The sequence below is a fragment of the Ictidomys tridecemlineatus genome, unplaced genomic scaffold, assembly GCF_052094955.1.
Source record: "Ictidomys tridecemlineatus isolate mIctTri1 unplaced genomic scaffold, mIctTri1.hap1 Scaffold_85, whole genome shotgun sequence".
NCBI classification, from domain to species: domain Eukaryota; kingdom Metazoa; phylum Chordata; class Mammalia; order Rodentia; family Sciuridae; genus Ictidomys; species Ictidomys tridecemlineatus.
This window is the reverse complement of record NW_027526100.1, coordinates 487,754-631,932: the sequence shown is the minus strand read 5'-3', so window position 1 is coordinate 631,932 and position 144,179 is coordinate 487,754. Positions and strand designations below refer to the sequence as shown.

Below are 144,179 nucleotides of genomic sequence, written 5' to 3'. Positions count from 1 at the left end.
ATCCAAGGATGGTAATACAATGCGGATTCCTGGGATCCAGAAACAGTACTGCAGTGACGGTCATGCCCCTGGCATGCAGCAGCTATTTAGGTCAGAGCATAATATAAAAAAAAACCTCGGATCCTGAGGATGCAGGGTTGATACAGCAGCTCTGACTGTGGAGATCAGGGCACACCATTCCTTCCTTGTCTCTGAAAAGTGCAACAGCATGAACTCTGGTGACCTCCTCAGATGGGCTTGACATTGGCATAGACTGAGGGTCCCCAAGGTTTTAGGTACTGTAGTTGTCATGAGCACTGCTGGGTTGTTTCTGCTTAACTTTTCTCCATTCAGGTGAACCCCTTTGAGTGGGTCCCATCTCCCTGAACTGTTTCCATGTAGGGTATAAAGTGGTCATACAGCATGCCCTATGCTTTTCTGTGGGATAATCCTTGATTTGTCTACTATGTAGAGTCTCTGCTACTTCTTTGCTAAATTCAGAACCTCTGCCACAATTACTGTCAATGAGATTTAGATATTTATTCATTGTTTTTGTTGTTTTTGTGGGGTAGGAGATGAGTGTTGGGATCTGCAATCTTGTTGACGTCCTTTAAAATTGAGCTTTTTGATAGTCATATTTGATACTTGCAAGAAAAATCTACCAAAATATAATTCACTTATTGGTCTTTTCTAGGATATTATTTTAAAATGGAATCTATAATTTTTATATTTAAAATTCACACTCTTTCTAAAACCTTATAGTTTATAATTTACAAGTTTATAATTCTCTGATGTTGTACCCTATTTTTTTGATAATATTTTTTTTATATGTATAAGTTCTTAATCCATTGTGAGTAATATTATTTTCCCATGTATCATTATTCATTCTCCCCACTACCATCTATTCAATAATTTGTCCTTTCCTTGTTGGTTCGCAGTACCATTTCTACAATCTACTGAGATGTCACATATAAATGGTTCAAGTTTTAAAATCTTTCTACTCTTCAACTTTTCTTTCACCAACTAGTCTGTCCATTGCTGTTTAAATCTATCACTTTGTATTACTGTAATTTTGTCTTTATGACTAAATCCTCCTCATTTGCTCTTTTATTTTATTTTTTTTTTTTCAAAATTGACTTACATCTTTGGAAATTTTTATTTTGCTATATATATTTTACAAGGTTTGTCAAACTCTTTAAAAAATGTTAAAGAAAATGTTAAATTTTCTGGTGTTTTGGGATTTGAGACAATTTTGCAAATGTCACTCGGTATCTCTTTAGCACTTTGCCAAATTGGATAACATGTTAGGGGATCTTTTCATGAGCCAAACACTATACAAAATAATTTACATGCTGTACTTCATTCATTTCTCACAGAAATTCCACAATGACTTCATGCTGTTAGCATGGTTTTAAAGGGCATGTAGAAACTTTGCCAAGGTCATTTTCTTAAGATCACCATTAGCATTAAATACAGTCAGTTAAACTCTTTACCACGTTCTTAGCCATTTATTATCTTCCCAGGTAACAAAACCTGAACTGTACTTTTCAACCCTGTACAGTGGGTTCGACTTCCTCCAGGAAGCCCACTGAAAATACTTCTGTGCTTTCTGTGTTCCTAGTGGAAGTCACAGTTTTCTCCTTGGAAATACCACAGTTCTTTATCTATATTGTCCTTTAGTAGAACAATGGTAGAACATTTTTTTGGAGCCACAGGTTCACAGTGTGATGATTTTGAGTATTTACTTGCATAATTACTTTGGGATAAATAAGATAGATTTATAACATAACTCCCATAAAATTGATTTGGCCCTTTGAATTTGATATGTAATCCAGTAAGAATATCAATGTTTAAACTACAGTTATTGGTATAAGAGTTTTAAAAAAAAAAGAATAAATGCTTGCCCCGAGAAAAAAAAATGGCTAATTCCTCTTTAGAAATTTTGTCATTACTAGTTAAATACATGCTTCTCTTTGTCCTATCCCTAGCTGCATGGAGGACAACCCCTCTTCTAAACGCCATGACTGCAAGGATATTTATCATTATGTGAACGTGGAGATATTATTTTTGCCTCCCATTTTTTTCCATATTCCCTGTAAGACTACATTTTAGACTTTGGGCTGGCAGCAATGACATAGTTAAGTTCGTTAAATACAAAATTGGTTTTGGTTTCAATAACATCCAATGCTAAAAAATAATTATTTTTACTACATTCTAAAAAGACAAAAAAAATTAGTAGGTTAAATTTTTAAAGTTAAGACACATAAAGTCTTTGGTGGTCACATTTCAGCAATCCATGGATTCATGAATTATCCCTAAAGATAAGATAACCCAGTGTCCATGTCCTGTCTCCCCCCATGAACTGTGGGCTGCATCTGACCTGATGAGTTTTACCTCTACTTTACATATAATCTGCTGACTCTAAAAGTCAGTCTTCCTGACATCTCAAGAGGAATATAAATGGATTGAGCAAATGCTCACAATAAAATATTGAGTGAGTTGAGCATAAGTATGTAAACCTGTAATTACTGTAGGATTTTAAAGCATATGAATGACTTATACTGTGTAGAATAAAAAGCTTTAATAGAAATAAAAATGAAACAGCAGTTAATTCAAGATGATGATGTTATATGATTTTTACTTATTTATTTGTTTATTTTTCTTTATTTGTCAAATTGTATGCATTGAACTTTAAAGTAGAAATTGTTAACTGATCACCAAAATACAGGATCCTCCATCTCCATTCAGAGCACAAAGTTGTGCTAAGTAAAGCTCACTCAGCACAAGATAAGTTTCCCAGGCCCCCTTGCATCTAGGTAGGGCCATGCAATCATGTACTTGCCTAGAGAATGTGGGAGAATCAAACAAATGCAGTTAGAGTAGCAATGATCCATTTCTCTACCAACTTTTTCCCCTCAGGGGGCACAACGAGGTCCTCAAAGTTGTCAGAACCATACAATGGAAAAAAAACACCTTAAATTTCCATTTGGAAGTTGCCTGCTAAATAGGAACATCTATATTTGCTGATTGTCTGAGCAAAACATATGCTTTTATTGTGAATCAACTGCTTTTGTTTGAGCTTTCTTAAGAAAAGAGCCTGTAAAAGAGATTTTTAGGCAGATTGTTTTTAAAAAATATTGATGCAAGTAGCATGAGTGAAAGGTCAGTGAAGGGAGTCAGAGATGTAAGAAAAGAAAATTTAAGGATGCATTACTGAGTTGGCCCTTACTGCAGACAGCTGGTGTTCAGTCCCACCAGGACATCTGAGGAGACTTGTAAATTCATCTCCAAACAGTGAGCCTATGTAGCATGAATCATTCATGCATCTGTTCCCAGCTCCAAATGTTCAAGTACTGATCCTTGTGCATTAATTCTCTGGCTTTCACGTGACATAGGTGCATGCAAAGGGATGCCATGGTCCATGTGGGAAATAGGACATGGATAACCCTGAGTTATCCTATCTTTAGGGGTAATTCATGAATCCATGGACTGCAGAAATGTGACCACACAAGTGTTCCTTGTTGAATAGGCAGAGAACCCTGAAGACAATAGGTAAAGGTGTCTGAAGCATAATCTGAGGCAAGGTATTCCTAGATCATGCCTGAATTAGGCCAATCATGGCTGACAAGGCTGGAGGAGAACCTAAGACGCAAAAATTTTAAAGTGCATAGGAGGTGTTTGACAGGCTCACAGAAATGTCTGATTGGTTGATAATAGTATCTTTCCTTCTCTTAACGAAAACAAGTATATATTACTCTGACAATTGGAAAAATACTCATGTGTCTGCATTCATGCACACATATTGGTTTGCTGTTGTGAAATAGCCCAGTATCCTCATGGCTCTTTCCAATTCAGATTCACATTTGGGGCACAAGTTCCCAGTGAGCCACTTGGGGTGTCTCAGAGTCTAACATCACCTGTTCCTCAATTATTTCACAGCCAAAGCCAATCCATCCAACCTCTTAAATAATTATCAAAATTTTCCATTTTGCATATTTTGCCTCTTCCTTGGCTGGAGCCTTTATAAACACATTCCTCATTTATTGTGATGATCCAATCATATATATATATATAATACACACACATATATGTATGTATATATATAATATATTTCTTATATATATTTATTTCTTAAAATGTACTGTGGTTAATTTCTATTTAAAACTTACTTCAAGGGCCCCAGGTCATAAAACCCAAGCTGTTTATGTAAAATTCTATACTTTTCATAATGCATCCCAAACACTCATCTCTGTCCTTACTTCCATGCCTGACATTTACTGATATGCTCAGGAAAACCCAAGTTCCTTCATGCCACTCTGATTTTGCACATGTCTTCTCAATTGGGAATACTTTTGATCATTTTTATCTAGGGTCATGTTTGACAAACCTCAGCCTTTCAGACGAAATACAGTCCACACCTATGGACTAAAATATTTTTACATTTTTAAATGATGAACAAAGCTTAAAAAGGTACTAGTTCATGACCTGAAAAAATCACATAAAATTCAGATTGCTTGGTCCTTAAGAAAAACCTTCTTGGAATGCATACATTCTCGTCTGTTTTTTTCTCATGGTTGCCATTGTGGTGCGATAAAGTCAGAGATAGTAGTTCTATCAAATTCCTGTGGACCACAAAGCCTAAAGTATTTATAGCATGTTTTTCTATAGAAATCATTTGCTGAGAATGTCTACTCTTCCCTCAAAGCTTCATATGACAGGCCATTCCACATCTCTGCCTCCATGGCATTTAGTTCCAGGAAAACACTCTTCTACCTAAAGTGAATCAAGTGTTCACATGTCTTCTCCCCAGTCCTACCCCATTATCTCCTTGGGATCCAAAGCTGTGCTTACTTACTTCTGTGATCACCGGACAACCAGAAGTGTGCTAAAGGTACAGAGAAGAGTTCAGTTAATGATTAAATTTGTCCAGTTTTAAGCTCTGCTTGAAAGCACTGTGTTTCCTTTCCTGGCATTTGGTGGTTAAGAGTCCGGGCTATAGAATTGGACCATGTGGGCTTGATGCTAGGTTTGTCACCTAAAAACCTGTGAAACTTGGGCAAGTTATTCTAACTTCCTTTATGCCTCCATATCCTCACCTACTAAACAAACATAATGACAGTAACCTGACAGTAACTACATCACAGAGTTTCTGGTGAAGATTTCTTGCAATAATATATGAAAAGCATTAAGCATAGCATGAGCACATATACATTTCCACGTAATATCAGCTATTATGGTGTTTGCATAGTTCCTAAAGCTTAAATGATGTCCCAGGGTCTCCTGAGAGACATCACTGACCAGACAATATCTCCTCCACACACAGCTCTATGGCATTACTTGCATTGCAAGCTGTTTTATTGTGCTCATTTGTTGTTAAATGAAATGGTGTATTTGTAGAAGCAAAGACAGACTTGGAAAAAGAGTCTTCTCATTTTATTGAAGGATCTCTCTCAATCTTGTTGTGCTTACATCTATCTTCTCCTTGCTGGGCTTGTTTTCCTTTTCTACCTCCATTTATTTCTGCTGGCTAGCTATGTCTCTTGCTGTTTTTTTCAACTAGCTTGATTACTTCATTTCATTTTTTTATGCTCTTCAGCCTAGCTTCACTTCTCCTGCCCCAACCCCTTTTATTTACTGTTTTCCAAGATCTCTCCCCTCTTCCTTATCTTTTCCCCCATTTTTCCATCTCAGCTCCCATCTCTTCTGAATTTTACCTCCTCACTTTTAATTTTTTGCTTTGCAAGCTGTCATTGGTTATTTTTCAAAAGACTTTCTACACTCTGTTCTTTCCTTTCATCTTGCCTTCCTCTCTTTTTACATTTTTTTTTCTGACACCTTCCTATTTGGTCCACTGATCTTCTTTCTCTGGTTCTGCCTCCTCATACTTCCCTAGTGATTCCCCTCCCAAAAGGGCAAGCCCCAGGCCCCCACTGGTCAGTAGATAACAAAAAGCTGTTAGTAACTCAGCTAAAGAAGAGGACGAGCTGTCTGAGGGTGTCAGCTGCTTAGGGAACATCTTGAGACCAAACAGAAAATGAAGTGTTCAGGAAGGGAGAGGAGGCGGTGTTTAATGGAATGGAAATAAAATAGGTGAGAGAAAATGAGATGGAAAAGCAAAGACATACGACACAGGAGAATTTAGCTGGAATGAGATTGTCATCAGATCAGCTGGGGGGAGAGAATGGGAAAACAAACTTGTTAAAGTGAATTCTTTGTGGTCACCGTGAGTTTTTCATTCTCAGCTTGCCGGCTTGGCTTCTCAACACTGTCTTGCTGCCCCCTAACCCTCTTGATTTATTCTTCTCTTCACCTTTCTTTGCTAGTTACCCAGCCTTGAATGGTTCCCATTTATTGGTACTTCGGGTTTCTAAGCCAAGGGTTTGGAGAGAGATTGTGTGGCATGGTGGTTAGAAGTACAGATCTGGGAATCCCACAGGACCTGAGGCTTGATTCTAAAAATCTGACTGCTTCTATTGAACTAGGATGTTGTAAAATTAATTTGTTCTCATCACAAAGCATAAGCCTTGAAAGAGATTCACTGGACTACCATCCCATAACTCATTTTTTTTTTTTTTAGTTTTTGTGACCTTGGCAGTTTATTAACTTTGCTGGTCCTATGCTTCTTTCTGACAGTGATAACTACACTTAACTTCCATAGATAAGGCTGATGTGACAATTAAATGACATGATTAAGGTCAAAAGGCAGGTACAGTGCCCAGCACATGATCAAGCCCTGTTGATGTCTGCTGGGTCATTATTAATATTCAATATATAGACTCTCCATCACATTCTCTGGAAATTTCCTGGATCCAGCTTTTCTGGATCACTCACATTCTTCCCAGGCTCTTCCCTCCAGATCCAGTGATCTTGGACTACCTGAGTCTCCTGCTTGTTAAAGCCCACTGTCTTAGGCAGGTGTCCAGGAATGGCCTGGTTTGCTGAGAAGAGAGATCAATACCCTGGGAAACTTCACAAGTGTGTTAAACCCTGCTTATCCAGCCACACACCCTTTCTTCCTCTTGGTTCCTGATGGAAGTAGGAAAAGAAAAATGTGAACCATCTCCCAAGAGAAGTAGCTTGCCCATGATCCCACCACTCCCAACTTAAATAGCTCACCTGAATTAAGTCCACATCAAACACACTCACCCCAGTGGATGATTCTGGCTCCCAGTGAGTCTCATCACAAAAACCTTTTCTTCCCATTGCTCCCCTTTCCACTTCCAACTCTACCACCCCAGTATCCTGCCCTTTGGAAATGCTCTTACACCCATCCTTTGCTTTTAATCATGGTATCAGGAGGGTGCAACCCAGCTGGAAATTTCCAAAGATAATTTCATGGGGTTCTTCCGAATCCTTCAATTCAACAGAATGGGCAGGGGCCTGCAAACCAAAGGGAGAGAGCAAGCTTCCCTGGGAGTCCTGCTGACTTGGATGCTGAAGCTACTCTGGGGTGGCTGTCAGCCGGGCTCCCTGCTCCACTTTACCTCAGTTTTTTCTAGGACACAGTGCCACAGGATCCCTGCAGTTGCTGCTGGCCCAGGTTTTATTAAGTCAAAATTCCAGACTCTAATCTGGTTAATTCAGGGCTTATTTCTGCTTCTTCTGTCTGTTATTTGGATACTAACCTACCTTACAGACAATGAATTCCATCACTCCTGTCCTGTTTCCTCAGAACATGATGTGTAAATTCCAAAGGAGTGTTATGCAGAGGAACCCCCTTCTTCACAATCTTAAAGCAACATCATTGTGTGACAGGGAATCAGAAAGGCTCTCTCCAAGGCTAAGCCATCAGATGGGGGAAAAGGAAAAAAAATGATCCTTCAGATCTAGCTGAGGAAACAAACATACAAAAAATAAAAATAAAAATGAGAACAAACAAAAAGAAGTCTGAAGAATGTTTTTATGGAGATAAAATTAGGGTTGAAGAGGAAAGAAAGCAAAAAGTATTGGTAATGATACTTGGACAATATTTCAGTAGAAGGGTCTATCTTTAGTGTATATTTTATTCTGATTGTCTATTTAAATTAGGCATTGCACTTCACAGGCTGGGCATGTTCATCTCCCACGTAGAGGCGTCGACAGCTGTTGTAATGCTGGTCTCTTACTGTTGTTGGCGGGCAATGAGCCCATGGAAGGTGGAATGTGCTAGTGAATGCAGAAACTCAATTACAGCAAATGACTTTAAGTTCTAGAATGAAAAAGAAATTGAAAGTGATAAGGTGCAACTAAAAGGGTGATTGATGACATTGAAGAAAAAGGACATAGAATAGGGAATGTCCAAGGCAAAAGATGTATTATGATTGGAAGGTCTAGTGGATGGGGAATAGAGAGACCTTGTTCCTCACGGAATTGGTACCACTCCACCCTGTGATGCCAGGTGCCTCTGCAAACCTCAGTGGGCTCCTGTGTGAAATAAGAAAACCAGTAGCCTCCCTGCCCTTCCTATTATAAAACGTTACTACACCTGCGTTAGGGACATGTTTATTGTAGAAAATTGATTTCTGAATGACTGAAACGCCGTGGCTGTACATTTATAAGAGGGGAGCATGGCCGCAGCCAAGGGCTCGGGTCTCAGGATTAACTCACAAACATAAACGAATCTTCTGGACCCACCAATGGTACTTCTCCTCTTGCCTGGTGATAGATTCTGGAGGATTAAAAGTGATCAGGCTTAGAACCAAAGGCTCCTGCTGTTTTCTCTGCTGAGGATCTTTGCTCCCAAGGAAGCATGGGCTTGCTCCACAGGTTATCAGAGCAATTAGCTATCCTGCTTCTCTCTTCTGTGCCCATATTGAGCCTTTACTGATAAGTGGAGGCTTGGCCTTTCCTTACACCTGGCAGTAGAGTCATTTGTAAACCAATACAGCTGCAATGGGATCAATGCCATTGGAAGTGATGTGCCCCTGTAACCTCTTCTCTTGCTCCTGGTGGGAGTTCTGCCTGACATTTTGAATAGTGTAACTATATGCACACACTTCCAACTGCTAATTGCATTAAACAGAGGCAGCTAATCCAGATTAACAGAGAGAGAGAGAGAGAGAGAGAGAGAGAGAGAGAGAGAGAGAGAGAGACACTCTCTCTGAGTGACTAGTCATCTAAACCCAGCTCCTATGATAATATGGGTATCTTTTACTCTGAGTGAAAAGGAAAGGAAACATTTTTTATGGGTGACTGGGAGAAGAGGAAATAGAGAAAGATGACATTAAAATATTTTTATCAACTTTTTTTGAAATTTATTTTTAAAAATTTGTTCTTTTTAGATGTATGTGACAGTAGAGTATATTTTGAACTCAAGTCCATGTATTGTTGTTAACTTTCAGTTACATTTTACCCTCAAGCATTCAAGAATGCTTTCTTTTATGCCTAGAATCAGGTTCATTTTTTTATTTTAGGTTACCCTAAATTTAGTTGCTATAGTTTTGAAACAAGATATAGTATGCCTCCAGAAATTCAGATGGATTATATGCAAAAAGATCTTAAATTAAGACCTAAAACATGTGAGTTCTGGTCTTGTACTCTTGTATAACTCTGGGTAGTGGTATTAAGGTGGTGGAGACTTTAGTAGATACTATGCATTCTACTAAAGGAACTAGTGCTGAAATGAGTGAGTTCTTATGAGAGAGGGCTGGGTTATAAAGTGAGGCCAAGTTTTATGATTGGCTTGTTCTGCATAAGGTCAGTTCCCTTTCTGTTGCTCTGCTGTGACATACTCAGGGAACCCTCTCCAGGACACTGGTATTATGCATTTTGACCCTGCAGCAACAAGAATCTTGAGCCAAATAAGCATCTTTACTCCATAAAGTACCCAAAGCCCAGAATTTTGGTATAACAACACCAAAAGTTCTAAGTACCAATGACCAAGAGAGAGGGTCATGATCATTACGGTTGTGTACTGTCTCCTAAGCAGCTTGTTCTTTAACGTTGTTGCTTCCTAGATGTAATAAAGATTTTATGCATCAAATTTAGTTTAGTTTCACTTCATTTGCCATGTTAAATTTATCTTTCATTTTCATGAGTTTATAGGCAAAATGTGCAGAATTTGAAAAGCCCATTCAGTAATTCCAACTTGGAGGAGCACCAAGGTCCACAGAACAAGCTACAGTACTAAAGGCAGGTGAAGGGTCACTCAACAATGCTTTTCTTTCTTCTGATTTCTGAATGAAGTGGACTTCAGAAATTGAGCAACATCCATTCCTTCCTTTTAATAAAATTTCTTGCTAAGTCACAAATTGTAAACACGTTATTCAGACTGTCTGCTTATTGAACTACAATTAATTGAATTTGGTTTTCAATATAAAATGTGTGGTCACCTCCTCCAAGTGGTTTTGTTTGTTTGGTTGATTGGTTTGGTGTTTTATGCAATTGTCGTATTCTCGCCTCCTGACATCCAATTCCTCTCAACCTACAGTGAAGCAGCTGTGAGTTTAGAGGAGATTAAATGCACCAGCTCTTATACAACTCATAATTTACCTAATTTCATAAGGAGCCCCCCAACCCTTGCTATAGTGATTAATTTTGGTAAAGAGACTTCAGCCAATCAGAGGCCATCATACTCTCCTTGATTGGTGACATTGATTTAGGAGTGGGTTTTTGTGACTGAAATAGAATCAATAAGTCATGAGAGGAGATTTTTTAAGGACTTTTGAGAAATAGTTTCTTGCTTTTCTGGGTAAGCTATCCAAAACCCTCCCTCTAGCACTTCCTGGGCAATGTGATGTGAGAATAAATTAATAATTTTGGCCCCGGGAGTGAAGTCAGTTTTATAATGAAGTTGACATTGACACAAAAGGAAACAGACCAGAGAGATGGAAGAAAGCTCCTTGCTTGTGGACATCTCTGAGCCACTGCATCAAATGCACCTGAGGAGCTTCCTACTTCTGGATTTCTGCTTATTAGGGTCATAAATCCCCTTTGTTGTCTGGGTCAGTTTTGAGAGGACTGTTGCTGAAAGCCAAGTTCAACAACATATCCAGCCCCAGACCTGAGTCAATTCTGCTCTACCACAGACTCTCAGGTCTCCGCACACATCTCTGAGTCCTCTCTCAGATCACATCAGGTCCACTTTCCTTCCTTCTAGTTCTTACTTTAATGCTCGCTGCCTACAGATCTCTACCACCTCCCAGCACCTGGCTCACCTTCTTCACAGCTCATTTTTATTTGTTTTACTGCCCTGCATAAGCTGTAGCTTATTACTCTTTTCATATTCTAATACTCAGTGTGGACGTCCTTTGGAAAGGGGTAGAGGGAGTTTCATGAAGGCTGTGATTTGAGTTTCAGAGTTGCACCTGTCCACCTTGGGGTCAAACTGCCTGAACTGACAATTCATTATTTTGCTTTTCTTCTTTTGTGTTGTTTTAAATGAGTTTCAGAGAATTTCATAGCTGAATGAGACCTCGAAAGAGGTACTAGCTGACTCCCTTTTGATAATAATTAGGAAAACGGAGGTCTGGAAATGTTAAGTGACTTGCCCCATGTCACACAGCTGGGGATCTTGAGAGATGATTGTAACTCAGGTACGCTGACTTCTGACCAGTGTACTCTATTCCTAAGCTCATTCCCACTTTCCTTGGCAGTAGAAATATTTCAGTGGGGGTCATGGTTGTAGATATCCTGCACAGAGATCTGAGAATTTGCTGCTCCCAGAAAGAATATCAAGCAGAGACAAAAATGTTGACACTGTCACTCACCCATTGGTCAGGAGCCTGGTGAAGCATCCTGACGGGTTCAAGATTCTCCCATAATTCCGCAGATCAAGAGCTATGGAGGCTGTCAGGTTGCCTGTGACAGCTAGGCTGGCCAATGTGATTCCGAGTTTCAATCCAGTCAGATCTACTTTCAAGCTGATAATGTGAAGTGAATTTTCTCAGAAACTGGTAAAGAAGCAACAAAGAAAATTCAAAATCTATCTGATCCTATTTCACTCTAAAATCCAAAGCTCTCAGAGATTCCTAAAGCATATGATTTGAGGTCATGTGGGTTTCTGGGAGGCAGTGTATTTCAGTGGTTAAAGACCTTGGATTCTGGAGCCAGATTCTCTGGTTTATAACCACCTCTGACCCTGGCTGTTTCCATCACTTCCTATGCTCAGTCTCTTGAGTAAAATGGGGATGAGAGTAACAACTATGTCATGGGATTTGGGGGGAAATTACCAGAGTTAATTTGGGTTAAATGCTTAGAATAGTGTCTGGTGAGCTGAACCCCTAACAGGTGTTTACTATTAATAGCATCATCTTCCTCAAGTGTAGTACTTCTCTATTGAAGGAAAGATGAAAGGAAATATGTAACATAGTGAAAACAATGAGTGAAAAGAAAAGAGTTGATTAAAGGTGGGAATCTTGGGAATGAGGATTTAGGAAGTTCCAAAAAAAAATGAAGGGAAAATAGAGAGGGAAGATGGGAGGGAGGTGACCACTCATGTGCTCTACTCATGCACATTCAAGACCAGTATTGGACCCAGGTATTGTGCTTATTCCAGGATGAACAATTGTCCCAATTAAACCACCACAACAAAAAGACTGAATCACTCTCTTATGTAGCTTACAGGAGAGAAAAAATAAAATAAATGTATAATCAAATGCAAAAAAAACGCCACCTTCTATAAATGGTACACTATGTGGGCAAGACACACCTTTTTGAGAAAGGAATATTTTAGAGGAAGAATGCCAAGAATTTTCTGTAACCTTGATCTCAGTCATATGTGCATACGGTATTTGTTCATTCAGCTTCCCAATTGTTGGTTTATCCAGTCATCTATTTTTAATACATGTTTTAGTTGTAGATGGACCCAATAACTTTATTTTATTTATTTATTTTTATGTGGTGCTGAGGATCAAACCCAGTGCCTCACATGTGCTAGGCAAGGAGTCTACCACTGAATGACAACCCCAACCCCTCATCATTTATTTTTTAGCAGCTAAATCATGGGCCTTCTGTAGGACACTCAAGATTCACAGGATGAGGCAGGGCAGGCAGGTGTGCAAAGGAAGAGGGGTAATGAAATATGATGGTCCTAAGATGCAAAACACAAAAGTACGGGATTGTTTGTGGGAAATCATTGGGGATAAACTTTGAAGAAAATTGGCATTTTTTTGCATCACCATTTCTGTGATGGCCTCTCTATTTATAGATGCCATCTTACTTGTAAAGATCCTGCAGTTAAGCACAGTCAGAGCGCTGGAGGCCAAGTTCAGAGTCTTCCTGCTGTATGCAGTACATGGCACTGGAGGTTGGACAAAAGTGGGGGGGCTCAGTGGAAACTTCCAATAAAAGGATTGAGGCCAGAACACTTGGTTCTTATAGGTAGAACCTGACCAGTAACTGGTCACAGAACTGTGCCATTAGCAAGAGTGGCAGAGAAAGCTTTGTACCACACTGATTGCTCTTGACTATACCACAGAGCCCTTCTACCTCACTTTTTCTTTCTTCCATCTTCTCAGCTAAATTACACTATCTCTTCTTGAAAGATGCACAAAGTACCATCTCTTTATAAAGCTAATGTCAGACAAAAGGGCTAGGCATTTGCTAGGTGTCTGGATTACAAAGGAAGGGAGACCGAACTTCTATACCTGGGTCCACACCTGGGTCCACACCTGCGTCCACCTGATCATGTCTATAAAAGGCAGAAATGAAAGAAAGCTTATAATCATCAAATTTATGAATTGAAATTGCACAAAATACTGTATACATATTATTATGTTTGACTATAAAAATATATAGGAGCTCATTTGCCCCAGTTTCAAAGCTTTGGAAACACCGACAGAGATTAGACAATTTGATAAAGGTCATGTGGGACAAGACCAAGTTAAAATCCAGATCTTAGCCTTTTAGCATTATATTTCTTAAGTCTTTTACATTCTTTCATCTTCAATGGAATAAATTTAGAAAAGAAAAATTAAAACATTTTCATTGAAGACCATATAAATGGAGGGATCTATGAACTCGTAACATGAATAAAGTGCTTCATTTCTCTCAAATATATCATATTCTGTGACTTACATGATGATATTCTATGTGTTGATGAAGAATTAATTTTACTATAAAACTTTGCTGTGAATATAAATGTATTAACTTGAGCACAGCAATAAAGTATCATTTACGCTGCCTAGAAAGATGGAGTGTGGCTATGCTTAGTAAGTTTGGAAATTTGATGGAGCAAATCTGGGATAGATGGGGCACTTTCTATATACCAGTCAATGTGAGCTCTGTTTTAATGACAGTGTTGCTCAATATTTTATTTGTGCTCCTTCCCTCTTATTCCTTTTATTTACTGACTTGTTGAGAATGTATGGTGGTGTGGAAATAACATGGAATTCAGCAGGAATTTTGGATCCACCATTTAATCATAGCACTAAGAAGAAGAAAAGTAAGAATGCTTATCATGTAGGCAGCAGTTGTTTGTGTCTGAAATTGGGTTAAAATTTAATGTTCATTATCTCATTTAATCCTCCTGGTAAACAATCAAAATTGATGTTATTCTTATTTTACACATGGGGAAATGAACACTAAAAATTTACCACACATATGCATGCATGCATCTCTCTCTCTCTCTCTCTCTCTCTCTCTCTCTCTCTCTCTCTCTCTCTTTCACACACACAACACAGACACACACACACACACACACCCCTTCTTCAAAGTCACACAACATTTCTGCAGCAGAGGTATGGATTCAAAACCATTTTAAACATTTTCCACATTTTAAGAATTTTTTTTCAGAGGGGAAAGGAGTACCAAGGATCTAACTCAGTGGCCCTCAATCACTGAGCCATATCCCCAGCCCTATTTTGTATTTTATTTAGAGACAAGGTCTCACTGAGTTGCTTAGTGCCTCTCTTTTGCTAAGGCTGACTTTGAACTCAAGGTCTTCCTGCCTCGGCCGCCAGAGCCACTGGGATTACAGGCATATGAGATTACAGGCATGCACCCCTGCACCCAGCACACTTCAAGGATTTTAACCAGTAAAAAACACAAGTTGTATTACTGTTTGTTTGAATCATTCCCTTGCTTTCTCTGACCCTCAGGTGCTTTCATTTAAGAAAAGAAATCAGAGGGAACAACAACAGTATTCTCCTAGCATTGTTTTGAGAATGAGTTGGGATCATGCATGTAAAATGCCTGGGCTGCAGAAGCAGACAGAACGTGGCTGCTTTCCTGTGTCTGAATCATTCACCTTCTCTCTCCTTGGAGTTCCCCTTCCACTGTCTCTGCTTCTCCATCCTTTCCTTGCCCTGCCCTGGGCACAGATGGCAGAGAGGCCCAATGACAGGGTTACTGCTAGCTACATGACTGGGGTCAAGCAATTTCTTCATTATCTTTTTTTATTGCAAACAGCTTTTGTAAGAGAAAGGGTCCATTAGTAAATATTGATGCTGGCAGGAAGGGCATGCTAGCTGCCAAATGGTTGAAATGAGTGATTGTCAGTTTAGCAGCAAGAACGTGGAGAGCTAGTTTAAAACAAAAATGAATAAAATCATTTAATGTTTCTAAATGAACAAGCAAACACTCAACAATGATGAACAAAGGCAAAGAAAGTTTCAGGGGTTGTTGTGCTTGGATAGAATGCAGAGCTACATAAAAGCTTATGTTGGGGCTGGGGATGTGGCTCAAGCGGTAGCGCGCTCACCTGGCATGCGTGCGGCCCGGGTTCGATCCTCAGCACCACATACCAACAAAGATGTTGTGTCTGCCGTGAACTAAAAAATAAATATTAAAAATTTTCTCTCTCTCTCTCTCTCTCTCTCTCTCTCTCTCTCTCTCTCTTTAAAAAAAAGCTTATGCTGTAGGACAATGTAATTCAAATTCAAATCATTTTACAAAGAAATTTAAAAGACACAAAGGGAAAAAAACTGCAATTTCTACCACATGTCATGTATAGGGAATTACATATAAGCAAAATACGGACAGATTTTTGAAAAGTTTACAAACAATAATGAAATAGTATAGAGTGATTATTGATAATACAAATTTTACACTTAAAATATCTGATTCAAACTCAAGTGCTATGCTTTTGTCTTCCTGTGCAAATCTTGTTCCTCCTCATAAGATGGAAATGATAATGTCAATACCATAGGATTGGCGTGAGGGTTAGAAAAGCCTGTGACATTGTTTTTAGCACACTGTACATGCCCTCAAAATCACTGATTTTTAACAGTGACAAGATATTATGACATTACATTATAATACAGAACATTCTAAGAGTAAAAAAGATCAGAGTTCAAAAATAGCATCTTCTTGTTTACGTCAGGAATTAGGAAATGGAGCAGAAACATTAAAATTACTTGTTGGAAAGGTTAGGAGTTGGCCATGCTAATTTTGTAAAGACTGCTATAAGACAGGGAAATCAAAGGTTGGGATGTGGAGGGCTTGGAGCAAGAACAGCAAATGGGAGATTGTTTTGTTTGTCTTGAAAATAGGATATGATGATGGAACAGTTTAGTGATAAGACTTCAAGAAAATTTTGATCTGGATCTTCGAAAGCATATATTATGCCCATATATTAGGACTTCAGTCTCTAGTAATAAAGAAATTGTGAAGGTTTCCTTGAGCAGAATAAAAATATCCTAATTTCTTTTTATCAAGCCACAATTATACTTCCAAAGTCTACTTGCATATCGTTATTGCCATAAACCACACCCTCTCTCCTCCATGTGGGTATGTAATGAGAAGATGATATTCTGCAACCCAGAAGTGGCTCCTCACCAGAATCTGGTCATGCTAACACTGTGATCCCTGACTTCCAGCTTTCAGAGCTTAACCAGATTAATTTCTATTGTTTATAAGCCACCCAATCTATGGAACTGTCTTCTAGTAGCCCCATCTGAGTAGTGATGGTCAAGAGCATCAGTTTGGATGTCTAAAATAGTCTTCTTTTGAAGGTCAGATGACCCTGGGATCTCAATCACAGTAGCTTTTTTTTTCGTACTATGACTCTTCATCATTAAGCTGAAAACCTATGGCCACTGAATCCTAGTACTATATGATGATTAGATGATTTATTGCATCATTTAGAATAGGGATTGGAATAATCATTGGTTATTCAATAAAATTCAGTAAAGGATGGCTAGCTTTGAAGAACAAATAATATGGATGTTTGGTGATGATCTTGCTGATTCATTCTGTCCTTATAGCCAGATGACAATCAACCTTTAATTTCTTCTTGGACAATGCATATTTATGCTCTGAATCTGTATCCAAACCATATTCAGCTGACTTTGTCTGGTCTTCAATGGATATATCACAGCAGGATTAGTACAATAGCTGGGGCATCATGAGGAAGACTATGTGGAGAAATCAGATCCAGATTGGGTAGAGGCAAGAATCAGACTCAGGAAAGCATCTGCTTCCATGAAAATCACTTGATAGTTTTCTGGAGGAAAACATTCTCGTTTGAAGTTTGGCTCAACAAGACATGGATTTTCCTGCTGTTTCATCCTAATTGTTTCTCAGGCAATGGACATTGTTGAGTAATCTTGAAATTTTTGTTCCCAAGCTACTAATGCTCTGCTGAATCTGTGTCACTTTTTGTCAAACCAACCTCCCGTCTGCATAAACCACAAAACTAAGTAGAGACTGAACTTAATTCTTTCCAAAATTCCTGCCTGATTGGAAATTCATAACAACCGCTACAGTTTAGGTTGAACACATAATCCTTCTTTGGAAGGAAATAAACAGCGCAGGAAAATAACTTTGTCCGTGTCACACACCTAGTCAGTGGAAAAAACTGTACAGAACTCCACTCCCTTCCTGGCTACATGAATTCTACTCCTGATAATCTTCTACCTCACAATCTGCCTAGAGAAATAAAAAAATGTAGAGAGTTTTGTGCAAGAAAATTATGTGAGAATATGACTCTCAAACCCAAATTCTAACAACTGTATAGTTCTCAAAAAAATTTAAATAGCTTTTCATTACACCTCATGTAACAAGGCACAATAGTGGGCTGTTAGTCTTACTTCAAAAGTTAGGTGAATCTTGGAGAAAGGAGAGTTTGGGAAATAAGGCCTACAGGGTATCTTCAAAAGTTCAGAACTATTTAGCTGGGAAAAAGGAAGGTGGATGAGTAACTTAATAATAATCTTCAAGGGTTATTAAAAGACCAGCTGTTACCCATTTCCAGCAGGGGCAGTGAGGAGGAAATTGCAGTCGGGAGAATTTAGTTACAGCATTATGAAGATCTTTTTTTTTTTTCTTTAGCTCCAAGGTCTATTAGACACCAAACATGTTACTAAGCAGAATCATGGACTCTTTCTCTTGGAAATATTCCAGAATATGGCATATAGCCTAGTCAGTAGTTCTGAAGCACTACTTCTTGGACCATTAAGGTCAATTCACTTGGGGAATCTGTTATAAATACAGATTCCTAGGACACACTTGAGAGTTATGGAGTCAGAATCCCTGGGGACAGGGACAAGATTGTATATATTTTAACAATGTTCCATGATAGGCTAGTGCCTGGATACATTTGGAAATCCCTTGTATATGAAAAAAAAAACCAGTCCATTTAATTCATCATGTATTCAGTGCCTTCTTGGTGATCTTACCACTGCAGTTAGCTCCAGGGAATAAAGATATAAAAGAATATAGAATATTTTTAGTTCTTGTAGAATCTTTAATAAAGTAATTAAAGACTAATGATGGATTAGAGCAACTATTTTGCTTTTAACTTTAGTATAATTTGGAGGAAAAAAAATTGGCCTGGATTTCTAAGTGGTTAAGTTGAATGGCTTGAATAAAATGGCTCTATAAGTTCTTCTGAATCTTTAAAATAATATAATACAGAATGAAGCTTTAAAAATAAATAAGTGCTAAAAAAACGGTGTAAGAAAGAAAATTGGAGGGAGTCCAAGTCATGTAGAAAAGATGTTCCAGAGTCATCTTCATTGAGAAAAGATTTAAACCTTGCATTAAAGAGTGGATGAGATAGTAAGATATAAACAGATGCATATGGACTCCAGTTTTTTGAACATCAGCTCCCTATTACAGACACATGTTTACATACATGTTTACACACATGGCAAGATTTAATATGTACAAAACTTTTGGTTGTAAAAGTGGGGACATATTAGATGATTCTATCACAGAATATTTTTTGCTATTTTACAAGCATTATTTGATTGAGTGTAGTAATTATTGCATATTTTTTTTCCAAATGAGATGATAGGATCTTCCACCAACTCAAGAATTCTTATATCTGTTTTTGTGTTTATTTCGATACTGGGGCTTGAACCCAGAAGTGCTTTATCATTGAGTTACACCCTAAGCTATTTTTATTTTTTATTATTATACATGGTCTTACCAAGTTGCTTAAGTCCTTGCTGAGTTACTGAGGTTGACCTTGAACTTAAAATTATCCTGTCTCATCTTCCTGAGTTGCTGGTACAGGAAACAGTTAAGAAAGTTGCCCCTTGCACTAGCTGTAGATCTTAATGAAGTTCTCCTTGGTCATGGAAGATGCTTAAAATTGCCCATACTTTTGATGTGTTCTATTGACACTAGCACCTTCAGCTATGAGACTCTTACCTGAAGTTTCCATGATGCATTTTTATACCAGATCACCTCTTCAGAATCAGGCTTACCATGTTTAGCTACACTGTAATTCTGGTACCTCTTGGTGCATCTCTCTTGACCACTGCAAAACAATTCCAAGTCAGTACTCCATGTTGTATGACCCATAGCTGCTGTATATAGGACATACATCCTTTGCTTTAACAAACTCAGGAAATTTGGTTACTTCCCAAACCATAACTTTCTACTTTTGAGAACATAAATCCCTTTATCCAGGCTCCTTACTTTCATGTCTAAGAATGACTAGGATATTAGATAATGAGAGAAATAGTCAATAAGTCATTCAAATGACTTTTCTTAATTCCCATACTTTACCATACATTAACAGGGAAGCTCTCTCCACGTGTCCCCTAGGAGGTGTGTAAAACTCAGCACATCTACAGGGATCCAGAATATTTTCATTATTCTTTAATCAATAATTGCTTTATACTCTTAGAAATAAAGGTTCTATAATATGCAGTTACTAATTCACAATCAGATGGGGGGCACTAGGCAAGAATGGAGTTACCTTAGATTAGGTACATGGAAGTGATGGTAGGGGAAGGGAGGTGATGTGGGGATAGGAAAGATAGTAGAATGAAACAAATATTATTACTGTATGTATATACGTGACTGCATGACCAATGTGATTCTGCAATGTGTGCACTCAGAAAAATGAGAAATTATGTCCTATCTATGTATGATATATCAAAGTGCATAAATGCATTCTACTGTCATGTATAACTAATTAAAACAAATAAAAAAATTTAAATGGGGGAAAAAGAGAGGAATAGGGTGCATTTTCCAAAGTGTTCTCAAGATGCTGCTTCAGAAAACATGGCCAATAACAGGTATGATTCAGATCCACACGTTGACAATGAAAGAAGTATGATACAGAAAGAGGTGACTCTTTTGTGTTCCCCTCATAGATGGATGAACACATGATAGTCACATCTAAAGATGAGAAGAAACAGGAATGGTCTTCAAATCATGTTTGTGTCTATGTGTGTTTATGTGTATGCTTTAATCTTACATATACAATAGAATGCTCATTTGATGTCCAGAATTAAACAAGAGAGTTGTATAGTTCAGTGAGAATGTTAAGATGAAGAGAAATGGAACACAGAAATGGCTATGGATGCACGTAGTGGTAGAAATTAGCCTGTTTGGATTTTATAGTTTATAGACCAACATTATTAGTGATGTTTTAAAAAATGACTTATTTCACTAAACGGAGTTAGAAGTCCAGGTATCACTTATATTCTGAATAAAGCTGAAGATTAATTTTAAAAAAAAAGGAATAAAGGTTGAGTAATTATCATATAGGTTCTCATTCACTATTTTAAAATGTATGTTTCTTGATCTCATCAAACTTTATTCTGAAATATTTCTTAGTCAAAATTTTCATCTAAACCTTCTGTGTTACGTATGTATTATATTACATAATACATATTATATGTAATATATATACTCTTACATATTATATCTAACATTATGTCACATATTATATATAATACATATTATATTATATATTATATTTATATTTTATATTTATATATTGTGTATATTTTCTGTTATATATAATGTAAACACATATATGTATAACTGATGATGCATCACTCATGATTAGGAAATGAATGGTTAAGAGTAAAGTTGAAATTGATAAAATTGTATCGTATATTTCGCTTATAAGAAATATACATATATATGTGTGTGCAGTTTGTGCTGACATATTTTAGAAGTGGCATTGGAAACATAAAATTTTTTGGAGGATATTTTAGGATAAGTAGAGATTAGCAAGACTCATGATATAAAACCAATATAGTGGCATCCAAAACAAAAATTTATACAAATGGCTACTAAAAATTCCATGTTATTCTCTGTTCTTCTTCAGGGAAGGAGGTCAATGTCTGAATTCCTGAAAGGTATGTTGGATTCTGAAGGGGTGAGAATTATGATTGAGCTGGAGCGGCTGCTGTCAGTAGGTATGTGTGTGTGAATATTTTTATACATATATACTCTCTAATTTTTTATTGAGACATCCTAATAAAAGAGATAGCCCATAGCAACAAGTATATCAGAACCCAGGGACTTCATAGTGGAGCAACCTGATTGACTCATAGTGAATCAAATGATGAAAGTTAGCATAACCAGTTTGGAGACAACACAAATTGTGTGGCACTTGAAGGATACAATAAGAGGATGTAAGATCACTTTTTAAGTATATATAAATACATTCTTGTGAATATGTATATATATTTATATATAAAATGAGGTTTTATATACATATATGTGTGCTTATATATACATACATATATGTATACATCTCTATATGTATATTTATAACCCATAATCCAATATAAGTCTTATCATAAGGAAATATAAAACAAAACTGAAAAGTCTCACCATAGTCAAAAGTGTCAGAATCATTAAAGACAAATGTAATCCAAGGAAATGTTCCTACTTGAAGGATACTTAAAAAAAAGACATGATAACCAATAATCCAACAAATGACCTTGGATTGGACTCTCTTCATTTAAAGAATATTTGTCATTTGAAGATACATAAAAAGAGTTGCAGAATTGGGTTTAGCAACATATATATTATATATATTAATTTATATATATTATAATAATATTTATATAGTATTAATATATATATTACTTTCCTAATTTATATATATATATATATTTATTTATTTATTTTTATTGTTGGTTGTTCAAAACATTACATAGTTCACACTTTGATTCAAGTGGTTCTACTCTATATGGGGTAAAAATGGGAGTTAATTTCCTAATTTTTGAGATAATGTCATGGTTTTGTTGGAAAATGTCTAATTATAGGACTTACATGGTAATGTGGTCATAGGTAATAGGACATCATATGTACAACTTTCCCAAAATTTTTCAGAGAAAAATGAGTCCCTATACTATTGTAGCAAATCTTCTGTAAGTTTGAAATTACTTCATTAAAAAAAAGAATAAGGAGAAATTAAAATTTAAATATTTATTGTCTCTTGTAATGCAATACATATTGCTCCCATGCCAATTCAATGTCATCCAGTTAGAAAATGTTGGAAGTGAGCAGAAGATTACATCTTCTGTGTTCTATATATGCATAGGCTTATTCACATGCACATGGTAGGTACTTTGGTAATTTGCTTGATTTAATAAAAAAATATTAGCCATGCTACAGGAGTACTGAGGTATGAAATGAATGCAGAGCTCACATGATACAAACAGATAAAAACCTCAAGACATCATTAAATTTGTCTATTTTAATTTGGAAGTAAGGGAATGGCCATATTTCCAAATATTTGAAATGCTTTTTGATAGAAAAGTGATTGTATCGATTTCCAAAGGCTCAGAAGATAAATCAGCTGATTGAAGATGGAATATACCAATTTTTATTTAAACATATGCATCCTAACAATCCATGATATGAAAGATGGTGCTTCTTGGTGAGACAGTTAGTTCACCATAGCAAGATCTACTCAGGTTAAGTTGATGTGATCACTTGCTAAGGTTTTGCAGAGTAGATAAATGAGTAAGAAGAATAGTCTGATTTTAAATGTCTCCTAAAACTGAAATACTTAATATATTCGGGTTTCATAAGCACGATAAGGTAGATGTCAGAGCAGTCAGGTAGGTACAAGTGTTCTTATTCATACACATAAACTTCTAAGATACAAGTGAAATTTCACAATGTTTGTCTCTTCTTTTGTAGATTTCTCATGTTGATGGGCCTCCTTCAAGTGAAAAAATAAATCTTTCCATATGGTCAATGCAACAAAAAGAATGAGAGTTTAGAAAAACATTTACTGATCTTCACTTCATAATTGAAAGATGAGTCTATTAAGGGGACACAGCAGGCCAGAAGGAATTTGGTGATCATTTACACAAATGCTAATTTTGATATGTGGTACTTTGTATCTGTAAATATAACATGGTTGGGGCCAGCATGATGAGCAATGTAGTCTTCTTCCAGGAGTCCTACACCTCTGTGAATCAATGACAGGAAGGTAATTTGCTGGTGGTGAGTAATGGGATATTACTTCTCTCTTGTTGTTGTGTTCATGGACAGGGACGGTTTGAAAACCCAGAATGTCTGCAAGGGCAACCATCTTCTTCCTCAGATGTATTTACGTAGTACAGATGTATTTATGAAGCCTGGGGTAAATCATACCCCTTCTCTGGCCTATGGCAACTTATCTAAACCTAATTACCTTCCAGAAGGTTTACTTTCAAACGTTATCACATTGGGGGCTAGGGCTTCAATATTTGAATTTTGGTTGGATAAATACTCAGTTCATTATAACTATCTCATAGTGATGGGGCTTTGTGGTCCTGAGGCAGATAATCCATGTTTATCCCAAAACCCATGGCATACCTTTATTACTCTACCATATTTTTCCATTAACTTTGGATTCATCTGTGGGGAGTAGATGTGCATAAATGTAAATACTATCTGATTATACAAATTGGCATACATTCCATTTCATACATGAAGTTCAGAACACAAATATTTACAAAAGGTCTGTGTGCCCACCAGCATATCTAGCACCCTGTCAAGAATTCATTATTGTGCCCATTTTTCTTCAGTTGAGGAAAGCACTGCTCAGAGAGCTTTTGAAACTTGTCCCAGGTCTTATGAGTGGCTGAGATGGATGAAATTGGTGTTCTTGTTCTCTCTTTTTTCTGCCATGTGAAGACACAGTAAGAAGGAAGCTCTCTAGAAATCAGAAAGGTGCTTCAACAGGAGATTAGTTTGAAGCACATAGTTTTAGGACTTTTCAGACTCCAGAACTGTAAGAAATAAATGTCTGATGTTAAGCCACTCACTCTCTGGTATTTTGTTATACCAGTTTGTCATGTGAATTCATGAATAAAAACACCTCATGACAACTTCCATCCCATAAGTGAAGGTCCAAAACTTTAATGCAAATTGTGGGGAAATAAATTTCCAGTAAAAATGCTAAATTGCCATTTGCCTTAAATGCATTCTTTATTTCCTTTTCGTCCATTTCTTTCTTCTCCTACTCCTCATTTTGCTCTTCTCCCTCTTCTTTTTCTTCTCCTCCCTCTTCTTACCTACAAACGGTTCATTATTGTGACTTAATAGAAGAAATTTCTATCTAACCCCAAAAGGAAAGGACCCAGGTACTACAGGCAACCCTCACTGAAAGAAATTAATCAGTGACTGTCCTTGGTCACATGTTAGAAAGCTTCAATTAAATTTGATAGAATGTGTAAATGTAGTGATGAAAAACCAATATATCTATCTGTCCTTATCAATATATCTACATATGTATATAAAATACATATATATATATGTATTTTATGTAACCATATTCAAATTCGGGGGAAGATAATAAACTAATATGTTGGGGAATATTACAATTTTTTCAAGCAAGAAAGAAAATTGCATAAGTTGAAATGCATGGACTTTAAAAAGTGGTACAGTATTTGATGTTTAAAAAAATCAAATAAAAGGCCACAAATTGAATGGAATAGCTTTTGTTAATGCTGAAACTTGCAGGGCCAGTTAGAGCTCATTAAAAGGTGATGGGAAATATGCAGATGAGGTCAAGTTTGGTAATTGGCTAGCTCTAAATCCATTAAAAAGGTTATAGGGTTGTTTGGGTAGGTTATGTTTTATAAAGAAATTATTAGAAGTATATTAATGGGCCAATGGGTTATAAGGCTGGGATTGATTTGGTGGAATAACATTCTGGGTGTCATTAGGCTGGGGACAAGTTTATGCAGATAGGATTAGATTTAGGGAGTAGGTCAGTTATGATCATATCAGATGGGTTATGGGGTTATTCAAAAACTTTTCTGCATTTGGTGGCAATGAGAAAATGAGCATCTAATGAGACTTCACTTGCATCCTTAGGACTTCTATGTAGAAATCACTTTACAGAATTCACGTGGGGTCTGGACCAAGATCTGGAAGAGATCATGTATCAATCAAAGTCACTAATTCTTAGCAAGGGAAAGACCTTGAATCTACAGGCAACCCTTACTGAAACAAGTCAGTCAGTGACTCTCATTAGTGCCATATTAGAAAAGTTAAATTCTTTATTGGTGTGGTACCAAGATTATATATATATATATATATATATATATATATATATATACATACATACATAGAGGGGGGGAATGGAAAGTCTGAGGTAGTTTTGTCAGAATTTCTCAAGAGTGAGTTTAATGGGAAATAACATAATAACATGGTCATAATAAGTAGTCCTATTAGTCACAGAAGTGGTTATAGAAGGTTGATGAGGCAATCTCAGAAGAGGTCAGTCTGTGCAAACAAGGAATGATAAAAATACCAGTGCACCTGAGGTACTTCAGGGACTATGGGTGTCTGTTTTAGGGGAGTGTTGGGAATAAAAGAAAGATAGGAGCATAGATGTGTGCATATTTTGTGCAGTAAAGGATTCCACAAGAAGAGGTGCACGGGTAGAGTTTGAGGGAGTTAGTGTGATCAATTAATGTGATTGATCCTTGCTCCTTCCAGTCCCAAAATGTATTCCAAAGCAAACATATACATTGGGAAGAAAATGAGAAAAAAAATGGAACTCAGTGGTCAAATATGTTTGCTAATGCTACGTTTTATGTTCTAAGTCTCAGGATTTTCCTATAGATGCTCAGTTCATAAGAGAAGTTTAAAGGATTGTAGGATTCCTACAGTTATAAAAAAATGTGATTCCATATCCCACACTATTTTAATCTTTTTTGATCACAAAACCCTTTTTACCTACTCCAAACTGAAACAGAAAGGTTATTAATACCCCTTTGAGTAAATGTTCCAAGGAACATAATTATAGAAAACACTATTCTAGGAAAAGGGAAGCCCTTACTATAAAGGCTAAGAAAAATGGCACAAGATGTTTCTCTTGGCCTGCATATCCGTTCCTTCCTTGAGAGTATTTCTTCCAGCTGACATTCAGACTTCCCAAATATGCCTCCCTATTTTTTCCATCAATGAAACAGAACAGAAGACACAAACAAACTCACATAAACAGAATTATCTTGTACTAGACAAAGGCGCCAAAAACATACTTTAGAGAAAAGACAGCATCTTCAACAAATGGTGCTGGGAAAACTGGAAATCAATATCTAATAGAATGAAATTAAATCCCTACTTTCACCTCACACAAAAATTAACTCTAAGTGGATCAAAGACCTAGGAATTACACCAGAAAATCTGTACCTACTAGAAGTAAAGGTAGGCCCCAAATGCCAACATATTAGCACAAGAAGTGACTTTCTGAACAAGATTCCTAAAGCATAAGAAGTAAAATAAAATATCAATAAACAGGATGGCATGAAACTAAAAAGCTTTTCATAGCAAAAGAAACAATGAACAGCATGAAGAAAGAACCCATGGAATGGAAGAAAAACTTTTCTACAGGTACCTCAGATAAGGCATTAATTTCCAGAACATACAAATAACTCAAAAAGCTTAAAATAAATAATAATAATAATATAATCAATAAATTGGCAAAGGAACTGAACAAACCTTACTCAAAAGAAGAAATATGAATTATCAACAAATATATAAAAAATGTTCAACATCTTTAGCAATTAGAGAAATGCAAACTAAAACTACACAGAGATTCTATTTCACTCCAGTAAAAATGGAAATTATTAAGAATACTAACGACAATAAATGTTGGCAAGGGCTTGGAGAAAAGGTTTATTTATACACTGCTGGTGGCACTGCAAAGTAGTACACCCACTCTGGAAAACAATATGGAGATTCCTCAAAAAATTAAGAATGCAACCACTGTTTGACCCAGTTATCTTACTACTTGGCATATATATAACTGATTTAAAATCAGTATACTATAGTGATTCGACCACATCAATTTTCATAGCAGCACAATTCATAATAGTTAAGCTATAGAACTAATCTAGATGCCCATTAAAAAATGAATAGATAAAGAAACTGTAGTACACAATGGAATATTACAAGGCCATTAAGAAGAATGACTTTATGACATTTGTCTGTAAATGGATGGATCTGGAGAATGTCATGTTAAGTGAAATAAACTGATCCCCTAAGAACCAAAGAGTTAATGTTTTTGCTGATATGTAGAAGTTAAACCACAATAAAGCGGGTGGAAGGAAAAGAAATTCAGTAGATTATACATAAGGGTACAAAAGGAAGGGAAGGAGAATAGAAATAGGAAAGACAGCAGAATAAATCTAACCTAATTTTCTTATATACACATATGAAAATACCTAAGTGAACCCCACCTTCATGCCCACTCACAAGAATAGGATCCTGATTAGAGTAAGATATATCCTATGCTTGTATAATTTTATAAAATGGATCTTAATGTCATGTATAACTAAGAAGAACCAATAAAGTATAATTTTTTAAAAAAACTTTTTTTCTTTTTCTCAAAAATTATTTTTGATGTCCAATTTAAAAAAAAAGCTGGCTATAAATTAAGTTCAAATAATCTGTAATATTTGAAGTGCTTCTCCACTTCTTTAAGGGATGGTAAAGTCATACTTAACAGGAAAAAAATAAAATAAAAATAATCTTGTATATGCTCCTTGGAGAGAATGACTCGAGTCCTGGATTTTGTTCTCAGTTCCTGCCCATTTTTCCTCCCTGGTGATTTCTTCTTAGCTATTTTTTTTAAATTCAAACAGACTAAAAATTCAAAAGCTTCTTCAGTATTATTACTTTTGATTAAATAAATATAGAAAGACAAATGGATCACTCTTAAGTCTCAAGTCTAGATTTTAATTGTTCTCACCACACATGCAAAAGGAAGAGATGGACTACTGCTGCAGTCCGGCTGGGCAAAGTAACCAGGAGGTGACAAGCAACTTGAAGGTTGAAGCGGGAACTGCTTTATTACAGAACAGCAGAGGTATCTATACCTAACTGATTACACACAGCTTGGCTCAATTAGCATCATCCAGATACAGCAACCAGCCAATAAGGAATCTCCACCATCTTAATGGCTTCGTGGAGTTGCCTCACAAACCACTCCTCCTGGCAAACTGCCAGGCACCATCTTGACTTTGTTGTGGCCCTCAAAAGACTACTCTCATTGTCTTTCCTTCTTTATTTTCTCCCTTCTTACGTCTCTATTCTTACTTTTTCTTTTTCTTTTTTATTAATTTATTTTTCTCTTCTCTGATGGGTACCCTAGTAGTGATACTTACTTCTCTAATACTCAAAACACGTTGTGTTCATTTCTATTTTTCTTTTTTTTTTGCATTTCAATTCTTATTACACTTATACAGCACAATTTTTCTTATCTCTGGTTGTATTTAAATATTTTCACACTAATTCATGTCTTCATACATCATTTCTATTTTTTCTTAACATAACAAATGCAGTGACTAAATCTGTGTCCCTTTAGATTTTAAGATACTTCAGGACAAGAACTTTGCCTGTTTTCCCAGTTATTGGCCACTTTCCTGGACCAGTGCTAAATAAATGATGATCAGATAAAGGTAAAAATGAATGACAGCATTTCCTAAAATGTCTATAGTGAGATCTTTTAAAAACAGGGGCAAAGCATTGAATCTTTATTGTCCATTCCAGTTAAGTCACCATGTGGTCTATGGTTTTAAAAAAACAAATAAATGAAAATATTCTAAATAGACGTTAGCTGAATTCCTACAATTAAATGTGAATCCGACAGATTTTTTTTAATGTTTGAAAACAAAGCTAGATTCATATGCTGAGGCTGGTGCTGGGGTTAACTGTGTTTGGAATCTGTGAAAACAAGGGGTTTGTCCTGAAGAGGAGAACTGACAGACCCTAAACTACAAAATCACAAATGGGCACCACCATAAGCATCAGGTGTATTTATATGCCAGGAACAACTTCCCCTTTAAGACTGCTTTCCCTCACCTCCCACTGCATGATTATTGCCTCCTGCCAAGGCTGTCAGCGTGTGGTCACATTGCTAATTCACTGCTCCACTCAAGCAGGGGAAAGGAAACAATCCACAAATTTTCCTGTCACCATCCTTGAACCTGGGACAGGTTCTGCTTCACTCGTAGCAGGCACTCCATGCTCATGCTAGGGACACAAGGAAGGGGAGGCGGGGAGGAGTGAAGGAGGATACCTCTGACATTTGCAAAAGAGAAGCCTTTAGACTTAACTGAGGAGCTGGACTGAGTGCCAATGAGAAGCAGGAAAGCTGATGACCTGTGTCTCAAGCTTCCTAAGGAAGCATCACCACAACATTCCCAACCTAGCATCTTCCCTCTAAAAGATGGTATTTCCTGGGAAATTTGTGAATTCTCCCAAGTATCCATCTGTACAATAAGGTAGATTTATTTCTCCAGGTTCAACAGCATTTCTCATGGTTGAGTCACCCTTGTCTCCCACCTAAAATCTTGTAATATCCACCTCCCCATCACTATTGGATGATAGAAACCCAAATAAGTTTTGAGTTTCTCTTTTTGACAACCACTGCTTAAAAAATATATTTTTCCTCTAACTCTTTGTCTGATATCTCACTTACCCTATAGCCAAACCCTAAATATCATTTTATCATCATGACATTGAGTTCCATTGACAGCCCATACCCACCAGTACAAGTCCATCTTCCCGGCTATGTTATGACATTTCAGATTTTGGTTTTCCAACATTCATCTCAATTTATAGCTACATACATTAAAAACTGCTTATATACGAATGCCTGTATCTTTCACCAGAGCAGTGATTATTAACCACAGGTGAATTTTCTCCTCTGGGGAGACTTGATAATATCAGAGAATATATTTTTTTTGTCAAAATTGTGTACAAGAGAGTAAATATTACCAGAATCTAATGGTGAGAGTCCAGGATTCTTCTGAACATCTTATAATGCATACTATAGACTTCCACAACAAAACACTGTCTAGCACAAAAGGTCCAGAGTAGCCATAGGTAAGACACTCTGGCCTCAGTTGTAAGCTCCATGATACAGCAGAGCTATGCCTGTCTTAAACATTCCTGTTTCCCTGGGGCCTAGATTTTGATTAATATTTATTGGGCTTAATAGATGTTGATTGGACAAACATGTAACTGACCCATAATTGAGCAGCACTCACACAAAGGATGTTCAAAAGAAAAGGTACCATGGATCCTCATTCCCTAAATGAATACTCATCAGGATAGGATATTGGGGCCTGTCATAGATCAAGACATATCAGACAGATGACCAAACAGAATTTATATTCTAGAAGGAAAGATTCATATTAAAAGGAATATTGCAAATGAACAAGATTATTACTATCGAACTACATTCTATGGAAGTTATAAGTAAGAAGATAAGATATAGCAAAAGAGTTCATTTTAAGTAGAATAATGACATAAATCCTCTTGGAGGAGGTGGTACTGAGGTTTGAGTATTACAAATTGAGCAGATGAACAAAAAGTATATAAAATCGCCTTCCAAACAAATGAATCAGCATATGTGATGTCTCAAATGTAGGAAAGACCTTTTCATGACAGAGGGAAAGAGAATAGATTTATGAGCATCAGATTCAGTGCTATTCAGGGGAAATGATGTCAAATGAAGTTAGAGATAGGACAGAAGACAATAATGAAGATTTCCTAGGCCATAGTCAAGCATATGGGCTTTTATCCTAGAAAAATTGAGAATCCAAGTGGATTTTCTAAATTGAAATTTATATAAATTATAACTATGGCTGTTTTATGATCAACAGAAATGAAAACAGATGAAAGCATAAGTGAACCATTCCGGGGGTCCATGTGAGAGGTGATGAGGGATTTCATATGATGGCCAAAGTGGGCCATGAAAAAAGTTAATGTACTTGAGGTGATTTCTGAGTCGTGGTAAACAAGGAGATTGTGATAAATGAAATGCATGAGATAAGGGCAAATGAAAAACTAAGACAATGTGCAAGTTTTGAAAGAGCAAGTTGCTGTATGCATTATTATTTCATTGAATAGGGAAGACTGGCTGAAAAACGATGCTCTTATGCTTCATCGGTCATAGTCAAGTTCAAGGAATGTGGAAAGAATAACAGTGGTGACACTTACACAGTACTTACTACACATTGGACACTCTCCTTTGCATGTTATGGCCCTTGGTTGTAGTCCTGAGACCTGCTCATCTTCAGAACACCCTGCTCACTGACACCCATTTCTCTCTCTCCACTTGAAGAAGGAGAAAATCAAAGTAAAGAGAATTGAAGTAACCCACCTTAGGTAAAGCAGCAAGTATCATGAAGGTCTAAATGTGGATAAGGCAAGGGTCTAGAGGAATCCCTAACTCTAGCTCCATTTCCATACTGGAAATATTAGATTGTGATATTTGAGAGATCATTAAAATATTTGATGTCAATGAAGAAAGAGAATATTAGTAGAAGAAATAAAAAGCCAATTTATTAGTTAAGCAATGTAAAGAAAGATGGAAACAAATGAGTAACTTACTCTAACTTCTATGGTCAACATAACATTCTATAGAATAATGTTAGAATAACTGAAAATCATAGGGAACTTCATATTTTCAGGGCTTTGAATGCCAGGCTAAGTAAATCTGTGTTCTGTAGATATTCAGGGATATTTGATAGTCTTTGTAGTGGCAAAAAAGTGCCATCAGAAAGTGGTGCTTAGAGATGACAGATCAGGTAGCAGTAGGTTGCACAGTTAAGAGTGGTTAATGAATATGAGTTTTTAGGTTATTTAAAAAGCAAGCACAATACCAAATTTCCTCCCAGGGACAAGAGTAAAAGAACAGAATAAACAAAACAGGATGTTAACAAAGTGAGCATCGCAAGTGGCCCATGCAATTATTTTAGTAGAATTGTTTCATATCCCTGGGTTTCTGTCCATCATAATGGTATTTCTCCTTCATACCTCCCATGCATCCCTTCTCTTTCAATTTTTTTTGAGGATAGGTGATTTAAAAGATGGTGATATTTTGCCAAAGGAAACATTCTCTGAGTTTCAGGTATTCAACAAGTAGGGTTTAGATGAAAAATTTAATCTAGCATAGATATTATATATGGTGTGTAGATATGTCTGCACATAGAGTTGAAGACACATAATATGCACATCTAGCATTCTCAAACACTTTAAATCTATACATCAGCATCTAAAGAGTCACTGATCATTTATTTTTCCCCATGAATAATCTTTACATGAAGTTTTCCTTAAAAAATGTAAAAATAATGATACTTAAAATTGCTTTATATATTTTAGACTCTGTTTAGCAAGCCACACAACAACCATACTGAATAGTGACTAGGTTGTTTGTTCATCTAGCAAAATTGTTTTCTCCACACATCTGAATTTCTCTGTAGACCACAAGTTTCCCTGGGCTAGAAATAAAAAATTATACAATACTCAAATAGTTGAGAGCTAGGGACCAAAGCTATATTTTCTGGTGTTAAATTCCAGCTTCCATCCTGTAAATAGGTCCATACACTTGACAGATGACTTAACCAATCTGTGCTTACCTTTTTCAATGAATAATAGAAAACAAAATAGATAGAACAATGAGGATTAAAAATTGATAGATGAAGTTTGCTTCAAACAGTATGTCTTATTTTCTCAGTACTTGGTGTCTACCTTTGTATCCCTCGTATGCAACTGGAGATCAGTTATTATTGATAGCTTGACACAGATATGCATCTGATGTAGTTTATTTGAGGAAATCACTGCTAAGACCATGATTCAAGATCAAGAAATTATGAGCATAGTATGGTAGAATTGATACTACTGCTTGGGTTGGGGGTGGAAGGTGAAGTTGACAGAAAGACTGGAATCCTTGTCTTAAAAAGTATATGCAAGGAAATAATGAAATAGTGTTCTATTTATGACATCAAAGTACTTAGGGCCTAGGAATCCTAGTAAAATATCTAAACAGATACTGTCAGAATAATTAATTATAAGTAGGAAATAAATACTGTATTAGAGGAATAGGTCAATTAGTTACGAGTACCAAAAAGGGCCCCCAAAATCAATAAAATGTACAGTTGGAGACTTTGAAACACAAATAAGAGTTTTTTAGACATTAGATATTTGGAAAGATTTGGAGTGGAAGCAAAGACACACCAAGGGATGGTGACATCGTCATGAGACCATGAGGTGTGAAAGAATAAATGGGCATCACACAAAACATGCTGTCAGGAGAGAGCTAGTTTCAGAAATACAAGGCGGGAGGGAACATTCTATGAGGAGGTTTATAATTAAAGGAGCATTTATAATGGAAGTGAATTTTTATAGTGGCACAGAAATGGGGTTGAGACATTTCAGAACCTGGGAAGCATAGATTATTATAAATTAATCAAGTGTGTGACAAGATGTGTATCTGCATGTGCGTACATATGTGTACAGGGGGCAAGGGTGCACAAAGGTGATGGCATGGAAAGCAACATCACACTGACTCAGCTTCAGATTTCAGACACATCTGTCTGAGACTCCAAGAACTGTGGGGAGCATCAAAGTTACTTCTTAAGCCTTTAAAGAAATGAGAAGTCCATGGGCCATGAATTTGATAACAAATAAAGTTAAAAAAAAATTCCAAAGTCCTCTGAATTAAAGGGTTGATGCAGGGTGGATATAAGCTATAAATGATAAGTTGACAGATATAGTCTTAAGGATTATTTAAGATCATCTTCTCCAAAGGCCTAGGATATTAGTTAAAACAATGAGGACTGCCTGGATTCAGGTCTCAGATCCATTAATTTGTAAATGTGTGGTCTTAGGTTAAGTTCACTTGACTTACAATGTTTCCTTTCTGTTATTTTTAACAAAAATGCTGACAAAACAAGAAACTTTGCACTTAGAAATTTTTAAAGGAATTCTTCATAAATAGTGAATACAATTTAACATAATAGTCATAAAACACACAAATGCTACAGTTTATTTATCCATAATAAACGTCCAAAGGACACCTTGGTTATTCCCACGTTTGGGCGATTATGAATTAAACTTCTATTGAGATCCCATGTGCAAGCCTTTGTGTGAATGTATTTTCAACTCCCCTGAGTAAATACAAGGAGCATGTTTGTTGGATCATATGATGAGTATGTTTCAGCTTTACAGCAATCTGCTTGTTTTCCAAAGTGGCTGTACCATTTTGAATACTTTCAGCCCTTAATGGCAGTTTCCACTGTTCTACATGCTCACCAGCATTTGGTTTCTTCAGTATTTCAGAGGAGGTGTGTATTAATAGATGTGTAGTGGTAACACATTGTATTAATTTGCATTTCTCTGATTCTATATGATGTAGAGCATCTCTTTTTATGCTTACTTGCTGTCTGTACACTTTGGGTAAGGTTTCTGCTAACACCTTTGGCCCACTTGGATGGAGTTGTTTGTTTTAATATCATTGAATTTTAAGATTTCTTTATTCATTTTAGATAATAATCCTTTTCAGACTGGTCTTCTGTAAGCATTTTTTCTTAGTTTGTAGCTTGTATTCTCATTATCTTAACAACATCTCTTACAAAGCTAAAATTTTTTATTTTAATAAAATTCAGATTCTCAATCATTTCTTTCTTTTAGGACTAAACTGTAAATTAAAATCACGATCATTTAGGTTTTAATCTACCTTATATCTTCTGAAAGTTTTGATTTACACTTAGGTATATGTTTTATTTTGAATTGATTTTTGTAAAACATATAAAATATTTCTTTAGGCTATTCATTTAAAATTCACCTAATTATGTGTACGTATGAATATATCACAATGAATCCCAATATTATATATAATTATAATGCAATAATAAAAATTAATTAAAATAAGCCCAAGAAATGAAGTCAATAATAACAGATATATATTATTGTTAACAAGTAGGATTATAAATAAAATAAATTATATTTTAATGGAGAGAAATACATTTTACATACATAAGAACACTACTCATATGAACAGATGAACATTATAGAACCTGGTAAAAACCAGATACATTATGTATTTTGTACCTAATGCATATAATATAAAATATTTTATAACTAATATTTAAGGCATTATTGACCATAAAAATATCTTGTAATGGTTGTTTATGTTTCTTACATCTTCCTAAAAAGTAAGAGTTGATCACAAATCTATTATTTTATAATTTTTTATACTGAAATACAGTTAGAATCCATCTTTCTTCATAAAACTAGATTCTGCTCACTCTCTTTGCTATCCAGAATGTAAATTTTACTTCCCTTGGTGTGCCTTACTACAATTCAATGAAAACATTGTGAGTCTCATGCTTCATGTTCTGATAATTATCTGAGTATCTCTTATTATATCATCTATTTATTAATCGGTGGTTATTATTTTCCTTTTACCACTTTTTCATCTATATAATATCACTTCTTCCCCTGAAGGTCTCTGTATACTTTCCAGGATATTATTTTTTGAATTCAGCTGACATTCTTAAGATTATCCCTAGTTTGCTTTTAAATGCATTTTCTTTTTTAAAAAAATAGGACATTAAAATTCAAGATGTCTTGTAGCAATTCCTTCTGCAATTAAAAGACAGACGTGTGTCTGGATGTTTTAGTAGAGAGGGGAAAAAAATCAGGAAACAGCTGTAGTTCATAAAGGAGAAAGCCTGCTCTGTCCATGGTGCTGAATATGATTTTTCCCTAAGTATGGCAAAGCATTAATGGCTTCTTCAAGAATCCAAATAGAATTTGATTTCTACAAACCACATGAGCCAGGCTGGAATGTATCACAGAAAACTGAAAGCATATAGATTAAAAGCAGAGCATGTGTCATAATATTAAAATATATGTGACCATTTTATTCATTGTTTTTTTCTTCATAATTGGAAATGTTTTTAAGTAATACAAACAGATACACTTGACTTCCATCATTTAAGCTAAATTGAACCAGAGTTCCTCAGCTTGTCAGACTAACTGGTCAAAATAAGAAATTGTATTTATTTCCAAGACATTTTTTTTGAGGACACAGTATGTACAATTTCTTATACCATATGTTTTTTGCACATTTTAAAATGCTATATACATTTAATAATAATTTTTAAATCATATGCTTTTGTGGTGAAAGCATTTGGCAGCAATATTCTTAAACCTACATACAGCTACTTGGTCATTGATGAATAAAGGGATATGAAATTCTGAGTGTGGGACTAATAAGGCTCTGACTTGAGCACTGAAGCCCACTATGAAAGAGACTATTTTAAAACCTATGCTAGTACTTTCCCCAATGCTAGATAATCCTATCAGGATCTAGGGACATAGAAAGACAGAATGGAGAGGAAGATTTAAATCCAATTGAATGCATGGAATTTGTCTGCAAAAGGGCAGATAAGGCATATGGATGCTCCAGTGAGATAAAATGGCTTAAGGAATGTTTGATGACTGTTGCTGCATTACCCATGGGCTCTTTCACTTTGAATTATTCCACTATGAAATACTCATCTTCTGGCTGCAGAGAGAGAATGACAGAGAGAAAAGAAACATGTTTGTCTTGTCTAAATTTTGTGGAGATGCTGTCACACATAGAGTAGTCTTGTCTCCTCTCATTTGTGTTAACAGGCCCTAAATCACTCTTTCAATTCAGTGTCTCCCACCATGGAGACCACAGAACTTGGTTCCTCTATGACTCCTTTGTCACCTTGGCCTCCTGTGAAATGTTTCAGTAGATGTATTGTAATGATTTGCATAAATGTTCCCTTCCAAATATCCCACTAAATGTTAACTTCTGGACACATGCACACTCACTGTCTACCAAACTAACAAGAATTAAGAAGTAGCATTGCCAGTAACGGCCTCATTAAATCTGAATGTGCTAATTAACATCTAGCAGTATTAATATGTGGGAATTGATTTCTGAGAACCTTACAATTAACACCTTCAGCCAGGCAGGGGGTTGTGAGCAAGTATATTCTTTGGACTTTACAGCCTGACCTTTTCTTGCATCTTATGGGCTCATTTTTATCAAGTGACTCTTCCCATTATTGAGGGTGAGTGCTTAAGTCACGTAACTTTATATCAGTATTCCAAATCACCTTTTTATTAAGTCTGGTTGACTTAATAAATACAAGAAGGAAAAGACAGGGCAGGATTTATCTTCCAGTGATTCTCAATGAGGGAGAGTTTTGGCAACATTGCCAGGATTATTCCAGGTTAAACTGAACCATCCATGCATTGCAGGGAATTTAGTATCACTGGTTCCCTGGTGCTAACTTCTTATGGAACACATTGGAATAAAAATGGAAAAAAAAACATGCCCACATATTTCCAGGTGCTTTTAGAAATTTGCTACTTTAAGTAGAGTTATTGATAATGCCCCATTGCAGTAATTTATTTTACTTACCTAATCAAATATCTCTTATCATTAGGACTGAAGTGTCTTGGATTTAATTCTCAGGTTCTCTTGGGCACATGGGAGTCACATATAGTGGTTGGCAGTTTGGAAAGAAGGAATCAGTTAAAAACACTGCCTGGATAATTAGATAGGAGTGGTTTTAATTTTTTAATTTACTAGATGCATGTAATAGAATCTGTGCTACCTAGACTCAGGGTTATTTTTCTCTTTAGTTTATCTTATGTCTGTGAGGGAAATAACAGAATTCCAAAAACTACTACAAATAAAGATATGTTCATGGCTTAATGAATTGTTGGAGTGCATGCTAGAAGAATACTATTTAAAGTCAGGAATAGGTGGGGCTTTTATTTGTTTGTTTTGTTTCCTTTATTGTTTCAAAGTTAAATCACACAAGTTGACGAATGCCTCCTGTATGCTCTTTGTTCAAGCCAGTTGCCATCAGAAGTCACTTTTAGAAAAAAAACACTTCATAATTAATCTGAAAGGAGCTTATGCTATCAAGTTCTTAAAAGACAGTTGTGCAGCCCTAGGCATGATTGGCAAAACTAGTGGGTGCTCTCTAGAGATCCCCCAAGGATTCAATAAATGGAATAAATGGGCAATAGAGAATGAAGTGAGTTGGAAAAGTGTCTGGTTGACTTAATAAATACTAGAAGAAAAGACAAGGCAGTATTTAACTCCCCAAAATAATCCTGAGTATACACATACATGCATGCATTGATGCATTTATACACACACACACACATATGCACAATTCATTCTCTCCTTTGCTTTAAATTTATGAAGCTTTCTTGGAGTTTATTCTGACAGTGAGTTGACCTACCTTGACATCAAGTGTAGTTAAAGAAATCCCTACCTTATCCAGAGCATAATTTGTCTCTATGTCTGTTTCTGTAAGAGGCCACATCTCTAGGGTTTGACAGTCACCCAAAGAGAGAGAAGACAGCCTCAGTGTTCTCAGGCTGAAATTGCTTTCACTTAGAACTATTTATCAATTTGCTTACTCCACTTTCTCGGCTTTTTTCCTTCTGTGGCTTACTTTTTGCAATGCAAATACCTTCAAACTACCCCTGGAAAATATGAATGTCCAAATTTGATGCACTCATATGCTAACCTGAGGCCTTGTGTCATTTAATTAGTATGTAATTGGAACAACCAATATTTTTTGAACAACTATTTGGTACTAAATACTTAAGAGCCACAATCTAATTTAATTATCATAATAAACCCATGGGGTAAGTGTTAGTATAATTTTTATTTTCCAGTGGAAGGAATTAAGATACACAGAAGGCACTAATGATGATAAAAATTCAGTCATAATTAAAGGTAGAAACAGAGTTCATTGAGTTTTTCCTGGTGCCAAAAAAAAAAAAAAATCTACCTCCCTCAGGAACTAAGCTCTGATTTGTAACTTTCTTCTCTCATTCCTATGATGCTCATGGATCTCCACATTAAATGCAGAACCATACTCAATTATCAAAGCACAGTGTCTCTTAATAAACATTTCTTGCTCATTCTTGGCCATTTTATGAAATTAAAATACGTTCTTATTTCTAATGGTTCTAAGTCACTTACATCCAATCTTTTTATTTATAAGGAATTATCAATACAGCCACCGAGCTTATCTGTAACTCATAATCTTCAGCTAAGGAATCCTGAGACCAGCAGCCTTGGCTCAGCCCTCTCACCACATGCTAGTCAATTTACCAAAGTCAGTATTTTGAAAGCTGTGGATTCCAGTTATTCTTCCTTCTTATCCTCAATATTTACAGTGTTGTAATGTTATGTACAGTTTGTCTGGCACGGATATGGAGATGGCAGGGAGCTCTCCTGGGAATGAATGACAGAATTCACAACTCTGGACTGCCCAGGGTAAGATTAATATTTAACAAAATATAAATATTAATAATGGAAATTCAAATACTATTGACTCTTTAGAAGGTACATTTTTATAGTAATTAGATATTTATAGAAAACTTTTAAATCTTATCTTTTCATTAAATATCCTATTTTTATCTAGGTGAGTCCAATATAATCACATGGGTCTTTAAAAGTAGAGAATATTTCCTGACCGGTAGGAAGATGGTGTGACTATGGAGGAGCCATCAGAGAGAAGCAGCACTGCTGGCTTTACAGAGGGAAGAAGGGAGCCAGTAATCAAGGAATAGAGGTGACTTCTAGAAGCTGGGAAAATAAGGAATCAGGTGTCCCCTAGGCCATTTGGAAAAAATACAGCCTTGTAGATACCTATATTTTAACCCAGTAAGAATTAGTTCTGCCTGAAAACCTCCCAAACTACAGAAGAGAACACTGTGTTAATTTATACTATAAAGATTGTGTGTGTGTGTGTGTGTGTGTGTGTGTTTAGTAGAAATTAGAGAAGTCTAATATGCATGATTGTTTAGACATCTAGACTAGTCACAATATATGGTAGATTACCTCATCTGCCCCTCCATGGATGTATTTATCTTTACTGTTTGACGGGTGCTACCTAAATGACTGGGTCCACCCCAGTTCCTGAGCAAAGCAAGTGAGTAATGATCTCACAGCCATGGCTTCATGGTTGTAAGGTTATGGTTATAGGCTTAAATTCAAACCCAAACCATAGACATTCCCACATTGTCCAAGAGTGCCACAGTATATAAAATTCTACTACTTGATTTATTGAATTAATTTAACAAATATTTATTTTATATCTGTGTATCATTGTCATGCTGATTCCAGAGGCGCAGTAGTGAATAGTGGAAAAAATCTACTCACGTGAGGTTTATGCTTTAGAATATGGGTTACGCTTTTGTATCATGAATCAATTCTTCTTCATCACAATTTTTATATTTTTTTAATAAAACAGACATAATCATTGATTTCTCTACTGTCAGTGTTATTTTTAGGCTCCAATAGCAGAATGGAACAGTAACATCACAGATTATATAGCCCACAAAGTCTGTCGTATGTATCATCTAGCCCTATTCATAAAAAGTTTGCCAGTCCTTGGTCTAGAGAGAAGACTAAAAGAGCAAAACATACAAAGAATTTTATAAGCAAGTACAGGGTGCTTGGACACATCCTAGAATGTGGGAATAACTTCTTACTTGGTCTGACATAACCAATGCTTGAATTATAGGTCAGTTCCCTGGATTGGTATTCACTGCTTTCATTTTGCCAGATCCTCGTTCACATCCACAAAATGAAAACAGGCAAACAAGGACACAAACCAAAAAGACTTAACTAGACTTTAAGTCCTGGTTAACTTCCAAGCTATTGATGGCAATAAAGCATGATCTCAATGTTATATTTCTAAAATGGTCATAGATCAACACTTGAATGAGCCCCACCAAGTCCAGCTCAGAATAGCAAGGTTGACTAGCTAACTCTAGACCCATATACAAAAATTAATGTTTATTTTTAAACTTCTTTTTTTGTATTAAGTACTAAATAAAAGGAAGCGCCTGCCTTCCCCACCACTGCCACCTGTGTAATATAAATACCAGCAGGTGTCAATTGAGAATGTTCTTATTATTACACTGGTTGGGGAGATGTTTTATCTTTCCTAGGTTTTGAGGTGAAAGCATGCTAAACACAAGCATGCATGTGCACGCACACACACACACACACACACACACACACACACACACACGACTAAATGAACGTGGGTCCTTCTGTGTTCATTCTTAAAATAACACCTGTCTTTTGTAATCTAAGGGGCTCTCACCAAAGTCACTTCTCTGTCCCCTTTTCTCCTGTCCTCAGGTACCCACCATAGCTCCCTCACCCTCCTTTGCTCAGCAGAGCTGAGCTATCTACATTGTGTCAGGGTCAGTGCAGACTGGCTTCTGAAGTAGGTCTGGAGATGGTTTCCAAAGAGACGTGTTATTAAAGAAACAATGTCTTTGTGTCCGCAGCAGCAGGGCTAAGTGCTGTGTATTTCCAGATGCTCTCCTGGAACACAGGGGAGGAAGTGTAGCTGCATGTCATTCACAGAGTGGCTGAAACAGGATGGGGGGGCGTGCTCAGAGGAAATGACCAAGCTCATTGAGGACTTGGGACATGATGCAATTTTCTGTCCCTAAAAGTAAAGAAATGAGTTTCCTCTTTTATGGGTCTGCACCTGCTCCAAACTTCAACACTCTTGTTTATATGAAGGACACCATTCATTTCCCCTTTACCTGATCATCTAAGCTTTAAGAATTTTATGTTTTTAACTTCATCATATACATGTCTTCCCTGCTTCATCTTCTCACCTTCATATTGACTAAACTAGTAGTGGCAAATGGCACAGAACACAGGCTCTGGAGAAAACTGCTTCAGTTAGAATTCTGTTTTGAAAACGTAGCCTCCATTTGTCCTTGGACGATTCTCTTCTTCAAGATTTCTTTCATTACAGTAGTAGATTTTTAAAAATCCTAATTCTATTATGGGTGTATTTTGTAAACTAAATAACCCAGAATTGAGTTTATCTTAGTGCAAGCACTCAGGGAATATTTATTCTTATTCTATCATCTTCCTGATATTATTACTACTATATATTCCTATTGTTATTGTTATTACTATCCTGGCTGAGTTCTGGGATTTGTTAAACTAAATACCTCGCATCTGTTGTGTTTGTCTATTCTGAGTCCACTGTCCCAGTACTCATCATGCAAATTACTTCTTTGTCCTCCCAACTGGCCTTATCAGTTTCTCTCTCTTCCATCTGATCTTTTCTTACCAGCCCATTATTTCTTCTAGAATAACTCTCACTCCTCAAAACACTGTGTACCAATAAGTTGCCACAATCAGTGGCTTAAACAACAAAATCTGATTTCTGCCAGTTCTGTAGCTCCCCAGATATGAGGAGGGTCATGCTCCCTTTGACATCTGTAGAAAATACCCCCTTGGCTCTTTCTATCTCCTGGGAGTTTGCTAGCAACCTTTGACTTGAAGCTATATCACTCAATCCTCTATCATTACATGGTGGTCTTTCAATGCCTTTCTCTCCACATGACCATCTTCTTAGAAAGACACTAAACAAAATAGAAGAGGGGTCCTCCCTAGCAGTATAAACTAATTACTTCTGCAGTAACCCTATTTCCAAATATGGTGGATTAATACACTGATTGGGATAAGGCTCTCAAAACCCAATCATTTTATCTCTAAATTTTCTTGCCTTGTCACATACATGAGCTTTTGAAGGACATCGCATATCTCAATCACAACACCATAATTACTCTATAAAATAAGGGATATTAAGAATGGTGAGAATATTTTTTTTTAATTTTAGCATGGATAGGAGTATGAGTGAGATATTTTTTCCACAAATGTTTTTGTCACTTTTTTTATAGTATAAATAGGTAAAAATATCTTTCTCTTTTCCCAATTTTCTATAATGTACTTCTGGTATTATGTGTCAGGAAATTAGAGGAGGAAGCAAAATGTATGGACCAATATCTCAGCTTCACTAATCACTGCTTATTTGAAAAGTTCTACCTTCTTTAGTCTCAGTTTCACCACCTGTAAAGTGATGATAAATACAATTGATCTAGGCCACACACAAAAGCCTGTTTTTCTTAACTTAAATAAATAGTGTATATTCTATGTTTACAGACTAAACTTCTAAGGCTATTCTTTATGTCCTCAATAAATATATCTACTTCCATTTTTATACATATGAAAAAACACCCCCTTATTGTCATAGAAACACTCTTTTTTTCATTTTGAGAATGTCATTGGGATAAATACATTGAATTCTGATGGGTTAGACTGGGCTTCTGTGGTAGGGAGACAATATAGAACAATTAAGACTATGATAAATGAGATTAAGTATCTTTTACTACAAGATAAAGTGATTGCTCATCTCTAGTTCATAATTGCTAAGCCAGAATGTTGGATCAGAGGTTCTGAATCTTCCTATTCCTTAGGAGAAACTAAAAAAAAATATAAACTGCAAAAAATATTTTAGCAACTCAAATCATAATACAAAGGAAACTATCTAAGTCTTGGCAAACGCATATTTGGGATAAATCCAGTCTTTGGACCATGAATGGGCAATCTTGGACTAGACAGATAAGATATAAAGGCTTTTAGTTCTGAGACTGATTAGAATTGAATTATCCATTATGTCCTCAATATCTAGAAGGGAATGTAAATTGAACAAACTTTGTTATTGTTACCCAGCATCCATTCACTCTCTTTTTGTAAGAATCTCGGATTTTATCAGAAGGGGAAATCTTTCCTCCTCTTTCCATCTATAAGGTCTGCTGGAACTAAGTGTCTCCATCTCTTTAAGGATGGCTTAAGGAAATCAAGTGCTGTGTCCCCTGGCAAGATATTACATGACTCAACTCACACCAATCAAAGGCATAAACTCAATGCTGAGACTTTTATTTTTAAAGCTATATGGAAAACAGGCTCAGCTTTTTTCTCTATCTTATAGGAACTAAGAAAGATGTATTGGAAGCACTATTTAAATCATAGGACTAAAAAAACTCTAAGACAATAGAATCACAACATAAGATGCAGAAACAAAAGATTAGGAGGGAAATAATGACGTCTTATCCTAATTTTGTGCCCTGATAGCAAGTATAGTCTAAAACTACTAACCCCGGACTATCACAAGATCCATTAAATATTTTAACCCTAATTAATTTGCATCTGGGCTTCTGTTAATGACAAACAAAAATACAAACTAACATATGGTAGGAATTGGGGTAAAGTGGGCTTACCTCCATAGTCATTCTGAATTTTCTCATTGCTTAAACACACACACATACACACACACACACACACACACATACACGCACACACACACACCACACCACACCACAATAATATGCATGTGCACCCTCTAAGATGCTGGATGTCTTTCCTAAAGCATGGCTAGGCATAATGTCACCATGTCACCATGTCCCAACACCATTTCCAGATGTTACATTTTGAATTAATATCATCAGCATCTTCTCCTTTTACAGTGGAAAAAGCAATGTTATTTTTCTTTCATCTCTGTTGCCATATTCCCCTGTGGAACCATTTCAATTTAGTGAAGTAGAGAGGGACCCGTCGCTTTAGTCTACCGTTAAGAATGTGGTGCTTGAAATGCCAGATTCAATGACATGAGACGCAGGGCTTCATTACTCCTGGGCTCACCCAGACTCAGGCTTCCCAGGACCCAGAGATAGCTTGCTGCCAGGAAGATATATTTGAATTTTAATGTGTCAAGTCTCTCTTCCAGTACTTTCTATGTCGGAGGCTGCAAATAGCTTTTAGAAATCTTTTGAACATCCTGGTGACTCAAAATTGAAAAATTGTGTGTGTGTGTGTGTGTGTGTGTGTGTGTGTGTGTGTGTGTATCTATCTCCAAGCTGTTAGAGTAAGTGAAGGAATGTGTTGTCTAGGGAAGAGCATGAATCTACAAACAAAACATCCAACACCTATGGACCATGCAAAGAGACGGTTCACCCTTTAGATGAAACAACAGAGAAGGGATGAGCCCAGATTTGGACTCTGAAGGCCGGATTTGATGTTCAGCTCTACCTTTTCCTAAATCAATAGATCAGATGTTACTACAGAGCCTTTTTCTAACTTCAGTGTTCTCATGAAATGGAAATGGTTATGCTAGCTCTGTAGTTTGTTCAATTGGGAGTTGGTAATAATTAACTCAGTTTGCAATGTAGAATTAGGACTAAGAGAGGGGAGAATTTACTCACTTCTTCAATAAATATTTAAAATATCCTTTAGCAGTTAAAAAAAAAAAACAAAACAAGTCAACAATATCAGCATCCGAAGTCAGGATACCTAGAATCAAATTTTTGCACTAGCCTTTAATAAATTTATGATCAAGGGTTTAATTTGTTCAGCTTCCCTCTCCTTGTCTGTATGAGGATGTACCTCATAGGGTTATAGTGAGGATTTTATGAGATTAGAACTGTAACATTTCTCAGGACAGTATCATCACCTGTAAGCACCTGGCAAGGGCTAGCTGTGCTTGCTATTAGCAACACTGCCTTCTGCAGTATCTGTGGACACAGTGCTAGACACAAGACAATAGGACACAGAAGCTTTGAGATGACATTTTGAACTTGTTTGGGACCAGCTGAGTTTCCCATCTAGCTCCAAGAATTTGGGCAGATCACATTATCTCGCTTTATCTTGGTTTTCTCACATCTAAAATTGGACTGTTAATAGCACACAACTTGTATGGAAGATACAAAGATTATAAAAGAATTGTTGCACGCATGTAAATCACCTAAGGGAATCTAACATATATAAAAAGATCACTCAGTTTTTCTATTCACCATTATCATTATTGAAAACAATGTCCTTTACAAGATAATATAAGAAATCAGAGGCATAAATGTTCATATCACTACATGAAAAGCTGTTGATCAGTTCAACCTCCAATTCGTGTCTCATTCCAAAATCCACATTCTTGCCATTACACCATATTGTCTCTCTTTTTAAGAAGATGCACATCAGAGCAAAGCCAAAGGCAATTTTAGATTTCTTTTACTCTCATTTCAAACATATCATTGCAGCGTGTCATATCACTTTTGAAATGTATATATATATATATATATATATATATATATATATATATATATATATTTTTTTTTTTTTTAAAGAAACAAAAAATAGCTATGATAACCACCAACTGCTTGCAAAGTAAATTGTGCTTACCCCTCTGCTCCCCATTTGCAAACATATTTGGATTACATCTGGAACAAAATCATTAGTGGCAGGAAGACAGATGTTCTTCAAAGTTCGGGTGTGTGTGCAGACATCGAATATTGATGTAGATCTTATTTACTCATTTGTTTCTTTACTCTTTTCCAAAAAGATGGATGTTGAGCTTTTTCAAGATTTATTTCTTCTTTCTTTGGTTCCCAAGGTGACAAATCAAAGTTCACCCCAGGAACTTGCAAAGTATATCATGGTGGGAGAAATCCATCAGATGTGGAATAATATTAATAACTGGCATTGTGCAGTTGTCAATCAGCATAGAGTCTTTTCTCAGAAATAATTTAAAAATCTTCCTCAAACCAAAGCAGTATGTATATAGCAATGGAAGAGTAATGCATGTTGCTATAGATGGACTGACAAAGCAAATTTTTCTTTAGATTTCAATTTTAAATTTAATTCATTAAAGTAAAATAAAAATGTTACCAGGCTTATTTTGAAGGCATATACTTAAGAGAGAATATATGCAATATGATCATCTTTCAATAGAGAAAGCTCATTAAGATGATACAAAGAAAGAGAAAATTTGATAAAGATAGAAGAATATGAGGCAATGACCTTGAGCTATACCTATTTAGCCTGCTATCAAATCTTCACACCTATTTAATGAGAGGTATTGGAAGTTGTTTCCCCCTGAGAGAGTGAACTATAGAAAGTCATATGTATATATAAAAGATAAATTATTATTTTTACTGTACATCAATAAAATATATTAATACATAGTATTATGTCACATTTCTAATGCACACTAATACATATTATTAATTATTAATTATATGATAGTTATTAAAACTAATAAATATATTAATACATAATTAATATACATTACTTTTAGCAGATATATTATTTTCAATAGAAACATTGTAGTTATATTGCTATGTCAAGCCCATTTTCAGAATGCCATATGAACATCTTTGTGGACACTAATCAATCAATGTGACCTCTGTGGCTCTTTAATTTCTATAAAGAAGAACTGATTCAAGTTCAAATAATCAAACGTTTTGAAGTAAATGGAATATTTCCCTACAAAATTCACTGTTTGAAATCATGCCCCTGGATGTGATGGTATTAGAAGTTGGGATCCTTGGGATAACATTGGATCCTGAGCGTGAAGCTCTCATGAACATGGTGAGTGCCCTTGTTAAAGAGACCCTGGGGAGTTTTCTTACTGTCCTGCTATATGAGAGTGAGGGAGATGTAGAAGGGTGTAGGCAGTCAAAGCAAGACAGTAAGTAAGGTATTCTGGGTCAGGACCAGACTTAAGGAACATGGAGAGGATCTTCCCATGAGGTCAACTTTCCTGCTGAAAAAAATGCTCCTGGACAAAAACCAGGGACCCAATCACACAGACACTTCCAAACTCATACTCGTAAGTGGGAGGGATCCAATAGAAAAACTAAAATAGATCTGTGGAAACAGGGGGCACCAATTAACAATAGTGAGATGAACATGGACAGGGAAGGAGATAAAGAAAGGAGGAAATTCTAGGCTCCCTAAAAAGAACAAGCCAAAACCTTGCCACCAAACTTGTGCCTCCTGGACCCTTCTTTTTGGAGAAGCCTGTTACTGCCACTTTTGCAGTAAACCTGCTGTTTACTTGCTATCTCTGTATGCTGTTCTTCAATTCTTTGCTGAGAAGAGACAATGAACCCAACACCCCTACACAGTAACAAAAGCACAGTAAGATGGCCGTTAGGGAACCAGAAAGAGGGCCCTCACCGACACCAAATCTACCAGCAGTTCATATTGGAGTTGCCAGTCTCCAGAACTGTGAGAATTCAATGTTCCTTGCGGATTAAGTCACCTGGTCTATGGTATTCTGTTATAGCAGCCCAAACTCAGACAAAAGCCAAACCATGTATTTGTATTTATTTTTCCATTATACATTACATATAACCTTTGCACAGTTTCTCATGTTGTCACTCAATTTGGGGCTTGCTTTCCACTCATATCTGCATTCCTAATGTATCCTAGTCTTAGAAATGCAGTCTAAACTTTAGCCCAGAGACAAAGCTTTCTCTACATATCTAATTTGCATTAGAACTTCCTTCATCTTTGCTCCCACAGCACTCGGTGTATTCCCATAATTTAAGATTTAGGGAATTGTATATGGATCTTTGGACACATGCTTATCTTTTATAGTCCTCTGTAACTTTCTAAAAAAAAACAGGCCATGATTTATTCATCATAGCCAATGTGGCACATATCACTTAGTAGATATTAACAAAAAGCCTTATCTAGACAAAAAAAATACACGTTTTTGGCTTTTGTCCTTTTATTCATGTTGTCTCTTACATCATCTACCCCAGTGCCTAATACATAATAGGAGCTAAATAAATAATAGGGTAACATTGATATTTAAATGTTAAACAAGAGAATTTCCTTTGTTTCCCAAACCTTACTATTAAAACTCTTTTTTTCCAGTTCACCATCACCAATTCATAAAATGAGCCTTTTTTATTTTGTTTATTTGTCTTTGACCTTCTCACATCTAGGTCCATGGTTCTTTTGTTCCCCAGAAAGATTTATTGTAGTGGGGACAAAATTATGTCCTGAGGTGGCTAATTGTGTAATAAATGGAAGAACCTGGTTATTTTCAACCCCACCCTAGTGACAAATGTTTTCTTTTGTAGCACATTGCATTCAAAACACAAAATAATTGTATTAACAGAGGACTTTGTGGGGGACAGGATGATTTTGTATTTAAAGAAATGTTAATTTGCTATTAAATCTCTTATTGAAAGACTATAATAGCTTAATGAATGCATTAAACATGTGCAAATTAGTTTTTTTAAAAACACATTACTTAGTTTCAGATCAAAAGGGGGTGATACATCATAGTCATCTCCGTGGGAATTAATGAGGCATTAGGCCATCTCCTGTCATGGAGGCCAGACTTATGAACGATTTGCTGAATTGCACATTTGAACCTTGTCCTGTTCCCTCTTTCTACCCACCACATACATCTTCTCTGGGCCTCTTGCTTCTGCAGCCTGAGCTTTGGTACTTGAAATACAAATGTCAGCTCACCATCAGTTTGGAAGTGAAAAGTAGTCTATTGCAAGTGACAAATGTTGTTTACCATTACTAGAAAAGAGGGTGGAACAATGAGTGCATATATTAACATCACAGGGTATGAGTTTGGTAGTCATTCAATTGCCATCCTGCCCTGTGAAGACACATAACCTCTCTCCTTTTTCCTCAATAACCCACTCACTTTCAGACATCTACATTAAAATAAAGAGCCAAGGCAAGGCAAGCTATCTTAACTATAATAAGTGGCAAGGTGTTCTCAACTCAACAGCTTTTGTTACCAGCTCTCAATCTCTCCTCATCACAAGCACAGCTTTCTCTGCCTGCATCTTTTGATATATTCAGCTTATTCTGCAGCTCCAAAATCAGCAGTTCCAAACCTCCACGAAGAAGCAGCAGCATTTAAAATCCATCCATTTAAATCTATGACATAAACTATCTCTTACCCGCATTTATTTTTATAATTAGCAGGTATGACATTTAATTCTGTTTCAAGAATCTTTGATAAATTTTCACTGTGTCTTGAGATAATTGAAGGTGTCATGGCTTATTCAAAAATAAGGGATGGAAATCACCAGTATAGATATTAGATTAAGAATAGAAATAACATCTGTGTAGGACATGGAAGCATTATAACAATGTTAACAAGTACTTCTGTTACAGTAAAGTGATGTTTTACACTGGTTGGCTTCTTAAAGGGAATTTGTGTGTGTGTGTGTGTGTGTGTGTGTGTGTGTGTGTGTGTGTGCGTGCGCGCGCGAGCATGGGTGCGGGTGTGTGCCTGTATTGCCCATCCCACAGAACATCTTTTTTTCCTACCAATTTGACTACAATAAAAAGACTTCAGGCACAAATCCATGCCTTTCACTAACCATGAAATTTGCTGATTCTCTTCCATGCCTATTTTCAACTCATGATTCAGACTTAATGCTAGTTGGGTCCTCTTTCATGACATAACTTCCATTCCAGTGAAGTTTGGATGATTCACCTTCGGATTTGGAGTACATTCATTCTCTGTGGTTATCCTCATTCTTAAAGGAAGATGTGGGATAAGTATATCCATGATCATTATCAATCACATAATTAACATTAAGCTGAATAATCTCACACTCTTCATCCAAATGATGGGTTTCTTTGTTTCTCCTTGGATAGACATATACTGTATTAGTTAACATCTGTCTGTGTTAAGCAGAAGGAGCTGATTACCTACATTATTAGATTAAAAAAATAAATAAATTTAGAATAAAAATGAGGTAGTTTACAGCATAGAAAACAGATATGTCAACCTTATACCTTAAGAATTTGGAGCAGGGAAGACTCAAAGACCTCAGTGACTGTAGCTCTTGGATTTTCTTTTAGGGCAATGGCTACATTTCTGAGATGCATAGAAATTGGATCTTGACAATGTGACTTGCTAACCCCAGGACTTGCATTTATACCTCCATCAAGAAACTTTGGCTAGGGAAAGAAGGTCTCTCAGTAGAAATGAAGAGTCTAGGACCTATGGATTTTTACTGATGGTCTTGCAAGATACAAGAGAAGTTTAGACCTGCACCCCATTTGGAAACATTTTGAGAATGAATTTTTTCCACCAACAGCTTACAGCTTACCTCACCTCCTTCTCTGGCATCATGGGTGTACTTTCTTCACCACTACATTTAATGTACCAGAATAGTAGTGCCCAGTGGAAGAAATGTATTCCTGAAATCAGGAAACAAGTATTCATTGACCTTGGAAAATTCTATTTCTACTGTATTTTAATCCTCCATTCCCAATTAACACAAAAAAAGAAGAAGAAGAAGAAGTACTAACATGTATTAGATAGGTATCAAGGCACTAAGGGACGTCTTACATCTATGAGACTTTGAAAATCAACTGATGATCTTTTATTTTATTTCTTTATTTTTATGTGGGGCCAGGGATCAAACCCAGTATGTCAGGCATGCTAGTCAAGCGCTCTACCACTGAGCCACAACCCCAGTCCCTGATGTTCCTTTTAGAGTGGCCTTTTACAAAAGATGTTGGAGGTAATTAGTAAACACCTTTAACAGATCTTTAACTGAATAATAAATATTTCTGATTGGATGATAATAAAGCTAATGTCTAAATATTATTTCCTTATATTTTATTGATATATTTTTGTTTGCTCTTTTTATAAAAAAAATTGACATGTACTCAATATAAAACTTTATAAAACCAAAATGCACAAAATTAAAAAAAATTTACTCCTGACTTACTTTGTTAACACTGCCCTTATATTATTTCTACTTTCTGCATTGTCTTATAAATTTTATTTTTTTAAAATTCCACTGTATTTTGAAGAACCCATAAATGAAAAAAAGCTTTTCTAAAAATGTTTATTACTGCTATTTCTATTATACAATAATACTCTCATTTTATATATTCATCATAAATTCATTTGAATATGCAAAGCAGTTAAAAGAAAATCATCAATAATCCACTCAGTGATAACAATATGGGATTTATTGCTTCAGGTTTATGTTTAAATAATTTTAATGTTGGCAGATCATTCTACTATTTGTATATATTTTAGTCTAGTTAATAATTCCCTTTAGTTATACATTAGGCTTAATTTTGGTTTTCTTTTCAATAGCACCACAACAGTGCAATTAAGTGCTTTTAGTATTTTCTCTTCCAATAAATTTTCCAGTTAAAAAAATAAAATTCTGGGGCTAGGGTCATAACTCAGTGGTAGAACACTTGCCTCACATATGTGAGGCACTGTGTTTGATCCTCAGCACCACATAAATATAAATTAAATAAATAAAGATATTGTGTCCATCTTTAAAAAAATTAAAAACGAAATTCTTTGTTAAGCATGGGTGTATTTCTAAGCTGCCTTTCGTTATTTATTCCCATATTTTTTCCAAACTTCCCATGTGTATTATCACATGGAATCCTTTCCAATGTACTGTAAGGGAGGCAAGCAAGATAAGTGGGAAAGCTGAGACTCAGAGATTTCTGCTCAGAACACACAATGCAGGAGCCCCACAGCCTAGCATCCATTCTTTTCAATCATGTTTAAACACAGATGTACTGCCAACAGAGCAAGTGCATAGTTCATCGTCTTTCTATTCTGTAGCCAGTGTTCGGTTAAATATTTTAGAAATGTGGTCATATAATCCTCAAGTAAAATTGTGTCATTGGCTTTATTGTATCCTTTACAGATTATAGAGTAGAGGATTAGAGAGGTCAAGTAACTCCTTCAAAGACACAGAGCTAAGAAATGGAGGTAGGTTTCCGACTCTAATTGTGAAATTTATGCTTTTTCCCCATGCTCAGGTCACTAATAACAAAACTTGATTCCCTTTGGTTATAGGCAATGAATTATGTGAATGAGCCTTGCTACGGCTAAGGGAGGAAGGGAGAGAGGGAGAGAGGGAGGGAGGGGGAGGGGGAAAAAGAGAGAGAGAATAAAAGCAAAGTCAGGGGACAAGTTTTAAGGACAGGTGCAGAATCTACAAAACTTAAATAGGAAAATTTTAAGCCCAGAAGTTCTTCCCACTGCTGCACAGGAGACCAAAAGAAAAGGAGTGAGATAGAGCAGAGGAGCAAAAAAATAGGAGACCTAGGAAGTGCTGTGCCAAGAATTGTTTAAAAACTTGTGAAGGGAGAAATGGTGATTATAATACTTACCAATCTCCTTGGTGTAAATATTCCCAAAAGGCAGCTTTCAATCTACCATCGATCCCAACACCAGGAGGGGTGATTGTGTACACACTTACATGATTAGATTTTCATGGATGCTATTCTATTAGGTCTTAGAGGTGCAATTCTTAGAATATAATATTTGTTCCAATGAAATAGTAAATGTCTTGAACCTTTATATTATGCTTTATATCAGGAGGTGTGCTAAGCATTAGGGGAAATAAGTAAAAACCAGACAAGGCTTAGACTTCACCTGAGGAGGGGGGAAAAATAAATAAAAAAACTCTCAGGCTACTAGTGAAAAAGACATGTAAACAACTTAACATGATGTATGAGTAATAATAGAAGCATATCCTAGGAACTGTGGTGATATATTAGCATATTAAAGTGATCAGCTCCACTCCAGAAGGCCATCTTACTCTTGTGCATTTTGGTCTATAAATTTTGTCCCATGTTGACATTATACAATCTACAGCAATCAAGAAAAATACTGTAAATAACCTGCACTGAGTAAATGAACTGTACAAAGATGTCTTGTATTTCAAGTCAGGGCTTTCTTCTGTCTCTTCACTTTTGGTGACAAACTTGTAACATAATGACATTCACAGTTGCTCTTCTAACTGCATTAAGTTTGTAGATAAAGATAGAAACTATTTTTAGAAACTTTAAAAAAAATATCAAGGAAGGCTCTTTCAACATTTATTCATATGCAGGCTTTTTATTTTTTATTTATTAATGAAGTTTAGAAAAGGGTTCTTGTAAAGCATAAAGAGGCTTTCTTATAAAAATAAAATATGACTAATCCAGGCTCCAATGGTTCAGTCCCGACCTAGTGTTCACCTTTGAAATATACAGCCCTTCTCTGAGAAGCACAAAATAAAATTATCATTTGGATGTTACTGGATACTAATGGATCACCAAGGCAATGGATATAAATTCACAAGATGAAGATAATTAGGAAGAGTCTTACATATTTCACTTATTTGAAAAAATTAGGAATATTTTTCCTTCATCAGATATTTCTCGTTTGAGAAAGGACTCATAGAAATGTTTTAGAAAGACCTCAAGCAATGGAGCCTAAGGGTTAAATTAAACTAAATTACATTTCCCAAACTGTGTGCTGGAAATTTAAAAAAAATAATTTAGATAATTAATATGTGGCAGAGAAAAAAGAATACAAATAACTTTAGGAAAAAAAGTGCACTTTGGAACTCCTTTTTAGAGATTCACAACATGTTTAAGAGTAATAAAAGATCTGAAAAGTTTTGCAATTAGGAAACTAAAGTTGGTTAACACTATTTTCCAAATTGTTTAGTTTCAGGGATTTTTAAATGTAAGACATTATTAATTTATGACACTTCCCTGCATCCCATAAAACACCCAATTTGGATAAACATGAGGAAGAATATTGTTGAGGTTTGTCTAACGTGAATGCTTTATCTTCCACATCCTATTAAGATAATGGCTCAACCAATACAAAATCACCTAGAGTCAAAGCAAAATTAATTGAGAGGCTACCAGGCTTTCTTACCCCCTGTTTCCAGCTAAGTCCAGCTCATTGTTCAGAGCTTTGCACAATCAACCCTTCAGAGAAATGTTTTTACCCAACATAGCTCTTTTAGGTTACTTATCATTAACTTGCATTCTTATCTGGTTAGTACATTAATCCTTTTTTTGAGTTGAAATGCATAAGAAAATAGTATATTCTTGCTAAAAGTTGCATTTACCATGGCTTTCCTGTGATGCTTCTTGCATTTCAGATGTTTAATAATTATTTCCTGAATGCTTAACAATTGAAGAAACTCCTAGAAATTTAAAGTTACAACCCATCTAAGTGCCTAAGTTCTAAACTGCACAAAATATTTTGTTAATGAATTAGAAGAAAGCAAGAAGTGCATACCTTTTTTTTTTTGGTTTGTTTGTAATTGGCAACGTTTGCAAAGTGTGTAGGGATTGATCAATCAAGGAAGAAAATAAGTTTAATCAGGATGAGTCAATGGACTGAATTCTTAAATCTGGTCTTTAATAAGGATAAATGGTTGGCTAACAGAAAATCCCACTGAGTAGTTACAGATGGGGAGCACAGAACTTGATGGGATGAGACACACCAAAATGCAAGTTCAATAGGCATCAAGAATGAGATGTTTTGGACACAAATATATGTTCACTTAGATTAAATTTAAAGGTATAAGATTAAGATTTGGAAATAAATTTTATATCATGATTTCAGAGTATAGCTCTGAGTTGATCTTCTAGGATTTTAACTGTACAACTGCAACGTGCTAGGGGTATAACTTCAGAATAGTTACACAATCGTCTTGTGCCTAGTTTTTTCTCTGTAATGTGAGAACCCACCTTAAAGTTGTAATAAATATAAAGAGTTAAAGGAGTCAATAACTAGACCAGTTATTCTCAATAAACTTAAGCCATCTTCATTATTCTAATTGTAAGATCAGCATTATTAATGTTCTATTATTATTATTATTATTATTATTATTATTATTATTATTATTATTATTAGTTTGCACAGTAAGAATCCACAAAAGGGGCCTCAGAAGGCAGTAGAGCGTATTTGTCATCAGGAAATACTCTGGTGACAGGTAAAACTGGTTGGAAAGCCTTTGTATACTGTGTATTATTTGAGTGAGCTCAGACAAGTTGCATAGTCTGTCTCTGACTTGACTTCTGAAAGAAGTGAATGGGTAGCCCCTGATGACCACTCTGGGTCTGCTATATGTGCCCAAACACAACAACAGCAAGTAAACATTTCAGAGGAGAATTACAAGATTGTAGAAAAGGAGAATCCAAGTAAGAAACCTAAGACAAGACAGACTTAGTATAGAGTACTCAATGTTTTAGAATATTGAGGGGCTAAAAATATCCCACAACTTTGGGTCCCACCAAATAGGCATAGCCTACAGAGAAACATATTTTAAATTCTGTATATTAAGAATTCTATACGCATAAGTGTTTTTATATTAAGAAATGAAAATTTAAAGACTAATGATTTTAAGCATTTCATGTACACTTTCAAAAGTTACAGGGGGCCTTTTAATAAAATGACTTTTTTTTTTTTACTTCCAAGGTTGTTTAAGATTAAACTGCAAAACAATGTGTTAAAGTTCCCTCCAAACCTCTGTATCTACAGCCCTTAAAATAACTTGAGTAGCTCCATGTTAATTTCCATTAGCTTCTAAGTGCTCCAATTCAATTGTCTTAATGTGAGAAAACACAGGGCTAAGGGCTGAAAGAAGGATACTGATTTTGTTACCTTAAAGCAAATCTTCATATCACTATATATTTTGCTCATAAATAGCTACATATTCAAATATCTGCTATTGACACTGATTCATTGCCATGTTATCCCTGTATATTCTGCAAACTTTATAGAGCATATTCCACTCTGGAAGTCTATGCAAATTGCATCAAAATGCCACTTTTCTAAGGCAAGAGGGACAGCTACACTTAAGAACATTAAATCTCCCTTTAATTTGAAAGGTAGGTTTTGTTGATATAGAGGCAAAAACAGAGAAAACCAAGGAAACAAAATGCAAATGTCGGAGCAGGATTTGCCCTTCACAAAGGGAGAAAGACAGCTTTTAAATGAAGACAGAAACCAGTGGGTGGAAACTCGTAATGTTTTGCATATGATTTGCCTGAATCAGTATAATAAGCAAAGTATAAGAGCAATATTGGTTATTTTCTTAAGGTATACCAGACACCATGCTGCATTATCTTAATTCCATCTGCATTATCTTAATTTTTAATCATGGACCTGTCATGAAATAACTTAGAGTTTTGTTATTATTTCTAGGATGAGGCAACTGTGGTTCAGAGGGAGAAGTTGCCAAATATCACAAAGCTCAAACATGACACGGCCTGGATGCAATATCAGCCAGCTTTCAAAGTTTATCTTTTCAACTTAATGTCAGGCCACATCTCAAAGTTTCTTCCTGCTCACTCTGCTCCTTCTAAAAATTTTCTCTGCCCCCTCAAAACAAAACAACAACAACAACAACAAAAAAAAGAACTAACAAGAAAAAAAATTTCCATAGCATCCTTATTTTAGATTATCATCTCTTTTCTTTCTATACTACCATGCATATGTGCCCACCAAAGTTTTAATTCTGCTATAAATTACAGCAGTATACAAGCTCTTTAAGTAATTTCTGCCCATACAAATGGTAGACATTTAAATATTCTCTGTAGCTCCTGCAGGCCTAGTCTATAGAAGTAATACTAGAAAATAGAATAGTATAGAGAAATAACAATGTTATTCTTTGTAATATATAGATAATAGTTGATGCTTATTGAGAGATTACCAAGTGTCTGATCCTATTCTAAGCACTTTTCATTCACTAATTCATTTAACATTCCAAGAAACCAGAGTAGTAGGTATAACTACCATATCCATTATGCAGAACTTTAAGTACCTTGCATACTTAATTACATGAACAAGCCTTTTCTTATCTTTGTGCACTGCTATGATTTTAGTCAGTTTTGTTCACCTTTTTTCTTGCCTTTACCCTCTTCCAAGCCACCATTCACAAGGGTCATCAATGATAAAAGCCAAGGTTATATTAGGCCATTCCTTGACCGCCTGATGGTTTGTGGGAAAGAGGTCAAATTTCTTAGTTTGTAGTTCAACCCTTTCTAATGTGGCTTTTCAGTCTCCCTTTGTGTTCATTTCTCTCTCTCATTTACTCTGTTCTCTAAATCATCTGGAAAGTCCACATCTCTGAATCATTTCCTTCATTCCAAAATATCCTATCTTGTGCTTTCTCACTGAAAATTAAGGGAATATTCTTCTGAAGCCCTGATCACCCCCGGGTCAAACCACCCTCATCTCCTATCTGGATAACTGAAATTGCATTCTAAGTGATTTTTCATTTTATCTTCCTAGAAGATAAAAGAATAGCTTTTAAAAGGAACTTCTTTCAACTCAAATCTGTGACTAGAAAAACACTAGACTCAGAATCCTATCCAAATCCATGAATTTGCCCTCCGAAATCCCACAAGGCTTGGCTAATGCCCTTCATTTGACCTAGTCTTCAGTGTTCCTCTTGCTCCTTCATTTTTGCCTTTCTCACCAATTGCTCTTGCAAAGCCATGGACTCACTCACTGCCCTCACACTGTTGTCTCAGCAGTCTTCTACCTCCTTCCAGCCTGGATCTTTGGATAGTTCTCTTTGTCTCTCCCCATCTTTATTTATATCTCTGATGAAATGTTTGCAAACTGGACTTATATGACCTCCTTCTTCTGAGGGTCCCTTCTCTTGCAGGCATTCAATAATTTCTGACTGATTTATCTTTATTCATAGCATCCCTGTCATATGAAATTGCTGTATGTATTAATTTTTGTACTTCTTTATAGGCTTCCTCCTCACTAATAAAAATCTAAGTTCCATTAGGTTCAGGGATTTGGACTGTTTTGTTCTTTGTTTTTCCTTAGCAAACAGAGCCAGGCGCATTATAAGCACAAAATAAATATTTGTTAAATTTAATGAATGAATGCTCTTCTATGGCATTTTTCTCCTTAACCCTAAGAAAAAAATGTGTTTTTTAGAAGTCACTTTCTTCCTGCTCAGTGAATAGTGTTGACTAACTCAGACACATTTTTAGGATTTGTCCTTACCAAACCTGATCATGTTTCATTTACTCAACCCCGTGTATCCCCACTTCCATCCTCACATCATAGTCAATCAGTCTAATGTTTTTAGTAATACTCTTTTGTTTACATATCAATGTATTTATGCTGTTATTTTGCAGTTAATATTTATATCTATGAAAATTTGTGGGTTTTTTTTTCCTTTTGTTTCTTCTACTTTCTAAATATCCTAACTTGATTTGTGTACATCCAGCCTGTGGGGTCTCAGGATTTTCTGGGTATCCATGATGGGCAGCTGACACATTTTCCCTCATGCTACTTCCAACCAAACATGCAGTGTACACACTCTCAATATGTGCTCAGAGAAGATATGCAGAAATGTACTATGCTTCATTGGGCTGGATATAGCTAGAATATTCTCCAGAATGTAATACCCTCTATTCTACAACCAGTGATGCAAAGTGGTTTCATGTTTTCATACCTCTGACAACATTTGCCATTACTGAGCTAATTTTTTTCAAAGTTCTTTTTCATATTTTGACAGACACACTATGGCACAAAATACTTTATGTTATTAGGTCATAATTAGGTCTTCATTTTAGCCTATAGTCCCCAAGAGTAGAGTTACATTTATTTTTGTATCCCAGTCTAGTCAAGAGTCTAATATAAAATATAAACTTGATGAAAATGTGTTTTATGAAAAGTAGGCTGTGTCCTATCAATTCACCACAGTTCTGTTTATAACATGCATTTACTCTAAACATTCTATGTGAAAATGCTATTTCAGGTGATAAACATAGCATTTCTCTAACTCTATGAGTCAAAGTGTTTGCATTCCCATGGATACATGTGGAACCAGAGGCTGAGGCAAGTTGAAACAATATAGTGGAGGTTTTTCACAAGACAGGCAACATTGGACACTGGGTTTGATCCTGGGCCTTAGTGATTCCCAAATAAAACCCTGCCCACTCATATTTTGATTCTCATGATAATGAGATAAATGAGTCAACAGAAATTTGTTTTGATGCTGTTATATGAGTACCTTTTTCCTCCCTAGACATGACATATTTTAACTGTGCCATAAACCACAACTCATTAACTGTATGAGAGAATGATATCCCATGTCCAGGACATGTTTAAAGCCCTGTGTTTGCAATGATCTCTGGCATTTAGGGACACAAATTGTTTGTTTGTTTGTTCCCTGAGGAGTTCTTTTCTTAAAGGATATAAATTCAATTAGCCGTTAATCTGGACACAAAATCCTTGCCTATCAACAGGACATTAAATTGGAGGGCTTTTTAATGCCTGGTTGAAATTTGCAGCAAGTCCATGTGTATGTGTTAATTTCTGATTTTACCTTGATGCTGCACTAAATTCTGACAAATGATGATGAATAGGGAAAACAGAGTCTATCACCCTGGAACTCACTGAAGGACATGAGAGAGATGAAAAACTAGCAGAGATGTTGTGACAGGTGGAAAGTGAAAACTACAGAGACACTTAACCCAGCCCTGGGACAAGGGAGACTTGGGAAAAAATGATGGCGATCAAGAGAAACAAGACGAGAGTGGATAGAGAAGGTGGGATATGCTCTAAGAGAAGGAAAAGAACAGGCACACACCCAGAAAGGAAACACTCCCCTGTACATTCAGGGAAGTGAGAGAAATAAAACAAGGCTGGATAAGAGACTGGAAGAAGAAGGGTAAACTATTATAGTTAGGACCAGGCCACTGAGAGGGGCCAAGTTATGCAGACTCATCATAAAGCACTTGACGTCTATAGATGAGGGCAATGCAGACGTAGAGGATACAGTTAGTCAAGCAAGGATATGGCTTGCTCATATTCCTGCTCCTGAAGCTCTTTTGGCAACACAGGAATCAGAAACTAGAAGTGAGATTGGGGATGAGACTTGATATTAATGGTAAAAATATCATTTAGAGGCAATTGTCATGATCCAAGGGAATGATGATGATGTTACGGGCAAGAACACAGGCATTAGGGATGGAGACAGGATAGATTATAAAAATCTGAAATATATTATGAATATAATTATAATTATATACAGGACAATATATAATATACATATTCTCTCTCTCTCTCTCTCTCTCTCTCTCTCTCTCTCTATATATATATATATATATATATATATATATATATGTAAAATATTAGTGATATGGGGGCAGCCTAGGAACAGGACCAGCTCTCAGGATCAATCCCTTCATATGCTACTTGAGAAGGTGGGTTTCCTGCTGCTCTCTCTGTGATGAGCATTGTGCAATGGCCTTTCAGCTGACCAGCTTCTAGAAGAACAAAGCACAACATGTACTTAGGACCAAAGAAAGGGGAGACAATTAAATTAAATTTCCTTGTGTCTCAGCTTTCATTTAACTTCTTACTGAGCCTGAGTCCATGATTCCTGAGCTTCTGAAAGTTTGATCCTGGCTTGTCATCCTTCCTAGCTCAAAGCAACAAAGCAAATGGCCAGTAAAAGTGAGCAGTCCTTAGTTGGAAAGGATTAGCAAGACAGTTATTGCAGAGTCTCCACTTTCTTGGTCCTGGATCTGTCTGTGGAGTGACTGGCACTAACACAACATCAGGGCCTCTCCCTCTGATTCACTCTCCTCACAGTAGGGAGAATAAGAGGGTTTGATACAGGAAATACAACACATAGGTCTGAGCTAGGCCTCTCAACTCCTCTGCCTCTGTGTTATTTTCCATCATCTGCAAAATGCCACGTGTAACTTTTCCAGGTGAGAAACTAAGATTAGCTCACAGCTCCCTATAACCCAGCTCTTTCCCAAGGCTGATTTCTAGATGTGTCCTTCCTCCTGGCCCCAGTTTACCCTTCCTTACATTCTTCCTTTTGTATTCTATTTATAATTTCTTTTTAACTTCTCCTTACTCTTCTCAAACTCCTCCTTTCTTTTTTTTTCCTGTTTCAACATAAAATATCAATTATTTGTGATCATTTGAAAACAACTTTACTTTTTATCATTAAAGTTATCATTAAAAGTTATCATTAAAATTTCCTCCATCTCCCCACCCCTTCTCTCAGAACAGACCAGAACAATTTCTTATTTATTAGCTATTTAAGTTTCACTTTATCATGATAAATTACTTGTGGATCAGTCTTAATTTCTGAAAAATAAACATCTAATTTTATACATATGACTAATTGGAAAATGTCCAAACATTTGAAGTTTTCCTTCATCTGCCAATTACATATCTTTTGGAGGTCATTCTTATGGCCTTCATATTTAAACCTGCTAACACTCTCCCTAAGACAAATCAGCCAGTAGGGAATCCAAGATTTTTTGGAATGTTTCCTGGAATATTCTCCTACCTTTGGGTCATTGCACATTTTCTACAACTCACAAGAAGGAGCTCAAAACCCATATTTTCCCCCTAAGAAAGTGCCCTTGATGTTCTTTTATATTTATATATGATATGGCTCTACACCTACACCTTCTATACAAACACCTCACCAGGCATTTTCTACTTTTTGAAATCTCTCCATTTTTTTTCTGATTTGTAAAATGAAAATGTAACTTTTCCTGCTGGAAACTTGCATCAAGAATCATTACATTTAATCATTACATTATATTTAAAGCTTGAAACTATCTCCCATTGTCAAGATGAAATTTTTGAACACTGAATTCCTTCTTAAAAAATATTTTCCATGGAAATGGATATTGTAGTAAATAACAAGGGCACACCAATCCTTCTTTAGGCACATCAATCCTTCTTGTGGGAGAATTCTAAATGTGATCCTGCTGAAAATTCTAAAAATATGATTTCATTTGGGAAAGCAAAACTTACATTTCCTAATACCTAGCATTATAAAATCACTATGTATATTTTCTGATGTCATTATGAAAACCAAACACTGATAACATACTGAAATACAAGCAGAGTTTAGAAATGACTCGACTGAATATTAGCCAGATACTCACACAGATGAATCAAGGGCTCAAAGTCCTGTATGTGTATTTCATTTACTTCAGTGCAGTACATAACATTATGGCTTTAAGATAAAATCTGTGCCAAAAGAGTACTGATTTTTGTAGTTTTAAATACTAAACATTGTATACAGGCATTTCATTATTTAGTAACTTTTGCTCATGTAAACTGGGATTAATTTTTATTAAATATCTCTTTCTTTTTGACAGAAGGGTCAGATAGCTATTATCCTCCTCGAGAAGAGGAAACCAATGAAATTGAGCGACAGCAGGCACAAGTTCATGATACCCATGTCCAGACAAGATCGGATACAGCAACAGAAATGAGGTCATTAGCATACAGCAAATGTGTAAGACCTCTGCATCACTATAAGAATTTAAAATTTGTCCTAGATGGCCAGGCCATGTAGATTTTGTTAATTTGGTTCATTTGAGAATGAACCCAAACTTGTCATTGTATTATACATAACAAATGTAGCAGCTTTTACATTATCTAGATGATTTTGGTGTTTTCTTTTATTTTCCTTTTTAGCCCAGATTGTTTCTTGTGAAGTAAGATTACGAGACCAGTGCAAAGGGACAACCTGTAATAGGTAATACTTACTATCATTCTCAAAATCAACTGACAATATATAAGAAATCTTTTTATTTCAAACTGGTGTACAGAGAAGCTAAATTTTGTTTCCATTACTTTAATTTAGGTATGAATGTCCTGCTGGCTGTTTGGATAGTAAAGCTAAAGTCATTGGCAGTGTACATTATGAAATGGTAGGTATCAAAAATGTTAATTTTACAGAAATAGAATCCTTCCCTATAATTTTTAAGTTTTGCATGTGGGATATAGCAACTTATATTAAGTATATTTTTATTAGACATATTTATTAAATTTAAAGTCATATCAGTAGCAAGTAGTTTTGTCTCAGGCAGAGATTAAATATTTTAACATCATGGTGTTTCCTCTTTCTTCCTTCAAGCAATCCAGCATCTGTAGAGCTTCAATTCATTATGGTATCATAGACAATGAGGGTGGTTGGGTTGATATCACCAGACAAGGAAGAAAACATTATTTCATCAAATCCAATAGAAACGGTGTTCAAACAATAGGGTAAGTACCCAGATGATTTTAAATTGTAAAAATGAACTAAAACATTTTTTTAGGGCAAAGTGTAGAAGCATTTAATTAATGAAGAGAGAAGTTGGTAATTTTCAAGATGTGTTTTAGCTACTTAATGTCCATAGATTAGAAGAAGAAAAAGGATCTAAATTCAAAGTTTAAACCTTTTTGCTTATAAAGGGTATGATCTGAATTTTCAAGAGTTTCATTAAGAATGTGTAAATTTACAGTTTAATATAAAGCAATAAATTTTTTAGCTATGGCAAGTGATACCCCAGAGAAGACTAATTAATTTGCATATTCTTTCTGCTCTGTTTAAGGAAAATGGTTTATTTTATGCAACAGCAATTTTTAATGAATTAAATCAGATTACTTGGTAAAGAGCATTTAGCTAAGTCTATAATATACTATATTGTCTTCCATTGTCAGTCTAAATACAATTCAATACGATAAGAAGCACTGATTACTGTTTTCAATGTTTCTCATGTTATACACACTAAGTACTTTATTCTAAAACACTACAGTTTTGTTCATTTTTCTATAGGAAATAGAAATAATCTTTTGACATATTTTTGTGTAGTGTCTTTTGAACCTCAGAAGAATTGTTGAGCCTCAGAAGGATGTTTTTCTTAGCAAATGTAATTTCCTTTCTTTGTAACTATACAATTTAATCTAATCAAGCTCCATAGTAGGGTTAAGCTGGAATTCATAGTTATAGAAAATAAATTATTAAAATTTGCAAAATGAACTTTAATGTATACAGTTTTTTTCAGAGGCTTAATATGTAGGTTTTAGCTACTTGCAAAACTCTCTTTAGTAAAATATATTTGTAGAAATATTTATTAGCTAATTCATTCAGCAAAATTTTATAAATTACATCAATAAATAATTACTAGTTATTATCTTTATTAAGCCAAGCTCTGCATATTGTATTAAAGAACATTTACATTTTCTCTTAAGTTTAAGTTTTGCTTGTCTATTGTAGAAATTCTCTTGAAATATTAAGTGTACTACATTTGATAGGTTATATATACTTTGTGACTCAAATAATGTTATTGGGAGGGATGTCACATTGCAGATGATAAATATTAAATATTAAATTTGAAACTGAAATAAAAGATTGTTAAGATTTGCACCTTCAATACTGAGCTAACACGTTCAGAGGGTGAACACATCATATCCATGCTAAAAATACCATCACATGGCTGGGTGTGGTGGTGCACCTGTAATCCCAGCAACTTGGGAGGCTGAGGCAGGAAGATCTTGAGTTCAAAGCCAGCCTCAGCAAAAGTGAGGAGCTAAGCAACTCAGTGAGACCCTGTTTCTAAATAAAATACAAAATAGGGCTGGGGATGTGACTCAGTGGCCGAGTGGCCTTGAGTTTAATCCTCAGTACCAATATATATATAATTTCACACACACCCACAGACATACACACACCTACCATCACAAAAATCTTTACCTTCTGCAACAGGTATTTATCTCAAAATCTGGACATGCATAAGCAATTAAAATTTTGACATACAATGGTGTACCTAACTTTATGTTCCTATTTTTAATAATTCATATAATGAGGCGAGATTCATTCATGTTCTATAGACACTTCACTAGACATGAGAATAAATAAAAATTGATTAATGCATACTCCTTTAAGGGACATATTATTTGTAGGCTTTATAAAACATTGTCTTGTGTTTATCTCTGTGGATTCCATAGAAACTGGGAATTAGTATTTGAGAATTTTAATTTTGATATGAAACCGATGTGTAGATAGTATGTACATTGTTTGTGTTATTATCTATTTTTGAGATTAATAATGAAAAGAAACCACCCTCTAATGTTAAGAAGTGAAGGTAGTATGGATTTAGCCTAGGTGATGTATTCTTATATCTCTACTTACATGGGTATATTTATATCTCTACTTACATTTTAATGAAAAAGATTTTAAAAATACAGTGTGCATGGATCTGAAAGGCCCTAGCAGTTACACTTATGATGATGCCTAAAAACAAATGATTGATATTACTGTCTTTTTATCTTTAGCAAATATCAGTCTGCTAATTCCTTCACAGTCTCTAAAGTAACAGGTGAGACTTTTTTTTTTAAATCTCATTTCCTTATTACTGTGTGTTGGGTTTTCATTTCTAACAGAGTCACTTATTGTTTTGTGCTTTTATTCTTCAGTTCAGGCTGTGACTTGTGAAACTACTGTGGAACAGCTCTGTCCATTTCATAAGCCTGCTTCACATTGCCCAAGGTAATGTTTTCTAAATTTTCTTATGTGTGTATGTATATGTGCATATGTATGTTTGTGTTTGTGTTTGTGTGTGTGTGTGTGTGTGTGTGTGTGTATGGCTTTAGTCTGTTTTTACATGAAATTCTATGTCTCCAGGATTCAAATTATAGTGGAATTTATTGACTATAAAAAAGATCATATACATATGATCTTGAACTGCTAAGCAGTAAAAAGTGATAGGACTTCACAAACTTCACACACTCCTGGCCCTCCTAGTATGTCTTCTCCAAATTCCAGAGTACTTACTGCTATTCTTTAGCAACAAGGATGGTGCATGTGATTTGTATGTTCATATTTGCTACAAAAGAGTTCTTTATCAGTCTGCTTGGGCTACTATAATAAAATGCCATAGACCAGATGGTATAAACAACAAAAATGTTTTCCTCACAGTTCTAGAGGTTTGGGATGTCCAAAATCAAGTTGCCGTATGATTTGGTTACTTATTGGGACACTTCCTAGCTGACAGGCAGCATCATGTATTTTGTGTCCTCACATGGTGGCTGGAGAAAGGGCTTACTCCCTTGTATCTCTTCTTAGAAGGTCACTAATTCTTATATTTGGTAAGGGGCCCTCCCTTATGTCATGTTGTAACCTTAATTCCCTTCATAAAGGTCCTATCACAAAGTCACAATGGGGTTTGGACTTCAGCATATGAATTTTGAGATACAAAAACATTCTTTCTATAAAATGTTCCCCCATAGACACTGAAATGATGTAGTTTTAGCATTACTATTCAGTTTCTAAATTAGATTAATCTAATTGCAACTCATAAGTCAAAAGGCCTATGTCTGCTTTTCTTTTAGTTTTTAATATGTTCTTAAAAATTATAATGAAATTTATCTACTATAAAATAATGAAGAAAAAGTCTTCACTTTTCTGAACCAAGCTAAGATGAACACTATTAGAGGAACAGTACATCCACAAGCCATCATCAACACCGAAGAAAAGTAAACTATGTGCCTACACATACTGTCTTAATCATAGACATGCTACTTCCCCAACTCATAATGAGATTTAGAGAAATAATGGTAGTTTGATGACAGAGGTTGAGGTAGGACGATCATGAGTTCAAATCTAGCCTCAGCAAAAGTGAGGCATTAAGCAACTCAGTGAGACTCTATCTCTAAATAAAATACAAAATAAGGCTGGGGAATGTGGCTCAGTGGTCAAGCATTCCTGAGTTCAATTCCTGCTAAACCCCCCCCCACCAAAAAAAAATTAAGGAATCTAATTATATGGTAAAATTTATTTACTTAGGAAAACCCTTTTAAAACTGAAGTAATATCTCAGTTAAAGAATGAGCTTGTTGTTGACAAAGTAACAGAAGACTATGTTGTTGATACAGGAAAGCAAATACTTCATCTGTCAGAAGGAAGATTCTCAATTATTGATGTGATTTAAGGTATCAATTCTTTCGCACAGGAATATCTAACCTGTTTCCTTTTGAACACAAAATCCTTTTATTTCTACTCTAATGCAAGAATACTGTTGTAATGTTTTTGGTCAGCTAACTTGGTGCATACTGATTTGAGACTTCTGGATTCTTCAGCGTATGTGTTTTATTAAAGTCAGCAGATTACAAAATGGATGAAATACTTTGAGGATCCCTTACTGTATGAAATTCTTTGTATACTTTTTCACCATCTGACCACAAATGAACTATATGCTAAACATTTTTTATATTTTTATTTTTTGGGGTACTGGAGGTTGAACTCAGGGGCACTTGACCACTGAGCCACATCCCCAGCCTTATTTTATATTTTATTTAGAGACAGGGTCCTACTGAGTTGCTGAGCACCTCAATTTTGCTGAGGATGGCTTTGAACTCATGATCCTCCTGTGTTAACCTCCCAATCCAGTGAGATTATAGGCATGTGCTACTTGTTGCCTGGCTATGTTAAAAATTTGTTATAATAATATAATCTTCTGTTTCTAGAGCTTCACCAGTTATGCTATTACAAAGCCTACTGATTTGATTAAGTCATTATGTAATTTTAGAAAATTTTGCAGGATTTTTTTCAGACTAGTCCTGTATTTACAGATTATATGTTTATAGGGAGAAGTAGAGATATATTGATAGGTGAAGTTGATGAATTTTAGAATCAAAATTCCACATTTATAAATATTTATTATTCAATATATGCCAGTACTATGCTAGGGCCCATGCAGCTAAATGAGTAGGAATAAATAATAAGCATAATCTCCATGAAGCATAGACTATAAAGTCTTTCTTAAGTAAATACTCAACAAATGGTAATTCTGTCTCTCTCACAGTATGTATAAAAATATTTTTCCCATAGAGAAAAATCATTCAAATAAAATATTAATTAATGAGTTTCCTACTTCTTGTCTTATTCCAGGAAGGGAAGCATCCAAAAAAGGAAAATGATATAAATTTTTAAATCTTAATTTTATTATGTTTTCACCAAATAATAAAACCATAGAGTTAATAATTTATACATGATTTTTACCTTATGTAGTTTGGAAAGTACCTCCTTATACACTTTTTAACTTTTTGTTTTATTGAATAGTGAAACCAAGATTATCTTTTCTCATGTAAAATTTTTAATAGCTCATAAATTAGGTCATAATTGTATCACTGATATAATAGTTTATAACTTTTAGGGAACTATATGATTGATATATCTACCTTAGAGTTTTATTTCACTTAAGGGTATATCCTGGAGAACAATGGCAAGGATAATATAAATAAAGTAGCTAATGAAGGATATGAAGGACTGCTTGCGTAGTCATGTCCTTGGGAGGTTTCATAGCTACAGAATACCCTAAAATAAACTGTAGAATTTATGTGTGTGTGTGTGTGTGTGTGTATGCACGCGTGTGCGCACGCACATTTGTATTACTAGAAATCTTATGCTGCTTTACATTTATCTATAAATAATTAGGTCTTTAAAGTTATTGAATACTTAAGATGTAAAAGTGTCATTAAAATGTGTTAGCATTTTAATTCAAGGCTTACAGGCAAAATATAGATAATGGAATGTTTACTAGATCACTACCTACCTTCTCTGTAGAACGTAACGAGATGTTAAAAATAGATATAGGATATAAGCAAAAAAGTTGCCCTGTCTTTTCTGCTTTTACCTGAACTTAACTAAGTAGATATTAACTCACCTCAAAGCTATTGACCTTGGCCTTCTGTAAACCAAGTGTTAAATATAAGTAAGGTAGAGTTCACACAGCATGACTTTAAGGGCATAGCAGGTAGTTTTACAACCAGTGGGAGGGCAGTGAATGTCCAACAGTTCCCAAATATAGTCAGCTCATTTTCCAGTCTATGGGACACCCTTCGTTCTTTAAAACCCCAGACAATGTATTTTCTGGGGGGGAGATGGGGCTACCAGTTTTGAGCTCAGGGACACTCCACCACTGAGCCATATCCCCAGCTCTATTTTATATTTTACTTAGAGACAGGGTCTCACTGAGTTGCTTAGGGCCTCTATAAGTTACTGAGTCTGGCTCAGCCCTACAGCTACTGGGATTGCAGGCATGTGCCATTGTGCCCCGCAACACTCTCTTTTATAATTGTCAATTTTTAAATTCAAAGTTATAAAAAACTCAGATTTATTTATTTATTATTGTTTAAATAGTTCTGGTTTAGATATTGAAATATGAAATATGTACAGTCTGAAGTATACAGTGTTATGCATATTTTAGAAATAAGAACTAGAGCTATTTTTAAAAGCTATCCTGAGGAAGAGCTGCTTAATTGGTTAAGGTAGTTTCAATGAAAATTTTGAAAATCATTGATACCACCATCCACAGTGATTTTCATGTAGTTGTTATATTGAGAATCTCATTTAATATGTAAAACTTAATTTTAGTTTTTCCAATGTTGGTTTATATTTCCTTTTAGTGCATGAATATGTGTTGGCATGCATGCTTGCATGCATGTGCATGTGTGTACACTATATAGGGGGAGAGAATAAACTAAGAAGAGCAATTGATCTTTAAAAATGTGCTATATGACAGTTTCTTGAACTCTAGGAGTAGATTTGAAAATATTTTTGATTAAACACTGATAATTGAACTTTATATTTAAATAAAGTTTTGGGAAATTTGTTTTACATGAACTAATCCAGTCAGATAACAGGCAATAGGATATCTGGAGAAAGAACTTTTTATGCAAAGAAGAATATGATTATGTCCCAATGTCCCAAGGCAGAATCACATTGTGTTTAAGAAATATCATGTCAAACCATCATGACTGGGGCAGAGTGAGGAAGGAAAAGAGGAGTGTTTAGCTCAGAAAGTTAATGGTGTACTGAATATGCAGGGCTTATTGGACATTCTAAGCATCTTGTCATTTCTTTGAATGAAATGGAAAGCCCCTGGAGTATTTGAAGCAGAGAAATGATGTGTTTGGACTTATACATATGGATATAGATTGGAGAGAACCAGTAATGAACAAGATCATCCCTGGAGAGCCTGTTGTGGTCAATTTGACAGTAGATAATAGAATCCATAGTCACTGAGCTTGAGATGCTTAGGGATTCTCTGATCTTAGATATATCCTAAGGTGTAGCCAATAGAAATGGCTGGGTGGAATGTAAGGTGTGAGATAAAGAAAGGGACCATGAGTAGAATAAAGATTTTGGCTGAGACTCCTATAATAATGAAAATGCCATGTATTGTGATGGTAATCCTACAAAGAAATAGATTTGGGGAGTAGAGATTAGGAATTTTTATTCATACGAAATAAATTTGAGATATTTATTAGACCTCAAACTAACAGGAGGGTTGAATAAATGGCAGGAGATATATATAGAGAGAGTGAGCTTTGCTTTTGCTGAGGCTGGCATTGAACTTGACTCAGCCTCCTGAGCCTCTGGGATTATAGGCATGTGCCACCTCACCCAGCTGTCCCAACTGCAGATACAAATTTGGAAATCAGGTGTTTGTAAATGATAATTAAAGCCATGAATTGAATATAAGACAAAATATGTAAACAGAAAAGGAACTATGAGATGTTATGACAGTGACTCAGATTTTCCTAGTTGTCTGTTGACTACATTTTTCTACAGACACAATGAGTAGCAGATTCCCCACTGCATAGAGGTGCTTTTGATGTTTTCTTCTGCTTTGAATCCCCAAGTTAAATGTCTTCCTGACTAAATTTAAGATCTCACATTTGTGCTGAAACTTAGATGTGGATAAAATAAACAGAAGCAATTGTGCCGATTGCCTGCTTGTACTATTGACCTACTTCAGGAGAGAAAAAAATAATAGGGTTTACAATGTTGAGTTTGGTTCTGTGTATGAATGCGTATGTCCTTATAAATAAGAAATATTGATGTAAACCACTTACATTACATGGGTTTTTTTTTTTTCAGAGTATATTGTCCTCGTAACTGTATGCAGGCAAATCCACATTATGCTCGTGTAATTGGATCTCGAATTTACTCTGATGTAAGTATCCTAATTAATACAGATCTCAATATTCATGCTTATATAAAAATATATACATGTATTTAAATGTATATATGTGCCTTTATGTAGAGAATAAGAAAAGTTTCTTTACCCAGAGATTTACTCTTGGAACAGTTACTCAATAATATCACTGAATAATGAATATATTCATGTGCAAATATGAGTGTAAAATAGTTTATTTTGCATAAGTTGTTATTTATATCTTTCCAGTATGTCTTTTCACCACAGTTTTTGTTATTGCATTATAGTTATACATAATGATTGGATTTGTTGTTACATATTCCTACATACACACAATATGACAATATGATTTGGCCAATATCACTCCCTAGCATATATCTTTTTCATGTATTTTATATCAGGCACTTAAAGGAATAACCTTGGAGGCATTATTGGGAAGGAAAATGCATTTTTATTTTTTCTTCCTTTTAATTCATCCACATCTGAAGTATAAATTGGATGATTACGAATTTGCTAAACATATAGAATTTGCTAAATGCATAGAAAGTATTCCAGTGGTTACATGACTATATGTTTGACAGTCACTGAACTGTATGCCTTTTTAAAAAAGGTTGAATTGGTAAATTTTATTCTATGTAAATTATTCCTTAATAAACTTAGTTGAAAAATTTAAAAAGATCTACTTGAGAAGTAGCTTAGAATACAAATCAGATCATTCCCTAAAGTACAAAAGGAAACTAATTGCATGTATGCTGTAAGTAGATGACTTAAGATGGTTGAACAATGAATATTAACCATGATGGTTTCCTTATGGATAAATGTACTTTGAGCAAGGTTTAAAGTGTTGGTTGGTAGAGGAGATTATGGAACATTCTGGGTGGTTTGCATGATATCTACAAATACATGGATTAAATGTGTTGCTCATAGCCATACCTTGAAAATTGGAGCTAAGAAAGGCCACAGCCAAATTAGTCTGAAAGAGAGAGAAGAATCTGCTCTGGGAATGTATAGGTGAAGACGCTGAAAGTCATGCTGATGAGTTTAGATTTCATGCTGTAGACATGTAGAAACCATCACAGATTTCTAAGCCAAAGAGTTACAAAAACAAATTTAAGAATCTTCTTGTTTTGATTTTTTAGTTTGCTCTAATTAGTTATACATGATAGTAGAATGCATTTTGATACATTGTACACAAATGGAGCACAACTTTTCATTCTTCTGGCTGTACAGAGTATAGGGTCACACCAATAGTGTAGTTATGCATGTATATAGGGTAATAGTATCCATCTCATTCTACTGTCTTTTGCATTGCCAACCCCCCACCCCTCCTCTCACTCCCCTCTACACAATCCAAAGAAAGAGCGTACTTATTCAATAGAATACCACAAGAATCTGATTGTGTAAAGAAGCCTGAAATATGCATATTACCACCTTGTCTCTTTTGAAACATTCATTTGAGTCCAAGGTTTTCCCAAATTCAGCTTTGAAATTATTCTCCCATTCTAAGCGTTACAAGCTTTAGATTTGCAATTTGCATTATTACTGTCAGCAGCTTAAATGTCCTACAGATACCTGGAATTTGCTAGCCCTCACATTTGTGTTTATATTCTTATCTCTTTGAAATACACCCTTTTTGAAATTTTTCTGTCAAAATCATGGCTGTTTCTTATATTCCAAATTATTGCTACTTTCTCTGTGAGGTACTTTGCTGGCCCTTTTAATTCAAGCATGAATTCATCCTGCTTTCATCTCCTATTGTGTTGCCTTTACCACTTTACCTATTTTGTTAGGTATCCTGTTGGTTACCCTGTCTGTCTTATTAGTTTGTGAGTTCCTCAAGGGCAGCAGCTGTGCTGTCCATCATTTCTTCATCACTTCTTTGATATCTGCCAAGTTATGCTTGTTCCTGCTCTGACAGAACCTAGAGCACACAGTGGCATCAGACACTAAGCAAATATCTTACACATAAATATTTGCTGAAAACAACTAATGAATGTGTAGGAATGTGTCTATCTGGACTCTTCAGAGACTTCCAGAAGCATTGTTTCTTCTGATTTTCCCATTAAGCATCAGAACTTTTAATTTTAGTCATGCCTGTAAAAAAGTCTTTCAGAATAGTCCATTCAATTCTATACCTTGAAGCCACCATTTTCTAGAATTAGTTTGTTAGATCTTGTATCCTGAGATCATTTTATCTTCCTATCTCAGTGAAGTGGGTAGATAATATGTATCATTATTTGGTTCTTTAGGGAGTAAGTTGGCAATATAAAAATTACAGTCACATGGGGAGTGCAGAGTCAGATTAAACCAATAATTTCCAGGGTTCCCAGCTCCTACAATATATATAATCCCTTTAATTAAGGTTGATATGGAAAGATGAGCATGAGTCAACCAAATTGCCTCCCTCTGGCTTTCTCTTTCTCTCCTCCCTCTCCTACTTTACACTGTAGAGTTAGAACGTGCACATTTTACTGCCTTGAATTTTTATTTGTAGTTTATTACAGATTGTTAATTTCACATACATTACAAAATTCCACTATATGTATGGAGAAATTCTTATTTCTTTCAAATAATATATTCTTACAAAGTATGGATATGAAAAAAAAAACTTCTGACTTTTTAACTCAGCTGGAATGCCTGCTGACTGCAGAGCTGTAAGCTAAACAATAGTCAAACATAGTAAAAGTGTTTGGATTTAGTGAATGTTATCATCTAAGCACTTTTGTTGCCTTGGGGGAAAAAATGCTGATATTACCCTTTTAACAGAAGAGCAAAAATATATGTACAGAACTGTTTCTATTTCCATATGTTATGAACTGTATTTGGATACGATTATGAATTCAGTGTGGGCCTTTCATATGGTCAATAAAATGCCTCCTTAGAGTCTGGACACAAGGTTTTAGATGTGTGGTATTTTTGTGAGATAGGAAAAGCCTGAGAAAGATTAAACAGCCTGGCTGCAGGCTCTTTGAGCTAATAAATACTGAATGATGGCACAGAGTTCAGAGCACAGCGAGAAAGCAAGGTCACGTAAGATATACATGCTTATGTGAACTTTAAAAAAGCATATTCAATCACCCACATGTGCAGAGAGATAAGAACAGAACATGCCAATGAGACTGGGAAAGACCCATGGGGATTTGAGGTGGGTGGCTCTATACTGAAACAGTTCAGGCATTTCCTGTTATGGGATTTCCTTAGGCTGCACTCAGCTATCGACAAATTTTGGTAGAACATTTGGCTTAAAGCCAATAGTAAAATCTAGGAAAGACTGTGATAGGCCAAAAGAAATTATTTGACTTTTAGGATTCATTTAAAAATTTTGAAAGTATTAGACTTGAAACAGTAATTTTCTCCTTCATAGAAATTGTATTAAATTCAGATTATGTAACTGGTAAATTGTAAACAAAGCCATTTTTCTAATACTCATGTCAGGTCCTTCAAACCAGAGTAATAATAACTGTTGCAAATCTAAGTAGAAGCTATAATTTTTTCTTTTTTGTCATAAATATTTTTATTAGTGCATTATAATTACACATAATAGTGGAATTATTTGCTACATATTTGTAAATGCACACAATATAACAGTGTAATCTGTAATCTCGTCACTTTGTGTTATTCTGTAGGGCAAAACATTTCTGCATAGAATTTTATTATGTAATAGGAAAAAAATCCCCATTTAATATATGCCCATATTTTGGCAAATGGACCATAGAGATATATAGAACTAAGGTTATATGGAAGTCAAAAGGGAACATGAATGAGGCACAGATAATCCAGCCTATGAACATTTCAGCAGACTGATTTCAGTATGCATCAGCAAAGGTAAAATTTAATAATGACACATAGGACCCTGAGGAGATAAAAGGACCTAATTTGCTTTTTTATTGCTTTGACTATAAAAGCCTGTTTTTTGTACAGCACTAGTGTTTGTAAATTAGATGGTGGAAGGGTGTTACTATGGCAGCCACCCTCAACATCTTCCTTCAGACTTTCTCAGGATTGGCTTTGACTTTGTGCCTTTTGAAACATTCCTTTATATGCCAAACATTGTCCAGGAACTCCTAAATGGCTGCATAGACAGATGTCAGAAGTAGAAGAATAGGCTGTGCAAGTTCCGCAGTACTTTCCTAATAGTGGCACGTTTTTCTCCTTGCCTCCTCAGCTGTCCAGTATCTGCGGAGCAGCAGTACACGCTGGAGTGGTTCAAAATCATGGTGGTTATGTTGATGTTATGCCTGTGGACAAAAGGAAGACTTACACGGCTTCTTTTCAGAATGTAATCTTCTCAGAAAGGTAAAAACAAGCATGTGTGTATGTGTATGTGTAGTGTGTGCAATTGTTTTCATGTACCCACCTTGTGATGTATGGTTGCTTCACAGCAGACCCACTTGCACATGATTTCATTAGGCGACCCAGCTTGGGTGTTTCCTTTACATACTTGTGTAACGACTGGTTTTCCAGGGGTGGGAGAATCTGCAGTACCAGAGGTGCCTGTCTCCTGCAGGCTTATAAAAATCAACATGAAAATCAGATTACAAGTCAGAACCACTCTTTTGTTAATTGCTCTTATAATTAGGAAATTTCTTTCATCCTCTTTTGGATTTTCTAGATTAGGTTTTATACTTAATTCTTTCTCGGTGAATAAGGCACTGAATATTTCTCTAATCCAGTTATCTGACAAAGTATTTGACAAAAACAATGAGTCTGATTTTCCCTAGAACCAAATTCTCTTTTGCACTGGAACTTGGATGCCTTGTATGTTGTAAATGAACTCTTTCAGGTCCTCTCATGGTATTTAGCTCATTAGTGTTATATATACTTGGGGATTTGAGAAAAATTCATGTGGCTCACCTTATCAAGTGTTAATAAATAATAAGATAAATGAACCCTCAATGATTTTTTGAAATTATTGGTATTTTGGAAGTAATGTTATGTCCCACTTACTTGTATAGACACAGAATAAAATCCCTAACATTTAGATGTTTCTTGGGATTTTCAAAATTACCAATGGAGGATTCGTATATCAACTAATTACTCTAAAGAACACCACAGGATATGCCATGCAGGATATCTAGATTGTCTTTCACATAACCTTCTGGGTATCAGCCTCATAAAAAGACAAATCTGTATTTAGTATCTATATTCAGATGAGATCATATCAAGAGGCCATTATTGAGAGGGGGATTTCTCAATAACTTGCCTCCTGGCCTTGAGAATCAGATATGATATGCAAAGTGAATTCTTGAGTCTATAGAATCTGATATTTCTATTATAAGCTAACCTGAGTGATATGATTCCATTCACTGCTTATATTTCTTAAATTCATCTTGAAGCTATAAAATGGCATTCTAACAAAATTGAGAATAATAATTTTGGAGTATCTGATATGAATATTCCAGACACTAGGCACTACCATACTCTAAGTATTTTCTCTCAACTTCACCAAAAGCCCCATAATGTCTATTCAGTTCTGTCAACTCTGATGTATATACATGTTAACTGATGTTCCAAGTTGGTTAAATAATTGACGTGCCCAAGGTCACATAACTTAATAATCCCTGAACTCAGACTCCACACTAAGGCTATGGGCTCAGAGATAAACCTTGAACTTGACCATTGCTTGTGTGAAAAACTTGGTGCATGTGTGTCCATCCATATATTTTGTGTGTGTATGCACATTTGTGGTTTCTGCATCATTTTTCTCACTTTAAAATTCTCTTCCAGGGCTGGGAATGTGGCTCAAGCAGTAGCGCGCTCGCCTGGCATGCAGGCGGCCTGGGTTCGATCCTCAGCACCACGTACAAACAAAGATGTTGTGCCTGCCAAAACCTAAAAAATAAATATTAAAAAATTTTTTTTAAAAACTCCTAAAATTCTTCCTTTTATTACATATATATAAAGAAATACATGAAAGAACTTACACTTTATCTCTTTCTTAGCATTCATTGTATTGATCGTTTATTGCCTTTAAAATCTTTTAAAATTATTAAGCCAATAGAATTATGTAAAAAAGCAAAAACTTCAAAAGCTTCTAGTTGAAAGATGAAATAATGATTAATGGTCTTATCAATATGTTTTAATTTCTAGAAATTTAAGCAAAATGTAGTTTAATCATTGATGCCAAATAAAAAATAAACAATTTAATAAAGAGTAGAATTTATGGTTCTCATTACTTTTAACTCTGTTTTAAAAGTACCTCCAAATAACACTGCATGCTTTGTGGTGTGTGTGTGTGTGTGTGTGTGTGTGTGTGTGTGTGTGTGTTCTCCAATTTTGGTGAAGAAATTTTTGAATCTTTTCAGACTTCACCATTAAATTTTCCTGCTAATATTTCCTTGAGAATGTGGATGTTATGAAGAATTAATCTATGCAATAGCAAATAATTTAAATTCTGTCAGAAATGATACTGACCTAGTACTCCACAATATTGCTTAAGTATCAGACATCTTTTTGACTTGGAGTTAACTTTTGTCTATAAAAATCAATTGTAAACTGAGTCTCCGCATTACCTCAAAAAAGTGGAGTGATGAGTGCCTAGCTCTGTTTTATTATAATCAAAGGAAATAAAATATGAAAACTTGATACAGACTTTGTGACATTTTCTAGAGACTACTATTACTCCTATTGCACATCTTCAATTTCTTTAATGAACTTTCAGTCTAGCGTACAACCAAAATTTAAAGAATTATGTCATCCTCACTCACACATTCCAATAGCTACAAATTATAGTGGCCTTAGAAAGTTAATCGTCTGGATTCATATAACTGTCATAAGACAGCATGATTTATTAGAAGGATTATGTTTAGAGGTGACATCAATATTTTTTTTTCATTTCCACAGTTTACAGAATCCTCCAGGAGGAAAGGCATTCAGAGTATTTGCTGTTGTGTGAAATGGAACACTTGGAAGGGGATCATAAAGACTATTCCAAATGTCATATTTCTGAAGTTTGTATAAAACTGTAACATTACTGTACAGAAGATAGCAGCTATTTTCAGCCCCCCAAAAGTGCCAACTGCATAAAAATTGATAGACAAAATCTATAAAATAAAACATGGGACATTAACTTTGAAAAAAGTAATGAATATGTAATGGTTTTAGAAATCCTGTGTTAAATATTGCTATATTTTCTTAGCAGTTATTTCTACAGTTAATTACATAGTCATGATTGTTCTACATTATATATGTTATATTATATGGTGCTTTGTATATGCCACTAATAAAACAAATCTCAACATTGAATGTGAATGGTCCTCAGAAAATTATCTGGTGCATTTAAAAATAATCAATTCTAAAATGAAAAGAAATCTTTTTATCACATTTTCCTCAGCTATTGTTACCTGCACTAAATCTCAAGTTTGTTTTCCATTGAATACCTGAACAGTTTTTTTATTTTGTTAAGTTTAGGAATATAGAATAGTAAATCATGTTATAATACTCGCCATTTTGTATAAAATAATTCTTTAATATTCAGATGAATCTATTAAAATGTTTGGTTTCTTGGGAATGGCTTTAATAGTAAATGGAATAAGGCAAATAACAAATGTTCAAGATTCATTGATAATAACTAGGATCTACCAGAAAACTGAAATTGCCAGAGCATTTACATTCTGAAATTAGAAGACCAAAGTCATCTTCTTCAACTACTAAAAAATTTCTCTTTTGGGGAAGAAAAATGTCCTCGCTGCAAAGCCAGGCTCATTAAGTAAACTCCAAGCTAAACCTTTATGAGAAGAATTCACAATGCTAGAAGAGATGTTCGTTTTGTGTAAAGAGGCTGACCACAGTGGGAGGGTCAAGGGAGGGTTCAGAACTCCCTCCTAGAGCTCTGGGAGGGAAAGGCATGTTTCCTTTCTAGCAGTCAGAGCAGAAGCCACCATGAAGATCACCAAGAAGAGCGGACAGAGGCTTGCTAGAATGTGAGGTGGTCCTAGGTTGGTCAGGTCTCGCCTGCCTGAGTTAATGTCTAAGGTAGCAATGGAATGTGCCCCCGGAACACCTGCCTGGAGAGCTCTGGCTAGCTCAAGCTACCAAGGTGTTAAACTCTAAATAACCCCGTGACCCTAGGACCTCTGTGAGCCCAGGCAGTTATGGAGATGCGCACCACCCTCTGTGGCTCCCCAAAAGAACCAAAGGGGAGGAAGGAAAAGAAAACACTTGTGGTGAGACTTACTGAATTGGCTTCTTTTTCCAAAGGGCACGAATCGTTGCTTGCTGGATTCTTTGGTATAGCAAGTTCAGACTTCTTAGCTTTTGGCTCAGCTTTGCTTTCTTTGGCAACTGGTTTTGTCACAGGTTTGGGGGGACTCCACTTGTTAGGTGATGGATTGTGCACCAGTGCTGAGGAAGACGGTGTGCTTCATCATCATCCTCCATGTGTTCTGGAAGGTGCTGGGGGCGTTCAGTTTCACACAGTAGCCGTGATACTGAGAATGCAGCTCCCCATTACTGGGGTTGGGGATGTGGTGGCAGCCAGAGTACTTGGACTGGGACACGATGGCTCCGACCTCCTTTGAGGGAGTCTTTGACATCAAGGGCTTATTAACGACAGTTGTCGCCTGCTCGTCAGCCATACTTCTTTTATCTTGATTGAGTCTGGCCCCGGAGCTGGGGTTTCGCTTCTTCATGGACTTTGGGGAGGGAGGTTGGGGAGAGTGGCTCTGTTTGGGACTTGCCTCAGGAGACCTCGGGGGTGTCGTGCCTTTCCAATAAAAATGAGGAGATTCCTTTGGGGTAGGTGGCTTTTCTGGTACCTTTTCTTCTGTGTTTTCTTTAGCATCTACACCTTCCTGCAATCTCTGTTTGATGTAATTGGGGCCTGGGAAAAAAAAAAAAGAAAAATAAGATGTAAAGTCTTGTATATCAGGTTTCTCTATAGTTTTTTTTTTTTTTTTGCTAAATGAGATTAACTTTTTCCCCTTTAAATCTGTTTACAATGCTTTGACTAAGCATGAACACATTTCATTTTCCAGGAAAAGATACTGTTTATTACTGAAAGGGTACTTTTATGACAATACATTCTGTTAATTGTCCTATTTTGATAGCCATAACAATCAATCAACTCTGACTTCCCTAATTGTATTATTCTTTTGTACCTGTAGAATATAGAGGTGAAATTCATGTTGGTAGAGGAACACCATAATTAACCTATTTATCCAAATTAGCACTGTACACTTAAAACACAGAAAGCACATTCTTATATAAAGAAGTTACTCTTGTATTTGAAAATGTAATAATGTATCAATATAGTAAGGCAAACTCTGCAGATACCATATTGGTAATGATCTGTCATCAAAGAATCATTAAAACTTTCTAGTTGGGTGCTGAGATTGTGGCTCAAGGGGACATCGCTCACCTAGCATGCATGAAGCACCCTCAGCACCATATAAAAATAAAATAAAGATATTGTGTCCACCTAAAACTACAAAATAAATATTTAAAAATCCCCCAAACCAAAAACTTTCTAGTTGGGACAACTCCTGTAGTTTAGGATGTGCTGTACAAATCCTTTCCAGGTTGTCCACTCACAGCTGTGACAAACAGATGTTCTGCAGGTGTCCAAGTCAAGACAAGGCAGTTGTCTTTGAGGCTACAGCCTCAGGATTTTTAGCCTCAGGATTTTGATTTACTTTATATACTTCATGATGTTTGTAACAATCATGTTATTTTCTAGGAATAGAAAAATGTTCAGTTTCTAAAAAGTGCATTTTTACCAGGAATAAGTTATAAAGAAGCAGAGTGCATCAAAAGATGGCATAGGCTGACAGTACTTAAGGATGCCTGTGGTCCTGACAGGGGCAACATGGGGGACCTGGGACAGTTCTCCAAGGCAGCACCCTTCTCTTAGGCACTTTAGGTCTCTGCCTCACCCCAGGACCTAGTCCTGTGCACACTTTGGCCACCACTCCTCCCAGCTGCTTTCCATTACCATGATATGAAGTCAAGGTCACACACAATGTGGTTGGCCACCTTTGTAAATGAGCAGGAGCTGACAAACCATCTCTCAAGTCTACGGTGAGGAAGCCATCCTCTCTTACTTGCTGCAAGATCACTGACCAGAACCAAAACAGACTGGTAGACCAATGGTACAGAATAGACGCCACAGAGACTAACCCACAAAATTACAACTATCTTATATTAGACGGAGGTACCAAAAACATGCACTGGAGAAAAGATAGCATCTTCAACAAATGGTGCTAGGAAAACTGCAAATCCATTTGCAACAAAATGAAATTAAACCCCTGTCTCTCACCATGCATAAAACTTAACTCAATGTGGATCAAGGACCTAGGCATAAAACCAGAGACCCTGTGACTAATAAAGAAAAACTAGACCCTAATCTCCATCATGTGGGATTAGGCTCCAACTTCCTTAATAAAGACTCCTTTGGCACAAAAATTAAAACCAAGAATCAATAAATGAGATGGAATCAAACTAAAAAGTTTCTTCTCAGTTAAAGAGACAATCTTTGAGGTGAATAGAAAGCCTACATTTGGGGAGAAAATCTTTACCCCTCACACATCAGATAGAGCACTAATCTCTAGGGTACATAAAAAACTCAAAAAGCTAAGCACCAAACAACAACAACAACAAAACAACAACAACAACAAATAACCCAGTCAATAAATGGGCCAAGGACCTGAACAGACACTTCTCAGAAGAGGATATACAATCAATCAATGAATATATGAAAAAATGTTCATCATCGCTAGCAATTAGAGAAATGCAAATCAAAACTAAGATTTCATCTCACTCCAGTCAGAATGGCAGCTATCATGAAGACAAACAACAATAAGTGTTGGTGAGGATGTGGGGGAAAAGGCACACTCATACACTGCTGGTGGGACTGCAAATTGGAATATGCTGGTGGGACTGCAAATTGGAATATTTCCAGCCAATATGGAAAGCAGTATGGAGATTCCTTAGAAAATTGGAAATGAAACCACCATTTGATCCAGCTATCCTGTCTATACCCAAATGACTTAAAAACAGCATACTACAGGGACACAGCCACATCAATGTTTATGGCAACACATTTCACAATAGCTAAACTGTGGAACCAACCTAGATGCCCTTCAGTAGATGAATAGATAAAAAATGTGGTACATATACATGATGGAATATTACTCAGCAATAAAAGAGAATAAAATCATGGCATTTGCAGGTAAATGGATGGCATTGGAGAAGGTAATGCTAAATGAAGTTAGCCAATCCCACAAAACCAAATGCCAAGTGTTTTCTCTGATATAAGGAGGCTGATTCATAGTGGGGTAGGGAGGGGAAATGTGGGAGGAATAGATGAACCCTATTAGATAGGGCAGAAGGGAGGGAGGGGAAGTGAGAAGGTATGGGTTTAGAAATGATGGTGGGATGTGATGGACATTATCCAAAGTACATGTATGAAGACATGAATTTGTGTGAATATACTTTGTATACAACCAGAGATACGAAAAATTGTGCTCTCTATGTGTAATAAGATTTGTAATGCATTCCAGTATCATAAATACATAAAAATTAATAAAAAATAATTGATATTTCCTTTCCTAATTTGGTAAGCATCCTTCCCACTGTCTTTTGTGATGCTCTACAACTGAGCCACATCCCCAACCCTTTTTATTTTGAGACAGGGTTACCCAGGCTGGTCTTGAATTTTTCATCCTCCTGTCTCAACCTTCTAAATCACTGGGATTACAGATACATACCACCAGCCTCATCCAAGTGCCCTCTTTTCAAAATTGGCTACTTTCTCTCAACTCCTCCATCAAAGATGGTGGTACGATTTCCTGGCCCAGCAAGAGGCATTGCTCGGATGAAGAAGAAGGGCAAATGCAATATGTGCAAAAGATGACATCTTTGTTTCTGAATTCTTCCTTGGTGCTATGTGCTGGATACTGAGGGAAAAAGGAAGCACAAGAAGTGATTATGTTTCCCATCAGCAGACTCAGTCCTGCTTTTTACATTTGTTCATTTATTTTTGACGCCTGGAATCAAATCCAGGACCTCACGTATGCTAAGCATCAGGTCTACCACTGAGCTGCACTCTCAACCTTTGCCCCTACTCTTTAAAGTCCAAAATGTCTTTCATAATGGTCCTCTGGGGAGAATCCCCTTGTGATTCTATTGCAGACTTACTTTTACAACCCCTCCTTATCTTCTGTGGTAAAGTATACTTTCCTGAGAGTCTGACACATATCCTAAAATATGTCACCCCTTTGTCTAAATTGCCATCAGAGTTGGCTTTATTTGTGTTTTACTGTCATTTGATTTTATAGCTTTGCTGAACATACCCATCTAGGTCTGGAAGGGAATGTATGGAGCAAAGACAATTAAGATAGTCCAGACTCTTGGAGCTGATGGAATTTTAATGTAAACCACATAACACTGAACCAATTACACAAATGACTAAGTTCTTATAATGTCCTTAAAGGATAAGTGCAAAAGTTATATTTGCAAAAAAATCACCAGTATCTATCTCAAGATTAAGGAACATTAAATGCTCATGTTTAACTTAATTACACACAGAGAAAATGTGGAGAAAATAATATACTCTGGCAAACATGATTAGCTATGTATTTTTAAAATTGGAAGATAAAAGTAAAGAGATGCTGAATGGTGAGAGAGATGATAAAAGGCCCTTGTGTTTCATTTTGAAAATGGGACTGTGACAGTGCAGCTTACAAATTCAGGATTAATCCCAGTGACACTTGGCCTCACCTGCATTTACTGTGGAAAGAATACAAACAGCAGAAATGGGAGTTGCTTCCACAGATTCCCAACCAAAGGGATAGCTGTCAGCTGAGGTGGAGACTGAGGAAAAGCTGACCAGTACAAGATGCTGTTTGCTGGGAGAGACTTAGGCAACTCAATTACACTGGTTCAAGAAAAATTAATTTTGTAAGAAAGCACTTTAGGATATACTTTAATTATTGGAAAATTCCTATAAAACTTGAATATTATACATTATGTATTATGTAGGTGTGTGACTTAGCTTTTGCATCAGTGTGACCAAAATTCCTGTCATGAACAACTTAGAGGGAAAGTATTTGGGGCTCATGGTTTCAGAGGTCTCAGTCCATAGACAGCCAACTCTATTGCTCTGGGCCCAAGGTGAGACAACACATCAGGGCAAAAGGAGGAGGCTCAGTGAAAGAAAATCGTTCCATTCATGGAGGAATCAGGAAGCAGAGAGAGGGCAAGAGAAAGGGGCCATAGGGAAGATGCACTTTTCCAGGGCACACCGCCAGTGACCTACCTGCTCCATCCACATACCATCTGCGCACAGTTACCACATAGTTATTCAAACTAGGATGGACTGATTAAGTCAGAGTTCTCATAATCCAACCACTTTACTTCTGAACATTCATGCATTAACACAAGGGCTTCTGGGGAGACTCCTCATACCCAATCCATAAACATGCTTTTATAAAGAGTAAAGAGAATCCTTCCCACTTCTTAACTTACACTGTATTATTAGTAACAGGTCAAGTTGAAGATAATTTGTCCATTAAAGGAATTTTTATTAATGGGTTTATAAAGCTAAATTTTGGACTCCTTTGAATTCATTTTTTTAAAATGATTTTTTAGTTGTCAATGGACTTTATTTTTATTTATTTATATGCAGTGTTGCGAATCAAACCCAGTGCCTCACACATACACATACTAGGCAAGCACTCTACCACTGAGCCACAACCCCTGCCTTCATTTCTTTTTTTAAAAAACATATTTTTTTAGTTGTAGGTGGACACAATATTTTTTATGTATGTTTTATGTGGTGCAGAGGAGTGAACCCAGTGGCCCACATGTGCTAGGCAAGCACTCTACCAACTGAGCCACAGCCTGAGCTCCTGAATTCATTTCTTATCATGTTTTTTAATTCTCAAATACAAGTCTAATCACTCTTTCAATTTCAGAAGTCTGGTGTGGCACAGGTTTTTTGCCCCAAGTGCATGAGGAAAAGCATGTCTTACATAATTGCTTTTGCCTACTCTTCTAAGATGAGTTTTTCCAGGTATATCCACCCAGATTCATCAACAGGGCTTTTATGATACTCCAAATCTGTTGAGCTCAAAGAATTAACTAGAGCCGGGTGTGATGGCACACACCTATAATCCCACACCAGTAATCTCAGGAGGCTAGGGCAGGAATGTTCCAAGTTTGAGGCCAATCTGGGCAACTTAGACCCTGTCTCAAAATAAAATCACAATGGCTGTAGGTGTAGTTTACAGGTAGCACACTTCTGGGTTCAATCCATGATGCCATCACCACCACCACAACAAAAAAGAATTTACTAGAACAATGAAAGTATATTTTAGCACCAAAGTTTAGATTTTAAAAAAAATGCCTAGCTTTATTATGCTTTTGAAAATGGCTGGCTAAAGATATACACACAATCCCATCGGGAACTATTCTTGCAGCCAATCCTCAGCCAAATCTGAGGTGCTATCCCCAGAGATTTTTATTTAGTAAGTACAAATCAAAGCCCTAGAAATCTTAATGTTCATCTAATGCTCCAGATGATCCTAGTATACACCAAGTCACAGGTGTTTGAAAGCAGGCAAAAAAAATGCACATGTTGACTGGATGTGGTCCTCATATCAGCCTCATATGACTACATCCAGTTGGAAACGGTTCCAAAGTAGCATAGTCATATGACAGATGGCCAAACAATAAGGATATACAGCTAGCTTTTCCATAGTAAGATGGAATGATTTTTAAAGAAGACATTTAATATAATGCAGAGGACAGAAGTTTTTCCTGGAAGGCTTTCTCTTGGAAGGCACATGCTGTGCCCCCTACTTGTCCTGTGTGGTTGTGTGTGTTACCAGTGCGGTGCCAGCAACATAAATCTGATGAGATGCAGCAGTTCATTAAGAGGACTAGCCAGAACGCTGCCAGGGAGGGAAATTATGACAAGTGCTGATGCAGTCAGCATTTTTAAGTCAGTCGTGTTTTTATACACACCATTTATGAATTCTAAGGGCTTTGTCCCCACTGGGGATTCAAACTGGGAAGTAGTCAGATGCAGGTCACCTGCTCAGTGACATGCCACACGATATGAAGTAAGTCAGCACACCACCCACTGACACTGGAATCTAAGTCTTCATGGTTGGCACAAAGGTTGTGTACAGACAGTGGCAGATGTTGGCAGCAGGGAATCCAGTTTGAACTTCAGAGGTGAGCCACCATGGGCTAGCCATGGGCAGAAGGAGCACCATGAACAGTCCCCCAAACAAATTTCTAGAAGGGCAGTACCCATAGCAAATGCTTCGTAGTGACAGTAGAAGTCATGAAGCAGAAATTAGGCATTTTCTCAGGAGACTGCCAATCAATCAATGAGGACCAGATTGAACAATTCTAAAAGCATGATTTAATCAGTAGCAGGACCACTTTCGAGTCCCCTCCTTTCCTCTATGACCTTACAGTCCCATCTGTAACCATGCCACACCGTCTGTAACCACAGCCGTAGCACTTGCCTGAGATCCATGGGACACCTATTCCGGTGCCCAGCCCTGGGCCAGCACTCAGTACATATTTGGTGAAACTGAATACATGGGAATGAATATATGGTGAGAATAACCAGAAAACTTAAGAATTACTAATTTCATGTGTGCTAGTGGATTATTTGCTTTCCCTTCTTCATTTAAAAAAATGTATTTTAGGTTTGGAAGGAGAGCTTAACAGCCATCTGTTTCTGGATGCTTCATTTTTCTTAACCCAAAGTAGGACAGATTAAGGAGAGGCATAGGCAATTATGTTTTTACAGACTTCTAACTCCTGTCGGAAATGCAAGCTTAGTTAACACTAGTCCATAATAATCTACACCCAAGACTTCACTTTCACCTTTGATAATGAGTGTACTCTGTGTGTGAGCACAACCTGCTTAAACAGGGCAATAAGCATGTTGCCTAAGGAAGTGGGCTGCCTGTCTTCCAAAGGGGTTCAGACTCATAAATTCACCACATTCTGGGACAGTGTTTCAATTTCTTTAGCCCATGGCCAGCTCCACTGATAAATAAAACCATTTTTACATCCTATTTAACATAACTTGCAATTAAGAACAAAACAAGAATCTTGATAGGGAACAAACTGAAATTACAGGACAAAGAATCCTGTGTATAATTTCCCAGTTGTCCTTGTTCTCCAACCCCTTCATCTTCTTGGTGATCACCCTCTGAACCTTCATCTCAGCCCTCCTGGCTTAGGAACACAATTTTACCAGCACACCCATGGCTTGGGGTAGACTCACATGACCACAGCTCACAAGACTGATGTATGATACCGAAAAGCCAATTCATTAGTTGACAGCAAGCTCTCCCTCTTGACAGATCTCCGTGGAAAGCCTGATCACAAAATTAGTTACTGGTGAATGTGGCATGGGGACAAGGAGCATGAGATGAATCAACTACCTAATGGCATGAAGCTGAGCTGGCCTGATGCAGCCATTTCCTGGGTCAGGATGATCTTGCCAAGACAGCCATATACACCGCTGGCTATACTTTCCTGCCTCCTACTCCCCAACATCCTTGCCAGTGCAACTACAATGATCCCAGGTTTGGCTCAGGCTTCTCTGGGCAGGGTTTGGATGAACACTGCCAATCTTTGCCTCTGTGACTCACTTATCTTCTATACTTCCTCGGGTTGCTGATTCTTTCTGGAGGTGTTGTCCTACACCCAGTCATGTTACGAGGAAATCCTGCAGTTCTTGCAGCCACACTATCACCGCAGATCATCTGACCTCTCTCTGTGCAGTGTCATGGCTCATTTTCAAGTTTAACCTTCAGAGGGCAAACTTCTTCTGAGTTCTTGGGAGTGACTCACTATGTCATTCACACTGCTAACAATTCAACTGTCTCTATGTAATCATCTATACACACACTCACATACATCCATTTGTATGCTCTTTCATTATGGGAACTTAACTCTTTGAGAACAGCCCATATGGCTGTTTTTTCCTGTATTTTTAACTCAACTATAGAATCATTTCTTTTTTTTGAACTACGGCCATAAGATTTAATTAAGATGGTATATACCTGAAAATACCACCAGCTCCTAAAAAATCGATTTACCATGAAAATGTCCAAAATGTAAGCTTAAGACATCCTTTTTCTCAGTGCTTGCAGCGTCTAGGCATGGCACAGGCATGGAAAACAATGGAGATATTTATGTCTGATATATGTAAACTCAATGAGCAGCCTGACTTAGAAGAATTCCTTGAAAGCCCTGTTAGCAAATGTCTATGTGATATGGTCAACCTGTAAATGCAGAGTGGAAAGCATGAGTTAAGGCCCTTGAGAAGACCTGTGATGCTCCCTACAGAAAGGGCCTTCTCTCCAGTGGCTACAGGAAATGCTGGCTGTGGGTGCAGCCTTTCCGGGAGCTCCAGCTGCCAACAGACCCACTGTCATATCATGCTCCTGGGATGGATTCATTACTGATGGACCCCTTGCTTATAGGTGACTGTTTTAGCTAAGAAGGGGTGGAATTACATTTTCCCACAATATTTCTTTCCCCTCAAATGCTTTTACACCATAAAAGCCCTTTAAAACCATTCAGTCTGGAAAACTGGGATGACCTTCCATATCATTTCCCTCTTGCTCACACCTAATAGAAGTCTCGAGGGACCCCACTTCCCAGCAGGACTTGGCGTCTGCAGACAACAATAGTAAGTTTGTTTGCTGTCAAAGCAGCCCAAGCCCAGTGTCTCCTCACTGTCCAGCTTCTTTCTACCATGGCAGCTCCCTGGAGATCCCAGGAACACCTACTAGGTTTGCTGAACACCTCCTAGAACAGCTAATTCACCAAAGTACTTACACACTGGGGAAGTGTGAACAAAACAGGTGATTCCAGTACTATCTATCAGTACCGGAAGAGGAAATCAAAGGAATCCTTTTGCAACAAAATATAAATATGTATACAGGATTCAAAACTACCCACCAGCTTTCAAGAGATGTACATGAGAGAAAACACCCATATCAGTGATTGCCTCTGTGTTGGTCTTGGACTCTTAGAGAGTTCACTCCATGAGAGCAGTATCTAACATCTCAGCATCCAACTGGGCCCCTTATATAAAAACAAAAACTGAGTCTTTTTTTAACCTAGCCCTTTTCTGTCTTTCTTTGCAAGAAACAATAATGAAATAAAACAAAAAAACAAAAAAAGGGGCTAGGGTTGTGGCTCAGTGGCAGAGTGCTCGCTTAGTACATTCGAGGTCCTGGGTTTGATCCTCAGAACCACATAAAAATAAATAAAATAAAGATATTGTGTCCAACTAAAAACTAAATGTTAAAAACAAAAACAAAAAAGAAGCATAACCCCCAAATCAGCAGGTCAATTTTTTTTTGCATTACTCCATCCTTTATTAAAGCCAAGTTTCTAGATTTTCTATGGCTCTTGCCATTCTGTTCACATTCACTTACCCTGTACATCGGGACTCAGAGATGCCTCTGGTTCTTATGTTGTCTTACCCTCAGCAGAACCAGAAGCAAATCAAACACCCACACCACTCAGGGTGCTGGGAGGTATGGGGTAATATGCAGCTTGACCAATTTAATAAAAATCAATGGGTGGAAATTCTTTACCATGAAATACAAACTTTAATAGAAATTTAGAACATTTTGATCTCTTTACCTAAAAATCTGTTTATCTCTGTAAATAATCACTAGAAAGATGTTGCATATAGAACAACGGAGACACATACATTCAAAGGTATAACTATTTTGAAAACAAAAATCCTGTTAGTATATCCCAGAAAGGGATGAAAACAGCTTACTGGGAAACTACTAGGAAGTGAGTTAAATTTAATCTTCCTGCAAGTATTTGTTGGTGGCTATTTTTTGATATTTGAGAGACAGGTGATCAAGGTGACTTTTTTTTTGAGGTTTTCACTTTCCATTTCTTCCATTATGACATGCATTTCCCTCTTCATCTCTTACGGTTAATCTGTCTTCAAGTAGTTGCCAACTAACAACACACCTCTGAGCTTCAGTTTAGGTACATAAAAAAAAAACAAACGAAGTAACCCCACAGTACTTACTAGTTCTTCTCCTATTGCTGATGCCATTATCATTTGGTGTAAAAGCATTTGAGGGGAAAGAAATATTGTTGGGAAATGTAATTCCACTGCTTCTTAACTAAAACAGTCTCTCATAAGCAAGGGGTCCATCGGTAATCTGAATCGGGACTTTTGTGATGGAATGTGCAACTAACACAATTTTTCATAAGTCAGATACTTTTAGATTCCTGACTTGTTTAGAGCTCTTGGCTCAAAGCTGGGGGGATATGTGGCTGGGAGTGCAGAGGCAGACAGGGAGTACCCCCCAAATCTCCATTGCTGACAAACTTGAGGGGATATCTTGTTACTTAATATACACTCCCACTGATCTTGTAGTATTACTGAGTCATGAACAGGAACCTTTATGCGAGAAAGGAAATAAAAGATAACCAAAGGCAGTGCTCCAATATTTCCCATCAAAGGAGAAGGGTTTTACCTGGTTGGTAGAAATCAGGTGACAGCTCCCTGGCTACAGCTCTCTCGATGTCGCACTCCTGGCGGGTGGCCAGTGCAGCCTGGTCAGCAGCGTCAGCTTTCACTCTTGCGTGTGCAGTCCTACATGGGGCACGAAAGGGCCAGTCAGCAAAGGTAGCACCTTATTAACTACATGTGGACAAGCAAACGTCCATCTAAGAAAAGAACTGTTCATTAGGATCATGGCCTGATACCTGCAGTACTAAGCTTTAGTGTCCTATCACAGTAGGATTTCAATAAAAAGAGATGAAGCTACCTGTAAATCACCTCAGTCATTTGAGGGGAAAATGAAGAGGATGAGCGGGGCCTGTGTAGCCTGATGCTGAGTCTGGCTGTCGAAACTTATTGGACTAAATCTGTTGGCTATGGTTGGTATTACCCACCCTGAAACTATGGAGAGAGCATATTATTTCATATAGTGTTTATAGACTGAATTCCTATGGTAGAATCAATGTAAAAGTTTGATCAAGCAACCTCTGTTACAGTGGCTTTGGGGGTGGGGATTAGCAAAACTGTCATTGGTACTCTTTATCAATGCCCATGGCTTAAAAACTCTCACATGGGCAATTTTTGGGTGACCAGCATAATGCTACAAGGGATGTTGCTGGGAAATGTACATTACTGTCTCCTACCTGCCTGCTCAGGAGGGTTACCTAAGAGCCTACTTAGTTCACTTTTAAGCAATATTTTTTTTGTATGAAATAAAAATGAAAAGGGGGCAGAGCTGACACAGACAAAATGGATCTTTTGGTCTTCCACCTCTTCCCTGGCCTATTTGTATTCCCTGAAATCTCTACTACTTCCAAAGGGCTAGGGGCAGGGGAGAAGGAAGCAGGGAAAGCCTTAGGCTTCTTAGGACAACTCAGGAGAATGGACATCACCAGTCCCAGCAGAGAGGATGTGGAGGTCAGGCAGAGAACCATGGGTTATCCACTTCTGAATCAGGCAAACCTTCTCTAGTTAGTCTTTAGGTGGAAATGATGGGTATCTAATTTTTCTAACTGCTTAAATTTTCTATCATTTTATTAGCAGTAGGCAGGGCTATAAATAGCTAATAGTAAAAGCTGAATGGAAGTCTGACAGAAGTACATGCACATCTCCCAGAGACAACAGAGAAGGGAAGAGTTGGGAAATGGCACTGTGCAGCTGGTCTTCAGGGAGAAACACAACTGACAGCTGGATGATGCCAACAGATCCAACCCACAGAGGTACAGGGTCAGAAAGAAAAATAGGAAGATGGGGCTGGCCTGAGACCACTGGTAGGAGGCTCCATGCTCAACCTACTTTCTCCAACCCCCTCTTCTCACCCTGGGCTCTCATGGTGCCCATTTGTCTTCTTAGGACCCAGCCAAGCCTGGAGGCTTGATGGAAAGCTTCACGAAGATTGGAAGCTTCACAAAGAGTGGGAGTTTGGATGTTTGATCCTCTGCTATAAATCCCAATGCAATTCACAGAACACTACCTGGGCACACTACTGGGGGGCCACTTTATGAATTAAGAAATGAATGACACTTCCTCAGAACAGCTGGACAGTTAACTTACAAATAAATGGAATGACAAAACCATACAGACAATAAAGGAACAGTGGGTGCCAGGAGTTCAGAGTACAAGTGGGAAAAGGGGGAATGAATGGAGCTGAGGGATGCTCCTTAGGCATTTGTCAACATCCACAGACTCCCCAACACAGAGCGTGGACCCTAATGCAAATGACAGCCTTGAATGTTAATGTATTGATAGTGGCTCGTCAAGTTATATCAAATGCACTCACTGATGCAAGATGAAGGAAGCTGCACATGGGCCTTGGGTGGGGAGAAGAAGCAGATGGGAACTCTTTGTGCTTTCTGGTCAATTTTTCTAGTAACTTAAAAACTGGTCTAAAAAATAGACTATTAATTAAAAATGAATGAATTAACTTCGAAAATTTTTTTTTTCTGAATCATGCAGGATATTTCCGATTACTTCTGTCTACAGGGTATCCTAAAATATGAAATGGACACAAAACCAAGAGGCTAAGAGAACATATTCCTAAGCAACTGCTGTAGAAGCTGGTTGCGTGGTGCCATCCTTGATGGTGGAGGAGGCTTTGTTCTGTGTCTGAGAATCAGGAGATGCCCTCTATTAATGCTCTTTCAGTTTCTCAGAATCTTTCCCAGAATGATCTTCCATTTTATCTGCTATTCTTAGCTAGAGCCTAATTATGTCTAGGTATCATAATTAATGAAGCCATAAGAGTACAGTGGCACTGCCTTATCATGTAGTCTGCTAGCCCTTCGATGATAAATCTACAAAACTCACAAATAAATCACTTACTCTGATACAACTGCAATATGCCATCATATACACTCAAATAAAATGGTAGTATTATCTCCACCACTTTTGACAATAGGCTAAACTGGAGAACAGATAAATATAGTTTACTCTTCTGCAGATACATTTTGAAAGCACAGTGTTACGGGAGCTTCATTTGCCACTTTTTTACTTAAATCTTTACTTTTTTATTTAACTCTTTACTTTTTTACTTACTCTTTCCTGTAAGACTAAACCGAGGGAGAGGACTTCCTTGTCTAGCCCAGCTCCATGCTGAACAGAGTACTGCTGCATAGCTGGTCAAAACCACATCCAAACTGGTCTAAATCACATCCAAACTTGAACCCAGAAGTCTGCTCAGAAGCTTTTGGTGAACCCAATCTTGAGATGTGGAACAGAACAGGAGCTCTGAGTTTGCTGTTACCATCAGTCACATGTGCCCATGGCTACTGGAATGTCTAGCTTTTGCCCAGGAATAATCTGGACTTGCCTCTGGCTCATGTTAGTGAATTCATGTGTTCAAATCCCAGGCCCAGTTCCAGAGCTGCACACGACCCCTTTAATCAGCCAGCTGGTACAGGCATGCCATTGTTCCTGGGGTGCAGCATCGGGCTGGGCAGTCTGCAGAGATCAGCTGAAACCACCCAGCAGGATGCCTTGCTGCTGCAGCTTGTCACAAGGAAAACATATGTGCACAGAAGGAGCATAGTACCCAGGACACATTTCATTCATTCAAAAGCTTGCTGACATTTACAAGTCTTTTAGGCCTTTTAAGAAACTCCACATACCATTATCACATATGCTTCCCCCACTGAATGCAGTAAAAATAACCAGGAAGCATCTCCTTTTAGTGAGGCATCAGTGGCTGACTTTTAGGGCTCTCATTTTACAATAATCCAAAGTTTTAACTTGTGGAGAGTTTTGATGTGGGCAAAGCCATGAGAATGGTGCTGATATACAGAGAGACCTCGAAGCCTGATAATTTTTTCCCAGACACCAGCCCTGCAGAGGTCAGCTGTGAACAGACACACCAGGAACCAAAACTTCTTAATGCCAGGCAGAACTTGGGAGTTAAGAATGTAACTACAAATTATTTTTTGAATCAGTCACCTTATGTGTATCTAAGGTTTTTTTCTTTAAGGACCAAAACAGTGCTTCATAACATATCAGGGCACCTTAGTTGGAAAACTATAATGGAGTTTTCCCAATTTTTTTCACTTTCCTCCCTAATTGACACATTCAATTTTTATTAGATATAACAATGCTTTTATAAAAAGCATATTCAACTCTACACTGAACATGCTCTACCTACACTCCTCCTCTGGCCAACGAACATGCTGCTCAGTGTCCTTAAATGTCTACTCTTGACTTCTAGCTTTTGATAGCTCCTATGTCTACCCCCGACACAGCTGATAAAGGTTTTAATCTAGAATCTACCACAATTCTGCTAATGGTGAAATTGATACTTACAAAATTTGCTATTTCTACTTTTTATACATTTTCTTCTCAACAATAAACTGCTTCAAAAGTATGCTGATTTGGAGGCTGGAGGTTTAGCTCAGTGGTAGAATTCTTGCCTAACATCCATGTGGCTCTGAGTTCAATGTCCAGTCTCTTTCTCTAACACACATATATATTCTGCTGTCCTTTAAAAATGTATTATATGTATTAAGTCAGAGTTATTTTACTGATCCAACCCTTAAAACTTGATGTCAAAGGCTATACTCTAATTGGTTCAGTGTCTGCTCTTGTGATTTGCTTTCACAACCAAGTATTTAAAGCTAATTATTAGGAGAATTTAAAAATAAGAGCAATTGGTAGATAGCTTGAGAAAACCCAAATCTCAGCTGATGGCAATACCGCACTTGCAGTTGCTCAAGCCAAACTCTCTGAGCCATCCCTAATCCCACCCTTTCTTGCACATGCCCCATCAATTGTCAGCAAATCCAGTTGGCACCACCTTCAAAATACATCCTCAATCCAATTGTTGCTCCTGCCCTGGTCGCAGCATTAACATCTCACCAGGGTTACAGGCAGAGCCCATCTCATTGACATTTTATTTCCCTCTGGTTCTCTTGAAAATGCCTGACAATAACCAGAAATTCTTTCCTGGGTTATGGCATCATGGGGGATAAAATGCAAAAAAAAAAATATGACCTGTGAGCCTTCCTTTTTGACTGTGACATTACTCATTTATGTGAGACCTAGATTTCAGAAAACCAATTATCTTGTGCAGACGGTTGCAGCCCTTTTAAAGAAGAAATTAGTCTGTTGAGCAAGGAATACTCCCTGATAGGAGAAGAAGCAACTGGCTCCTGAAATCGCAATTGAAAATCAGAGCCATGATTTCTAGGTGACTAGCACTTGGTAAGAAACTGGTCCTTCAATCTGGATTTGGTTCTTGGATAAGACAAACCCAGTGAGGCTCAGCACATGCTCCTGATGCTCAGCAACGCACAGAGCCCTTAGATGTCTTCCACCTTCTAATCTCAATCTTTACCACAGTGATTGACTGACAGCTGATGAAGATTTTAATCTAGAATAGACAATGATTCTGCTATCACTCCATTCTCAGGATCTGATTTGGGAAGACTACATCTTAGGGGTCCCCATCTATCCCATCTATTGGTTCTTGAATGTTAATTTTCTCCATAAATTATGATTTTTTTAAAAAAGAAATAAAAGACCAGACCTGAAGTAGTAACTTCAAGAAACAAGAATTCTTAGATTCTGGTTTAAAACATGTTATATCATCAGTGAATAGTTCGTCCTGTTTGCTAATGCAGGAGATCATGTCTTCCTTTCCTCTGAAATATAGCCAGTACAAAAGGTAAACTAAGGGGCAGAATATTGCTATTAAGTTAGATATTTGATACTTACAGGTCTAAATTTTTGCACATGTATTAGAAAACAGGCTTTGGAAGTATTGTTAATCAGAGATCAGGTCAAGGCCCATCTGAGCCACAAATGGTTCTAGTTGAAGAGATCAAAAGTTAAACCACATAACTTTATCACAGAAATGTCTCTGCAGAACTGCAGTCAGTATCAGTCCCTGGCTTTCTGTCAAGGGCAGAGAAGAATGTTTCTATACCTTTCATGAAATGTTGTCCATTATGTCTATTGTTGTCATGTTTATTGAGATTTAGGTGACACAATCCTCTCATTGTTCAGTGCCAGGAAAAAAATTGGTCTCTGGTGATAAACTGGTTTGCTTCCTTGTACCATACAATGTGTACTACACAATCTGTTGTTTCTCTTATCCTTAAGGCCACCAGAAAACCTAGAGTTAAAGCAGCCTCCATATAAGCACGTAGCTATCTAACCACACGCTCTGATGCTAGACTCCCACCGTCAGTGATGCTATCATGAATGTGACAGATGAGAGGGCCCTGAAAGCACTTTCTGGAAACCAGCAGGATATTTACACAAAACAAAAAGCCAATTCCCGGATCAATAAATTCTTGTTACACTGGTTTCTTGAGCTCCAGCCCCTGTCAGTGTGCTAATACTCAGGGGACAGGTGTAATGACTTGGGAACAGCAGTGTTTACTACTCAGTCTCCTTTTATAAGATTTTCTCTAGGTTGTAACATTTTCACACTTACAAAAATCAGTCCTCACTCTTCAGTACTTTAGCGAGTTTATTCCCTTTCATCTGATCAACAACTTAATAAGCTTAAAGGCTACATTCTCTTGATAGCCAGGCCAAAGTCACATTTTTACTTCTTCTTTGGAATATGCCAAGTAAAAAGTAATTCCACTTTATCTTTTTTTTTTTTTTGGTTGCTTCTGGAGATGAAACTCAAGCTATCTTACATGCTAGGCAAGTATTCTACCACTGACCTACATGCCCAGCCCCTACATTTTATTTGACAACAATAAATTTTTATTTTATAAAAATTATCTGAGATTCACCTCCCAATGTTATTTATATCAGATGAGAAAAAATGTGATATTAAAAAAACTTAAGGCTTGTTTTATTTTTGAAATAATCTTTGGAGAAAAGTTCTTTTTAATGAGGGTCATTTTAAAGTTCAAGCACATTATCATTAAATAATATTAAAACATCTATTTCAAGCTTAAGCACCTGCAACCCAGTAAATGGGTGAAAATACTTGCCAATCACATATCTGAAAGGGGTTAGTATCCAGGATATATAAAACATTCCTACAATTCAACAACAAAACCTTATCAAAACATAAGCCAAAAACCTGAATAGGCATTTCTCCAAAAAAGATACACAAATGGCCATGAGAACATGAAGAGATACTCAGCATCACTAAACACCAGGGGAATGCAAATCAAAACAATGAGATCCTATCTCACACCCATCAGGATGGCTACTACCCCAAACCAGAAAAGTTACAAGAATGTGCAGAAACCAGAACCCCCTGCACTGCTGGCGGGAAGGTGAAGTGGCTGCTGCTCTTCTGGAACATACTATGGCAGCTCCTCAGAAAATTTAAAATAGAATTGTCACATGGTCTGCCAATTGGATTTTGGATATAGACACAGAAGTAAAGGAAAGCAGGGTATTAAAGACATATTTGCACACCAAATTCATAGCAGCATTATAATAGCCAAAAGTTTGAAGCAACCCAAGTGTCAATAGATGAATAAACAAAAAAATTGGTAGATGTAAACATATTATTCAAGCTTTAAAAAGGAAATTTAGATACATGTTACAACATGGATAAACCTTGCTGACATTATGCTAAGTGAAGTGGGCCAGTCACAAAGAGACAAATATTGTATAGGGTAGCTAGGGTCATCAAATTTATAGAGAAAGAAAGAATTGTGGTTGCCAGGGGCTGGAGGGAGACTTTGGAAAGATGGTTAGTGGGTACAGCACTTCAGTTTTGCAAGATGAAAAACTTCTGAGGGATCAGTCATAAAAGTAAAGGAATAACCTCTGGACATTTTTGGAAAGATGTCAGAACTTTCAAACATGCAGACAGTTTTCCTGTCTGTTTTGCTACCATAAAAACCTGCCGTTTTTAGAAGCCGTCTTCAAAAATCCTAGTGGAAGGGATAAATGGGTGAGGAGGAGAGAAGCATGAGGGATAACCCCAAGATTCCAATTAGGTATTCAGATGCCTGGTCTTACAGCAGATAGCAACTGTGTAGGCCCTACTCCAGTTTGGAGGTGATGACACACAGTTTTACACAAGTAGGAGTTTATGTGATAGGCATTTATAGTTGGGAATACAGGGCTATGATGCAAACTAGAGGACATGGCAATAAACAGAAGTGTGAACATCATGATGCGTTCAAGGAAAGTTGGCTGAACTTGTCAAAAAGCAAAGAACTGAGTATTGAAACCAGAGTGTCCTGGGGACTGGGTGGAGGAAATAGCAAAGTAACCTGAGAGAAGGGAGCATACACAGAATCCCTTTAAGTTCTTGGGTGAATCTTGGGCTCCTTTTAGGAGTTAAGTGGGTCACATCAGAATCTGTCTTTCCTCTGGGGTAGCTGCATTTTTTCTCAGCCTGACTGGCTGATTTATGATTTATGGCAGCCACTAGCAATGCGGTGAGGATCTGAGGAAGGGACAGTCTGTCAATCCCCCTGTGCTTAGGAAAGTGAAGGCCGAGTCAAGGCGGCTGAATTTGTTGAGACCTATTTGAGGGAGCAGTTGGAATAAGAAGGCCACGGCTAAAGCCAGATGGAAGGGAGTCGATGAGGAACTGGGCAGAGGAAGTGGTGGAAGCAGGTGTGGGGCACATGCTGGAGACTTTTGACCCAGAAAGGAAGAAGGAAATTTGGACAGTAACCAGAAGAATTAGCTGGGTCAAGGGAAAAGACATTTTACTTGCATTTTAAGTAAATGAGAACTGATACTAGTGGAAGGTGGGAAGGAAGATGCCCAAAGAATAGGAGAATATGAAGTTTTGAGAAGATGACTAGTGTTGGAGCCACATCCTAGATGAGGTGAGAGAAACAAAACAGGAAAAAAATATTTTTAAAAAGGGATGAGTTGATCCAATGTTTTAAGGTTATTCAAAGGATAGTAAGTTTGAAAGAGAACAAGAGTTTCATGGGGCTTTGGAACCAGAAAGACCTGGGCTGTCACCCCAGTTCATCATGTTGACTGTGCCCCCAATTTTCTTACTGTAAAATGGGGACAATATTAATGTGTAGAGTTAGACTGAGATCAGGATTGATTTATATGAAGTGCTTAGTATTAACTTAGGGTACTTATTGGATAAATGCCCATTATCTGTCTTCTGCAGAGATTAAGAGACAGTGGGGAGATTTTGAGGGCTTAAAAGAGGTGAAGATGAAGAATCATCACTATATCAAAGTTCTAAGGAATGGAAGAAAAGTATATTAGAAATGCTCAGTGGCCCAGGAAAACCTGACCTGGGTTTCTATGACTGTGCATCTTTCTCTAGCAGCGTTCTTCTCTGGGAGAAGCAGAGGAGGTAGAATGTGGCTATGACACAGAGGCAAAGACCCGGATCAAGGAGAATGGGGAGCAACATAGAATCACCTGGAGCTGTGGGCAGGGAGGAAGAGTCCACCACCAAAGGTGGTCATTGGGTCAGATGAAATATAAGGAGCTAAGTTAAGATTGGGTGAAAAATGTGAGGGTAATCAGACAAGTGTAAAGTCATTATCAAAGTAGATTTTATGGTTTTAGGTATTTTTTAGCTGATTAAAATAAGATCTGTCTTTCCTAATGAGAAATTATATAGATAGTGTATTATTTTGACTGAATCTGGCTTGCTATTAAATAATATATCTGTAGGTCAATTTTTTTGGGGGGGTGCTAGTAGGCCTTTGGCAACACTAGGTAGACCAAATTATTTTAAGGTAGATGAATATTCTATAATATGGAGCTAGACATAATCACAAGTACATTTTTTCTTGGGCACTGTCACAGAGACACCTGGATGTGTCTAATAAGAACTCTGCAGCTTCAGGATCTGAGAACTACTTCTGGATAATGATAAAAATTAAAATGCCAATACTGTTTTTATTTTATCTTCAGTATTAGGTTTCATGTATTTTGCCAAGGGTCTGTTATAGGTACAAATTAAATTACAGCTAAGAATTAGAGCAATTTAAGACCGCGTAATGGTTAGAACACATGATGGTAGCTCGAGGTCTTCAGTTAAAGAACAGACAGATCATTTATTATGGATCATTAACTGGCCTAATCCCCACTTGCTGCTGCAAATGTCCATTAAATGCATACCCCTGGTGCTTAAATAATTCCATTTTATAAATACTTATATGTTTAAAAAAATTAAGCAATCACCATTCACTCCTTAAAAATGACACAAGGCCTTTAGATCTTCTTCTTGAACTCAAGTTGAAAAACAATCGCTAAGGTAATAAGATATCCATCTTCTATCATCCGAAATGGCTCTTAAGATCCCAAAGCTGCCCCTTCACTTTGTTCTGCCCAGATGAGCCTAACCAGTGAGCAGTAGAAGGACCCATTCCTCTATTGGGTTTCTGACGCTAACCAGTACAAACACGAACTTGCTTGGGAGTAGCTATCATCTTGAGCTCTTACCACTTCAGAGGTACATATTTTGAAGCTATAGTTTGGGAAAGAACAACTCTGGGAGAAATACTAAAGTGTCAGAGGTGTGGTTATTCTCTCAGCAAATTAGTTTTCATCATTTCACATTTCCTGGTAGGAACTGTGGTTCCATTACTCCAGTTACCTCATGCCTTGTCTGGGACAAGAAAGCATTCAATAGTTCAATCAAGGAGTCCTCAATTATTTTTACTTTAAATTTCCAGCCTTTTCTGCAACATACTACAAGCATGAAGGTACTGCTCTGATACATGCTAAGCCTCTGGATTTTAAGAAGTGACTCTTCAATCTTCTGCTTTACCAGACATATTAAAAACACAGTTGTAACTTGGAAAGTCTCTTGAGAATTCTGTGGTTCCCTCCCTGATGGTCAGGCAATTTTTTTTTTACTTCTGTAGAGGTCTGAGACTCAGAGAGACTCAGAAACATATTCAAAGTCACAAAGCTATCTTGTGGAATGAATGGATGGAACCCAAGTCTCTTACCCTTTGTGATAACGGCAAGCAAGTATGTTCTGAGAAAGACTTCTGTATTACTTTAGAAAACATTCTAGTATGTAATTATTTCATTTTTCTTTCTGCTATAAAAATCCCCTCATTTTCATAGTTCATGCTTTCTCTTTGAATCTGTTACTGCTCTCTTTAATCAATCTTTATTTTAAATAGACTAATGCCGCTATTGAAAAATGCAAATATTCAGCTTTCTTCTCCTACACATTTTTTTAAAACCAATTTTGGCTGACTTTCAAATGAAATAACACAGCTTAGAAAATATCTTACTAAAGACTACAGGGCAGATTTGCTTCTCATCAAGGTTATTCTTTAGAAGGAGCATTTTTAGGTGGTGTTAAAAATACTACAGATTCATCCAACTCAGAGTTGCCTTCCCCAAATCACCAAATTAGTAATTAACGCCTCCAAGTTTAAAAGGAAATATCAGAGGATCATCTAGTTCCCCCTGAATTCTTAAAAAGTTTTCTCCTTTTTTCTCATGAGAATCTCAAAAAATTATGTCATATTTCCCTATTTTCAGCATTTGCTATGTTAAACTGAGAATAGAAAATTTTCATTTTAAAACTCGATAAAATAGCAGTTTATCCAAGGATTCCGAGGAAAATAGAAGTGGAAACAAACGTGTAAACCAGGGCTGCTGGTTTTCTCTTTAGCACCTTTAAGTAACAATTGGTGTAATGGAGGGGTAAAGACAGTTTTAAAGATGAATGCATGAACACTGAGATACTAGTATACCAATACTTAGAGATGGTAGAAACGCAAGGCAGGATTCAAATCAGGTCAGTCCAAGAATCTTGCTCAAAGAATAGGAATCTTTTCCTCTGGTCCTGATAGATGGTTATATTAATATTCTTACAGTATTTTGAATATTCTTGACCAGATGTCTCCTGTCTGCCTATGCATTGACTCTAGAAACATTCTAATGAACTTTTAAATTTTATTTATTTTCATGGTGGGACTGACTGAATCCTGGGCTTGCTAGTTAGCTGGATTGACCCTGTTGCAGCCACTGAAGGGCCTACTTTCCTCAACTCACTGCCTTAGTGACAGATGTATTAACACAAATGAAACCACTCCTCCCCAACAGGAGGATCAGCCCAAGTCCAAAGACACTCAAGAAGAATTCCAGGCACTAAGGGGATGTTATACAACCCAAGGCCGAGGGTTGGGGAGGGGCACAGAGGATGCCATTCCCACCAAGGTAGGGATTTTCCTTCAAGTCCAAGAATTCAGGATCTTCTGTCATCTTGTGATTGTGGTAAGGGCAGGCTGAACTCCAAGGGGCAGGAGAGTTGCTACCTTAGTATTAATATCCAAGCTTCTACTGCCTGGCTGGTATCTGATGGTGGCTCTAGCTGGGTCTCCAGTTGGCCCCAGAGCATCCAGCCATCCTTTCAGGTTAGAATTGTTCAATGTGCCAAGTTTTGGCTAGCGATGAGTACTGGAAATAGGTCTTGCCTCTGAAATGACAACAGATTCAGTGACAAAGGACATGCCCCTGCTTTATCAGCTAACTGTCCTCTCTGAACCATGAATGTGAAAAGCCCCCTTGTCTTTAAGGTGGAGAACACGTAGCCATGATAGTAATCCAGGATTCCAGTGGAAACTTATAAACTATATTTATAATTTTGGACCCAGAAAATACTGCAAGAGGTGTGTTGGAAGACAGGTTCATATTCTATGCTTTGTCTTGTCATGAAGGAAATGGGGGCACAGAAAGCCCTGTTATCATGTCATATAGGTCCCTGGGGTCAACCAGTTACCCGAACACATGAAAGTCACTGAGGAAAGGGGAGGCTGTGAGAATCAGCCATGATGTCCAGAAGAGGCCCACCCTGAAGGGACCTCCCTTCCATTAGGGACAGGTATAGAACCCACAGCTCTAGTAGACAGGACTTTTTCCAAGGAGGACCTGGAATACTCTGGTAGTGGCATTTGTTCCAGAGTCAGGAGGAGAGTTAAGAAGCCTCTGTGTACCCATGACAAGGACACAGTGTTAGAAGCTGGAGGCTGCTCACTGCTGCCTTCTGTGCTGTTAGGAGCTCTCCTGGACCTCATGAACACTCCCCATTCCTTGTTATTCCTATGGATGCATGTTCAGGTTTCAGATCACTTTTTTTTTTACATTTTTTTCCTTAGTTTTAGGTGGACATAATACCTGTATTTTTATGTGGTGCTGAGGATCGAACACAGTGCCTCCTCACACATGCCAGGCAAGTGCTGTACCATTGAGCTACAACCCCAGCCCCTCAGAGCACGTTTGAATTTGTGTTCCTGAGAATAATCACACTGGCCTGTCTTTCTTGATACCAAATACTTATTTCATGATAATCTACTGCTATTTTCTACCTCAAACAAAACCTCAGCATACAAATGCCTAGATCTACAAATGCCTAGAAATGCTTCTGCATAATTATTTGCCATTCTGGGCACACAGGCAACTTTGCTAATTCTACATACACACTCACTTTTCTCTCCATACTCACTATATATGCCATAGTCCCTCCTTATGGGGAATGGCTATTTTAGTGGATGCCGGAAACTACAGACAGTACTGAACACTAGATGTACTGTATTTTCCTATATGTACATAACTGTGGTAAAGTTTAATTTATAAATTAGGCACAGCAGTGAATTACCAATAATAAAAAGATAGAACAATAAATAAAAAGAGAGTAACAATATACTATAATAAAACTTATAAATCGTGGGATTTCCAGAATTTTCCATTTAATATCTGTGGACCACGGCTGGCTGCAGGTAACAGGAACCACAGAAAGCAATGATGATTGCCTGCATCATCATTATCCAGCTCCAGCCCCTCTGAAATTCTGCATGTGAAATGAAAGCTGCTTTCCCCTTAATTTTCTCTCTGGCAGATGAAGACTGCTGGCAAGTCAATTTCAAATGAGAATTTCTCTGTAATGTTTTTCTGAGATGTCAGTCATAGCAGCTCAAATGATCTTGTTTGGCAGAGTGAGATGAACAAATTTCTGATATTGGTCTGAGGGGGTGCTGCTGCATGGCCTGAGTGCTGAGACAGACAGACACAGAGAGACACACACATACACATACATACACACACACACACACACACACACACACAGACACACACGTCACCACGAGTGACACTAGTATGACAAATAGCTTCTTGCAAATTACTCGTTAAAGTATAAGGTGGAGAATTCCAGAAGGCAGTTTGTCTTCCTTGCTTCTGTAATTCCAAATTTAATTTCTGAAGCACGATCTTTTCCACTCTAAATAGGAAGGATTATTTTATTTTTAAATCTGCTTTGTAATCTTAACTATCACTTTAACCACGTCAACCATAACTATGAATTTAAATGCTATAAGATGATGAGTCCTTTGTATTATTAAAAACATCTAAAGAAGTATTAAATGTATGCTTGGTAGGCTTACTCTTGACAGTGAATTTGGAGTGAATACATAAATAAATGTAAATATGCATAATATATGCACATTTTTAATATTTATATTTGGAATATTATCTGCAACAACCAATGTTAAACCCTTAGGACTACTTGAAGGTTTTTTGGTTTGTTTTCGCTTGGAGCTAATACTTAAATGTATTTATTATCTTTTAATAAAACTATTTTTGGTTTTATTTTGAAAAAACTGAAAATCTACCAACCAACCCAACAAAAAACTTCAGGAACAAACAGTTTAACCCTCTTGTACTGACTACTAACTCTGCCTTGGCAACTTGTTAAATTAGGGCTGCTCATAGTTTTTAATTATAATTTCATTATGTACAATACCAGCCTCCTTTGTCAAATGAGGTTTTATTACAGGGCTATTATGTAATTCAATTCATGGTTAAAGTCTCCTCTGCCTGGAAAACACAATTGCAATGGCACTGACCCTGATGCTTGATGAGAATCATCGAACCGGAGAATTCAGTAACCAGATTTTATTTTTTAAAATAATGTAGCCCATTTTACTCAGTTTTCAAAATGGGCTTCTACTCTCCTAGGTGTCAAACTAGTGTTCTCATCCATGCTCTGAGAACGTGCACTCACCTGAAATGTAAGCTACGCTGTGGGATCACAGGGTATTCCATCTCCTGTCATTATTTTGAGCCCTATGGTCTAGCTCAAAAGCCCATTTTTCCCAGACCTTAGCCATCTCCTGGCAAAGAGCCCTAGTCCCTGCCATTTGCCACTTGTTCTGTGCTATTTTAATTCTGGACAAGTTGTGGTAGTAGGCTATATTTAAATTGGCCTGTACTGTGAAGAAACACAGCGGACGCACGTGGCACCTTTGACATAATCCAATTGTGCTCTGGCTCGGTATCAGGCTGTGTGGGATTCTGCACTATATGCCCCACCATGCATGGGGCTGGACTCCCACTCCCCAAGTGTTCAGCAGAATCTTCTGGGGAGGATGAACTGTGGCAGAGACCGACGGAAATGCCACCAAAAACTTCCAAGAGTCAACTGAGAAAACATGGACAATAATCAAAGGAGAAGAAAAGAGGCCCTCGCCCCTGGCTGAGGACCACTGGAATATTTGTAGAATAATTTTCCAAAGACCCATTTACAGGTAGGAATTTATAAAGTATAACATATCTATGGAGAGAGCCTCAGAGGAAATTCCACGCACACATAAAGCTAGCCTTCTCAGGTCTCTGAGCTTTCAGAAGTGGACTGTGAGAAACACTTGCTTCTAACTGATTCTTCCCCATCTGCCCCTCCACTTCCACAGCCATCAGCTGTAAACACTTGTGTGCCAGACACAAGGCTGAGCTCCTACCTGGAGTTATGCTGTTACTTTATAGAAGAAAAATGGGCTGGAAATGCCCTTAAATCATTAAAATTAAGAAAAATGTAAAAAGCAGCTTTCTCCAGAATAGGTGCTGAGGTCTTACAAATACTCCCAGCTCAAAGCTAGCCTAAAGCCAGATTTATCACTCTGTCCGGCAAATCAGAAAATGGTTAACTTTTCAGGAACTTAGAAGTCAAGGATTTTTGCCTGGGGTCCTTATGTATGTGGTGCTGATGCTCCCATTTTGCTAGCTGCAGAGTGAAAATCCAGCCTATGTATGTGATCATATTCTTGCTGCAGATCTAGAAGTGCTTAGATCTAGAAACCAGAGTTTCTTTCTATTTAGTTTTCAGATATTTCCTTGGACTGCTTGGAATATTTCTTGCTGTCAACCAAATCTCTCTATTTGGTTTCTTTGCTTAATAAACTTTACTATCCAAGTAGGTAGTAAATAATAGACCTGACTTTTGTTTTCTGGAATAAGTAGAAAAACCATCTTAGAAATGTTATGTTGAAGTATATTTGCCCACATAGACTAGTCAGTTAACATGAAACCATTTTTAAATGTCCTTAACAAAAGAGCCATTAGCAGACTATTTGGTTACATGTAGTCAGGGATACAGACTTTTAAACTGATCTACATAGTGGCCACACAGAGGTGCATGTATCAAAACAGAGGTGTCTCGTTTTACTGGAAGGCATACATGTGGCACTGAATATAATTATGCTTTGAATAGCATCAAAACATGACTCAAAAATAAATCCCATACTACCTTTAGTGCTCTGAGCTTTCGGAGAGCTAATTCTATATTTCAATAAATAAGATTCCACCTTATTTCCTGAATGCATTCCAGGCTCCCTAACAATGATAAGAATAATGATGATGTTTTGTGGTACTTGGGGACTGAATCCAGGAGTGTTCTAATGCTAAGTTACACCTCCAGTCCCTCTCTCCCTTTAAACTTTTATTTTGGTGGTGCTGTGGGAACTAAGTCAATGTTATACATGCTAGGCAAGCTCTGTGCCACTGAGATCCATCCTCAGCCCTTTCTAAAGATTTTTATTTTGAGATGATCTCAACTGAGCTCCAAGGCTGGCTCTGAACTTGCAATCCTCCTGCCTCAGCTCCTGGGGATTACAGGCATGCGTCACTGTGCCCAGCTCCAGGCTCATTCTTTTTTTTTTTTTTTAAAGAGAGAGTGAGAGAGGAGAGAGAGAGAGAGAATTTTTAGTATTTATTTTTTAGTTCTCGAAGGACACAACATCTTTGTTGGTATGTGGTGCTGAGGATCGAACCCGGGCCGCATGCATGCCAGGCAAGCACGCTACAGCTTGAGCCACATCCCCAGCCCTCCAGGCTCATTCTTAAAAACAGCATGACAATGAGAAATGTGTGAGATTCTTCCACATAAATATGTGTATCAATAAGTCAAGTATTTACTATCTGGATCAAGAACCTGCCACGTGGATGTTGCCAAGGAGACATAATTGTGGCCACATCACAACAGATAATGGGAACATAAGGCCCCTCATAGCACTTTACTGTAACTACTCCAAAAAACATCACCTTTTCTTCCAAAAGCAAGGCTATGAAGTCATCCTTCCCCATTCTTTCTTTTGAGAAAAAGAAAGATTTCTGAAAAATTCATCTTACTTAGGTTAGAATCAAGACAGGGAACTAACAGAGGCCAATTTTGGTCTTAATAAAAAAATGGAAATGAGAGTTATTAGAGCTTCTAAACATATTTCTTTCTTTTTAAAATTAATGCATTTTGGCTGGGGATATAGCTCAGTTGGTAGAGTGCTTGCCTCGCATGCACAAGGCCCTGGGTTCAATCCCCAGAATCACCACAAAAATAAATAAGTAATAAATATAAAAAAATAAAATTAATGCATTTTAATTATACAGAACATACATGCATATAAAATACTTTGATCATATCCACCTCCCATGCCCCTTCTGAATCTGCTGTTCTAAAAATTTCCCCTAAAGATATACTTCTAAAAATTCCTAAATATTTCCAATTTTTGTGTTCTGTGTATTTCCCTGTAATTATTAGCAATTAACACACATATATAGATCACAATACTCTCAAGATTAAAATGAATTATGGTCTTGGAGAAGACAAATTATGCCACAGTTCTTAAGGAGGCCAGGAAAGGAAATACCACTAAACAAGTGAGTTCCAAGTACAGAAGCCAGAAATAAGGGAGGTGAAACCAAATTTCTTGTTTTTAGGGAAAAGAGGGATGAATGGATAAGACAGGTCCCCAGGGGCCTTGGGCTCATGCTCCACTCATCCTGAACAAGAGGTTTATTCAAAGTTGTGAAGGTGTGAGCTGGGAGAGGACTTGTGAACTCTGCCCTCTATGAAGAGGAGGTCAGTTTGGCCAAGTTGGTAGAAGTAATAGGACAATATACAAAGGACCCTTCCTGGTCAGTGACTTGCAATCTATAAAGTATTACTGATAGAAAGTCAAATACACAGGAATCATGATTGTACTAAGTTAAGCAAGCCAGTATTGATGATGATGATAATGATGATTATGGTTAACATTTACTGAGTGCTGATTATGTGCCAGGGTTAATTTACATTAATTAGAAATTTACAAGGAGTATCTTCCATAATCCACGCTGGGTTATCAGCTAGTGGGTGGTTCCCACCACTAGCTGGTGTGAACTGAAGATGAGAATTTTTCCTGTACACATACACGTCCACACCGACCATCTAGTCAAGCTTAAAATTCTCTGATGGTGGTCTTTCTTTCCACTCTGTCAATGCTTTCCCTCATTAACCAAATTACTGTGAGATGACCATTTTCTTCCAGATAGAATTTTTAAAAATTTTCTTAACATATCCATTTCCCTCTGTTGATTCTTGGATATAATGACCTTTCAGGGATAAATAATTCTTAGTACGATGGACAATATCAATGAATAAATGATCGTCAGCTGCACTTAATTCTTCAAATGATTTTACTCCAACATAAGGAATGTGTCAAGTGGTAGCATCTCTTGTTGGCCTGGTGGGATGCTGAGATGCTGCTAGTGTGTGAGCTGCTGAGCTGGGTCAGCGTCTTTGTTACTGGGATTCAGAGGTGACACTGCCAAACCCTCCACAGCAGGCACTTCATGCCCTACGGGTGGTATATGAAGCCTCCTGCCTGCCAGGCCACCCTGAGGCCACACTTGCATCTCATCCTGGTCACTGCTGTGCTCTGGCCATCTGGAGGCTCTGGCTGTTCCCTCCCCACCTACTGCCCTGGGAATGTCCTCAGGTGTCTTTGCACTTGTAATATTTGGCTCTGAAAACCAGCCCACTTCAATCCACAGCATATTGTTACAAACACAGCATAAATGTAATCCTTGGATTAGATTAGCATAATGGGAATTTCATGGTCTCTCTGGATTTGCTCCAGAGATATAGACACATTATTTAGGATTCATGAACTTCAAAAGCGCCAAACTAAAAATACCTCTTACATCATATCAGAATGCACTCAAAGTCGAGTTTCTTGCTGTTGGTCTAATCCATTCCTATAGTGGTTAAAAGCAGAGTTTTAGAATCAATCTGGCTAGGCATGAGTTCTCACAATCATGAGCCTGAAACACAGGGCTAGCTACTCATCCTGGCTATGCCTCAGTTTCTTCACCTGGTAACATAAATAATGGTGAAACCTAACTTTCAGGTTTAAATATGGACCACAGAAAACACGTGTAAAGTCCTAACACAGATCACATAGACAAAGCCAGGCACAGAATAAGCACTTAAATTCATATATAGAATATTTACTCATTTGATTAAATAACATTAAAACAAGTTTCTAGATAAGCAGTAGATTCACATGGGTCAAGAATATATTACAAAATAATGGATGTCAGGCCCAGTGGCTCAGGTAGGAGGATTACAAAGTTCAACGCCAGCCTCAGTAACTTAGCGAGGCCCTAAGTAACTCAGCTAGACCCTGTCTCAAAATATAAATAAATAAATAAATAAAAGGGATGAGGATGTGAGGATGTGGCTCAGTGGTTAAGTGCCCCTGGGTTCAATCTCTGGTACTGCGCACCCCCCCCATCTCCAAGAAAGGAACGAATCTCCCATTCATCCCAATAGTAACCAAGCCACACCCAACCAGTGTTGTCTTTTTAAAAAAGGATTTTCCCAGAGTTTAAGTAAACATAAGAAAATATGATTATAAAATCCTATTTCCTCCTTTTCTAAGCAGACGGAAGCAGTCTATGCAATACTTCTGTATCTTTATAAACTGAAACCAGAAAACAGTGACCAAGTACAGCATAAGGCAATGTATTGTCCTACCCCTTTACCTTGGTGAGGGACAGCAGTGAATGGAACCACTCAGATGACACAAGGCAGCAGGAGGTGAGGGGGTGGTATGCAGAAAGCCTGGATTTGGGTTCTGTTCTGCCCATGGCAAGCTGTCTGACACTGGGCAGACTACTTAAATCTTGCAGGTGTAGAAGTGGTACAGTCAGCATGCTTGTTGTGGGGACATAATGAAGTATGTATGCAAGAGTTTTGCAAATAGTGAAATAAGACAAATGGGTTCACAGTATTATTACAGTGTTATTACCAGTTAGAAGTTATTACAGTCCACAAGTCCACTCTTTCTACTCTGGAAGTACCAATAGTGGCAATGGAAAACACAAAGTCCCTATTTCTGACTCAAGAGTTGGCTGGTCCAAGGACATTTCCTGCCTAGGGTCACTGGATCCACTTTCCTTGAGCAACAAAGACCTGCTATGAGGTGCACTCTGCCTTCAAATGACCATGTTCAAAGTTTCAACATGGATGCAGTTTTTTGGGAGCTGATATAAATTTCTGTCAACAGTAATTCTTACCTGACATTGGGCTTAAAGTTTGAAAATAAAACAGGTAAACAGAAGCAGAGTAAAAGTCATATCAAAGACTTTCAGGTTTCTTATCCTCAGAAGCACCAAAATGAGTGCTCTAAAAACATGGCTGGCAGGCCCATTCTTCTCCTTGTCCCCTTCCTGAGGCAGGCAGCAGCTGGGAGCTTGCTGGGGGGACTGGCTAAGGGGAAGGTCTGCATGGGTGTTCCAGAGATTTAGATTTGGGTTCCTTCTATTGCCCATGTCTTCCTTCTCATTTATAGCCAGAGGGCTTTTACCATATCTGCAAGGGATTGGTTTCTTTGTCTGACAAATTAGGTTGTTAGAACAATTCTATTTCTTATAAGAAATTTAACACTTTCTCTCCCTTTCCTATGGAAAGAGACAGAAGTGCATGTTCTGGCTTACAGGTGCCTATCTCCCACCTCCTCAGCTTTCTCCTGGCTCCTACCAACAGCTGCTCTGTAAGACCTGCGAAGTCTAAGGAACACACTTTGAAAAACCACTGGAAAACTGAAGAGTTCTAAAATTCCCTTCAGCTTGAATAATCAATAATTGCTGCAGATACACTTTAATTTCTAGGGAAATTCATTTATTATAAATAAAAATATAAATAAAAGTAGACATCTGCTTTTTCTAAGAGATGACAATCTTCCCAGTAAATCAAATGAATTATTTTGCTTTGGTAAAATAAAGTTAGAGGTATTAGATTCAGGTGGGAAGAGGCATATACTAAAATTATTATTTGAATGACAAAGAATGCTAAATAATGGGCCTATCCACGAAGTTATTGTATTTTGTAACTACAGACTGAAAAGTCTAGCAATAGATGTATGCGAACAGCTGATTATTTTAGTAAGTGGATCTTGAATGGTAGCCAAAATCTTTATCCTGTAGCCAGCCACGTCAACCCAGCACTACTATTATGTTAATACATTTTACAGAAACTCAGATCTCAGAGCTGATTTCATTCCAACAGATTTATGTAGACCAGGAAGCCAGGCCTAGCCAGTTAGTGGCACCCCTGCTCCACCATCATGTGTGTATCCCAAGTGTTTGCATGACATGCAATCTATATAATTATACAGGCATTATGATCCTAGCCTGTTCAGTTCCAGGAGGCATCAGAACAGACACATGCAAGATACAAAGCACAAAGACTGCTAATGGGTTGGCCAAAAGGTATCACTTCTTTATCCATAGGTGGTGAAACTCCGGTAGGGGGTGACCTGCCACCCTCATGGCCTGTAAGGTCATCATGTTCAGGGAGGGCAGAGAACTGGGCTACTGCCAAGAACTGGACTACTCTTCAGCAAAGCCAATATTTGTTTTTATTCTTGGTTATACTATCAATGCACTTGCCTTGCTTGTTAGTCATGAAGTGAATGGAGGTAGGAAGGAGGAAAAGCAGCAAGGATCAGCGGAGACAAAGGTGGATGATTGGGAAATTGAGGAGAGAGAGTAAGACATCATTTCCTGTGGGTTTCGCCTGGCCAAGAGCACCTAACCATTCTAGAGTTAAATTAATTCAAGGAACTATTTTAATTAAGATCCTGAGAGGAATGTGAAAATTAAAATTTTAATTTCGATTTATAACTATAACATGCATATAGATACATATACCCTATTGGTATGAAAATATGTAATACTGTCCGATTATTGAGTATTACATCCTCAACACTCTGCTGAATACTTTATGAACAAAATAATTAGGTTGAATTGTATTTGGAGACTGAACCTAGTGGTGCTCTATCACTGAGTTACATCTCTAGTCCTTTTAATTTATTTTTTATTTTGAGTCAGGATCTTGCTAAGTCACTAAGGCTGGCCTTAAACTTGCCATCCTCCTGCCTCAGCCTCCCAAGTAGCTGGGATTACAGGCATGTGCTGCTGTACCTGGCCAAAATTATTAAACATTCACAACAACACAATAAAGTTATTATTCTGTCCATTTCATGTATAATAATACATGTTTGGATACAATAGATCCTGGTCTAAAGTACACACCATTGGACAGCAGAACTAGCAGTGATGTAGGCCATGTTTAATGATAAACCTTAGGCACTTTCCCCCACATCATTCTGCCTGTCAGCTGGGGAGATTAGAACATTATGGGGAAAATCTGCCAACTTGCGATGCCCATTTGCTTATCATACTGGTTTTTGTATTTAAGTCTCAAACATCTTAAACTTTGTATTTAAAAGTGAACTCTCACAACATTGATTGTTGTGATAAAGGGGATTTGCATCAATTCTGTGAGCTACAGATAAAATCAATCACTGGCTGGAAATTAGCTAGCATTGCTAAACTCACTCTGTCTACCATGAACCTCCCTGGATCAGAATGTCACCAGTGGTCACTTGGGCATGTAAGGCTTGCCTTAATATAGTAGGAACAAAAGCCCTACTGATCCCTCAGCCAGCCACTTTGGTTAAGAAAGCTGAAAATACTAAGTGGGCAGATGTGTTTACCCAATTATTTCAGTCCAACAGACCCAACCTTGGTATCCAACACACTGAAATGACCCCACACTTGTTTGGAAGCCAGTGTCTATGGACAACTTTCTGATTGAAAGTTTGACAAGAACATTCTTGTTAGTGAGAGTCTATATATATTAAAAAAATGCTGAAAGTTGTGATTGCTGGGAATCCAAGTACCAAGTCCCGGATTCACAGCCACGGGTAGATTTGTTTTCATCTGTCCTGTGTGGTTAGCGGGAGCTGCCCCAAGCCCGACCCAACTCATTCCACACTCATCCCCTCACATCCAGACTTCTGTGATCTGAGGTCATGGCATAAATCTTCTTGGATTTCCCCCTCCAACTCCCTGCCCTTTTCTTCTAACCACTGGTACCACCCACCATCAGCCTCCTCCTTCCAGGAGAGAGCTGAAGAGCAGCCACCTTTGACATTGTAGCAGATGCGAGGCTGGGGTGAGGCTGCGTCGAGTGACCAAGGACCTCAGAAACACACTTGTGAAGCTGTCTAATCCAACCCTAGGCTGGGAGATCTTCCCTAGCTGCCCCTTTATTGAAGGCTCAGTACAGGTTGGACATTACACAAAATCCAGGTCATACACGGACTCATTTAATCCTTTTGATTTCCCTATGAGGAGGGCTCTGTAAGTCTCCTAATAAAGACACCAAAGGTAACACAAGTTAAAATAACTTGCTCTAGGTGGAGCCAAGACTTTGCCTGACTGTAAGCATGTGTCCTTCCCACATTCTATGACCTTAGATTATGGAGTCAATCAGACGAGTCCCCCTTGTGTGCCTACCATCCTTAGAATCTTCCATCAACCTTTCCTATCAAAGTTCCAAACTATTATTAGGGAAGATGTATGAATAGTTTATTTTAAAACAGAACACCCAACCACAAAATGCATTCCACATTCCATCAGAAATATTACGTCTTTTTCTGGGCCGTCAGGCCAGAGTGGTTCACAATACTATGCTGTGGTGGGCACCAACAGTCATTGTAGGAAAACAAATTAAGAACTTGAGAGTGTATATTTGAATTGAAACAGGTACCCCATTGTTTTACTAGAGGCATTTTAATGAATGGCATTTTGGTTTTTTAAAAAAAAATATTTAATACAATGATTATTATACTGCTTGTGATAAGGCAAATGTGGTGTATGTACACTTTTGAATACTATGAAAGGCAGGATCATCAAAGTAGATGTGACACATGGATCAATTTCAAAACACAGCAGAAAAAAATACATATGTATAAATATAAATGCATATAAAATTGAAAAATGTAATATTACAAGATGAAAAAGATTCTAAATAAAAGGAAATGAGCTGTGTGGAATGGTGTCATTTGTGTAAACCCCCAAAATTGAATAATGCCATGTTTTTCAATTTATACATCATCAATGACATGTAATGGACACACGTTACTCAATGTGTCATACAGGGAATGAGCCTGGGAAAGGAGAAAATGAGAGGGGCTTTCCTCGGCTGGTTGCCTATGAGAAGGTGGAGCTGAGGATTGGGAATACTTTACCTTTCTATGCTGAAGGGCTAAGGTGCGAAGGAGGGAAGATGGACAGATACCCAGATCATCAGAGGATGGACACATGTTACCAACCCAGCTCAGAGCTTTGATCCCACACATTTGTTTTTATCTTTTGATTTTATTTTTGCTTGATAGTGGCACATTATAATCATCAGTTTCAGAAACTTCTTTAACCACGTGCCTGTGCATACACAGAAACTCCTCTCAAGCCCTGCTCAGAAACCCAGGTTGTCCCGTGAGCACTAACACAGCACTGAAAATAGTTACCTGCTGGCCACTAAAATGAACCTTGGATTTAATCCTACAAAAAATTGTTCCATTTTCTTTTCACAAATATATAAACTGGCAGAAAATATAGAGGACACAGAGGTGAAGAAACAGAAAAGCACAGTGGTGTGCTAGTGGATTTACACATGACCCTTCCTCTCCCCACTCCTGCACCTACTGAGTCCAAGGGGTGGCAGTGATCACAAAATTCCCTCCCTTGGACCCCCACCTCTGCCCCTGAGCCTCAGGCCAGCTGGGGAGGCACTGTGGTGCTTGGGGAAAAGACCTTCAGGAGCCAGGGCTGGTGAACCAACTCCTAAACAAACTCTCCACTGACACATCACTAAAAATAAGTATGCTTACATGCATAACACATTTTTGGAACAGTAAACCGAACTCTCCCCTTTATCCTCTCTAGAGACTTAGGTGCCATTCTTAATCAACTTTATACGAAACACATGCAGGTGCAACAACTCCGAGCATTATAGGCAGTAACTTTTGATGTGATAAGTACACATCTGCCAAGAAGCGAAGGAATGGCAGAGCCACTAGACAGGCACTGGGTATCAGCTGCTAGCCCGGATTCTGGTCAAACGCTGATAAGGCTCACTTGGGCATTGCTTTATTTAGTCAGACTTCTCTGTCCAAACACCGGTGCATGGTGACAACTGTGCATGCTATTACAAGTCTTTCTCCTTTCAGTCATCTGCTGACACACCAATTAAATAAAGTGTCACCACTATTGAAGCAGCCTATTGCCTTGCCTACTAGTGATTTGCCTGAAGAGAATAATGATAATATATTACAAATAAACCTGAATATGTTATTTTAGCAAAGGGCTAATTTTTTTTCGTTCTCATAAGGAATACAAATTAAGTTAAAGGCTCCCCCCATAACAATGAACAAATTAATATTGCATAGTATTACTACTGGCTCAGGTAAATTGCACAATTTCCCCCATAGTTTCAGTAGAGAAACTATATCTGAAAATATTTTATTCCAGCACACATTATGGTATTAATGAGCCTTATATTAGAAATCAGTGACTTGATCTAGATATGTGATGCTATTAAAAGAACCAATATGAGTCATACAGATACATAAAAAATAGTTGAAATACATATGGTGATTTAACAAGTCTAGCATGTCAGTTAGTTTTAACTGCTTATAGAATAGGGAAGCTCTTTGTGTGAGAACATGGGATGAATTCCAATATATATTGTTAAACAATGACAACAAATACCAAGCAAAAAAGTCCGCAAAAAAAAAAAGTAACAAAAATCTAGGGTGTAGATGGTGCATATTACAAACTATGATCCTTTATCTGCATTTAATTTCAAAATCTAAAAAGCTTTAAAAATACCCAAATCTCTCTTTTTTATAAGTTTAGTGCGAAAACTTGACAGTAACACCTGGATGCAACTGACAGGCATTTATGGTTCATTATTTTTTATTCTTAGTGTGAGTATTCAGTTTCCCTGGAGAAATAATGTGTTTGATTACCAGGTGCTGCTCAGACCCCCTGAGGATATCATGTAATTTATGCTATATGCACTATATTCCTTTTCTAAAATCCAGTAAGTTCTGAATTCTAAAACATATCTGGACCCAAAAGGTTTTGGAAAGTAACTAAATATGTGGTATGTGAACATCTGCATCAAGGGGGATAAACTTACATTTGGATATATAAATATCAGGAAAAAATTTATAACAATACTAATAACATTTGCTGCCTTCAGGAAAGGTTCCTGGTTAGCTGGAGTTAGGAGTGGGGGAGAGATTTAAACTTGGTCTAAACCATCTTGTAATTTTCAAATTTTGAACCACTGAACATGAATCATCAAGAAATAAAATTAAAATTAAAAAAATTACAAGTTGTAAACATATGGCCAGAGCCTGATCTATTTAAAATACATCCTGTTAACAAGTTTTCAGAAGGCAATGCTGCACTCCCACAGTTGGTGGGTGGGTACCTTTGACCAACCCTTCCTGGTCATAAGTTCCAGTTTCTCTTGACTCTCCTTTTAAGCGTGCCAAGTCTTTCCAAGGCAGCCCCCTCTTCTTCTAAAACACTGTTTACAATCCATTTCTTAAATGAAACCTCTCTCTCTCTAATCCACCTGTGCTTACTTCAACTATGTAACCCTATAAAACAAACATACTTACTTAGTTCTATCTTCTCCATAACACTAGAAGTTCATGGAAACAGGGATGAAATAATTTGGTTTTAAAATTTTTACTGGGCAGTTTTCTTACATTGATGGTTAATTTACACTGTGTGCATATTTGGTCTTCCTAATAAGCCTTCCAGGGACTGCCCAAAGACTAAGTGATAAATATTTGCCAAACTGAATTATGCTTATAAAACAAGACTTTCCCATTAAGTGTTTATAATGAAAATGAAATGGAAAATATAATCGAGTTAAAAGACTCAAAAAGTGTCTGGAATAACAAGTGCATGTGTGTGGGACAGAGCCCTGGGTGGACAGAATGTTGCTCTGAATTTACCACCCAACTATTGATACATGCACTTACGGTGGAGAGACCCCAGTTACATTCCAGAGTGCTTACTTATATATGTGAAATGACCTACTAAGAAATACTGAGGGTTAAAAACTCTATTTGTTCCCCATAATGTTAAAGAAAAAAATTACTTACAGATGTTATTAATAGTCCCCAGGAATCTAAAAGTAAAAAATACTTAAAAAACATAGGCTACTAAATTTAGAGACAACTCAAATGCTTATCTTTCTTACAATCCTTGAAATCACTTCAAAACAATCACTAAATTGTACTGGTATACATTGGCAGCTTAACAATTAGTTGACATGGTATTCGCATGCAATTTAACAATCAGTTAACTATTTTTGCCTAGTATACTAATTGAACAACAAACTATTGAGTCAGTTTCTTTTTATTTTTTTTCCTTTCTTTTTTAAAGGCAAACATCAGAGACTTTTGAAGAAGGGTAAATTCCATCCAGCAATATAAATTTTCCCTCTGACTATACATTTCATTCAAATCCACTGTTTTGGTGTTGGCATTCAAAACCAAACCAAGTACATTTTTTCTTGGAAATTAATCCTACTGAAGAAGTATACTTTTAAGCACAAACTGAAGCCAAAACTACACCCATGTAGTTTTCAATACAACTATTTACTTGTTCTAGCTGATAATCAGTGTTGTTGTTTTTTTTAAAGCCAGAAAAACCTTGTCAATAATTTGAAGTCACTACTGTCAATATTCTCATTATTCAGAAGAAAAAACTACATTCAGAGTAGTCATAGTTTATTGGATGTGTTCTATTGGCCAGTGTACAATTATTAAAAAACTGTCTAGTTTTATTTAAAGAAACAAGTATATTATTGCCCAATAAGCACCCAAACCGAGGTCTGTGCAGAATGGTATGGTGGAGAAGAAGGAAGATGAAGTAGCTGGAGAAGACACCCCAGGGGGGGCTCTGGCAGGGTCAGGTTTCATCTTCCCATCCTCCTTGGGTGGCTAAGCTTCCTTCCGCCCATTGTAGAATTTCAGCTGCACCAGTAATAAGTGAATATAGATGCAATTGGTTGTTTATATGTTTGTCTCACTTAAGGGATGCCTTTGAAAACCCATTTTTTTCCTTATTACTTTGTCATTTTATTAAACTAGTTTTCCTATCAGCAAAATTTAAAAACATTTTTTAATTGGTGCTTTTTCATTATACATAATATTGGGGTTCATTATGACATAATTGCAAAAGCATGAAACATAATTTGCTCCACCCATTTCTTGAACAACATGCACAGGAAGGCTTTCCATGAAGAGCCATCATATGAGCCTGATGGATGCATTACTTTAGGGTACAAATGGTCACAGCAGAGCTGGGACATCCCTGAAGGACTAGAGAATGGGGGTCAAAAGGGGGAAGTGAGCAAAGAAAGACAAATGAGGAACTGGGAGGCAGACATAAGTAGAATGCAAATAAAACAAGAGGATAGTTAAGGAGCACACAAAAAGCCAAGGACACACTGCACTACAAAGGTGAAACCAAAAGAATGTTAAGCCCTTAGTCTCTCCAGAGATGAATGGGTACACCATCTTTAGAGGGCACAAAACCATAGATTCACATAATTTTAATGATAGCCTTAAGTGATTTGGAGAATCTTTTGTTCACATATTTCAGACAAAAGCTAGTCAGTATTTGAACTGTGTAGAGCTGACTCACTTTATGATGACTCTCAAACTACACACTCCTTTTGGGCACGGAATAAAGATTTTACCGGAGAGTTTATGGCTGGGCAACCACAGGCTCATCCACACGTGAAGCCAAAGGCATGGGAGAGCTGCTGTGTAAACTGAGGGACACCAGCAAACTAGTCCAAAGAAATACATCTACACGAAAAACTCAGGACCCACTAAACCAAGCAAACTTTAATAATGGGGAAAAATTTTTTCTATAGAAATCGTCCTGAGAAAATGGAGCAATAGTTCACTTGGGTCTGATTTCCATTTCTTTACATAGGATTGAAAGGAAATGACCAAGGTGGCCTAACCTAACTGCAGGAGCAGCAATGATGATATCCATCACAGACATGCCATTAGCTGCTGAGAAAGATGATAATGCAAATCTGCTTAGCAAGAACAGCAGGATGGTCTAACAGATCAATAATGGTAATTAAAGCTTTAGATGCTAAAAAAGAGAGTGACAATCCCAAGGATATTTAATTGAAAAATGCACGATAATCATAACCCGTCCACCGCACACCAGGAGCTGGGTATGTTCCAAGAAGGCCCTCAGATACCCACTGTGCTGCCCTTGCCACCCACAGCCACTTAGAACCCTTTTTTCCACACTCTGTGTAGAACAAACCCTTCTCATGGTTCAGGATCCAACTCTAACCATCTTTCCTCCTATGAGGCCTTTCCTGAAGCTTCCACATGGATAAATCCCTCTGCTCCTCCAAGCTTTATCCAGCACTTAAAAGATTCTGAAAAACACAGTGGATTCTGTCATGTACCCTACTCTTCTTCTTATGTCACAGTGAGGGAACCCACAGCTCCCTCCAGAACTCCTTCTATACCCCAAAGTGTTTGCTCACAGTCACGTTGACAAGCATGTGTTAATAAAGGAGAGTGGTCTAAGTTTTCATGCCACAAAACCCAGGGTGACTGGGTCTGGAGGACTGACTTATAGGCTCCCATTTTAAATTAATTCTTCCAGTGTCATTTTATAGACTACAAAGCTACCCTACTGTATATACAGAGAGAAACTGCTTTTCACTTATTTCCCCAAAGCCTACACAGACACACTTAGCTAAGGATAAAATGAAGATGTTCTAATAAGCTTAAGACAGACATTTCACACTGTGAAATGCAGACTAGTCTAAGAATTTCCTCATATTTTAAAATCTGGCTGTTTCTTCTGAACAGGCTGACTAAAGTAATGCAGGTAGCAATACAAAAACGCAGGTGTGTAGGTTGGCAGTTGTGTTGAGAAGTCCAATCAAGTCCTGCTCAGCAAGGTGAGACCCAGGACAAAGCAGCCCGTGTTCAGCCCACAGCTGTTTAAACTTTTGTAGCAGATGCACCCAGTGGAGAATCAGGTCAGACTGAGTTTCAGAAGGGAAACCTGCAGTACAAGTATCTGTCTCTATAGCCACAGTTTGCATACACCCTGGATCAGCTTCAGGAACTTAAACAGAGGTGCAGCCTGGGCTTTCTTCTTCTTCTTTTTATTTTTTTTCAGATGTGTATGCAGTGTACTTAAAACTATTTACCCTAAACTGGAATTTGGATGAGAATTTCTGCAGTGAGACTTATGAGCCCCAACAGTCCCACTGGGTACAGTGCCTCAGAAGCTGTATCCTATGTCTAGTGTGACAGCAGAACAAGTCTTGATGTGCCCCATTAAGGGGTAAGAGAGCTCACAGATGCTGAGCAGCATTTCAAATGCTTACGGCATGGCAACTCATCGAGCATGCACACTAACCCTGTGGGTTCTATCAACAATCACCCTCACTTTACAGATGAGGGAAACAAGGCATGGAGATGCAAAGTCAATTGCTTGTGAGGCCACTCAAAGCAACAGAGCCAGTTTTCTGGTTCTCAAGTCTGTGTTCTTTACCACTACCCCATATTGCAGAAATAATTCAAAATAATTCCCTAAAACTCTCTGAGAAAAAAAGAAAATCAGGCCCTCATGTTAAAGATGAATCATTTCGCTTTTCTCCCCTCTGAATTTCTTGGTGATGTAGCTCACGCTCACTTCTTTTCTGATTTTAGGAATCACAATCGAAATGAGAGCCAGCTTGAGCTGGCTAATTGCCTCTCCTTCCCAGGACCACACTGACTAAAATGAGGGAGGGTCCTTTATCAGAGGTGAAACTACAGAGCTGTGCCAGGATAGGCTGGAGACCTGTGTTAGAAGACCTGGGGACCAAGACGCCCATCTCTCACCTGCAGTTCCTGGAGAGGAAGGACTATCCTACTGCATGAAGACCAGGGTTCCTCAGTATTGCCTTCATCTCAGGCTCACCTTCCAAATTATAGCACAGGCTCATTCTGGTCTGTCTTGTGGGATGGGATTGGGGTGACAACCCTGCAAATCTGAGTGAGCTCCTTTGAAGGAGGGAGCTGGTGGAGCCATGCAACCTGCAGCCACTAAACACAAGCGGCCCAAGGGGCATGAAGGGGAATCCTGTGAATGAGCTCCCGCGCCCAGGGCCTAGGGACTTCTCTGTAACTTGACTTCTCCCTGCTGAAGATCAACTTTCCCAGCTCCTGCTCTCTGTGCACCTCTCTCAGCCTATTGAGTGATTAACCTGACCACAGACCTATCTCATTCATGTCTCCAGTCTCAGTTCTAATGGAGGCCTGTGAACACTGTAAGGAAGACAGAGAAAAGCCAAGGCAATGTCAGTTACCTCGACTCAGACAGGCCAACAAATGGCAGGCCGGGATAGATCTGCCCCGAGTCACACAGGCCAAGGCACAGTAGGCTAAAACCAGCACTGGGTACCAATTCTATACCCAATTCTCTTCTCCTAGGAATTCCTTCTCTTCCTTCTAACAACTGTTTTGGGTGTTGCTCCCACACGTTGCCCGACTTCCATGTAGCTCTTGCATTGCTAGTTGTTTCCATATCCACCTCTGTCACTTGGTCATACAACTTCCTGGATGACAGGGACATCTTTTTCATCCTGGTTTCTCCCAAGGTACCAACTGTGCTTGGTTTACTTGGAGTAGGCATTTGAGACGTGTTGGTTAAAATGATTACAAAATTCACTCTAACATAAATATTTGGTGTCTACCTGCCAATTCAAGTTTAATGCACATAACAGTCTGCCAAGCATCTACCACTCTTCTACTCTGCAGATGAAGGACTGTGAGATATGCCAAGGTTAAGCCAGGTGTCCCACTCCCATAGCCAGCAGCACAGAGTCTGAGCCGACTCTCCAGCTGCAGAGTAAGTCTTGTTAACCAGTATCCACACACACCGCCTCTCTGAGCCCCGGAACCACACAGGTATAAATGACAACAGCATGTTCATTTTTTCAGGGAAGAAATAATGAAATCTCTTAATCCTCCAGGATTTTGCCCATGCAGATCCCTGTGCTTGGAAAGTTATTCCCTCCCTTTCTACCTTATGAAATTCCATGTTCCCTCAAGACCCTGCTCAAGATGAACTCTTGAAAGTCTCTTATTGTCTCCAAGTGGTTAGGGACCCTCTGCTGGGCTCTTACATATATTGTCCTTTGCTCTGTCACTGCTTACAAGATCTTAGATGACCTGTGCGAGATTTCTTCTCAATCTCTTGCCTCAGACTATGAGATCTCTGAGGGCAAGGGCTGCCTTTCATGATACTTGGCATGGAAACATTTAATAATTGTTGGTTATAAGGATTTATTAAGCACCTATTAAATATTCACCTGATCTTATTTAATTCTTCCAATCTCCTACAACTAGGTGCCAAATTGTCCTGTTTTTTGGATAAGAAAGATAAGGTGTCATAGGTCTCAGATTCTACCTGAATAAAATATCCTACCTCAGCTCAGTCTAAGGTCCCAGAGTCTTTCTGGCATCCTTGTACCAAAACACAGGTTGGAGCCAGTACCCTGGGCAGAGCAGGATGTTCTCATGAAGTTTGCCTGCAGGTGGATCTCTTGGGACCTGATCTGAGACCTGTGAAAAGAGTAGGTACATTCTCCAGGTCATGGGCCAGTGGGACCTCTAAAGCTGCAACTCCTTCATTTGCTCATCTCATTTCATTTATGTGTACTTCAGCTGAGCCCAAAGAAATCAGTGTCACTAGCCACAAAAGAACTTCATGTCAACTTAACTGAACAACTTGTATGCAACAACCTCGGTAAGACTTAAAAAATGCATATGTAATATAGCAGTGTCAAGTTGAAATATGAACTGTCAGAAACCTGATTAAACCTTAGCCTGTACTGCATATTCTAAATCTCTAAAGAACACCTCTAATTCAAAGAAGATAAACCAATCACAACCAACTATTTAGAGTACCTACAGTGTCTTGACATCTGTGTTAAGTTCCATGCAAAGTATAAAAACTGAATTTTTATTATCTATGTGGTATAGATTAATAAGCATGAAGTAGGCCCCTAAAGTCTAAAAATAACCTACTCACAATTATCACTTTCCTTCCCAGTACCGTATGAATAAACATTTTATTCTGGTACAGACCCCAGAGTTACTTCTTATTAAAAGCCATCATATCTTGCTTTAGATTTATGTTTAATTATTAGGAGAATCTTTTAGTAATTCTATATGACTTTATAGCTCATTAGTTATTATTTATTAATTAAGACTATGAAAGTTATTTAGAATTCAAGTGAGAATTTCATACTAATAAAGATGCAAAGGGTGCGGGGGGAAATTCCTGAAAATGTCATGAGAAAATCCAGTAATAGAGCTATTTTCTTTTTTTAATTTATTTTTCAATTTTCAGTGGACATAATATCTTTAGTTTTATATTTTATGTGGTGCTGAGGATTGAACCCAGCGCCCTGCACATGCCAGGCAAGCACTTTACCACTTGAGCCACATCCCCAACCCCGAGAGCCTATTTTCAATTCCCAAAGTTCTTTATACCTATTTGGTGCATCTCCTGCAAAGATAGCAACTTGCCTAAAAATTCCATTTAACCCATCAGAAAATGCCTTTCCTAACCACCCTTACAGCCTTATTAAAGTATAATTGATAAGTAAAACTCACATATGTTTACAGCGTATAATTTTCATATATGAATGTTTTCATATATGAATAAATTCTGGAATGATTAAATTGAGCTAATTAACATATCCAAGCAATCCCTTCTTCTCTTCTGTGGATTGAAAACAAACATTTTATGTTTCTTGCTAACTCAAAGTCCTCATACAGACCAGGAGTATAAAGAACCACTCAATGCAATCCATGATTGTGCAAGAGCAACGAGCACGGCTCTGGCTGCAGTGTGTGCCCTGGAACACCAGGAGTATGAATGACAATGGCATTTTCATTTTAACAGGGAAAAAACAAACAAATATCTCATTCCTCCAGACTTTTTTAGCCATGTTGGCACATGTGGAAAGTTCTTCCCCTGTCTACTTCTTGAAGCTGGAAGAATTTATGAAGTGTTTGTGATGCAAACAATTATATTTTGACTCATTTATTAATAAGAGTAAAAATATTTTTTTCATAATTTCCTGTTTTATAACCCTTAAGGAATACTGTTAGTGAACTAGAGTAGAATATTCTGTAATGACATTTTCCTAATAGAGAAATGAGACTGCCTGTCAGGGACCCCTTCACTTTGCTGACCCCACTACACCTTCCTGCTTCCCTTCAGAGGGGTAGCAGACTGAGATGAGCTGGGGGCCTGCTCAAGTAAGGACTTGACCACCACCAAGAAGGCTGGACTATGCTCCAGGATAGCTCTCAGGCCCTCCATGGATTCTTCATCCTGATCCAGAGACAAAGGTCAAACAAAGCAACCCTACCAGAAGGCAGAGTAGGGACCAGGGAATGAAAAGATATAGATGGTACTGGGTCATGAACAAAGAACAGGCCCTCAGCTCCCCTTAATTTTGTTCCTACTCTGAACTCAAAGTGTTCTTTGCAGAACTCCTAACTCACTCTTCATCCTACCTCCTTCATGTAGTTAAACTGTCTGGCAATGTCAAACATTAGCCACTGCAAGTTTTCACACTCTAATTGGTAAGACAAATATCTTTACACAAGACACTGTGCTTATCCTTTTGTTGTGTTTTGCACACAAAGAACTAATAAAAGATGAAAAATGCCTTTTGTGAGGCAAAGAAAGTCACAGGTATTAATTTCATCCTTTTATACAGACTGAGTCAAAGACAACTAGCAGCATGAAGAGTTAGCTAAAGCTCATGATAACATCACGGTGGACTAGTTAGTGTGAAAACTACTATATGGATTATGTCTTCACTAATTTGATTAGATTTTAGATGATGGAATTACGCTAATGTATTACATTTCAAACCACAATCAAACATTGTTTGGTATCTTATTATAAAATCATCTCTGCTTTTTCCTTAGAGATCTCTCTTCCCTAAGCCCCTTCTTAACAACTGTTTATGATAAATGTCAATCAATCTTTGATTTTTTTCATTTCCTCAGGAAGTCCTTAAACATTCAAGGATCTATAGCTCCAAACATGAGACTCATGTATCTTATTCCACCTTGAATGCCCAAGCAAGATTCCTTCTTGTCTTCCCCCAAGTGTCTCGACAATACTCACAGTTCCACAGGTGCTTTTAGCTAACTGTATTAGTATCTTTAGAGTTCTAGCTGCCTCGTACACAACTAGCTGCATCTGAGATGATTTTCCCTTTATAAAGTTCAAGGGTCTAGTTTTCTTTGCCTGAATTGATTTATTCATGTCCTTGATGTCTTCTTTCCTGTCCCCAACTTCTGTGGCTTGCAATCTGCTGTGTGCACAGCAGCTAAGATCACCCTCCTCAGATGTTGTTTTGCTCATGTTACTAACTTCCTCGGAACTTGGAGATGGTTTCCATTTGTATGTTGCATAATACCTGATTAGTGCTTTTAAGAGTCTTTCATAGTCAGGCACCTCATATCTAATTGTCCTCTGCTCTTTCCATGACCCAGCTGTGCTCTACACCTCAGCAATCCAATGGGTCTCTTGGATTATACACCGAACAGGGTGGTGCAGAATTCAGAAGGGTTTTTGAGTACATTTTTTGTACTCACATTTGTGAATAAGACTCCTCAGAGGATGAAGCTCCAGAGTCTAAATATGACAGCAGGGTTGTATTGAGCTTCTCCAGCCTCCTACTTTCCTGTTTTTCTTTCTTTCTTCTTCTTTTAAATTCTTTGCTACCAGAAACACTAATTTTCAGGAATTTTGGGAGTAGCACCACTACTGCTCTCCATAAGTTTATGAACTTTCTGGATTGCATTTTTCCTAGTGGTAAGATGAAGACAAGAGGAAGCTGTCTGCATGGGGAAAATCCTTGTCTTCTAGTTCTAGTGACCACAAGAGTCATGCAGGAACATCAACACAGAATGTCAAGAGGTCAATGAGGCCCAGATCAGACCTTCTCCAGCAGACTCTAGAATGGCACTGCCCACAGACAAGGAGCACTGGTGGTCTTTACTGCCAGAGTGGGCTTCCTTCTCCTCAAGTTGTTCAGTCATGAGACACACTATCCTTCCCCACCTGGCAATACCTCCACTCACCTCTGCCAAGCATGTCTCAGCCTCCTTTGAAAACATTGCTCACAGATCAAAATGCTCCAGACCAACTCTACCTGGCACCCAATGTGAAAATTATATCAGATCTCCTTTATTCATGCCATCTAATTTTTCTGCCTTTGGTTATTAACTCATTGCCTCTTAATGATCAGCATGTGCTCACACATACACTCACGTGTTTATGTGAACACTGTGGGGAGTGGGAGGCCCATTTTCTTTTCTTTGTTGGCCTATTCCTTCTGTTTCCCTTGAAGCACCTTTAAAGATCTTATTATTGGGCACTGAATGCAGTGGTGGCTCTGTAACTGTGACCAATATGGCAACTGCAATTTAAACTTTCAAATACAATAATATTTAGTAACTTTGACACTGCAAAAATAACAAATAACTGAAGATTCTAGGGTAAAATAAAAGAAAAAAAAACCCGTTTACATACGCTTTTCTTACCCTTGTTTTAATTTGTGAAATTAAACATTAGCAACTGTCTGTTTGCTAATCAGATTTCAAGAATTCCAATGGGCTGAAAGTTATTGTGAACTAGTGAAGTGTAAGGATAACTTTCAAAATTCTTTTAATGTCTAATTCATACGGTAATATGAGGGGAAAAGAAAACATTACCAGGATATGAGGCCAAATTAAAAACAACATTGGAACTGCTTTATGAATAAGCCAATTAATCATTTTTAATTCCTCTAAGCCCAACTATTATGACATTTACATAAACTGTCCTGAAACCTTCGTGGAATGAGCAGGGCGGTATTCAACAGTGCTGGCTGAATTGTTTTTGCACTATTTTTAACTACTTCCTGCCTGTATGTGTTACCTCTGTCAGACTCTAAGCCAGTGATGGGGTCAGGCCCACACTCCAGCATGGTATGAAGTGTGTATTTGATAATACTTCTGAGATGAACAAAAGAATGATCAGCATTCAAGTAATGATCCTGGGTACTTCTAAAAAGTTTTTAATTTTGATCTTCCTAATTACACTTTCATTCCTAATGGTTTACACCATAGGAATGTTTCCCTTTCAATCCACCAATCCTCTGACCGAGGACAAATGTGGAGTTGGAAAAGTGAAAATGTCAGTGATATCTCACTGTTTTCTGAGTAATTTCTATAAGAAGCATCGTTGGTTTTGGTATGTAAAGTCAGGTCCAAAAAAAGGCAGAAAAGGGAAAATTCACACAGTAATGAGATCCCAGGCTCAGGTTTTCTGTAATAATTTGGAAAAGTTTCACACTTCTTGCATCCATTTTATTGATTGAGACTCATAAAGAAGGGTTTTTTTTATATGTTTGAAATAAATCATCCATATTCTGGGAATGAATGAACCTTTCCGTTAACCTCATGGGCAACACACAACATCTTACACTTGCTTCTGCTCCTCACCCACTATTTCCAGTACACCAAGTCCTGCTGATTTTATCCCATGGCTCCTGCCCTTGACCAGAATCTTTACCAAAATCTCCTCCCAGACCAGGCCTCCAGTCTTGGTCCCTCTGAATGCCTTCTCCATAAAGACATCAGACCTCCCATCTCAAAGGCAGATGGCTCTCTGTTCAAATCCCTTTGAAGACCTCCTAAAGCCAACAGTCAAAAATGCAGCTTCCAATCTAGATCTTGTTGCCTATCATGTCCCAGTCTCTACCTACCAAACCTCAGAATACACTCTGGGAAGCTTATAAAATGCAAATGTCTGGGCCTCATCCTAAGAAATGTTAAATTCGATACTGGATAGAAAAGCAGGAACCTTTTTTTTTAAAAAAATATTTTTTTAGTTGTTGATGGACCTTTAGTTTATTTATTAATATGTGTGGTACTGAGAATCGAACCCAGTGCCTCCCACATGCTAGGCAAGTGCTCTGCCACTGAGCTATAGCTACAGCCCCAAGAGCAGGAACTTTTGAGCACTCCTTGTGATTGCCATGGGTGGATAAATGGTGTCCATCCTGGAGGGCACCACTTGCCCTAGAGAAACATTGTTCTTCCAGGCCCATCTGCTTGCACGAACTTAGGCTGTACATACACTTTCATTTCATTGTGTCTCTGCTCTGATGCTTCCTTCCTTCTGTAACATCCCTGCCATTTGCTTCTGACCTAAACTCCCCTCCTTTTCACAGCTCAAGCTCAGCCTCATTCCATTAAGCCCCATGTGCCTTCAGGGTCCTTCTTCTTTTGCATTTGCATAGCATTTTTTCTTAGAATTTACTCTATTATACTGACATTATCTGTTCATGCTTGGCCTGCAAATTTTGTGGCAGTTGAAGAATAACATCTTTTCAATGACACAATGATAAATCAAAGTTTGTGACTAAATAATACCATCCCCTGACAGCTTGACCTTTATGAACTGAAGAAAAGTACATGGGTTCAAGAAAACATTCCTAACCCAATACTCTAAACCCAGAGATGAAAAGCCTGTTATGCTACCTGAGACTCAGACTAGAGCCATCAATTTTCTACAGACACACAGGGTCGTGATGAAGATTAGAGGAGATAATAATGTCAAGGTCACACCACAAATCCAGGCACCAGATAACCACTCAAAGAGCTGTTGGCTGTCTACGTGGCCCAAAGGTTTCACCCAACTCAGTATCTTCAGACCAAAATGGGAAGGGCACAGGTACTAGCATATGATTCCCTTACAAAAATGTTGAGCAATGTCTACATGATTTCCTTATCTGGAAACACTGCCAAAAAAAGTTAATTCACTACCAAACAACTTTGATGTCTCTGGATCAAAATATCGCTAACAGGATTCCTCTATCACACCTAATCATATTTGTACAGACTCTATGCAGGAATCATTTGATTCTCTAAACTTTTAAAAAGAAACCACTAATCACTTTCCCTTTTGCATTATGAAATTTGTAGACATTTTATGTATTTCCTGTTCAAAGTGTTCCTATTATCAGGGGCAAGATTGCTTATTTGAAGAGACATTTTCTGAGATTGAGTCATTGAGCCTGCTACGGACCTTAAACATAATCACAACTAAGAGAAGTTAGACAAAGTGAGCTGGCCTGGAGTGAGGACATTGTTGACAGAGAGTGCTCCTTGTGCAGAGATCCTAGAGAAGTGTCTGTGATGAGCCTGCCCAGGCTGCCTCCTGGGGTGGAGGTCCCTCCAACCTGCAGCCCTGCAGCATCTGCCAGCTGTGTAAGACCACCACAAACTGAGCTGGGTATTTGCTTTTAACGGCAGGTTTCTTATTAATCTCTGTATTCCTGGGGCCTAGTGCCATGTCTGGACAGAGCTGGCACTAAATAAATGTTTGCCAAATGATGTTTCTTTAGAATAATAATTTATGAGAGTGGTATTTTGTTCCAGGATGTTGCCAAGGGGGAAAAATAATCCAACAGATCTTAGCTGCTCACTGGGTAGTTTCCCTAGTCAGAAATCTTAGAAAGCATAATTTTGTAAATTCAGGAACAGAAATTTTGATACCTGAATTGCACTGTCATCAGGCAATGGATTCCTACTCATTTAAGGCGAGAGCTGCTGACCTTTACCTCTTAAAAAGAGTTGTGTCTAGTATCACACACACAGGATTACCCTTCCTCTATAAGTCCCCTAAACATCTCTGTTTCTTAGAGTTGGGATCTGAACTGAACCCTGTGGCAGATCACAAGTCCAGTGCTAATTTCTCACAGTCCCAGGCCCATGTTCTCTGTAATCATTTGGGATTGCATTTCAAAATTTAAGAAGTGAAAAATCCAAATTCATCTTTCTCCGCAAGTTTCCTGAGTAAACAGGGCCACCATCCATCCAGCTGGCCAAGCCAGAAGCTCAGGAGTCACTCTGACTCTTCCCACACCTACTCAGTACCTGGTCAGTCCTAGTGGGTCTGCAGGGGTGGGGGGCTCTCATCCATGCATTTGCTTCTTTCCATCCCCACTGCCACTGCTTAGCTCAACCTGTGGGCTCTTACCCAGATTACTAGTTACCAGGTGACTACTTAAAATTGTCTCCAGTTTTACTGCCCCTTACCTTCTCCAATCCCTCTGCTACCTGCAGCCACAGTGGTCTTTCCGTTATTATTCATCTCTCAGACCTCCCCACCCCCCACAACTACCATTCTCTTTTCCGACGACATTCCACATTTTGTCATGCCCTCAAATATATAAGAGATATTGTCCTTTGCACCCTCCTATGTCTTCTGGAAAAAAACATCCTGTGGTTGCCAGGCTGGATGCTGCCTGCAGAATCCTGCCTCCAGCCCCAGACTATGATTAAGCCCCTGCTATGTGCTACCTAAGCTCACAGCAACATTCCAATTATCTGATAGGTAACTGCTTTTTAAAATCTGCCTAACTCAAGTGGTAGCGTGCTCGCCTGGCATGCGTGCAGCCCGGGTTCGATCCTCAGCACCACATACCAACAAAGATGTTGTGTCCGCCGAGAACTAAAAAATAAATATTAAAATTCTCTCTCTCTCTCATTCTCTCTTTTAAAAAAAATCTGCCTAACCAGACTCCATGAAGGGAAAGAACTAGGTCTTAATCATGATTTTACATTTACATGACAACCTATTAATACAATGAGAAAATCCATCCACAGCTCAAATGATTTTCAAATCACTGGGCCAAGCAGGAGTGAGGATGGAAACGAGTCACCAGGGTTGGTGGGAGGGTAGGTAACACTCCATCACCTGATATGTCTCCATTCTTACCCCCAAACCCTAGATTTCTGGTTTCTGTGGTGTATCTCCTCAACATGTTCTGACTAACCATTCCCCTAATGCAAGAAAATACATTAAATCTAGAAATTCAAAAATCAAATTTGAAAATATCCCACATCTATGTAAAAAGTTAAACAGGAACTTTCAGACCCAAACAACTGAGACCAAACCTTGACAGAGTAAAATCTGCCAAAAGGTTTAATCTTCTTTAGAATTTTTTAAAAATTAACAAAAAAGTATAACAGAAGTTATCTGTTGATCGTTGGCATAAAATCTATTGTTTTGCTAGAAAGTGAATAAATATATTTTAGTTGGCTTAAATAAGTTTCTTTTGGCCACATGGAAATTCTAAGAAGATTGACTTCAAAGTGTTACACTGTTTTGAAGGCAATTTTGATTCCTTACATATTAAATTTCTGAGAAAGAAGCTTATTTTTCATTTAGCATACTATACAAATAAATGTGAAACACCAATTAAAATAGAAGGGCAAAATTATGAAAAGCTGATTTGATTTTATTCTCAGGAGGCTCTTGTACTAAAGCTGAATGACTTGCATAAATACCTTTGGCATTTGCTAGACCCTGTTCCTAAACACAATGTTCATATTTCATCTATAATAAAAAAAGCATCTCAACGATTTGCAAGGCACTAGTCTTGCAAGCATCCAGTCTAGTGTCTTGAGTAAAGTGGGATTGGCAAAGTCAGCTTAATCCATAATGGAAAATTGTGAGCAGGGTGCTTTGGCTGCCTGGCAGCTGCTGCTAGGAGCAGCCTCCCAGCTCTGTGAGCTTGTACACCAACTCTACCACTTGTCCCAAACAGAATTCTCCAGTCAATGCTGAAATCCAGAATATGAATGCTGTCACAATTTGAGGGACTTTCCAGAAATTATAATAGAAGGGTGTTTTCTGTTACAGATGAAGCTATACTAAAAACAATCTACTGCTTTAATTCTTCAAACTTATACCACCAAGACAGTGTTATATTTCAGAGCTAAATGAGATGGAATCCGTTTAAATTTGAACGATCTAAGCAAACTCTAGAGTTAAAATAAGGTCAATATGTGTCCCCCAAATCTCGCTTGCCATCATCCTGGGTTTTTTTTTTTCTCTAGTATTCCCAGCCAGTTTTCACTAAGTAGATTTCTGCACAATTAAATATTATCTCATATCCCATTCATGGAACAGAAAAGCATCTTCTCCTGCCTGGCCTTCCTTGTTCAGTAATAAAAATAGAGAGACATGCCTACAAGACTTGAGTTTTAAAATGCATGTTTTTAATAACCTAAAAGTCTGGATTACTGTGTGATCTTTCCATTCATTATGGCCTGCAACTAATTCTCATTAAATTTGTATTCAATTGAACCTACTTATTAGTCATGGAAATGCATGCCCACCTCAATGCCTCTGAGTTTGTGAATGAGCCTAGACTTGTGGGGGTGCAGGGCTGGAGGAAGAGGTTTTAAAAGAAAGATCTTCAGAAGAAAAATACTCAAAGAAGGTTTTACCAAGTTCTCCTAACACAATGTGTTCCTATGTTGTGCATAATGGCCTGTTAAACTCCAGGTGTTGTAACTGCAGAGCTGAAGGAGGGGTGCCCCCACTAGAGCTCCGTGTCTCCTTTACACCTCCTAGTTCTACTGCATCCAAGCCTAGACCTTCCTTGGGGGCAGGACAGAGCTGCCCCCTGGGAGGTCATCTTTTAGGTTCCAGCTGCTCTCTCTGAACCTCCACAGATAATCCTTGGTGCATGCTCCTGTATCCTGGATAGAGAAGCATTAGTTTCTTTAAACAGCATGGAGACAAACATGAGGAAGTTAGATCAGGCTCCATGCTTTCTTCCCTTTGAGACAGGAATTCTTTGGTAAAGAGGAGAAACATGCATTTAAACCCTTACTGTACAATAAAAAATTATAATATGCATAAAAGGACCATAATGACCTACAGAAACATACTTAAACAATATGAAGGTAAAAATATTTTATTATCCTGTATTGTCTTCAGAATAGTAGCCCAGCATAATTCAATAGAAATACATATGCCATTTTTTTTCAGTCTTTAAAAATATGTAACTGGCTGGGTTCAGTGGTATATGCCTATAATCCCAGTGGCTCAGGAGGCTGTAACAGGAGGATCACGAGTTCAAAGACAGTTTCAGCAATTTAGCAAGGCCCTAAGCAACTCAGTGAGACCCTTTCTTTAAATAAAATATAAAAAAGGGCTTGGAATATGGCTCAGTGGTTAAGCATCCCTGGGTTTAATTCCTGATATCAATTAAAAAAAAAACAGAAAACCATTATATGTATACATATATAGATAGCTGGATGTTTGCCTATTGACAAAAAAAAATACATTGACTCCACACAGAACTCGGTGCTAGAGATGGAACCCAGAGTCATGTGCATGCTATGTACACTCTCTGCAATGGACCCTCGGCCCTCCCCAGCAAATCTTGATATGTACTCACATCTATGTTCAGGTGGTGGGCTTGATGGGTTTTATCCCTTTTCTTTTGCTTACCACTGCCTCCCAAGTCTTCTCTTCCTTCCCTTTTCTTCCTCACTCCATTTTACCTCCATCCCACTCTGGCTTCTTGGTCTTCTACCAACTTTTACTTTTGAAAATGGTACTATTAGGATTGAAATACTTCCCTGGACATTAACTGAATTCACTAATTGATCATTTACCAAGCCCTGTGACATTCTCTCTCATTCAATCTTCAAAACCATCCCACTGTGAAGGCAAGGTGAATATTAGCCTCTGCTTCCAGTAACTTTTGTGAGCCTCAGATGAGGGTTTTAACCAAACCTCTGGAACTTGTTCAGAGAAGTGCTGGTTATAATAGGTGGGAATGGGGTTGGGCAGCCAAGGTGCAGATATGAAATAAGATAGGCATCACCACTAAAGAAAATAATTACATAATGATATTTTTTATTTTTAATATTGGGGGGGGTTGTAGATGGACACAGTACCTTCATTTTATTTATTTATTTTTATGTGGTGCTGAGGATCAACCCAGTGCCTCACACGTGCCAGGCAAGCTCTCCACCACTGAGCTACAACCCCAGCTCCAAGTAATGTTCTTTTTAGCTGTAAATTCCTGTAAGTTGACCTGTCAAACAGTCTCCTCAAGAAATAAGTTTCAAAGCATTAGAAGGAATTCATCTTCCTACAATAATCATTGTGCTAACTAAAAATTAATCAGAGCCCCAGTCAAAAACAAAAGAAAAACAAAAAAGCCATGGAAAAGGTAATTTAAGGTTGATTTTTAGAAATATGACCACTAATATTACAGAAGAGAAACGATTAATTATGTAAATGATTAATTTTGATTTGTGAAAGAGAAAGGGTATCCTTTTGTGCAATAGAAATTAAATATGTTAAAGTCCTGTCCTTTCATAATAACTTGGCAAAGAATGAATCTTTCCCTAAAAATCAATAGTATTCAGTTTAATTTGGATACATAACATATACTGACTCATGGCTGACATTGGGTTTAAATTACTCATGAGTGAGGTGTGAATCAAGTCAAGCAACCTTGCACAGCACAGTTCTATCTACCCCACCCAACCTGATGTATTCAACTGATATCATATTATTTGAACTTAAGAACAATGTTCCCCTCCCCGACCCCAAATGTCAGGACAAGAAAAAATTTTCAAAAGTAGTAAGGACAGCTGAATATTCAGCAGACTTTGAGTTTTAGAAGACAATAAACTCCCATTTCCTGACTTAGTATATACTGCCATGATGTCAAATGTATATGGGATGAAACAATATTATTAGAGTAAGTTGACTTCCTGGAGTTGCCGTGTCTTAAGAGAAACATTCATATGTACCACTGATCAGCTCAATACCTGTGAAGAATGCAGAAAAGTTTGGCTTAACTTGAAGTTCTATTCTCTGGCCATGCCTTATAATGATAATAATGAAGTTGAAAGGGTACTTAAGACCCACACTTTTGCAATTTCTGCACTTTCTGGACTATTAGTATAGTATGAATTATTGGGGGCTAAGTTTCCTTACTTCCAACTATAGTTCATAAATGCCCAGCAAAATCAAATTAGAAGGAGCACTCATAACCTAAGCGGTAAGAATTTAATTCTTCATTCATCATTACTAGAGCACTTACCTACGTCCGTGATCTAAGCTTATGATGAATATACAAAAGGGAGCAAACTGTCCTTTGGGATCAGTCCATCTTTCCCAATCCAGTTGTGGCAAGAGATATTCAACAAATGCACTGATGTGCAACAGTAATTTAGTGTAACTGGGGGGATTTAAATCTAGAGGATGGAAGTGGAATGGGAGGATGTGGGGTCCAGGAACCTGTGAGGAAAAGACTTTACGCCTAAATCTGAATGAGGACTGTGGAGTTGACCATGTAGAGGGAAGGGCTGAGCATCAACTCTCCTCCCCAGGTAAAGAAAGCTGTCACAGCTGAGTCACTTTGAGGGGAGTGTGGCATGAAACTGTATCTTTTAAATCGAAAGTATGGGAAAGAGTTGTTTTTTTTTTTTTTTTAATCCTACAGGAAGAGCATGTATCATTTTTATTTTTAAGTCTAAAACTGGCAAACATGGAATCCAACCTCTAGTTCTGAGGACAGATGGAGTAGCAAGCTCACCCAGACTGGAGGCCCTTCACATTCTATCCAACTGCTTCCATGCCTCATACAGCCACACCTGTGACAACCCCACACCTAGGGTTGGGGCTGAGGCTGGGCAGCAGGGAGAACAGTCTCCTTCCTAACATGACCTGTCTAGGTCATGACCTGTCTAGGTGCCACTGTTATCACCTGAAGTGGCACTAATGGTCGGAGAGAGGTTGGTGACAGCAGCAGCACAGTCCCACATGATTGGTGGGCCTGTCCCACTTACTGACCCTTCAGGGAAATGCTGGGAGATCAGCCAGCTATGCACCAGTGAGCTCCACTAGCTTGAGTGAAGCTGTCAGGTGAGGTGGGCAGAATGGAGTAGTTCTAACTACCTTTCTAACCCCCCACACACCTTCTGGTTTCTTCTCACAGGTCTGATATGGCCTGCTAGCATAAGCCAACACTTGGGGTTCTTGATTGCTTTAGGCAGCTGTCTCCCATCAGTCTTCCTGTGTATCTTCTATCCTCTAGCATGGCAACTACTTCCCCCACAGCTTAGAGCACACAAAGCACTGCTTCTGACTATACCCCTTCCTAAATGATCGAATTATCTATTTTTTCCCTGTTTGTTTATGGTGCTGGGGATGAAACCCAGGGCCCTGCACATATTGGGCAAGTGCCCTACCACTGAGCTATACTCCAGTCCATACTCATTTCCACAGAAGTGCAGTTCCCCAAGGGTCACTTCTCATTTGCTCTCTTAATCAAATGCCTTCCCTTAAAGTTATTCCTTTAATCATCTTACTCAAGCAGCAGTAACTTCTTTAAAACATCTTTTTTTAAAAAGTTGATTGGAATCAACAATAACCAGATGAAAAATGTGACTGAAATGACAGGGACGGCAAGGAATTACTGCAGGTAAGAGGTGAGGAAATTGCCAATGAACACCCAAGGAACTGTACGAAACTGGAATGATCAGTCTCTGCCTTGGAAATTAAGGTCCTTGGACCAGACAAGATTTCATGACTCTTCCAGATTGGAGATTAGGGGCTTTCAGTCTTCTCTACCAAAACACAGACTGTCCATTATATTTTCTAGAAAGTATCAGGAGACCCATTTTAGTTACAATGCTCTAAACAGAATTCCAGTGATTCAAAAGGGTCCAACAAAACAGTCTGGGTAAATGTGGATGAAGGAAAGACTGAGAGGCCTGGGTGTGGATGCTGGCTCTCCCTGTCCTAAAGTCCCCCAGGGTAGTGTGTGCTTCTACAAAACAGGACAGGTGGCATTACAGGCGGAGAGTTGGCGTGTCAGCTACTGGCATGGAGCAGCTTCAGTAAAAGCCAGGCATGCTTAATTCTCCATATATTCCAAGTTGCTCTACCACCTCTTGAACATTTCTTTAAAAACAATGTTGAGATTTTTCTTAGTTAAGGGTAGTGATTTTTACTCTCAACCAAGACAAAAGGGGAAAATGTTTTGGTTAAATCTCATCAACACAGTACTTTTTGCATTGCAGCAGAAACCTAAAGAAATTTTCTAGGACTCAGCAAGTAATGAACATTCCTTCAGTTTTGACTCGCTAGTAAAGTACCTAGTCTACTGTGTGATGTCTTCTACCCACCATTATGTCATGCCCATCATGAGAATTATGCAGGGTGCACAACAATCCTGCAGAAACAAGCCTCCTACCTCCCTTCACAGAAACAAAACAAAGTCTATAGATCCCAAAGGTAGTTGGTTCTATGTCTCCTATCTCCCTTAGGGAACACTGTTAAAGGCTACAATTATTGTCCCTAAAAGTCAACTTTTATCTTCTGCTTAAGATAAAATGGGATAAGATAACATGGGGTAAAGGTACAAAGGCAGACATATTTTCTGGGATGTAAGAAACAAACAAAAGCCTCTAACACATAAAAAATAACAGAATCAAGATCAATACCATCTGGGTGGACAAACTGAATGGCTGTTAACTATTAAGTGGTCATCTTCCTGTATTGCTACTGGTGAACTAGTGATTTCCATAGCAGTAAGCTCCAGAAGTCTTAGTTTCTAGTTCTTATTCTGACATGATTGGGCCGAGCTGGGGACAGGACAACCCATCATTTTATGTTCTTAATTTTTCAATATTTTTAAAAGCTAAAATATTGGACTGGCAGTGGAATTCAATGATAAAGTGTGTTCCTAGCATGAAGGAGGCACTGGATTCCATCCCAGCACTGGGGGGGAGGGGGACTCAAAACTCAACAGTAACAGCAACTGCAGAAGGACCAGGAAGGACTCTGCAAATACTCTGGCATTATAAAGAGCCACAGTTATTAATAACATAGCTAGAAGTTCCTCCTTCCAGGCAGCAATCTCTAAAACCTTAAGAAAATCTTCCATTAAAAAAAAATTTAAAAGACAGTAGAATTCTAATCTCAAGAGCTAATACATGGGGAATGTTAGTCCTTCAGCTACCCTCTCCAAAAACAAGTTGCAAAACTCTATATCTGTAGTAGTAATTATAGCAAGAAATCTGAAAAGGACTAAAAAATTGAAATAAGCAAAATATAAAAGTTTAGTTTAATCTTTCTATTATGTCACCCAAATAGCAGTATTTTTTAAACTGGGGTAACACTTAACATGAGTCCTGCCCTCACCAAATTTTAAGTGCACAATCTGGTACTGTTAACTACGGGCACGGTGATGTATGGCAGATCTCTAGAATTGTTCAACTTGCATAACTAACTTTCTATTCATCAGCAATAATTGCCCATTTCCCCCCTCCACTCCCTGACAACTACTGCTGTATTCAGTTTCTGAGTTTGACCATTCTGGATACCTCATGTCAGTGGGATCATGCAGTATTTGTCCTTCCATGGCTGGTTTATTGCATTTAGCATGATGAGTTGAGTGTTTTTTAAATAGTTAAGTAAAATCTGCAGTAGTTAGCTGTCTGAAAGATTTTTAGGCTAAAGTTCTCCAGGTTATAACTATAAAATATAGTACTCACAAAGTATATGATCCTACCCTTAAAAGTCTTTCAAAAGAGAAAATGTGAATAGGACTTGGGTAAATGGGTTTTCATGAGACTAACATAATCAGAGATCATCTCTGTATCACAAGTAGCCCGCTTGTATCATGTAGTTTCCTCCAATTTAAACTAGTCATAAAAGTCAATAATAAGTCATTTGCTAGATTGTCTGTACCGGTTTATCATCTGTCAAGAATGAACTTGCCTTTAGTATACACTAGGTTGTAATGTGAAAATAAAATGGAAGAATCCAGGAATGCATTTAAAATTAGAGGCTTGGGCCTAGAAAAAGGTATAAAGTTGCTCTGAAAATTAGCTGAGGGCCAGGGAAACCAGCAAGATTAGATGTGCCAAGTAGCCCAGCTGACAAGTAAACTGAAAGTAGACTTGCTGACCAGAGAGAACCATGATCTACAAAAAATGATGTTCGGGCTGGGATTCTGGCTCAGTGGTAGAGCAGTTGCCTCTCATGCAGGAGGCCCTGGGTTCGATCCTCAGCACCACATAAAAACAAATTAAAAAATATTGTGTCCATCTACAACCAAAAAAAGTAATTTATATAAAAAGATGCTCTGTGGAGAAAATGGAAAAAATCCTTCATGAAAGTTTGTGTTGGTGAACAGGAAACATTCACTTTAAAATAGGATTCAGTTTGGGATGAAGAGGAAAACCTTGAGGAGTTTCAACATAATATCTATCTAAAAATAGTGCAAAAAAAAAGATGGCCTCTTTCACTTTCCAATTAGTGTTTGGGATGCTCAGAAGTAAATAGTGACCCTAAGATAGCATTAAAAATAAAATAGCAGCAGCAACAACAAACTCTCTATAAGTCCAGAAGTATTAAGTTGAATCATATAAAACCGCCCATTTTTTGTACACAAAAAGTTAAGATATCAGAAATTTTATAAGGTTCAATTGAAAAGGGGGAGTTGTCCATTAACTCAATGCTAAGAATAAAAAGTTGAAGACATGCTAATACTTTGCAGTTTCAAAAAGAGGTAGAAGAGTTACTACTGAGGCAGAAACAGAATTTTTAACATTCTATGCCAAACTGATGCTTCAAGTCACACAAAACTACAGCCAGTAGGTATCTATCTAAATATACATCAAAATCTCCACATATAACCAACTTTTTCCTTTCTTTTTGTCTAACCTATGATACTCATACATAATAAAATTTTATTCCCAACATATTCCTCCAGCCCTCTTGATGAATCCCCAAATCTAGATATTAATGGTAAACTTCAAGTACAAAGTCCTCCTGACCCTACCTCCCCATTATCAATCTATTATTCACTCTCAATCTCCCACTCCAGCCCTTCTCTACTGCTTTTTCTTCCAACCTTGGCACAGTGAGTGTCCCATCTGTCCATGTCAAGTTTCCCAGACCCCTTACCTTTTAATATACCAATGATCTAATCTTTCCTGCACAGAATGTGGACATTCTTACAAGCCTGAGTCTCTTTGCCTTTCTCATTCAGAGGAGCTCTGTTGTTTAAAACTACACACACTAGATCTTATCTTAACTTTCTACTTTTGCCATATCTAACAGATCTTCATGGCTTTCTTAAAACCAATTTCACCTATTAAGACTTCAATGAAGTTTGAATTAATGATAATTTTACAGATCTGTTCAACTCAAACATTAGAATAAAGGTACACATTAATACTGGGTATATTTCTATGCGGAGAGAGATTGTCTCTATGGCACACAAAACAGAGCTCTCTGTAGCAGTATTTCAGAGGTTTGTTCTTTTAAAAAGGTAACTTCCTGAACGAAGGAAGAGGTGCAAAGGTTCTGAGTGAACATCATCATGCTGTTAAATAAGTTAGAACAGGAAAGGAAGTATGATGAATCTTCAACATTTTGGGGTGATGTAAATTTTCAGAAAAGTGCAAGTACATCATCTCTGACTTTTATTCTACTGGGCTCATTTTTGGCAAGTGAAGAAACCTATTTGTGATGTCACCAGCAGACTGACAGACAAAATATTTTGAATGACCCGACTCAGCAAAACCACCCACCTTGCATTTACATACCTTGAATTCGCAATTTCCACTTTGGTTCTCGCCATGGTGGCTGCCCTTTGTGCGCCTTCTATTGCTCTGTCCACCTTCTCCCTAGTTTTTGCATTTCTTATTGGTATAAGCTGCTTCCTTATTCCACGGACCAGAATATTATTTTTGTATTTTCCCTCTTCTTTGGAGCGATCAGGGAACACGGTACAGCCATATCCATGCCTCTTGTTATTTGCCCACTCGCCTTCATACTTCATGCCGTTGGAGCGCTTGCTGATGCCGAAACCATTGCACTTGTCGTTCTTCCACTCGCCCATGTAGGTTTCAGTGGTGGTGGCGTCCACGTGGTCTTCCACGGGGCAGAAATCACAATCGACGTCGCCAAAGCTGATGGTGGAGTTGGCATCACTGGAACTAATTCTGCTCATGGCTGCGTCGCTGGGGACGGAGCTCCGCTTGCTAGAGATGGAAGACTTGGACTCAGACTTGCGAAGTTTCATGCTTCCGAGAAGGGAGGGAGCCCCTGCGGAAGAGGCCGCCCTTTTTCTTGCCTCCAAGCTCGGCATCAGCGTGGAAGTTGAGCACGAAGCCTCCACGGGTGCCTGCCGGGCTGTCAGCTGCATCGTGGAGCACGCTGCCATTGCTCTGCTCGCTGCGCAGGGAGGCCAGCGAGGTGCGCAGGGGTGAGCAGATCACCGTGGCCATGCCATAGGGCACATTCTGGCGCACACTGTAGCCGTGCCGCATGCCTCCAGCCCACTGGCCCTGGTAGGTACCTTGGAGAGATCGCAAGAAAGCACAGCATGAGTCAGGGGTACATGGGTACGATGCCTGTGAGCACTGGGATAACTCAGAGCACAGGGCAGGTAGGCCCAAGGTCAGATAGGACAGACTTCCAAGTCCACTCTAGGATATACTTTTCATCCAGTTATAAATTTCGGCCCTGCAATTTTGGCCTTATGACTTCAACTGTATAGAATTTTTCTAAAAGTTGGATAATTTTTACTTCTAAATTTCATTAATTTTTTCTGAGTGAAAACCATTCCCTTCTAATACAAACAGAGCAAACATTAGGAAACAACTTTTCCTCTTTGAAATTAATATTTTAAAAATTCCTTAGGAAGGCAGTGCAACAGGAGATGAAATGAACTATTTGTAAATCTTATTCTAAATTATTAATTTAGCTGAAAATTTCTAAAAATGACTTATGTCTATGTTAGTATAATATTCCAACAAGCACAAAGGCTTAAAATGACTAGCAGTGATCTGAATGCCTGGGACATGGGTTGTCAAATGAATGGTCTTAGATTTTCTGTCACACTCAGCATCTTATTTTTAGGTTAGGGAAAACCATTTAATATATAAAATATACAATTTGGATTTGGGTGAACCTTTCTGAGCTGAGTGACTTGACAAATACAATATCCATCCTGAATATATCGAACCATCATGGGAAAAAAATGAGCAATTTGCTTAACATTTTGCCCTTCAAGTGAAAAGATGAAGTTTTGTACCATATTGCTTGCTAAACCTGTTTCTCCTGGCCTTTCTCTTTATAGATTTATCCAGCCTTTACCAGTGCAGTGTAAATCACATTACAGACTGGAAGCACCTTGAGGGAAGAAATTACTTCAAAAAGGATCACGAAATCCCCAAATTCTGGCTTATGTGTCCTGTGGAAGCTGGATGTTTGGTGACTATACAGCTACGGTGACTGAAAAGAATACTCTCATTAGCACTGGAAAAACTGAGATAAGGCCAGAGGAAACCTATCTTGAGAAAAGATGTACTTGAGAGTATCCATTAAAACTGTTAGTACCAGATCAGTTTTTCAATGAATATTCGCTTTTTCAGAGAGAGAATAATCTGAAATGTTTTCTACAGAATAATCTGAAGTGTTTTTCTACTAAATAAGTACAAATGTCTAAATAACTTGGTACAGGATTTTAAATAATTTTTTGAGGAAATGAAGGTTAAATTAAGGAATTTAGAATTCCCTTTTCAATGCCAAGCCCATTTTCTTTAAACAAAGCAAAATTTTACACTATAGTATCCCCAAAAGCAGCTATCTGGAATTTTAAAATGTAATTACTTCTATGTTAATCATGACAATTTATGATGTCAGAAAATAAATCCTGGTTATGGTCTGTCTGCACCTTACTCTGTTTGAGTATGGAGAATTTTATCTTGCCCTTTGCATTTTATATTACCATGCACAGGTTTCTAATAGATAGGATACATTTTTTAAAATATACTGAGCAATAATGATATTGGTTTGTGTAAACAAAGGCTGATTATTTCATTGCATGTAAAAGCTAAAACTGTAATGATGCCAATTCCAAGACTACCTTCACTTTCTGACCATTCTGACATATTTCCATCATATAAACAGATAAACAGTAGAGCAACAATGGAATACTAAGTGGGTCTGGTACTATGAATATTATATTCTTCATAGATGTGCTCTTAACCTGACATCTATGAAGTTCTAAAGGGATGGGTGAACCATAGCTTTCTCAAAAGGATAAACCCAAAAGGATAGCTGTATAATAACATTTTAGGGTAAGAAGCTTCCTACTGAATATTTGCAATCACCAAACACTGCCACAACATGAAAGGGAACTGAATTATTAGGAAAGTTCAACTTTGACTTTGCCTATATAGATAAAATCTAA

At 37.5% G+C, this 144,179-nt stretch overlaps 1 non-coding gene and 1 pseudogene across 2 annotated transcripts; one reads left to right on the top strand and one right to left on the bottom strand.

Annotated features, from left to right (window-relative positions):
- Positions 1 to 75,264: 75,264 nt before the first annotated feature.
- Positions 75,265 to 143,885, bottom strand: LOC144374741 (junctophilin-1-like; annotated as a pseudogene). The gene is made up of 6 exons (XR_013434061.1): positions 143,853 to 143,885; positions 141,526 to 142,410; positions 91,107 to 91,225; positions 79,793 to 80,437; positions 75,974 to 76,124; positions 75,265 to 75,854 (listed from the first exon to the last, which is right to left on the bottom strand). The product of XR_013434061.1 is annotated as a junctophilin-1-like (transcript).
- Trnaa-cgc (transfer RNA alanine (anticodon CGC)) lies at positions 108,078 to 108,150 on the top strand. The gene has a single exon. It is a non-coding gene; the product is annotated as a tRNA-Ala (tRNA).
- Positions 143,886 to 144,179: the final 294 nt, after the last annotated feature.